The sequence below is a fragment of the Crassostrea angulata genome, chromosome 5 (genome assembly GCF_025612915.1).
Source record: "Crassostrea angulata isolate pt1a10 chromosome 5, ASM2561291v2, whole genome shotgun sequence".
Taxonomy (NCBI): Eukaryota; Metazoa; Mollusca; class Bivalvia; order Ostreida; family Ostreidae; genus Magallana; species Magallana angulata.
In genome coordinates this window covers 6878985-7000880 of record NC_069115.1, presented here as the reverse complement: position 1 = coordinate 7000880, position 121896 = coordinate 6878985, and the positions used below count along the sequence as shown (strand labels likewise).

Here is a 121896-nt window from a genome sequence, read left to right as displayed (position 1 = left end):
GTTTCATCAAGCAAGAATACTCTAAACATTTGATGTATTGATGTATCTGCTGATCATGAATGGAACTATAATTTTCAGCGCAATTGTGTAAAGAGTATATGACTGTTGTAATATATCTTGAATAGTTAGTTAGCACTGATCAAATACTAGTATATTGAAAAGGTCGTGCATGCGAATTGTGATACGATGCATTTATTTGCTTCGATAGAAGGAAATCACCCAAAAATGTTATAGAATTAATGTATATAACCCTTATTTTCAAGTGAGAGCATGTGAATAAAGTACCCTTAATGTGGGTCCAATATCTGATAAAAGCTTTTTTCATGTTGATAAATAAATAAGATAGTCAGAACGCACACGTTCTGAAGAAAAATTAAAGCTAGGTTCTTATGTCATAAGCTATATTATTAAGCTGCGTGCTTGACTTTTTGTAGAGCAATCAATAATAATTGATCGCACATTAATTAATCCACATTACTACTAAACTCCATCTATCACAAAGAGAGTATAATTACTTACTGAATAGTTCATAATGGCCAATCTTTTATAAAGGACTAAATCATGAAGTTCGGGCACGTAGCATCGTTTTTGAAAGGGGGCGGCAGACTCATCCAAACAAAAAATCTTGACCAGCAAGCCTGAAATTTTACTGGCGCGCCGCGGGTCCAGAAATGACGCCGCTAACGTGCGGCGACTATCCTTACCTAACGCTCTATGAAATATATGATCTTTAAAAGTAATTGTCATCATGGTTTAAATTTACCAGATCTGAATTGATATAGGTGAAATTGTGTCACTTTACGCCGATTTTTTACGATTTTATCGCATCTGTGACATTACTTTTGAGTCAACCCTTGTATTTATATCCGGCACGAGTTTAAAGTCCAATTACCTTGTTGACCTCTTTCTACTAGTATACGCATCTGTAGAATCATTTATCCTTCTTGCGTTCCACACGATAGTTGAAAGCTGTGGATATGATTCACATAATAACAATTCTAGGAAAATACAATTTTTCCTTGAAATAAACAACAAGGCGTAATATTTTCTGTGAATCTAGGGCAACGTCTTCAAACATTATATTTTCAATGGTTTAAATTAATAAGTTTTATCTGTACGTTGTTTGGCTCCATTAAGTAAAAGACCCATAGATACAGGAGAAACAAAATTAACACGTTGAAATGTAGTTTATGCGGGCATTAAAGTACACTTAACCAAAAATGTGTTAAAACTTCAAAATGGGGTTCCAAGTCCGGGCCAAAAAATTAATTCAGAGTATCTAAGTTTTGATGTAAACTATAAATGATATTTTCATAATAAAAGTGATGAAAGCTCTTCTGTTGTTCAATTTTACATATTCCGTTTAAAAAAATGTTGCATGTCAAACAAAATACTTTTAACCATCACAATAATTAAAGTCTTTGGATTGGGTTTTTTTTAACTACTGTGTCTTTGTGTAAGAGTGGTGATACTTTTTGAAAAAGCAAAAATTAAAAATCCACGGAAATTGATCTTGTTAGTATATATATATATATATATATATATATATATATATATATATATATATATATATATATATATATATATATATACCACTGGAATCTACACGATTCTACACGATCCTTTTCTAACCACTTTATCGATCGGTCAGCACTGGTATCTACACGATCCTTTTCTAACCACTTTATCGATCGATCAGCACTGCAATTTATACGATCGTTTTCTAACTACTTTATTGATCGGTCGAAACCCAGTAACCTAAAGAAGTTAATGAATCTTTGATATAAAATTTCATTTTACATATCAGCATAATACGAAATCAAAATACACTTTAATGAAAAACTTTTGTGTTGATGTACCTGTCATGTTGTAAATTTTGAAGTTATTGGGTGGGTGTAAATACTAAATTTACGATATGTTGTCATATTGTAACTGTTGTATTTGCACTTACCCAATAAATTCAAAATTTACAACATACATATCCAATCATTAGTTGCATTAACAGATATATGATACAAATATCATTTGTGTTGATACCCTGGTGATAAAAGTGTTAGCCGTGTCTCTATTATCGGCGTGTGTGTGTTTATATGTATCATCTGTGTTGATATTTAATGATGTACTAGTATCAGCTGTGTTTATATGTATTATCTGTAATGATATTTAATGATGTACTAGTATGATCTGTGTTTATAAGTACCATCTGTGTTGATATTTAATGATGTACTAGTATGAGCTGTGTTTATATGTAGCATCTGTGTTGATATTTAATGATGTACTAGTATGAGCTGTGTTTATATGTATCATATGTGTGGATATTTAATGATGTACTAGTATCAGCTGTGTTTATACGTATCATCTGTGTTGATATTTTAATGATGTACTAGTATCAGCTGTGTTTTTAAGTATCATTTGTGATGATATTTAAATGATGAACTAGTATCAGCTGTGTTTATATGTATCATCTGTGATGATATCTTAATGATGTACTAGTATCAGCTGTGTTTATATGTATCATCTGTGATGATATCTTAATGATGTACTAGTATGATCTGTGTTTATATCTATCATCTGTAATGATATTTAATGATGTACTAGTATGAGCTGTGTTTATATGTATCATCTGTGTTGATATTTTAATGATGTACTAGTATCAGCTGTGTTTATACGTATCATCTGTGTTGATATTTGATGATGTACTAGTATGAGCTGTGTTTATATGTATCATCTGTGTTGATTTTTTATGATGTTCTAGTATGAGCTGTGTCTATATGTATCATCTGAGTTGATATTTTAATGATGTACTAGTACAAGGTGTGTTTATATGTATCATCTGTGATGATATTTTAATGATGTACTAGTATCAGCTGTGTTTATATGTATCATCTGTGTTGATATTTTAATGATGTACTAGTATCAGCTGTGTTTATATGTATCATCTGTGTCGATATTTTAATGATGAACTAGTATCAGCTGTGTTTATATGTATCATCTGTGTTGATATCTTAATGATGTACTAGTATCAGCTGTGTTTATATGTATCATCTGTGTTGATATTTTAATGATGTACTAGTACAAGGTGTGTTTATATGTATCATCTGTGTTGATATTTTAATTATTTACCAGTACAAGGTGTGTTTATATCATCTGTAATGATATTTTAATGATGTACTAGTACAAGGTGTGTTTATATCATCTGTGATGATATTTTAATGATGTACTAGTATGAGCTGTGTTTATATGTATCATCTGTGATGATATTTTAATGATGTACTAGTATGAGCTGTGGTTATATGTATCATCTGTGATGATATTTTAATGATGTACTAGTATGAGCTGTGGTTATATGTATCATCTGTGTTGATATTTTAATGATGTACCAGTACAAGGTGTGTTTATATCATCTGTGATGATATTTTAATGATGTACTAGTATGAGCTGTGGTTATATGTATCATCTGTGATGATATTTTAATGATGTACTAGTATGAGCTGTGGTTATATGTATCATATGTAATGATATTTTAATGATGTACTAGTACAAGGTGTGTTTATATCATCTGTGATGATATTTTAATGATGTACCAGTACAAGGTGTGTTTATATCATCTGTGATGATATTTTAATGATGTACTAGTACAAGGTGTGTTTATATCATCTGTGATGATATTTTAATGATGTACTAGTATGAGCTGTGGTTATATGTATCATCTGTGTTGATATCTTAATGATGTACTAGTATCAGCTGTGTTTATATGTATCATCTGTGATGATATTTTAATGATGAACTAGTATCAGCTGTGTTTATATATATATCATCTGTGTTGATATCTTAATGATGTACTAGTATCAGCTGTGTTTATATGTATCATCTGTGTTGATATTTTAATGATGTACTAGTATCAGCTGTGTTTATATGTATCATCTGTGTTGATATTTTAATGATGTACTAGTACAAGGTGTGTTTATATCATCTGTGATGATATCTTACCTATGAAAGTGTCACTTGTATTGATGACTCCGATGTATAAATATCAGCTGTGTTTATTAAACAATAAAATGCATTTTTTGTGATTCATTGGGGATATGAAGGTGGCGTCATTGCAGAAATAATAAATAGCCCGTATGTAGATCAACAGGCTCAGTGATACTTACATTTGAACAAATACTTATAAATAATGTGCATTCGCGGATCCATAATTTTTTTCCGGGAGAGGGATGAGGGGGTCGAGAGGTATTTCAATTTGTCTGGGGAAGTCCAAGGCATATTTTTCAGAATTTTACTACGTAAATTCGAATTTTTTGAATTTTCAAGGGGCGGGGGTCCAAACATTCCCCTTTCCGACCCTCTATAGATCCGCATACATGTATGAATATATATACTTTTGTATACACTTTAAACCTTTAATTAAGCATTGTACCAGTCTTGGTGGCCATATGTTATATAACTTCAGTAGTGGATTTATAGACCTGCTGGTATATTGAGAAAAAATAATGAAGCACTGTTGACATTTTATCCTACACAATGTTATTTTGATATTGTTTTAAAGTACTCCGATTTCGTCATATTACCGTCTGTGATAGACACATTTCTATAGTACATTTCTCCTACCTGCATATAGCCATTACCACAAGTCATTTAATTTTATATCTCGAAATTAAAGTTCAGTGAGGGTGTCGAGAGCTCTTATGAATGTTATGTTATATATCTTTCCATCGTCGGACACCTACGGCCAGTCTAGAGAAACCTCCAGCGGGCGGACTTCTTGTCCTTTTGTGAAATTTTGACCATCGGAACAATGTATTACATGTAGTTACTATAGCTGCATATCTGTATCTCTCGGTCTGTAACCAAAAAAAAAATTCTGATTGACGAACATATTGGGTTTTTTTTCAGACCGGGAGCTACAGACCTGCAGCTATAATTAAATTCTTTTATCAATCAAATAAAATCTTATTTTTATTGATTTCAGTTACATGTACAGATGTACCTTAATAACAAAATTAACTGGATCCTATATTTCCCAAAGGGTCGATTTTTCACAAGGTAAAAATACAGCCATGTATTTAATGAATTAATTAAAATGATAATGATTAAAATGATGGTATATTTAGGACACTTTATTATATTTTTTAAGAAAACAGGGTGAAATAATCTCAAGAAGAAGTTGTCCCGTGATAGCGAGATCTCGTGAAAACGACAATATTTAGATATGTCGTTTGCACGAGATAATTTTTTCCTGACAACTTATAAAACACAATGATTATATGTCCTTAATTTTGTGTAGTTATAATTTATAGATCTATATATAGCATTAGAAAGTTTCATCTTTGTCAAAAAAATCTATATATCCTCTAACAATCGATCATTAGGATGGCTGGATGGTCTTACCCCTGATCTACCCTAAATTTTAAATGTGATTTTGTAAAGAAATAGTCCACATGTACATGTATTTGGTCTTAGATTTTAGCATTTTCTTATCATTATCTTTATAAATATGGGTCAGCGTCTTATTTTAAAGCAGATAAATACTGTACTCATTATTCTTATTAAGATAATAAATGATGTGCAAGCATATCTAAAAAATCAACAAATGTTATTTTTCTTCCTTTGATGTTACTATTCTCATAACATAAAAAGCATATCATACTTCATAAAAGATATAAAAAAAATCTATAGATATTCAGAGTTTAATATCGGAAATATAAGAGGAATTGGGGAGGGGGGGATCAAACCGAATAAAACACGAGCAACTTGACCATTTTTCAAATATGGCTGCGCCCATGGCGCAGACGGGTTCAGTGCATACTAGCAGTAAAAATGCCGACAAGAAGACCAAGACATGTAAAAGCCGACGAGAAACAGCGGTAAGTATTGTGAATTTTATGTTGCCATAATTTTATTTCAAATTTTACCATTTGACCCTCCGAACCCCTCGAACTTTTGTCCGATAAAATGACAGGGTACTTGTACGTTCAAATGTTTAAGGCTTACAGTAACATGATGACTAATCTGAACTAAAAATGAAAAATGATACTTTTTCATTAAGGTTAATGACTGACAAATTTTTGCCAATGTTAAGAATGTTGAGACGAAATAAGATACCATGAAATTATGTTTATCAGTGCAGATACAGATGATTTTAATCAGATTGACTTAATTATTTAGTAATTCAATATACCACAATATGTAAACGGTTAGAAAGAATAATCTTACCGTTTCCAGGCTATGGTTAGGACATCTGTCACTTTAACAATAGAACATTCTATCTAGTAAACGGTGTGACCGTTGGGCTTTATACCGGTGTATATACACTACATATTAGAGAGATTGAGATTTCAAACGTGTACGGGTACGCGTACGTGTATTAAAACTACACGTACACGTACACGTTTTTGTAATTTATCAGTTGAGATTTCTTAACTTGTAGGATACAAATGTGTACGTAAATCGACGAAGTTTTGTGACATGAATTTATTTAGTTAATTCCAAATAAATGGTAAATTTCTTATCAATGTTCATGCAAATGAAGTTTAAAAATCTATATAATGTATCACAAGAATACATTCACTCATCAATAAGATTTTATTTGCTGTAAAAAGCTACACGTTTGTACTTACGTGTAGACGACACTCTACAAGTTTAGAGAACGTGTAGAAACCATGTCGTCACAAAAACTGATGACATAATATGCGAAGAATTAATGATTCCCCTAGTTCACGTACAGGTACCCGTACACGTTTGAAATCTCAAACTCTCTATTATGTATAATGATATTTAAAATTACGGGTAGTATACAATGTATATGTAATACATATATGATATACTACAAGTAATTTTAAATATCAGGAGAGTTTTTATAGAGCAGGAAGACAATATAGTCTGTCCCAAGATATTTTTGCCACACATTTTCTTAAATTATTCGATATTTATAAATACCTCTTGATTCAGACGATGTTCATTCAATAGTATGAAAAATCCCAAGATTTCCCTTTTGAAACGCCCCCTCTAGCTTGTCAGGTTTCAATTCACAGCTAAAAATAGAAAGTCTACGGGGATTTTGTATTGCATCAGCCATTAATAAGCCCGGATGATAATGTTGAAAAATTGCTCGAGATATCCCAAGTACTTCCGAATGGAGAGAAGATGTCGACATTCCCTATTATGAATCTTCGTAGGAAATCTGTTTTCGTTCCTTTGAATTTTTATGAGGGAAAATTGATAATGTGTGAATAAAGTTATCTTGGAAATTTTCCCTTTCATACATTTCAATTGCACTTCTTTCACAGGTATGTGTATAATATTGTTATTATTAAAAATCGTTCAAATGTGCAACATAAATATCTTGGGACAGACTATAAATCAACGTGAACTCTGATGTCACATTCACATTAAATAAGGGGAAATAACTCCAACTGTAATACTGTAAATTGAATAACCCAAAAATGAAATCCTCTCAAAATCTTACAAAAGCTAACAAATGAGAGCATTTATTCAGAGATTATATGTTTATTATTAATGATACATATATACATATTTAACCATAAGCTGCGCTCGTCCCAACAGCTGCACCATAAAACATTATTATTTTTATAGTTCAGAAAAAGCTTACTTTACATCTGTCATAGGCTTTAAAACTAAAAAAAACTTTACAAAATCACTTGACAATTTTAGCATCGATATATTTTGTAATTCTATACATATTTCACCAGATGATAAATGCATGTAGATACATGTATGCAGTGCTATTATTCATAGTTAGGATTTTAGGCAATTTTAATTACTTTTATTTTTAAGTGAATAGCTAAATTGTTTTTTTATAATTCACTTTAGTTATTGTGTGATATTAACATTTGAATGAAGCATAATGACTGGTGTCCCAATTAATAAGAACATGACATCATTTTAGGAACATTTTTAAATATCATGCACTGAAAACAAATTTTTGGAAACATATGATGGCAGAATAATTGAATGAACTCCTAGAAAGCAATACAGAGTTTACATTTTTAGTACTATGCTGTTTCACAATCATGTATTTAGTTGGACTAACAATTTTGTCTCGTCTGCCAGATCATTATAATTAAATTTAACAATCCTACTCTTTAATTCTAATTACCGTACTAAGTGTGAAAATGTAGGGATTATCTGTGGTCCCGTTAACCATTATTCCTCTTTAAAAATGCTTTTTTAAAAATCTGCTTTTTGTAAAACAATACTCCTCAATTATACTTGGCAAATTCGAATAATTTATGATTTAACCTTCTATTAGGGGCAACAAAACTGGACCTCTGCATCAATGTTGAACTTTTCCTAGTTATACAGACTATCAGTGTATTTTTCATAATCAACTTTAATTCTGGCAGAGAAATCATCAAGAAACCTGACATGTCTTATAAACATCTTATTACATTTATCGAACTTCATAACTTGCCATTGTGTGTATTTCAATATGATTCAGGTACAAGGCACCAATGATAGTTCCATCGTCAGCAAGTGCTCTATGGCCGCTGTCGGTTACTTCAGTGACCCGTACCTTCACTGCTTTGTCTCCAAGACGACCAGGAGGTCTCCTCTCATTCACAGGTAACAGTCTTTGTACCTGTATAAATAGACAAACATTTAATCTCTTAGTCATATACTCTGCCTATTGGGCCTAACATGAATTTATTTTTCATTTTACATAATTTCATGTTTACTGCATGAAGTTGTGTGAAAGCCTGTATTTTGTTGACTGTTTAAATTATGAATATGTGATTTATTCAAGAAAATTGTCCATTAGTGGATTTGAGTCGCTACAATGCTTTACTTTCAGGGGTTATTACATTCGAGCAAAGGCTGTCGATTTTTTCCTGAAAAAATTCCTTACATCATACCCTGAGAAAAATCAGGTAAGTAGAACTCTTTCTATTCTGTTTCTACCCCCACATCCCTTCTCTTGGTCACTCAATGCCCATTCCAAGGTCAAAGTTCAGTTAAAGTCATAACTTTTGAACAAGGTCAAGGTTATTTATCAAGGTCAAATTTCAATTTGCTCATCATTCAGTTTTCTAAAGATAAGAAATTTTAACTACAATATTAGATAAGCATATTCTTCCTACAAAGTATGAGTATGTGAGTATTCCAGACTGTGTTTATATGAATATTGTACTATTTTATCTAAATTTTGCTTTTTTGTAATCACTATCACACTGCAAAAAATTCAGTATGCATAAATTATATTCAGTATTTTTGCACTAAGAAATTTTTTAAATCTAATAAATGCCTGACACAAATAATTTTTAAAAAATTTACCCCATTTTTGCATATTTCATGGCACAAAAAAACCCAACAATGGATGTATGCCAAGTAAAATTTAATCAATCTCCCCCCCCCCCCCCCCATTTTCATTATCATCAGAATTATATTTAAAGCTCAATGTACCTTTTAATTCTTGTTCTGATCTAGATTGTCTCCCTTGGCGCTGGGTTCGACTCCACCTACTTCCGCCTCAGATCTGAAGGAGTGTTGTCTAGTACATCGTTTTATGAGGTAGGTACTAGAGATAACGTATTTACTTACGCGCAGTACTACTGTCCTCTTATGAAAACAAATTATAGAAAATTGCAAGAAATATTTTGTCAGTGTTTCAGTTGTTTTTATGATTTGTTTTAAGGATCTCTGTTATGAAAATATAATTAAATTTTAGTTGCTCATCCATCCTTTTTTGAATGAATACTTTTTAATTATCAATTATTATATTAGAAGAAAATGCCGTTTACACAGTATCTTTAATACAGCATCAAGAAATTACAATTTATTTTGAAAGTAAAGCAAAACTTTTAATAATGTTGTTGTTTGCCAAATACATGAAATAATAGTAGATTATTTGATCATAGAAAATGAATGTACTGCAATGTGATGCATTGTACTAAACACTGTAAATTTAACATTGTACAGGTTGATTTTCCTGATGTGGTTCAGCGGAAGAACTCCTTGATACAGAACAACAAGGACTTACAGAAGCTGATTCCTGGGCTACAGTCTCAGGGAGAGAAAGGAAACCCTCTGATTGGTTAGTCAGAGAACCTTAAGTTTTGATTGGTCACTTGTCAATGAAATAAACATTTTGATTGGTCAGCATATTTATAAATGGTTAAAACAGATTACAGGGAGACAATCCTTTTGATTTTTAAGTAAAGTAGATGATATGATTCTTTTGTGTTTTCGTCTTCTTGCTAAGAGCAGGGGATAAAAACACACAACTGTTTGGATGAATAGTCAAATCCCAGCTCAACAAATGAGAGGTATATTTTGTTTATTTTGAAGAAATCAACACGGAGGATTACAAACTTCTTGGGGTGGATCTAACACAGCTTAACACCCTGGAGGCGTGCTTGAATCTGTGTGGGGTGGACTGGGACACTCCCACCCTGCTGCTCTCAGAGTGTGTTATGACCTACATGACCCGCAGATGGTTAGACTTTGGGGGAGGGGAGAGAGAGAGCTTTGGAAGGGCATTTTTTGTCCAGAATATATATAACAACAAAATACTGTTGCCTTTGACATATATTATAGGTGTTAGTCAAAATGGCCTCAGTTGGGAGGAAATGTAACTTTGAAGGTTTTTTTGTATCTTTGAGGATTGAATTGTAGGATGATGGGGGGGGGGTCACTTCTAACCTTCAACATATTAGGATAATAAATTTGTATACTGTAAACCAACTTTTATTCGCAATGGTAAATTGGAATTCAATGATTATTTTTTTGCAATCAAGCCTTATCCTCACGTGTTTTCTTATTGCACCATTACACCAATGACTGGTTTGCGGCAAGAATTATTCACTACGACAAGGCTCTTGCAAACCTCGCGATTATTTCTCAAACGCAAATAAAAGCTGATTTACAGTAATTCATTGTTGTACTAAAGGGGATACCAGATAGATTATAAGTGTTTGTACATGTGGAGTGTAAAGTTTTAGCTGACTACAAATAACTTTGATTGTTTTGGGAATAAAATTTTCATTTTCATGAATGGAATGTCAAAGGAGGAGGAGGGCAATTACTAATTGAACTGTATGTGATCGAAACTTCTTGTAGATTGAAACTGAAAAGGAATAAAATTGAAAAAGTTAACAACAATTTTTCACCATATTTTGCCTAAGATTATCTGAGATGTATGAAAAAAATAAATCCTTAATGCATGTCCTACCCATTGTTCTACTACCTATTACCTACTGTTCAAAGATGATAAACATCTGAGACTTGCTATCTTTCAGTTCCTCGGCAGTGGTGAAGTGGGCTGGAGAGGCGTTCTCTGAGGCTGTGTTCATTCTGTATGAGCAGGTAATAAAATACCCAACTGATTTGTAACAGAAGTTTTGATGTACCGAGTATTAGTACTTAATTTGCAGCATAAAAAGCATCAATTATGCATTACTCATTTATTTTACAGCATATTAAAGTTCATTTACAGCATTACACACTTTGGTTTCAAGAGTGTATTTACAGCATTGTAAACATTGAATTTTATCAGTATAATAAACTAAAGAAACATGTATATATGTATGCCTTTAGCTAAATATAAGATATTAATATTGATTTCCCATAAATCAGAGGCCAAAAAATAAATCATATTTTTACATTATTTTTTCCTTAGATAAATCCAAATGATGCATTTGGAAAGTTCATGTGAGTATAAAAACCATGATTTTCTGAAAAGCCTAATTTTACTCTTTAGATTTATTTTCATTGCATCAGGAAAGGCAAAAATATTCTAATTTGTTTCAAATTTGTACTGTATTCAAGCACAGAATTGCAATCTGAGTGTAAATAATAAGAATGGTATCATTTAGATATACTACATGTTACTTGTTTTGTTTTAAAATTTCTAAATCTTATCAATTTACTTATGATATTTTGTTACTATTAACTGAGATTTTGTAAATGTACATTTGTATAAACCTAACAATATGTGGGGTTTTTGCAGGCAGAAACATTTCCAGTTGATTGGCTCTCCACTGAAGTGTATCAATGCATTTCCCACCCTGTGTGACCAAAGGGACAGGTTCTTAAAACTGGTGAGAGAGAGAGAGAGAGAGAGAGAGAGAGAGAGAGAGGTGTCATTTCTTCTTGTTAATGAACAAAAATAAAATGAAATTTTTATTACAGGTTTTGTGAATGGTTTGAAAGAAATGCAGAATACATGCAAGATATAAAGATAGATTGAAACCAATAGATGATTGATGATAATCATTCTTTATTAAATCCTTTCTGAACAAGGAAATTTCTTATAGATGCATAGAGATAAAAAATATATACTTGTACATATACTGTATACAGGGTTATTTTTGCTCCATGTTATTTTTGCCCTTCTATTTTTGCAAACAGTTTCAAACCATATTTAATTTGCTCAGACTCAGTTGTGTTTTAAGAAAGATAACTTGAGACATTGGAATTCGCCAAGTCTTGAATTTGCCTGCTCACAACGAGGGCAAATATTTTCCTTTATACAGTATTTAGAAAATTATCCCAAAAATTCTATTAAACAGTTTGGTGACATCTTGAGGCTACACATTTATACATGTACTTGTTTTACAGGGCTGGAGCCGCAGTGAAGCCGCGGACATGAATTACTTCTACCGCGAGTTGGTGCCACCTGACGAGCATCACCGCGTTGAATCCCTGGAACCGTTTGATGAGTACGAGGAGTGGCACCTGAAGTGTAGCCACTATATGGTGGTGGTAGCCTCCAATGCCAGTGGTTTCCCCTCAGTGTTGTCTGGTAAGTGATATATTTACTCATGGTAGCCACAAAGTCTAGTGGTTTCACCTCACTGCTGTCAGGTATTCAAAAGATTTTTTTGTTTTAAGTTAAAGTCTGATGAATACTATTGGTTCCATAGAAATCTTACTCTAAGTTATTTTAATAGTCTGCATTTCTTTTTTTACTATCGCTTTCTCTCTCTGAAAATTTTGTATTAATTGATAGGTTAATTGGTCATTTTGTCATTAACAATTTGATTTGTAGACCATATGCACATTGTGGCCTTTTGATCTTTGTTTACCATAGGTAAAAGTTGTTAGGATTTTGTTAAGTTTTTAAATCTCATAAGAACTTTTTGTCACTGTTAATTAGACATTGGGACTCCACCCGAGACAGACAGGCCAGGATGTCTCCCAGTAGAGGGCCGGGTTGGCTGTGACTTAGTTAAAAGGTTTGGACACAGTTCGGTGATGCTGAGGGACGGACACTCGCTGGTCAGCTTCGGGGGATTCGGGGAGGAGGCAGGCAAACACTGCAGGATCCTGGACCTGACCGTAACAGATATCAGGACACTTCAGTCCTACGTGGTTCCTGTGAAGGTCAACCCAAGGGAAGTTCAAGGTCGGAACTTACATATATAAATAAATAGACCTTACTTGATGAAGTTAAATGGGTCAATTTTGCTGTCATAAGTTGTATTGTCATTTTTTTTTGTGGGGGGTGCTTTAATTATCAAGCTAAGTTATCTTTTTCTGTTTCCTGTAAAATCCAGAATTTCTAATCTCATCAATTTTGACTCTACTCTCATTTCTGAAAACTGTTTACTTGACACTAAACATATAAGTGTACTATGGCTTCATTAATACTCATGGTCATCAGTTTTAATGAATTTAATGAAAATCTCAGTTTCAACATCTTCGCTAGCCAAGGGTTTTCGGTCCACTTTGCTCCCCATAAACCCTTGGCGGATTTCATTACGAAAACTTGGTGACAAGCTCCGTTTTATGATTGGCAGCAGCTGCGAGTAGCTGATCCAATCGCAGTGCTTGTAAATATAAACACATGTGTGATCTTTGGTAAAACATTCGGTGCTTTTAACGAGTTGAGACACAAGTTCTCGAGTACAGTGCCTCCCCAACGATGGTCTAACCAGATCGCTTTAAAAACCTATATATTTTACTGGGATTGACCATAGTTCTACAAACTTGTCAAGGCTCGAGTGATAGCATAGGAAGTAAACATGGCGAATGTAGAAGTCGCCTATCCCGTTAGTATATACGTTCCTGCTTATGGTTATTGCTTTTAAAGGTTCAGTGAGCTCTGCTTTATTTAATTTCTTGGGTCCGCAATATTCACGACAACGATAGCTGATTTTATGGCATGAAAGCTTTCGGCGACTTTTTCACTCCCGGGACAAGTCCTTACAAAACACTATGAATAAAACATTCCGTGCTTTCCCTAGGTACTTAATTCGTATTTAATAGCATCGTTAATTATGTTCCGATATTCGGTAGTCAACATGTTTTCAAGTTGTATTAATGCCGTAGTGTGTATATAACCTGTTGTTTAATTCGATTAAAATGTAAATATGCAAGGGGCGTAACTCAAGTTGCTCGCTAGATAGCGCCACCACATCACCGAGTTTTCGTAATGAAATCCACCAAGGGTTTATGGGGAGCAAAGTGGACCGAAAACCCTTGGCTGGCGAAGATGCAGTTTCAAGGATACGTAAATTTTTGGATAATGATGACCTAACAATACAGTTTGTTATTAGAAATTGCCTTGCTATGAACATTTAATTTATTGATGATATCCGCAACGAAATCCATGAAATTAATAATTAACGAATATTGATGAAACCAAAGTATATAAAATTCCATGTACTTAATGAACATGCTCTTATTACAGTGAGCAGAATGCATGACCAGAGCATCCTGTTGAGGGATGGATCCGTGCTTCTGGTGGGTGGAAGGACCTCCCCCATTCATATGTGTACCCAGGTTCTAAAAGTAGAATTCTCCAGCAAAGATCCACCAAGCTCAGCTCTGATCTGCACGAGGTGTGGTCTTATGGCAGAGGATGTGTGTCAGCACAGAGAGAACAGTAGTCCCCAAGAGGATGTGTGTCAGCACAGAGAGAACAGTAGTCCCCAAGAGGATGTGTGTCAGCACAGAGAGAACAGTAGTCCCCAAGAGGATGTGTGTCAGCACAGAGAGAACAGTAATCCCCAAGAGCAAGTTTTTGTGGAGGTATCCAGTGTTAAAAGTGAATCCCATTCATTTACAAATATTTTGTGTCCTTCTAATAGTGAAATCCAGGGAGAACACAATACAGAGGTCAGTGGTGACCAGAGACAAAGCAGAAGACCTCACAGTGTCAATAGTGTCACCCACAGACCTAGTGAAATCAGTGAAAATAGATTGATGAATAGTAATAATAAGTGTGGAGATAATGGTGCTTGTGATAAATGTGCATGTGGTGGGGGGTTGGGGGAGGGTGCTGTGAGGGTTGATGGGGGGCAGGGTGGTCAGTATTCAGGGGTGAGGTTCCAGGAGATGAAGACGTCGGGGGACAGTCCGTCCCCGCGCTGGAGACACGCCGCTGTGCTGATTCATTATGAAGGTCAGTTAGAGGGCAGATATAGATGTTTAGCATGGAATTAGGGTTAAAAAAATATCCTCTGTTTTCTTGGGCAAACATTTCAAATGTTAAGTGGCAGGTAGGTTGATTTGAAAAGGGAAATAAGGGAATAAATTGTAATATTGATTTTTTTTTTCACTCTGATTAAACGTCATCACGCGTTTTGAATAACTTATCTAAATTTGATATGTACTTTTGAAAAATTATCATTTAATCACATCTATCTTATCTCAAAAAAGAGTTTTCCCCACAAATCTTCTGGCACCATATGTTTAACGACAGAAGCGCACAAAATGGCATGTTTTAAGGCTGTTCCATCTATTAACAAACAGCGTATACATTGCCTTTAAACAATGCAAAAATATTTCAAACAGATAATCATCAAAATAAATTTAATATAAGCTGATATTTGGATATTGTTTGTCCTATACACACCAAGCTGTGCAGACAAATTGAATACCAGGCTATAGCATTTCAACAATTTCAACAGATTTTAAAGTTGTCATTGAGATTAATTTGTTTATCATTTTGCAAAAATGACAATTATGTATAGCCATGTAGTTCTTATTTTGGTTTACACAGTTTTAAAAAAGCAAATGATTAATAATTTCCCCAACTATTTGACAATAATTACAATATTATTCCAGCCCTACTACTTGTTTGATTCAAGTACACATCATTCATTAGAAAATCTTTGATTTTGAAATGCATGTTTAAAACAAGTGTCCATCATTAAAAATTTTCCCATCATGCATTTTGCCAGGTCGTGACTTGTTGTATTTACATGGAGGCAGGACAGACAAGGAGCTGGCATTAGACGACAGTTACCTGTTGGACACACAGACTTTTACCTGGACAAAGGTGAGCTAACTCCTGCAACTAACTGCTAATTACACGATTGTATTTTCAATAAATCAGCAACCTTTATTTTCATGTAAAACTGTAAAATGACCGATTCACAAAATCATCTAATTAAAAGAGATGCATGTATTTCTGATAAGTCATGCAGAAATATGTTTACGGTCAAAATTAAGCTTTCAAATTGAAAACTAGTACAAATTTTCAATGTTATTTGCATGTAAAGAGTGATGTTGCAACTATCTGTTATAGATTGAGGACAAAGGTCCTGGAAGACGGCAATCCCATACTGCCTCAGTGTGGGGAGATCATGTGATCATTGCGGGAGGTATGGATCAAGGACTCCGACCTTTAGCGTCTGTGTTCATGTTCAGTGTTCACACAAGACAGCACACACTGCTGCAGGTTCAAGAAAGCCTCCTGCCAAGGTACAAAAAATTATCTTGGACCCCTCCTCCCCCCCCCCCCCTCCAAAAAAAAAGTTCATTGTTAATTCAGCCAATTATTATATTTTTATGAATGTTCTATCCAGTGTTGATGATTGACAGGTACTCCCATACAGCCCACGTGATTGACAATCAGCTGATACTAGTGGGCGGAGTCAATGTCAATCACTCAGTGCCGGGCGTGGCTGTCATTGATATTGACAGCAAGAAAGTGAGGGAGTTCTCTATACCAGTAAGTGAGCTACTTCTGATTATACCATAGTACATTGTAAAAATGTTAGACCTAGTTGTCATGGGCAATTAATAATAAATGTAACAGGTATCATGCTATTTGCACAATGAACTTATTATATCTTTTTAACAATTACATTCACATGTTGCAAAAATTACTATTTGCAGAATTAATGTCCAGTTTAGATGTAAAAACTTTTTAAGGGGCGTGGTCACGATTTTGGTTGAAAATTATTTCTCCAGTTTTTTAGCTCACCTGAGCCAAAGGCTCAAGTGAGCTTTTCTGATCACAATTTGTCCGTTGTCTGTCGTCGTTGTCGTCGTTGGCGTTGTAAACTTTTCACATTTTCATCTTCTTCTCAAGAACCACTGGGCAGATTTCAACCAAATTTGGCACAAAGCACCACTAGGTGAAGGGGATTCAAGTTTGTTCAAATGAAGGGCCACGCCCTCTTTAAAGGGGAGATAATTGAGAATTATTGAAAATTTGTTGGTATTTTTCAAAAATCTTCTTCTCAAAAACTATTCGGCCTGAAAAGCTCAAACTTGTGTGGCGGCATCCTCAGGTAGTGTAGATTCAAGTTTGTTCAAATTATGGTCCCCAGGGGTAGGGAGGGGCCACAATGGGGGGATCAAGTTTTACGTAGAAATATATAGACAAAATCCTTAAAAATCTTCTTCTAAAAAACTATCAGGCCAGAAAAGCTCAAATTAAAATGGGAGCCTCCTCAGGTAGTGTAGATTCAAGTTTGTTCAAATCATGGTCCCCAGGGGTAGGGTGGGGCCACAATGGGGGGATCAAGTTTTACATAGGAATATATAGAGAAAATCTTTAAAAATCTTCTTCTAAAACATTATTAGGCCAGAGAAGCTCAAATAAAAGTGGAAGCATCCTCAGATAGTGTAGATTCAAGTTTGTTCAAATCATGGTCCCCAGGGGTAGGGTGGGGCCACAATGGGGGGATCAAGTTTTACATAGGAATATATAGAGAAAATCTTTAAAAATCTTCTTCTAAAAAATTATTAGGCCAGAAAAGCTCAAATAAAAGTGGAAGCTTCCTCAGGTAGTGTAGATTCAAGTTTGTTCAAATCATGGTCTCCGGGGCTAGGGTGGGGCCACAATTATGGGATCAAGTTTTACATAGAAATATATAGACAAAATCTTTAAAAATCTTCTTCTAAAAAACTATCAGGCCAGAAAAGCTCAAATTAAAATGGAAGCATCCTCAGGTAGTGTAGATTCAAGTTTGTTCAAATTATGGTCCCCGGGGGTAGGATGGGGCCACAAGAGGGGGGTCATGTTTTACATAGGAATATATCGAATTTTTTTTTAAAAATCTTCTTCTCAAAAACTATAAGGCCAGAAAAGCTTAAATTTGAGTGGAAGCATCCTCAGATAGTGTAGATTCAAGTTTGTTCAAATCATGGTCCCCAGGGGTAGGGTGGGGCCACAATTAGGGGATAAATTTTTATATAGGAATATATAGAGAAAATCTTTAAAAAAATTTCTTTTCAAAACTTTTTGGCCAAGAAAGCTCAAATTGTAACCATCCTCAGATAATGTAGATTCAAGTTTGTTCAAATCATGGTCCCTGGGGGTAGGGCGGGGCCACAATGGGGGATAAATTTTTATATATAGAGAAAATCTTTAAAAATCTTCTTCTCAAAACTATAAGGCCAGGAAAGCCCAAATTTAAGTGGAAGCATCCCAAGATCGTAAAGATTCAAGTTTGTTTAAATAATAGTCATGGGGTATGGTGAGGCCACAATGGGGGATGAATTTTTACATAGGAATATATAGAGAAAATCTTTAATATCTTCTTTTTAAAGACTATTTGGCCAGAAAAGCCTAAACTTGTGTAGAGGCATCCTCGGATAGTGTAAATTCAAGTTTGCAAAATCACAGTCCCTAGTGATAGGGCTGGGCCGTGACGGCAGTTTGAATTTTTACATAGGAATATATAGAGAAAAATCTTTAAAAATATTCTGGGAAAGTTTTCGGTCCAAAACTCAGTACTTAGTGTGAAAGCACAGGTTATGCAGATTTAAGTTTGATGAAACCATGATTCCCTAGAGAAAAGGGGGGCCACGAAATGGAGGGGGGGGGGTAAATTGGAATAGAGAAAAATCTTCTTACAGGTACAACAACAAAAGGGGCTTGGTATTTACCCAAAAAAAGAGGTGGATAAAAATTGACAGATTTTCTATTTTTTTTAGCAAGATCTACTGTACTTAGTTGTCAAGATATTTTGATACTGTAATGCTAATTTGATCAGAATTAAGGCAATTGTTGCTCAGGTGAGCGATGTGGCCCCTGGGCCTCTTGTTAAGTTACTATGCTTCAGTAAGGCATTCCTAATAGGCAACCAAAATTCATTGTGCCATTCATGGAGTTATAAGCGAGTTACAGAGCTTGCAATTCTTTGCTATGTAAACAAAATTTTTGAATGTTGAAGTGAAAATTTCAGTTTTAGACCTAAAATGAATGTGTTAAACATAAGGAACTGTTTTTTTATGCTTAAAATGAATAAAAATTTAGACAAATTAGCTTAAAAAAGAATTCTTATTGGTATATTGAACCTATGTAAACAAAAACAGGGCACAAGCCTTGTTTACATGACAAAGAATTGTGACCTCTGTATCTTGCTTATAGCTCTACGACTGACTCTCAAATTTCGTGTGATCATTAAAAATGCATTTCTAAAGCATTTTAAATAACAAAAACAGAAAAATAGAATTTGGCCAAAATCGCAAAATGAAAAAGGTCACATTATTACGCTAACGCATTGTGTTATGTGTAATGGTTTGTGGCAAGTATTTTGTGATTGAGAGATATGCATCTCATACATTCATTACTATACAATACCAAAAGTGATTCAAAGATTGGAGAAAAAATATTGTCTTCTGTCACTGATAAATTCTTTTCCTTGTGTCTGTTGTTTAATTCTTATCAAACAAATACAATTGTTGTATTTTAGGTGGAATATGGAGAACAGCTGTTGATGTTACATAAACACACAAGCTGTTACCTTGGCAACAACAGAATTCTGGTGATTGGGGGCGGGGGCAACTGCTTCTCATTCGGAACTCATCTGAATTGTTCTCCATTTGAAATAGACATCAGCCAATGCTTTGGAGAAAAGTGATATAGAATTAATTTTTAACAGACATAAAATTGCTTGTAGTAAATGAGGGTGCTTTATAAAATGGGAAAGTATTGTAATATATAATCGAAGATGGGTGTAAATTAAATGAAGTATTTATTCATATGATGAGTTATTTTTGCTTTAATTTTGTTGAAGCCCCCAAGTCTTAAAGTATTAATTTCAATACATGTATTTTCAGAACACACTAGGCCAAGAAACATAGTTGTGCAATAAAGATACATGCAGTAGTTTTATGTAGCCCTTGTCCAACATAATTGTCACTATTACTGGTCATTATTTGATGTCTTTCCTTGTGCCTACATAAATAATGATGAAATAATCACTAGCATTTATTATGAGTCTGTTTGAGTTAGAGTCAGTTTGGATACGACTTGACCTGATTCCACATCGACAAGAGCTGTGCCCCTTTTTCTACATACAAAAAAATGTTTAACACTGTGATTTTATCAGTATTCGTTAATTACCAAATTTTGTAGATTTTGTTGCCGAGTTCAATAACGATATGAATTGTTCTTAGCAGTGCAATTTTTAATAACAAATTGTATTAAATATTACTGGATCATTGTCCAAGAATTAATGTGTCCTTGAATCTTAGATTTTCATTGAATTCACAAAAACTGAATATTAATTAATCATTACAACACAAATAGGTTTTTTTCCTTATAATTTCAACAGATAGATTTTGTCGCAGACCCAATTTTTCACAAAATATTTCTGTTGAAATTGATTTTATAAAGTAAAAAAATAATTTGATAATTAGAACCATTTTATCAAGGCCATGGACTTTTGATACGACGTGACTATCTTTTTCTTGCATCAAAACAAGTTTTAAAAGGTGACGCTGAAATATACACCATTGCGTAGTCTCTGCTCAAAAACCAGACAAATCTTTTTGATTTCAAAGAGTCATGGAGAAGGCTTACATATGGACATATGGGTTGCCTGCTGCCTAATCCATTTATATAGATAAATATTTGCATGATAAAATATGTTCAAATTAAATCAAAGAGTCATGGCTGTGGTGCTAGCAATGAAATAGAAAGGCCTACGTCATATTGCTGTTTGACACAACTACCCAAAATGCAAACTCTCGTTTAAATGGTTCTAAATACTCATATTATACATGAATTCGTAATGCATATGTTTCATAAAGTTTCAAATTCATTTTATTGTTCATTTGCATCTTTTACTTCTTCCCTTTATTTTCTTTCAAGTTTTAAAACAATATCATACAGTGTTAATTTGCATTTTAAATTAATTCATAGCACTACAGACATAAATTAAGAACTTAATTTATAATCTCCGGCCTCCACATCCAGTAGGCTGATAATAAGTTCACTGTTGTGATAAAACATAGCATTCATAAATTATTCATTAATTACATATTATTTGAAATGGCAACAAAATTTCAAGTAAAACATTTATATTTATAAAAAAACGATTCACAAAATCGACTTCATCACATTTTATATGATTTATTCAAATCAACACTTAGATTTGGCACTCTGTTCCTTTTTATCCTTGACCAAGTACCTGCATGTATCACAGTCATTTTCACTGATTGTTGGAGATCTAGTAAAAATAAAATAGAAAACACCGAACACAAACGTGGGAATCTAAAAATGGACTCGACACCGTCAATGCGTTACATTCTGAATGGTCATACTGGCATTTGAATATTGGCGGGAATAATGACGTCATCAGTCGTCATTAAGATTGACAGTCATAGTAACTCCCTCACTGTCTGAGTGTTTATCTATAACTGGTTCCCAAAGTACGAGGTATACCAACCAGTAACCGACATTGAACAATATAAACGCTGCGGGGAACAGGAAGCGCGACACTCGGTCTATATTCCGGGCTTTTTCCCGGTTTTTGGATGGCGTGAAAGAGAAGCCTTCCCTCTGACTGGTCGGACTCTCTGTCTTTGGCGAACGCTGAAAGACAAAACCATAGACATGTTTTATAGATTTTACATGTTTGGAATGCTTAAAAGTAATAAAAAAAAATGAAGTTCTTTTTAAACTTAGTATAAATTATACAAAACGACGTTTATCCATCTTTGACCAAAAGATCAAATGTTTTTTAATTTATTTTCAATATGTCTTCAGTTTAATCAACAAAACTGTTTTTAAAAAAATATAAAATCCGGTTTTTCAACAATTTTGCTATTGACTGTTTAAAAAGCTACGATCCCAAATAATTGTGTTATCGGACAAAATTGAGCTTATATAAGCTGCCAACCTCCCGGTCAGTCTCGCAAACGGAGCCAAATTGCTACATTTTTCTTGCTCTAGTCTTGTGAGGAAATTTTAAACTAATTGCGAGAATGAATACGCAACATCATGCTAGTGTTTTTGATTATGTTCCTTCAAAAATTTAGAGTTTCACTTTCTTACTGGTGGAATTATAGTAATGCATATTCATGATAACGAGGTGAAGAGATTCTGTTGGTTTCAAAATTAAAGACGAGTACATAGCACTTAAAATTTTGGTTTAGACAAACTGTATTTACAGTATTACCTTGGCGTTTCCGTTAACAAGGGAAGGTAAATCTAACACCGATTTCCGCCGACTTTCCACTCGGTTGGAAACGTTTACCCAAGCAAACTCCAGGAGTCCGGCGAACACAAAGAACAGACAGGCAAAGATCCAGACATCCATGGCCTTGACATATGATACGACCGTCAGCCCGCGCACCGCGGCCGAGCTCTGTGTCGTCATGGTTAGCACCGTCAGAAGGCCCAAGGAAATTCGGGCGGGAACAGCGTCAATGCTCAGCCAGAAGTTGACCCAGGACAGAATGACGACTAGAACGCACGGGACGTAGGTCTGGGTCAGGTAGTATCCGATGTTCCTCTCCAGGTGTATGTCCAGTCCGATACAGGTGTAATTTACTGAAAATGGTATGTATTGCATGCACTGGCTTTGCAAACAACATTTGAATATAATTTATGACAAGGTTTTCAACCCGTAATTATTCAACCATGAGTTATTCAACCCAAAAAAGAACACTATTTCATTCTTCAAAGTTACATTACTTTGTTGCCAATATGTCCCCGGCTGAACCACAGAATATATCAAGTATTTTAACATACTGCTCATCCAAGCATGTTTACTGGATAATATATCGGGTGTTGCTAAAACGCGGAACGGAAATCGGAACGGAAAGCGGAACGGAACGGAAAACGGAAAACATCATATCACGTTTAAAGCTTTAAAAGGGTATAGACTGACCAGAAACGATTTACTTTGTATCATGTATTCATATCTAATGAATGATTATCAACATGTGGCTGTCTTATTGATATTCTTATAAGTGTCTATCAAATATACATGTAGCATTATATTCAATTGGCGTTAGTTGAGTACGAAATGTTTACGAGTTGAGAAATATTAACATGTTTAAACGAGTAAATTTGCTGTAACTTTTTACTTATTTTTCTTGTATGGTATTGCTGGCATAAGCGTAACGTAGGCACTTAGTAAAAGCGTTTCATGTGTTTTATGAGTATTTTTATATTTCAAATATGATGTATATATATATATATATAATTACATCAACACTGAATTTTTGGGGTTCTATACGATCTTAAATCATACAGGCGATACAGTATCATTAGGATGAAAAAAACCGTACGGCGACGACATTCAAAATAAAAATACATTAAAATACCTGGTACTTAGTGAAACTAGTATTTTTAGCTATGCAATTTTGTTTACGTTTGCATTACTTGGCAGTTGTTCATTCCTGCAGATATATACATATGATCCGAATAGAGAGCTCTATACGTTGCCTGGTTTGATTTTCCGATTATAAGTTGGGACTATAGTCTGTCGATCTCAAAATATTCATGCAGCACATTTGGATGGTTTTAATACACATACCTGTAAAAGATGCAATTGAAATTGATGAAACGAGAAATATCCAAGAAAACTTCATTGACACATTATCATTTTAATCGGAAAAATTCACAGGATCGAAAACAGATTTCTTACGGAGATTTATAATGGGAAATGTTGACACCTTTTCTTCATTTGGAAGTCACTCAGAAGACCTTGCACAACTTTTCAACGTTATCATCCGGGTCTATTGAAATGCAAAACCCTGTAGACTTCTTTATTTATAGCCGTGTTTTGAAACCAGCTGATGAGCTAGAGAGGATCGACGTTTTAAAGAAGGAATGATGAGAATTGTTCATGCTTCTGAAAGGAAACGCTTGAACCCTTAGGTATAAACTTATTCAGCAAAGTGGGAATCGAGGATATTTTGGGACAGAATTCAATATAGTGGTCAATGCATGTACTGTTAATAATATTATTCTTGAATAAATAATTCAGTATTCCTAATTTTAAAAAAAATGTATTAAAAATGACATAAAGCATATGTGTTTAGCATGATTAACAAATCTATCAAGTAAATAACATTAGATAAGTTTTTCCGTTTTCCGTTCCGTTCCGCTTTCCGTTCCGTTTTCCGTTCCGCTTTTAAGCAAAACCCGAAATATATCTTTCCACAATATATGACACGCCTTAAATATCGATTGCTGACGGAATATAATTCCATTTGATGGAAGTCGAAAGATGACTCAGAAAAAAAGTTCTCCGATTAAAACTTGAGAAAAATCCCCTTACTGCCCATGTACTGCTGGTCACAGAAGAAGGACCTCATCAGGGTGATGTCAAACTGCGGCAGCCTGAGGGTGCTGGAGATCTCGGCGGGTGTGTCCCGCCACCGGACCACCAGGGTAGAGGCGCTGTGACTGTCTGTGGACGAAATGTACAATTGTAGCCGGGCATGTTATATAGGAGGTGTGTTATATAGCGGGTATGTTATATAGGAGGTGTGTTATATAGCGGGTATGTTATATAGATGGTGTGTTTTATACCGGATATGGTGTGTGTGATAAAGCAGGTATGCTATATAGGAGGTGTGTTATAAAGCGCGCATGTAATATAGGAGGTGTTTTGTATAGCACACCTGTATGTAATATTGGAGGTGTGTTGTATAGCAGATATGTTATATAGGATGTATGTTATATAGCGGGTTTGTTATATAGGAGGTGTCTTATATAGCGGGTATGTTATATAGAGTGTGTGTTATATGGCGGGTATGTTATATAGAATGTGTGTTATATAGCGGGTATGTTATATAGGAGATGTGTTATATAGCAGGTATGTTATAAAGGAGATGTGTTATATAGCAGGTATGTTATATAGAAGGTGGGTTATATAGCGAGTTTGTTATATAGGAGGTGTTTTATATAGCGGGTATGTTAAATAGTAGGTGTGTTATAAAGCGGGTATGTTATATAAGAGGTGTGTTATATAGCGGGTATGCTATATAGAATATGTGTTAAAGCGGGTATGTTATATAGGTGGTGTTTTGTATAGCGGGTATGTTATATAGGAGGTGCGTTATATATACTGGACATATAATATTGAAGGTGTGTTATATAGCGGGTATGTTATAAAGTAGGTGTTTTATAAAGCGGGTATGTTATGTATGGTGTGTGTTATATACTGGATATGTTACATATGAGGTGTGTTATATGGCCGTTATGTTATATAGGAGGTGTTTTATATAGCGGGTATGTTATATAGGAGGTGTGTTATATAGTGGGTATGTTATATAAGAGGTGTGTTATATAGCGGATATGTTATATAGGAAGTGTGTTATATAGTGGTTATGTTATATAGGAGGTGTGTTATAAAGCAGGTATGTTATATAGAAGGTGTGTTATATAGAGGGTATATTATATAAGAGGTATGTTATATAGCGGGTATGTTATATAGGAGGTGTGTTATATAGCGGGTATGTTATATAGGAGGTGTTTTATATAGCGGGTATGTTATATAGGAGGTGTTTTATATAGCGGGTATGTTATATCTAGGGTGTTTTGAAATGTAACGTATACATTGTATATTGTATAGCTGCTGTGTTGGACAGCGGTTGTGATTGTGGGTATGTTATAAAGCGTTTATGTATGTAATTGCGGGTATGTTGTATTGCAGGTATGTGCATCACACAGCTGGTGTGATTGTGGCATGTTATATTGCCGGTAGGTTATATAGCAGCGAATGTGTTCATACGCAAAAAATATATTTTCTTTTGTGTTTTTTTTTTAATTTCTAAGAAAATGATTTTGAATCTTTAAACTGTTCAAATATGAGTTCGAGATAGCTAACATCAGAAGATACATATATAATTTCTACTGATAAATGGCAAGAATATACAAGTGTTTGATTTATTTCAAATTTATTAGATATGAAGTTTGGAAAATGATAACTCACAGCTTTCCATCCGGATGTCACAGATCTGTTTGTCCAGAGGATATTTATGGAGGTCCATCATACAGGAAAACACCCCGGAAACTCTAATTGAACCAATCAAATAATTCGTTATGTATCTAATTGAACCAATGAAATAATTTGTTATATATTTAACACCCCGGAAACTCTAATTGAATCAAGGAAATAGTTCGTGATATATCTTTTAAAGTTAATTCCCTATGCCGAAACCATGGTTTTAGCGTAACCCATTGTCTAAATTAAATAATGTCAGTTTTAGAAAGAAGCTGACTATACAATGTTGATAATGCTAATGATTTATTTGTTCTTTTCTCTATATATTTTACAATTAATGTAGTAAAATTATTTTAATTAAGATTTAATACATGTATTAAAAAACAAACGATGTAAGATTATAAATTATAAGGACGAAAATTTTTATAAGCTGATTTAAATGGGTAGGGGTGCATTAAATATAAATACTAGTACATTTTGCAAAAAAAAGAATATATAATCAATATTGACTTATAAACTTTTTCATTGTGTTAGATAAGCCCCTCTTTCTTGTGTAAAATAAATAACCCCTCTCTTTGCGTAAGATAAATAACTCCTCTTTCTTTCGTAATATGAATACCTGTATAAATAGCCTCTCCTTCTTGTATAAGATATATACGCCCCTTTTCTTGCGTAAGATAATTAATTCCTCTTTCTTTTGTCGGATAAATAACCCCTGTTTATTGTTTAACATTAACAACACCTGTTTCTTGTGTAACATCAATAACCCCTCTTTCTTGTGTAAGATAAATAACCCCACTTTCTTATGTAAGATAAATAACCTTTTGCAGAATATTTTACTTCTATAGGTGAATCAAAATAATTGTGGCGATTTGCAAAGTAATATTAGAAAACCTTACTAAAGGTCAGAACAAGCGTTTTTTACGGATGCTTGAAGCTCCCACTCGATCACCATTTCTAATTAAAGTCCACAAAAAATAACAAACTATTCAAATATCATAGAGTTAAATGAAATCCAACTGCTTAGAAAGTATAAAATCTGTTTGTTTCTCGCCTAGCACTGTACAGCACCAATCCGTCTGGATATATGTACATCATTTTGTTGGGTACAGTGACAGTATGGAATTTGGCGGTCTTTTCGTTGATTATGTACAGGTCGGGTACCCAAATTTTGTCCATCAGTTTGGGGTCAAGCTCGATGTTTTCTATCCCCAGGGATTCGTTGAAGCGGAGGCGCGGATCATACCACCTTTGTCTCAGGTAAAAAGACATGTCGTAGTCCTAGAATCATACAGGTAAAATACATGTCGTATGCCTAACATTATACAGGTAAATTAAAATGTCGTAGTCCTAGAATATATACAGGTAAAAAGACATTTCGTATACCTAAACTTTACCGGCCAAATAGACATGTTGTCTTATGTCTATACAGGTAAAAAAAATGCAAATTCTTGGAATACTTTATACCAATTCGTGGACAGGGATTTGACATACCATACTGGAATCGCTGATGGAGTCGATGCTCAGAATGTACAGCTGGACGTTCTCTGTAACTGGTAAACCTGTGAACGGTAAGTAGAATATGTCACGTGACGGCCAACACGGCCAACGTTTGAAATTCAATATTCATTACATAATTGACCAATCATTTATCAAGAAAATATGCAAATCAATACATCCATATTTTGAATTTCAAAAATGTGTGTAACAGTGCACATTAGGAAATAAAAGAACATAAGCAAACCATTTAGATGCAAATCTTATTACATAGAACCAGACGTTTTCTAGAATAATTGGTTTAAAATAAAGTATTCTTTCAGATCTTGAAGTTATGAGTAGTTTACTAACATCGGCTTGAAAATTGACACAAAATGATTGCTGCTGTGGCATTCAGGAATGTTCACTCCATCCCGCTTAATTAACTTAATTTCTGTTAACTACACAACTCTTTTAAAACTGATCAAGAAATAACAGGGCAGCTGTTATATTGAATGTTACCATTCCTGTCAGTGCAAGTGATTCATAATTATGGCAAAAGAAATCACTGACATTCAAACACTTCCGGTTCAGACGCTATATTCCACTCGCAACTTCTAGGGGGTTGCAATTGGCTGGATTTTTAAGCTGAGGCGTGTTTAACAGAGCGGGTGCTCGTGAATGCTCGACAAAATTCCATATTCCTAACACACATTTTGGTGAGCCCTCGCAAGCATCCGCTCTGCTGAACACGCCTCTGATTTTTGCGTTGCCTTTTGGACTCAGAAGTCATGTGACAAGCAAGAGCTGCGATAAAACATGTTTGTATATCAAATATATCAATTGTGTTTGGTATTTTAGAATAACAAGCAGCATCAGTCACTTAGAACCATTGTAACAAGAGCTTGGACTTTGGGTAGTTTTATACAGCAATTTGATGTAGGCCTGTCGATTTCATTGTCAGCCACTCAGTAGTAGCTGTCTAAAATCAACAAGATTTGTCTAGCTTTTGAGCTAAGACCACGCAATCGGTGCAAATTTCGCTTGAAACCGCGTAATTTTTAACTTGTTTTGACGCAAGAAATAGATAGCTACTTCCTACTGAAAGTCCAAGGTCTTGTTAAAATGGTTCTATGTATAAAATTTTAAATATATCTATAAAGTGACGTCACAATATAACTGCATAGCTTAACTTGACAACGTTGATGACTTACCGTCCGCCACGGGGGCCTGTGTCGCCTCGTACCCGTCCAGCAATTGGTTAACTAGGCTGTGTCTACAAAATAAGTCCAATCTTTATGTTTTGTCGTTCGACAGACCATGCATATACTATATATAAGTTGCTAGATTTAAAAAAAACATTTTGCTAAAAATCTTAGACAGTAGAGAATACGTGTAGTTAATATTTCGAATCAATTTTCATCGCTAGTTTCATATAGTTCAATTATCAATAAACTGAAATTTACAATTTCCCGCAGCATTAATTGTGCTAACCGAAAATTGTATAATGTAAATAAATCAAAATAGACACATTGAGATGGTGACCATCTCAAAGGGCCCCGCTTAAATAATGGACAAAAGGATGGGAAAAAAATCAGACAATTTTGCTTCTAATTCAATCTCATTGTCCCTTATATACAGGCATTTTTGTTCAATCTGAGCAAGATTAAAGCTCCATGGTTTTGGTTTTTTCACTATTACGGTATCAAATAATTTTCCATACAAGCTAATTATCTTAGAAAGTTTTAGACTTTTGTCTATTTACACCAGCAGAATCGGCCTCCTCTCAAGGTCAGAAATATTCAAAGTAAATAAAATGATTTCTTTATGGGCAAACAAAAATACAAACCAAACTGCATCATGGGAATGTTTAGAAAAGGAAACCGTTTGGTTTCGTCCTCTAAATGATTAGGTTTATTCAACCCACATATTATGCTTCGATTGTAAACAAAGCAAACTTCAGAAATTTTAGTGAACAAAATATTCACAGGTTTATTTTTGATTTGCCCAAAATTTATGACCTTTATTTATAACGACTGATCACTATAGGGCGCCCGCAGAGCGGGACCCTTATAAAACGTGGGTAACATGTCCCCAGTCTGTCACTTTTTTGAGAGACATTCTGCAAATCTCGTATATATTTAGATAAAAAGGACCTCGATTTTGAGGGGGAAAACGGTTACTAACTCGCACTGTAAACGAACCATACGCTTTAGGCACAAAACTGAAGATGTATGAGAAAATTCAAGCTGACAGACCATCATAAGAGCCATAGTTCTCAGGTGTGAATTTATATACACGTACATCATAATGACTAAAATGTGTTTGTTCGCGTTCTTAAGGGTTTTCTTTCACAAAATAACATATTGGACCTGTCAGTTGTAAATTGATTTAGTTGAGCCAATGATTTATGTAGTGGTTATGTAACTTTTCAGGTTTTTTTTAAATTTTGGTAATCGGAATGTGGTTGATTCCAGTCAATTTTTTCCCGTCAAAAACATCTATTTACAGAGGTAACCTAGCAACTCAATCATTAAGCATGCAAATACATCTGAGTAAATTTAAAATTCGATGCAGATTGCAGACCGAGATTTCTGCAAAATCGATGCAAAGTCAATACTATATAAGAATATTTATTAAAAAAACGAACAAATTGTAGCAATTTAATTCAGTACAAAATTCTTTAACACCCAGAGATTTCTTCCAACATCTTATTATCTCTGATTTTAGAGAAATAATAAATAATTCATGTGTATTTACATGTAGAGTCTTATGGAACGCTAATTTATCATGGCACCTAAAGCATTGTGTGTACTCGACATCGATATCCTTTCTACAGAAAATTTGGGATACAGAATGCAATACTTATCAATATTTATCAATTATTTATATCGAAGAACAAATTAAATTGAAGAAAACACCTTACCTGATGTTAATTGGAGAAGTTGTATGGACTGGTTCTAGACATAATAATGATACTGTTGCTAGCAGGTAGAGCATGGCGTTCTGTTCCATTGTCTGAAGAAGAAAAATTAAACATCGAATTTTATTATTCGATTTTTTTCCCTCATAAATATTTCATTATTTGCAGCACTGGAAATGCATCAAAATATATAAAATTCCCTGTGAGTAGAGTTGTATGTGTATATATCATTTCAGACATATCGATGTTTTTTTTCTCTGTTTACTGTTTGACTTTGTACATCATTATTCCATACGACCGCATTGAAATATTACATGTATTATCATATGAATGATTAGAACTAAAACCATTTTTTAAAAAGCTTGGACTTTGGGTAGTTGTGTCAAACAGCAATGTGACGTAGGCCTGTCTGTATCATTGCTGGCCACTCAGCCATTGCTCTTTGAAATCAACAATATTTGTCTGGCTTTTGAGCTAAAACTACGCAATCGGTGTATCACTTGAAACCAGCGTCATTTTCAACTTGTTTTGACGCAAGAAATAGATAGTTGGGTCCTACTGAAAGTCCAAGGCCTTTTTAAAATGGTTCTGTATTTTTTATCAAAGCAAAAACTATGTAATTTTTTACTTGTATTAAGAGGGCTTGATGGTCGCGGCCATTTTTTAGACTGTATTTATCTCCTTTACAAGAAGAACTCTACATGAAAATACAAGAAAATACCCAAGTTTAAAAGTACAAATTTATGGATTTTCTTTAGTTAATAATATTTTAAAGGTAAACAAATCATATCATAAAGTGTTAGGTAGATCTGATGGTTCATTTGATGACCATTGACCCCCCTTAAAAACTCGTGGTTATTTTATAACTATTCAAGGAACTGTGAACCATGTATACGAATACGGGTTTTTTTTGTCGCTAAAAAATTTAACATCTTCATGGATTTGTAAATTTATAGATTTCCAAGTGATTAATTATTCGGATATTGTCAAAACCAAACATCTTCAAATATATATGAAGCTAAGTGATCTAGAAAAATGCATTTGCTCCAAGCAAACATTTGGTTAAGAAAAACGGAATGCCGATACCCATGTTACAACGCACTTTGAAAAAATATTTCAAAGTGTGTTAATTTTGGGACCAAGTCAACGCAATTTGAAATGTTTTTTTCAAATTAAGTGCGTTGATATTGTCGATAATTGATACTTTTATATACAATAAATGATTGTTTTCTCCTTGTTTAGCTTAATGTGATTTATTTAAAAAAGAATCTATTGCATTTTCAACTAATTTGATAAACAGAAAAGCTGTTCTTCTCAATGAGATTAATGAAGTCTAAAATTGCTACAGTCATCCAGCACGCTAGAGGATACTATTTTTTGGTTTGTTCCTGTTAGCATGAGACCAGTATTACATTGTATATGTCAATGATACTATGATACTATTCAAGAGAGAGAGAGAGAGAGAGAGAGAGAGAGACACACACACACACACACACACACACACACACACACACACACACACACAGAGAGAGAGAGAGACGGACGGACGGTGTTTGTATCAGCTTCATGCACAATGTGATTTTTTTTAAATCCAGGATTAAATTTTATAATCATTCCACCAGACTAAAACTCATGTGATCAACTGAGACGCATAATAAATATTTTATCATAAAAAAAATAAAAATACATATAAAGAAGATGGGGGAATAAGATGGCGCAAATGCCCATTCGGTTTAGTCGTAAAATACAATTTTGAATTTATTTTTTTCCAATTAAATCTACTCAAATATATTACAATACAAGTTTGCAAAAGCACAACGTCTAACAATATTCAGTTTTTAATATATTTAACAAAAGATAAGAAAAACAATTATTGCCGGAAAAGTCGGTGGTATCGAACCCATAACATAAAAACCCTAGATATATAAGGTTGGTTGATTCCCACTTTGCCAACATTCTGAATGATTTTTTAAATCAATATCAGATTTATTGATATTTTATTTTTTCAGTATCTTGTCCGACCGTGTATGGGCATTTTACACGCCTTATCCACCCATCTACATAGATTTTTTGTTCAATCAAATACTTAAAGCAAAGATAGATTTATTTGTCCTTCAAAATAAATCATTAAAAGTCCTAAAACTTTTATCCCATTGATGCACGATCGGGAACAAAATATCAAACACTGCAAATGAACATCATACGACTTTGTAATTCTGATTAAATCAGATCACACATACATTTTCTGACGAAATCGATTGAAGTTTTTGTGATCACAGAAATTAATCTTAATACCACAGTCACTGCCTGGTTTTAACAAAGTTAAATAAGATTTTTAAATTGAATCTCACCAGATTTCTTATGATCAGGAGTCCACCATATAAATGTATGCTCGTAGTTTACTTTCAATTATAGTCTATATGTAGGTGTAAACTCTCCGAGGTTTAATTCAACACAATCATTTATTAATAAATAAAGCTGTTTATATATTTACGAGCTTTGCCTGAAAGTTTTAAATCTCTGCGACTGGTTTTATCCAGAACAATGAATTCATGCTTCCAACGTACACTTTGTTACTCTAATTGACTCATTTGACAGTAATCTTCGATTTTGGCTAGATCATTAAAAGGCCCGTTTTGTAACATTGTTTTATGAAATCGTGCACTGTTAACTACAGTGCACCTCAGCTTTTATTTTCATATGCTGACCTTTAATATTCAATATCTAAGTGCTTGTATAAACCCTATTATTATTTTTATACTGTTTCCTACTTTTATTTATCTTGGTTGAAACAAATTTAAGTGCTAATGTATTATCTAAGCTGATAACATAAAAAAAAAAGTTTGAAAAGTTAAATGTTATGATATCTAAAATTGCACTAAAGGAATATATTCAACCATTACCATGATATTCTGGACAGCAAGATACTTTATTTTGATAATAATCCCCCCCCCCCCCCCCGCACCCCCCCCCCCCTTCCCTGCCCGCCCTTCCTCCATTTTTTTTGTTAAAAACGACACAAGGTATAAAATAAAATCTAGTTCCTTTCAAAGAGATGCATGCGTTCAAATGATTAAGGGGGACAACTGGAAATCGACGGATCATTTTTATCTTGCCAAAGTCTTTGAAATTTATGTGAAAAAAAACTTTCTTTATCGATTACCCCAAAAAATCCCATTGATTTCTAAAACTCACTACAAGGTTTCATTTTTTCTTTAAAATCAGCCATGCACGAACTGGCACGTGGGGGGGGGGGGGGGGGTATCGTAGGGGGGGGGGGGGTATCAAAGACGTGGTGCTATCGTTAGTACGTATAAGGTATATGGTCATATATTTTAAGGCATTAAAATTTGAACATATTCCTTTATCGTTATTCAAAGCTCTCCCTCTAAATCCCCTGTCACACCGGAGCTACGTCATCACGGCCTTAAATAATGTAAAACGCCAAGGTAAACGCCGTAGACCTTCTACAGTGCCGTAAAAACGCAACAACATCTACGTTCGTCGCTGTGGGGTCGCCTAGAACATTTTAGAACGCCATGCGACGGCGCGCACTTTGAACATACACAAAGTGCGCGCCGTGGCTCTGCGTTCTGAAAAAAAACGCCGTAGAAGCGTAGTGAAGTCGCAGTGACAATGCCATAAGGTTTCCAACAGCGCCACGATAGCTCCGTTCGGGCGCTCAAGGAATGCAGCTAATCGCAGTGTAGACGCAGTGATAAGTCAATTGCGCTTGCACGGAGACCTTTCGGAGTCCTTTGGGATCTCACTGCATCTCTCTTGCGCTCTCACTGCGCATCCACAGCGTTTAAACGAGTTGTTTTTCATTTGGTTGTGTTCACACAGCGACCCCAAAGAGCTGTTGCTGCGTTCATCGCGCTCTCATCACGTTTCTTCTGCGCTTATTAGCGTTTGTACCGCGCTCCCACGGCGTCTCTAGTGCGTTGTCGTAAAGACCACGAAAACTCGAAAAACGGCTGTTGTACAATAGCAAGTGATGTAGTATTTATCAAACTGGATGTGGATGACTATGTTAAAAGTAGCATTTGATAATATTCCAGGACCTATCAAAGGACATAGATGAAATTTATGTCATTTGGTTCCGATGTTTTCACATTTTTTCTATGTTTCTAACAACTATTAACGGATCTTTTTTGTAGATCTAACTACTAAGAGTTTTGTCCTAGTCCTTCACAAATTATTTAGAAGTAGTTGCCTTTCAATTACAATGTAACTATTCATCAAAACAAAACAATATTTTATCATTTATTTACTAGTTTTAATTTTTGTTTGTTTCCAATACAATTGTGCAAATTAACATTAATCTACCAAGAAGTAAAGAACGTCTTGTGAACGCAGTCAGCGCGCAGAGCACGCCGTGGACGCGCGGTAAAAACTCCTAGCACGCCATGAGCGCTCGGCGGACGCTCAGCGAGAGCGCAGTCAATCGCCAAAATCGTGACCATGCCCCTTTAATGAGATCAATATAGCATAAAAATGGCTGCGACCACCCCGCCCCCTTAATAAGGTGTATGAGCAGATGGAAGTCCTTTGAGAACAACGGCATTTAGAGTTTTACGACAATTTGACAATAAGAAAAGAACCAATGACCTAGTTACGAAACCCCGGAATTGATTTTGTCGGAGCAAAACCCTTAATGATTATGTCCAATCTTGATCATTTTGAGGTTTATTGTCGAATAAATATCTGGCCCAAAGCAACAATTAGAATACAGCAGAGTACTAAATATATTTTATGAGAAACCTTGCGAAGTGAATATATATTTAATATCTAAAGGCATTTCACTATAAATTTTTCACCACATTGTTTATAATCATTAATATTCTATGTTGGCTAAATCAACAAAACCAAAAATCTACTATTTGCAATGCATTGATTCTAGATAATTGAAAGGATATTTTTTATTAATTAGCCAATATCTAGAGTTACTTATCCCGATCCTTGCTTTTTATCTTGGTTTGATGCTAAGTCATTAAAATTTCTCGTTTAGATTAAACAGAACCACTTGAACGTCAGGGAAAATCGTTTTAATAATCTTTTGAAGGTTCTGCCTTAAGCAAAGCCCTTTTTAAAAAATCATGATAACCTTTTAGAAATAAACAAATAGTGCAAAGCTAGAACACACGAAGAAGTTCACTTCAAAAATGTCTTCGTGACATACAATTTGTCCATATTCTATATTTATAGATTAAGACAGTTTGCCAATAAACTGAACAGTGCTGAACCTAAGTAACTGCTTACACATTTGGTATTTCAACACTTATGATGTAATGTCCGTAAACTATATTTGAATTTTACATGGTGAGTAATTTTTGTAATATTAATTAAAAACCTTCTTTTATTTTCCATAAACCAGCCCGAAATAGCAATCAAAGTACTGAAAGTACTGAAAGCCGGACTCTTTTGATGTGTCTTTATGCATATTGTGTAGTAAAGACTGAAAATCTCTCTCTCTATCTCTCTCTCTCTCCGTCTCTCCATTTCTCTCTCTCTCTCTCTCTCTCTCTCTCTCTCTCTCTCTCTCTCTCTCTCTCTCTCATATGCTTTCAATGTCGGCAAAGCGTCAGAGAGCGACCACATTTTGTAAGCGGTTATAAACAAAAATATGTCTGTCTAGCAGAAAAAAATTCAACAGTTGCTGCTTTGAATTTTGCAACAAGCGTTATAAATCCAATACCCATTTCTTCAATGCACAGCAAAGTAGTTCATGGAAATTCATGCGCATTGTATGTGTCCAAAATGCATAGTCTTATTTTTAAAACACGTATTTAATAAGAAAACTAAAAAAGATAGAAAATTCTCTTGATATTAAAAAAAAGAAGACAAAACGTGGCTCTTTGTGTAACTATTTGGTGTAGCGGAAGCTTTTACTTTGACGCTGTTTGGTTTTTTGTTTACTTTTGAAGTTGTGCTATTTATAGTAACATTGGCAATTTGCCTGCCTACAGCCAGGAGAGTCCGGCTAAAAATGAAAATATAGATGGTGGACACGCTTTGGCGGATCCAGATTAGTGGTAGTAAGCATCAAAATATATACTTGCAAAGAAATAATATTGAATATTTAGGTAAAGAGTGAATATATTTAGTAGGATCTTATTTAGGGTTTACATATAAATTAAGATTTGGCAGATGTTGGATAATTAAAATTAGCCAATTCGTTTCTTGAAAGCGCGATTTCAGTTTCATTGGATAGAAAGCAATCGCAACTTCTCGGGTTTTTCCGAGCTTGCCGGAAAGACACGAGAAGTTGCGATTGGATAGAAAGCTTGCGAAGCGCGACCTCTGGTGAGAGAAAAGAATAGAATTTTCCAGAACGGGGTAACCAAGAACGCGGGTTGACTAATAAATGGCTTGGTGAAAAGGGTAGAAGCTACCTTGGATCGTACATCTTTGGTAATATAAACAAGTTGATGAATAAAATGAAACAATTTGATGCAATTTTAGTATTGATGGAAAAACAATTTCCAGAGCGGGGTACCCAGGAATGCGGATGCTTCGGAACGGATTACTTTTAGTTTGAAATACGCAAATATAATTTATATGCATTCACAAGCGTTTATTTTTATTTCAGACATTTTTAAACCACGACAAATTGGCTGTAAACCTTATACATTTTGTAAACAATGAAGAAATTAAGACCCCCTTCCCAAAATTGTTTTATCTCTGAAACTCTCTATGGGGACATTGATTGAGATTTTAGTACTTTTCAGTTTAGAATTTTCATCCCTTGGTGCTCGCTTCTCTAAATATATCAAGCCATCGTTTGTTTTGTTTTTTTTATTTTAAAGAATAGATTAAGAAAGCAAAGCAATTTTAAAAGAAAATTTTCGGACACAGTTTATACAACAATGAACAATAAATATTGTTCAACATATTAGCATTGTATCATATCAATCAATGTGTAAAATGTTAATTCTCTCGCTTATGCGGGATGCCACTCAGTGTATTATATGTATGTAAGATATCCTCGTGTATTGTAACCAGAAGACCACAACCCCCACCCCACCCCCACCCACCCCCTCACACACACACACCGACTAGTTTTGAGAATAACTATTTCGTATATCTAAATTAAACATGTTTGAAGCTAATTGCACCTCTCCCTTCTCCTTTTCCCGGTGAGTAAAAAACTATACAAATGTTATTAAATTTTGAATCAAGAAACCATGTTTTAATGGGGAAAAAATGAAAAAAAGAAAAAAAAAAGAAACTAGATATAGAAAAGAATTCAAATTAACTTAAAAGAAAAGTTATAGGACTGTAAGGGTTCGTTTCGAATACTTGTATTCACGGTGCTAGTCAGGCACGGAGCATCGTTTTTGAAAGGGGGGAGGCAGACTCATCCAAAAAAATCTTGACAAGCAAAAAAAAAAGGGGGGGGGGGGGAGAAAAGGTTACTTTCTAAAAATCCTGAAAATCCTAATCCATGGAGGGAATTTGCAGCAAGTTTACCTTACACTTTAATTTCACTGTTTATTTTTACACGGTTCCATAAAAGTGTGGCGGGACTCCTTGTTTCAATTTTTTGTATGTAAATTTAAGAAAATTCTTTGCTGGGCATAAAAAAGAATAGACTTTAACAAATACACGAAAGTAGATAAACTGAACAAACATTGATCCAAGAGAACAAAGGATGCCATTACGTCATATATGGTTTTTTTTTAAAGATTAAGCTTAGCTATTTATTGAATTTTATTCCCTCGGAACCTATATTCTGCAGTCATTATATTCATATGAAATTGTGACATTTCAATTGAGGCAAGCTGGTGAGATTAAACGTAATTTCTAAGTTAAGAGGAACCCTTACCTTAATGCGGGGGGTTAAGTGTTCCCTGGACCTTCTTAATTAGCTCTGAATTCACTTTTTACATATAGGTACTCCATTTACAATCGCTCTTTAAACACCTTGAGTACACGCACAACAATTGGTCGTTCTGATCCCTAGTGAAAACAGACCGTGTGTACAATGTGTATATATATGTACGCATTGTGGCATTTTAAATCTGGTGAATTATTGTATGCCGGGTAGTGCATTGAGACAGCATCTTTGTTTGGAGTCCCATAAATCAGCTCATTCCAGTAATGGGCATTGATTTTTCCCTCAGTGTTGGGGTGTGAAGTACGACAACGGAATGTTTAAATCTAAACTCACCCCCAGATGAATACGTCAACAAAAATATAATTAATACCCATAACGTCGGTATTAGGGTATGTAAATAGCGGACGACGGATATAATTAAAAGTACACAATATATTGAGTATATGCATAATCCCCGTGTCATTAATTAATATAGAGTCCTATGGGACATGGTTACAAACCAAAATACGGATCTTTGCTTTTATTGTATCCGCATGCACAACTTGTCTGGCAAAAGGAACGTTGCAATCTCGTTTACTTTAAGTAAACGAACCACCATGGACGATGTCTATGCAGGTCTTTACCCCACCAACAAGTCTTCTCCACGTCTGGGGGTCTCTTACAACATGCCCAGCTTGAGCTGGTCCATTGTCAATAGGGCCTCATATCGAAAGTTTGCATTTCTACATATATAACAAAGCTTTTTCGCTATTCAAGAACTACTGTTCAACAAAATAGCAGAATTTGGATTGTATTGCCCTTTGACAAGGCTATAAGATTTTTCCCGGGAAAGATGAAAGTGTTGTGGAAATTTGTCATCCTCGTTTTACAAACAAATGACCAAAAAGACAGACGAACGGACGGACAGCCTAAAAGACAGACGGATGGACAAACAAAGAGAAGGACGGACGGACAGACAACAAGACGGACATGCAATCAAAAAGACGGACAAAGAAACAGAAAAGCAACATACTGCAAAACATAATCCCAATATCCCCAATTAGTGGTTATAGCAGTATAGTATTACTCTCCTGACATATCGACAATTGCGTTATTTTTTTATGTTGGTTTTATAGTTATACATTGTACCGGTATTTATATGTATATCGAAGGCTTTATATCGGGTATCGATTAAATTGAATACACAGTATACAGAGGTTAAGGTTCTCGTACGTTCAAGCAAGGTTCCTTCTTAAACGACGTTTTGTTACAGTACAGGAATTATTCCTCCGGTATACATAGCACTGTAATCTGTCATACATAGCACTATAATCTGTTATACATTACAGGACAGGAATTATTGCTCTGGTATACATATCACTGTAATCTGTTATACATTACAGGCCAGGAACTATTCCCCTGGTATACATAGCACTGTAATCTGTTATACATTACAGGACAGGAATAATTCCTCCGGTATATTTAGCACTGTAATCTGTTATACATTTCAGGACAGGAATTATTGCTCTGGTATACATAGCACTGTAATCTGTTATACATAACAGGACAGGAATTATTGCTCCGGTATACATATCACTGTAATCTGTTATACATAAAAGGACAGGAATAATTCCTCTGGTTTACATAGCACTGTAATCTGTTATACATTACAGTACAGGAATTATTCCTCTGGTATACATATCACTGTAATCTGTTATACATTACAGGACAGGAATTATTCTTCCGGTATACATAGCACTGTAATCTGTTATACATTACAGTACAGGAATTATTCCTCTGGTATACATATCACTGTAATCTGTTATACATTACAGGACAGGAATTATTCCTCTGGTATACATAGCACTGTAATCTGTTATACATTACAGGACAGGAACTATTCCCCTGGTATACATAGCACTGTAATCTGTTATACATTACAGTACAGGAATAATTCCTCTGGTATACATAGCACTGTAATCTGTTATACATTACAGTACAGGAATAATTCCTCTGGTATACATATCACTGTAATCTGTTATACATTACAGTTCAGGAATAATTCCTCTGGTATACATAGCACTGTAATCTGTTATACATTACAGGACAGGAATTATTCCTTCGGTATACATAGCACTGTAATCTGTTAAACAATACAGGACAGGAATTATTCCCCTGGTATACATATCACTGTAATCTGTTATACATTACAGGACAGGAATTATTCCTCTGGTATACATAGCACTGTAATCTGTTATACATTACAGGACAGGAATTATTCCTCTGGTATACATAGCACTGTAATCTGTTAAACAATACAGGACAGGAATTATTCCTCTGGTATACATATCACTGTAATCTGTTATACATTACAGGACAGGAATAATTCCTCTGGTATACATAGCACTGTAATCTGTTATACATTACAGGACAGGAACTATTCCCCTGGTATACATATCACTGTAATCTGTTATACATTACAGTACAGGAATTATTCCTCTGGTATACATATCACTGTAATCTGTTATACATTGCAGGACAGGAACTATTCCTCTGGTATACATATCACTGTAATCTGTTATACATTACAGTACAGGAATTATTCCTCTGGTATACATATCACTGTAATCTGTTATACATTGCAGGACAGGAACTATTCCCCTGGTATACATAGCACTGTAATCTGTTATACATTACATGACAGGAATTATTGCTCTGGTATACATAACACTGTAATCTGTTATACATTGCAGTACAGGAATTATTCCTCTGGTATACATAGCACTGTAATCTGTTATACATTACAGTACAGGTATTATTCCTCTGGTATACATAGCACTGTAATCTGTTATACATAACAGGACAGGAATTATTGCTCTGGTATACATAACACTGTAATCTGTTATACATTACAGTACAGGAATTATTCCTCTGGTATACATAGCACTGTAATCTGTTATACATTACAGGACAGGAATTATTCCTCTGGTATACATAACACTGTAATCTGTTATACATTACAGGACAGGAATAATTCCTCTGGTATACATAGCACTGTAATCTGTTTTACAATACAGGACAGGAATTATTCCTCTGGTATACATGGCACTGTAATCTGTTATACATTACAGTACAGGAATTATTCCTCTGGTATACATAGCACTGTAATCTGTTATACATTACAGGACATGAATTATTCCTCTGGTATACATAGCACTGTAATATGTTATACATTACAGTGCAGGAATTATTCCTCCGGTATACATAGCACTGTAATCTGTTATAAATTACAGGACAGGAATTATTGCTTTGATATACATAACACTGTAATCTGTTATACATTACAGGACATGAGTAATTCCTCTGGTATACATAGCACTGTAATCTGTTATACATTACAGGACAGAAATTTATTCTCCGGTATACATAGCACTGTAATCTGTTATACATTACAGGACAGGAATTATTCCCCTGGTATACATATCACTGTAATCTGTTATACATTACAGGACAGGAATTATTCCTCTGGCATACATATCACTGTAATCTTTAATACATTACAGTACAGGAATTATTCCTCCGGTATACATAGCACTGTAATCTGTTATACATTACAGTACAGGAATTATTCCTCTGGCATACATATCACTGTAATCTTTAATACATTACAGTACAGGAATTATTCCTCCGGTATACATAGCACTGTAATCTGTTATACATTACATGACAGGAATTATTCCTCTGGCATACATATCACTGTAATCTTTAATACATTACAGTACAGGAATTATTCCTCCGGTATACATAGCACTGTAATCTGTTATACATATCACTGTAATCTGTTATACATTGCAGGACAGAAATTATTCCTCTGGTATATATAGCACTGTAATCTGTTATACATTACAGGACAGGAATTATTCCTCTGGTATACATAGCACTGTAATCTGTTATACATTACAGGACAGGAATTATTCCTCTGGTATACATAGCACTGTAATCTGTTATACATTACAGTTCAGGAATAATTCCTCTGGTATACATAGCACTGTAATCTGTTATACATTACAGGACAGGAATAATTCCTCTGGTATACATAGCACTGTAATCTGTCATACATAGCACTGTAATCTGTTATACATAGCACCAGGCTTGGGGTAATGCTAAATGTAATGGTAATGGATTGCAATGCATTACATGTCTTCAAAGTAATGCTTGTAATGTGTAATGCCACAAAATTAGCATTACAAATAATGGTAATGTAATTCATTACTTTTCAAAATTTAGTGTAATGCTGACATTACATGGCATTACTTTGCATTACTATGCTTATTTATGAATGTTCACTTTAAAAAATGTGATGCATAAATGAATAGCTGAAATTGAATTTGAATAATTTTATTATAAAGAATAAAGAAATAATTCTTGAAATAAAAATGTTTTAGATGTATTATTGAAAAAGATTTATAAAAATTCATTTTTAAATTGTTCATATTACTAGATATAACAACACAGTTTCATAACATTTTTATGAGTGTTGTTATTTAGAGTTTTAAATCATTTAAACAATTTACTCCAATTATTAGTTTGCACTTCAGTAAAGATGTGTCAACAACACACTATGCCCCCAGGATAACCTAAGTATCAAAACAATCTATTGTTATCAGAAGTGCTATACACCCCAATCCCCTTCCCTACGCCATGTCCCAATAGAATAGAGGACAGACATGCACCTGGAATAAACTAAACTGTCCATCCATGATGAAAATCAAAATCACTTTCAATATTATAACCCATTTGAAAATAATTTACTCTCTCTCTCTCTCTCTCTCTCTCTCTCTCTCTCTCTCTCTCTCTCTCTCTCTCTGTTGTATATTATGCCCCAGCCACACATTCACGGATTAAATGCCGGATTAGCTACGGAAGCGATCCGGAATCATTCGTGGCGATATGTATTGACCCGTGGCTTTTCCGTCTGTTATCGTATCCAAACGTAGCAATACTTGTATAGCTGCGACAATTTTTGAACATGTTCAAAATTCCACTACGGATGAAACCACCGTAGTACTTCCTTAGAAAATCTTACTAAACCGTTTTAGAACGTAGAAGTCCGTTTAAACTCCATATAAATCCGTAGTAATTCGTATGTATCAGTTTGTATCAATTCCGTAGTGCATCCGTACTAACTCCGTATCATTAGATTTTCCGGTGTCAACCGTGGAAAATATTCCGTAGTAGAACCTAGGAGTTGATCTGTGAATGTGTGACTGGGGCATTAACGATTATTTGATTTTCCGGTGTCAACCGTGGAGTTGATCCGCGAATGTGTGACTGGGGCATTAGTTTGGACTTTAGAAAATATAAGATTAGTGTATTTTTTCTATTTTTACACTTAATATATCCTAAGATAAAGATTATCAAACAATCTTTCAGTCCCAGCTCATGCGCGGATCCAGAAAATTTTTCCAGGGGGGGTCCGAAGGATAATTGTGTTTGCCAGGGGGGGTCCGAGGCATATTTTCGCGATAATTTTACTATGTAAATTTAATAAATTTTCATTTTCCAGGGGGGTCGGGACCCCCCCGACCCCCCCTCTAGATCCGCGCATGCCAGCTTCCACTGCTCCTGTAGACGTTTATTTAGTATAGCTGGGAAGATTTCAAACTAATAGCATGCAGGTTAAAAGATGAAACCTTTGAAACTTTGATCATAAAGTGCAACAGCAATCTTTTGTGTTAAAGTGTCCTCAGCATAAAGAAACCCTCTGTTGATAGATTAATACAATACAATAGAAGTGTCCAAAATTATAAAAATTATAAAAATTTGTGTAATCTGGGAAAATATGTCTATTTAGCTTTTTAACAACGGCAACATAATTCCATAAAGTGTTCTCTATTATGCATGAATTCTGTGTCGACATTGTATCATGCCAAATGTCTATAATATATCTTTTTCCTTAATATGTAATATGTTGTTTATAATGCCACAAGATGATATATATTGAGCAAAAAAAGAATGACTCTTGTATATATAGTCATTGAATTTGAACCTGATACTGAACATATGTTAAAGAGTGTTTTATATTTGAAACATTTGCAAAAACTCTTTATTAGCTTTACTTTTTTAAAACAAAGTAATGGTAATGGTTATGCATTACTTTACTCATGTAATGGTTATGTAATGCATTACTTCAAGAAAACCAAGTAATGGTAATGGTAATTTAATGCCCAAATTCATGAAGTAATGGTAATGTAATGCATTACTTTACAATGTAATTCGCCCCAAACCTGCATATCTGTAATCTGTTATACATTTGTGAATGAATGACACTCAATTTATTCTCACAGCAGTGTCGAGACAAATAAATTATTAGACATAGACATTTGTCTACGCTTATCATAATGAGTCAGCGCTGATCCTACTGCAGATCATTTCATTTCAATACAACACAATGTCAAACATCAAAAATGTTAAAAGTGTACGTCCATGCATATAATATAAAAACATTATCTGATTATTATAATATTTCAAATTCATGACTCGGTAAGAAAATACAGTTTTTCGTTAGGGAAGGTGTGTTTGATGGGGAATAGACCAATGTAAAGATGTTCGTGATTTTTTTATTAATAATAAATAAGTGAAAAAAGATGAGGGGAGGGGTTGTATAATACTAGTGTTAGTATCCCGGTACTAAGATTCGATCGAATAGATCTCAGAACGCAAATAAGAATTCAAAGATTAAAAGATAAGCACGAGGGAGGCTTAATGTCACGTGACACATCGTGATAAACTTTAATCTTCAAATGAAATTTGTTGTGTATTAAATATTTGCCATGGAGGTAAGATCAGCTATTCGCCATATTAAGAATTAATCCGTTAGGATATTTTCATGCCTGATATAATTTTTGGTCGTAATTTAGGTCATAAACTAGGCCAATCTAAGGTCACGGTTTAATTGTGAGAAAATAACCATCTGACGTTCTGGCACCAGTATACATGTTTAACAAAGACAAGTTGTGTGTGCTCTAGAATTAAATAGCATTCAGTTTTACATAAAAATAAATGGTTAATATCTAATTCAGTTTTCAAAGTTGAGTACATGCCATTTTGTTTACAATTTTGTTTTCAAAGACAACAAAGTTAATGAAATGATGGTGGTTGTTCAGAGTCCGAAGAACAAAGTCAGTTTACATGTACTTAGTTCCACAGGTTCTTAATCTCTATTTTACCTTTCATTACATAAAAATGCATGGAAAAACGAGAGCAATCTACACTCCTCGAAAAATGCAGTAAAACATGGATATAATGAATACGGCAAGAATGAATTCGCTGACAGAGGAGTCCGTCTTATAAAATTATTACATGTAACACGCACGAAATACGTCAAATAACGTATCAACATTGTACGTCTATATGGCACTGCGCAATGAGTGTGTGTTTCTGTTTTCAATTATTTGGTCTTGATCCGATTCAAGTTTGTATGTATTAAAGTGGTCACACATTTTGTGATCTTGCATTGTAGATTGATGTTCCTTCTATTTTATATCAAAGGGCGGATCACTCTAATTAAACAAAAGTACCACGGTCCTAATACAGGGCAGTTACATTAAAGCAATCAGTAAAGTGGTCAGCAGGTTTTTTTTTAGTCATGAAGAGTTTGAAAATTTGATGAAAAATGAGTCTAAAATTGCATCAATACATAAATTATATAGCTCTCTCAAAATGCAGTGCCATGCCTGTCTGCCGCTCATAATGAGCAAAATCGTGAAAACAGATAGACGTAGCGCAAAAGGCGCTAAATATTATTCCCACTAATTTTAGTGCGTAAACAGTGTGCGGTTTTCTTATTATATGAACATTATGCGTCTTTGGTCTGAGATAAACTGTGACATCAATGTTGGATTTTCGACATAGTAAATCATTATCTAATAAGTTATTATATGTAACATTCTATACTATCTGAAGGGTTATATTTTAATTCTGAATTAATAATTTGCATCATGTCATAATCTTGCCATAATTATCCCGATTTCTCTCATTGATATTGTTCTTACATAGACCTGTTTATTTTCATTTATTAGTTTCAATGTCTCCTACTTTTCGTTGCGTTGCCTGATTTGGCAAACTCAGCCCACACGGCGACAGACGGCTTATACTTGGGGATAGGCTACAATTTAATCAAGGGGAATCCCGACGGAGGGGAATGGGCGAAGCTTGGGCAGGACCCGGGACTACAGCTGACAAGAAACATTTTGGAGACTGATATTGACGGAAACTCCTACATCAAGAGGACCTCGTACCCTCAGTGTACCCAGATGTCGTCCACCTCAGTCTTCTACGATCCGGAGTCCTACAAAGAATATCTCCTGCACTACATATCGTCCCCCGGTAGAGAACCGTCGTGACTTGCTTAAAAAAAATTAAATTTACTATAAATAGCTGAAATTAAAATCTTTTGACACCCTAATTCAATATTGATTGACTTTCCGCCATTTCTTACGTCATTTTCTTATGTAATCAAGTGTTGTCTTTAGTACATTTGTATTTTTAATTTGTAGATGGGAATGCACCAAAATTTTCATGGTCTGCCTTCTCTGCAAATCCATGTAAGTAAACACGTTAATTTCTTCACGTTTTGTACGAAAAGATGCATTATGAGCGTACACAATTTTTTTCTTGTATTAACACAAGGGAATAAATAATCAAAGGTCAGCTGTGTTATAAAATTTAGCTCCCATGAAAGGAGGCGCATTAAGCATTTTACTTAATACATGTGCCTTTCTTAGATCAGTTGAAATTTTTGGCGGGGTTTTTATTCATCTTTGACTAAAATTAATATTCGACAAAAATTATTATGATTGCAGTGTACCAGGACATCAAACAAAGAACCTTGTCCCAACATGATGTCTTCCGGGACGAAATTACCTCATGTACATCTGAGCATGCGCGATACGTACATCCGATTGTTCCCGTTGAGCGGAACTTGGTTTCCAATGAGTTTTCTCACGATGTTTGTAAACTTCCGCTGACGTATGATCGGGATTCCTACCGAAGCTTCTTGGACAGATGGGGAACGGTTAGATCTTTGATTTCGGAAATTACACCCCCTTTCCCCCGAAAATAATGCTACTTTATCAGTCAATTTTTAATCCTACGAATGCTAGTATATCATATGTATAAAAATGCTCGTTTGCACATTTTGAAAAACTATATACATACATAGGTGTGGAGGACCATCACCACAATCAGATTAAATATATCCCCAAACGTTTTTGTGTCAAAACAATTAATTATTAATTTATATAATACTTTAAGCAATCATTTCGATCTGCTTTCAAAAATAAGCTTTATAGACATATCGACTACTTACTAGTAATCAATATAACGACCATTGTCGTCACACCTTCGTCATTATCATTGCAGCACGTCACTATGGAGGTAGACCTGGGTATACGTAATGTGTCTAGACACCGGCTGTCTATTTCAGACCTAGCTACCTACCTACTAGATTCGGCAAGTTCGTTTTAGTGTCTACATTTCGTCTCTTAAAAGTTTACACATTACAATATAACAAATTAACAATGAGAATCTAATGCCAATTGTGTCTCTCATGAACTCTTAAACGAAATTACATGTACACTGTACGTGATGCTTACTGAAAATTAACGCAAAACTAAGTATCTAGATTTAGTAAATCCCGAGTGAGACACATCGGTCCGCCATCTTACTCCTTCCATTTTGTCTCAGGGCCGTGATGGAGCTGCAGTATTACAAACAGAGGATCTCATGGGGTACGGCTCGGTCATCAAGTTGAACATGTCCAACATTCACCACAGCGACTTCCCTAAACTCCCCCACGGCGCCTCTCTCACCGAGTTCAGCACCGGTGCGCAAGTCCAGGCTCCTATTTCCTGGACTATGATTCCCATTTCTGACGTCATGGCGGAAGAATATTGGCGAGTGCAAGACAGTCTCGTCGACAGCGGGATTTGTCGAGAAATAAACCTGACCGTATGGAAAATGAATTTAGAGAGAGCACTGATTGATTACCCTTCACTCATAGGGGGCGAAGTCCCACCCCCATGTTAGTAGTACTAGATGATTGAATACCGTATTTCCGGGTTTTTTCACGTGTCACAAAATTTGCGAAAAGGGGTAAAATCTGTAACATTTTTAATTTGCGTCAGTCATTTTTTGCGATTTAAATTTTTTTTTGTAGAAAATGATACAAGATATAATTTATGTCTTTTTATTTTTTTTTAATTAGTTCAATCATTTGCGATTTAAAAGAGATCGTGAAAAAGCTAAAATTACCGGATATTTATAGACGAAATCGAATCTGTGTTTTTTTTTTCCTTTTTGTCCTGTATAATGTTTATAATCACTGTGTAATACTTTTTTCAAAGTGGAGATAAAGCTTCCAGTCACTTGGCCTTCTGGAACATACGGGCTGTACATGTCAACTTCCGGTTGTCCGACAGACCCAATAGGATTTGAAACCGGATTCGTGACACAAGATACGGAGGATCGCAGTAATTCAAACCAATGGTCGGGCGGGATACACATGACAGGTGACGCCCGGTATAATCGTGATCTCTCAATCATTGTGGGGAGCGAGGTTCTAATGAACAAACCCCTTTCATGGCTCTCATTTCCTTAAAACATTTATTCATTTTCAAAACCTTTTAAACACTTTAAGATCTTCTTCTTCCTCTTCTTCTTGCGGTAAAAATTAAATTTTGGGGATTTTAATCTTTCCCAGATTCGTGTGGATATAATATCAAGGATTTGCAAGAAAGATCCCATGTAATTAATTAATTGCATGGTTCGTTTCGTACACACATATAATGACATGGTTGTGTTTAAAGTGAGACTTACATGTAAAACATTGGAATTCGCCCATACTAAAACTCGCCCACTGACAAAAAGGGCGAAAAGGCGAAAATAAAATGGGGGGTGAATATTTCCCTGTACACATTTCCTTTTGGTGAGGATTACCTCGAAACCCGCATAATTTTAGTTTCCACGAATTTTAATGGTTATACAGTTTTCTCTGCAATCAATAATGTACGGGCATTGGTCTTGATTAATAAGAGAGAAATACAACTGTCTATAAACTATTTTATCAGGGCCATTAAATAATGACGCCATCACGACACGTTTCTGTGTGAAGCAGACGACAACCACCACGGAGTACAGCAGACCCTGGCCCAAGGGGAACTACTGCATCGCCAAGAAGTTTAACTGTCCCTCTGGTATTGTATTACACGCCCCCCCCCCCCCCCCCCCACACCTCTCAACAAAATAAAAATTTAATTCAATGCATGTTCTTTAATGGAAGCAATAATTTTTAGTAAAGATGATTTTTTTTTACAGTGTATAGTCATGAAAGTTTTATAGACTATTTAAAAGTAAATAACACGCATGTGATGAACCAGATATACTGTAATTTCACTTTCAATGACTGATATTTATTTCATTTCTATGGTACAGCTTTGAATATATTACTAATCACCAGGATGTTGCTTTATATGAATAGTAAAATACATGGATCTAACATTCTTTATCTTATAAATAACAGGATATTTATCTAGATATCTTATAAATTAATACATATGATTAAGAAATAGATATCTTAAATTACCAGGATTCAGCACCGGATATCTACACTGGGATGATGAAGATGGTAACAACGAGAACAGTCATGGCGGAATTCTGCCTGACGGTAGCTACACCACAAACACTGATATCTACTACTGCTGCAGGTACGTCCAATAGCCGATATCTGCCACTGCTGAAGGTAGGTACAAACAACGATATCTGCCACTGCTGAAGGTAGGTATAAACAACGATTTCTGCCACTGCTGAAGGTAGGTACAAACAACGATATCTTCCTCTGCTGAAGGTAGGTACAAACAACGATATCTACTACTGCTGCAGGTACGTACAAAAGCTGATATCTAATAATGCTGCAGGCAGGTATATTAGACGATATCTGCTACTGCTGCATGTACGTACAAAAGCTGATATCTACTACTGCTGCAGGTATGTATATTAGCCGATATCTGCTACTGCTGCAGGTACATGTACGCACAAACACCGATATCTACTGCTGTTGCGGGTAAGTACATTTCCCGATGTTTACTACTGCTATAGGTATCTAAACACTGATATCTACAACTGCTGAAAATAGGTACAAACTCCGATATCTACTACTGTTGCAGGTACTAGTATGTAAAACGCCGATATCTACTATTTCTGCAGGTACGTACAAACGCCGATATCTATTGCAGGTACTTACGAACACTGAAATCTACTACTAATGCAGGTACGTACAAACGCCAATATCTACTACTGTTGCAGGTACTAGTATGTACAAACGCCAATATCTACTACTGTTGCAGGTACTAGTATGTACAAACGCCATTATCTACTACTGTTGCAGGTACTAGTATGTACAAACGCCAATATCTACTACTGTTGCAGGTACTAGTATGTAAAACGCCGATATCTGCTATGTCTGCAGGTACGTACAAACGCCGATATCTATTGCAGGTACTTACGAACACTGAAATCTACTACTAATGCAGGTATTTACAAAAGCCAATATCTGATTTTTACCAAATTTTTCGAACACCGATAATACATGTATATCTTGCTATTAATTTCAAATATCGATTTTCTCTTCTGCTGCAAGTAGGTATTTACCAGTGAAGGGGGATTTTTACGTCCTCTACAGAGTGATCTGCGCATAGAATATCCAAAGTCATTGCTGCCACTTGGATTTTTTAAAAACTGTTCGGCGCCTAAATATATTTATCGTGTAGATTTTAAACAGTTAACCGAAAATCGGAAATCGGTCAGAGTATACTATATTACCGATAAGTATAACACGTTAGCGATTAGGTACAGAAGCGTATGAATCACAGACATTGGACATTAGATAATTGATATGGATATTGCATTGAATGAAATTGATTGTTTTTTTTTCTGTTTAACACAGACAAGATGGCCACACGCACTCCCAAATACTGATGCCGATCGACTCGCCATTTTATCTTCTGCGATTCACCAGTGATTGTCAACAGGTGCTTGGGATGCATGTTGCCGAAGAATTCATCTTCTTTGATGACGAGGATGGGGCGAATTCGGACAAATGCGGCGGTGCTCATCCGTTCGTGGATTCCGGTTGCAGCCATGCCAATATGAGGCTGCATTTCTGCTACTATAGCACAAAACCAAACCAGACCGAAATATCTATTCCCGGAATACTTGGTTGACACTGATGTTTTACTAATGTGTGAATAAATCTGAATCATTTGAGTGATTCTAACTGAATGATTCCATAAATATTGCAGAAACTTAAGATTTTTAAACTTTTTTTAATGTTGAATGTAAGATGCTAGTTGCAGGTCTGTAGCTCCCGGTCTGAAAAAATTCGGATGGACGACCTGGGGGCTACAGTGCCACCCATTGAAAAAATTGTGTATCTATTGCGCAAAAAATGTGCGCTAGTTTTGGACTGATTTACCTGATGATACGCAAATTCTGTGGGAAAAAAATAGTAACATAAAATCCTTCATGCAATTTACTACTGATATCGTCTCTTTTCTCGCCTGTCTTTTTCCGGAACACGCTACTGACCTTGGAAAATCAAGTATTTTGAATTTAAATCGAGATCAAGAGTCGCCATTTTTACATGTAAACAAACTGCACCACTTCAATTTACAGGGGTTGTTATGGTGTTTAAAAGACTATCAGAGGCAAGTGAAAAGACGATATCAGTGGTGAATTGCATAAAGAATGCAACAGAATCAAGATAGTTACAAACTTAAGCTAGATAGAAGTATTTAAAATAATCAATTATAGTTTGTGTTAGCTAGGTAGACAGAATTTGTACATTGAAACTTCTTTCCTATGCATGGATCTAAAGGGGATTGTCATGGTCCTTTCGTAACCTACAATGGCACTTCGGCCAAATTAAACATGAATTTCTCTAAGGGAATTTTGTTTTATAAACATTTAACATCGTTTTATTTAAAACTGATTGGATTATTTTTATACAAAAGTCCATGACTAAAGTACTGTAAACCAACATTATTCGCGTCTAAAAAAAATGTTAGCGAGTTTCGCAAGAACCTTTTCGTCGCGTTTTTGTTGTTGTTTTTGTTTTGTTTTGTTTTTTTTTTTTGGGGGGGGGGGGGTTGCCGCAACGAGTCTTAAGTTTGACCTATATAGTATGAGTTAATGAACAACAGGTGTGAAGATAAGTATTTAACGCGAAAATTAGTCCCTGCATACCAGTTTATCTCGGATAATTCGCGAATAAGAATTGGTCTACAGTAAAATAATTTTTGTCTTAATAAATTATAACATTCATGCACTTTGTCAAAATAGACCACTAAAAGTCCTTATTTATTGCTATTTCACATTTTCTCGCCCCATGATTGAACTTTTTACTTTTTAAGCGGATGCGCTTAAATATTTGATACTCTTTCTATTTGATTTCAAGCGGATGCTCCTAAATATTTGATAGACTTTATTCCTTCATCCCAGTGACTGTGAAACTATTGTATTTAAAATCACTTAACTGAAAAAAAAACTCTGGTCATGATATTAATAATAAATGAAAGATGCTTGAAATATAGATATAGCGCATGACATGCTACGGAGAATAGAGCGGACACATTAGATATTCTTACAGATCCTCACAACAACAAAATATCCTTGAGAATGGAAGGGATACATATTATTATTACAGATCTTGGTCATAGCATTTCACACTTGAACTCAGTTTTTCTTTCTGTTTTCAAAAAAAGCAGTCACTCTGTATATATTCAAATCCAATTTGTGACTGATTAAAAATAATTGTCGAAAAGAAAGTACATGTACTACTTCAATCATTATAGTCTGAGCAAGGGGCGTTTGTGTCACAATAATTATTAATGTATGTTGTCTTTACCTATAAAATAGCTGCACACGTACATGACACCATATTATATCTGATAGATTTAATAAATGCCTTGAAAACTGCCTTTAGCTTTGGTTATCTGTATACATGTAATCGAGTATTTTTCCCAAAGAAGCTCATTAACGTCACCGAACAGCCGGGGCAGATACTCATTTATTTATAAACGTAGAAAAGCTGATTTGAATTCAAAAACAGACTTCAAAGCTGACCATGCAATTCAAACTTTGCGCAGTGCAGATGAAATCGCAACTCGGCCTTTTGAGTGTGTTTTAGAGCTCCTATGGGTAATCTTTTTCAGCAATAAACGCAAGTCTCATCTATTTAGAATGAATTTTGTTGGCTTGTCCATACTATTATGTTTGTACTGCATGCGTGTTTTCTGCGTTTAACGGCATGTTGGCATTCGTCGAGTAGCTAAATGCATGCGTGTTTCAAACATACTGAGCTGGATGGTCAACAAAGGATCTATTACGAAAAACAATTGAATTGACTTATAGGGGAGAAGGATTTCCCGAAAAAAAAATCACTTTTTGAAAAAAAAAATTTCGGTTATTTTCAATCGTACATAGTTCTAGATTTTTCGAATTTGCATTTTAAATCTATCATATTGCTCTTTCAATTTTATAATTAATCTTCAAAGGTTGGCCAAAACAGCATTTTCTCAGTAAAATGGTATATTTCTGCTTGTTGTATTTTTTTTTGCCTAGAGGACCTCCTTCAGAACCGGCCTGCCCCTAACGAATCTTAGATATTTCGATAGATTTTGTTCAAAGGAATAGACCAAGATAGAATATTGTGAGGGACACCCCGGCCCTGGGGTCGAATTTTGCCAAAAAGAACGACAAAAATTTCGGAAACTGATTTCTATCATACTTGTCTTTTTTTTTTTACAAAATCTATATGTAAAAGACTTAGGCCTTGATAGCTTAGGTTAAAGCGCTGACTGTGTCACACATGATGTTTTTGTGCCCTGATTCGATTCCATCTGTGGGCATAGTTTTCTTTTTTAAATTAACGGCATTTATTAACATCGATTTATTTTTTATGCAGAATTGTGCATTTTATATACCAAACTATACTTAACCCTTTTCCTTAAATGCACATTTGCTCTTTGAATTGAAGATATCGATGGAAAAAGTATATATTTTACTACTTCACTACATGTAAAAGCAATCAACCGTCACTATGCCCTAGTGTAAGCACGCTTTGTTTGAGGACAAGAACCATTCACTCTCTGTTACTCAAGACAGGTTCTACGTAAAAAAAAAAATCATGCCGACGATTCAACAATGTCCTGTATGTATGTAATTAAATAGACGAAATGATTTGAGATAAAATTAACGAGGGAATAAGTTAAAATCGAATCCTTTATCTACCTATTGATTTTACTGCAACGATCGAGACAGGGTAGAATGATATTTCCTTCACCACCATAACTTGTCTAGATGTTATACACTGGGCCATAATGGTCGTTTACAGCTGTAACTTACGTAACTTGTCTAGATGTAATACACTGGTCCACATTGGTCGTTTACAGCTGTAACTTACGCATCTTCGCTAGCCAAGGGTTTTCGGTCCACTTTGCTCCCCATAAACCCTTGGCGGATTTCATTGCGAAAACTCGGTGATGTGGTGGCGCTATCTAGCGAGCAACTTGAGTTGCGCCCCTTGCATATTTACATTTTAATCGAATTAAACAACGGGTTATATACACACTACGGCATTAATACAACTTGAAAACATGTTGACTACCGAATATTAGAACATAATTAACGATGCTATTAAATACGAATTAAGTTATAAACTAGGGAAAGCACGGAATGTTTTATTCATAGTGTTTTGTATGGACCTGTACCAGGAGTGAAAAAGTCGCCGATTTATATGAAAGCTTTCATGTCATAAAACCAGGTATCGTTGTCGGAAATATTGTGAACCAAAGAAATTAAATAAAATAAATCTCACTGAACCTTTAAAAGCAATAACCATAAGCAGGAACGTATATACTAACGGGATGGGCAACGTCTACATTCGCCATGTTTACTTCCCATGCTATAACGCGAGCCTTGACAAGTTTGTAGAACTATGTTCAATCCCAGTAAAATATATAGGTTTTCAAAGCGATCTGGTTAGACCATCGTTGGCGAGGCACTAGCTGTTCTCGAGAACTTGTGTCTCAATTTAATATTTACCAAAGATCACACATGTGTTTTCTTTTAAAGTTTATATTTACAAGCACTGCGATTGGATCAGCTACTCGCAGCTGCAGCCAATCATAAAACGGAGCTCGTCACCGAGTTTTCGCAATGAAATCCGCCAAGGGTTTATGGGGAGCAAAGTGGACCGAAAACCCTTGGCTAGCGAAGATGTAACTTACGTAACTTGTCTAGATGTAATACATTGGTCCACATTGGTCGTTTACAGCTGTAACTTACGTAACTTGTCTAGATTTAATACACTGGTCCACAATGGTCGTTTACAGCTGTTACTTAACATAACTAGTATAGATTTTATACACTGGCCTACAATGGTCGATTACAGTTGTCTGTGTAGTATATGATGGTAGAAACACTAGTCCTGTATGCAGGGAGCTTGGTTCGATTCAGCAATGCGACAATTATCTTTATTGATTATATTAACAACTCCAAGATTACAAATAGAAAATGTGTTTGAACGACAAAAGGCATGTCAATAACTTTCAGTCATTATTTGTCATTTTACTTGGCTGTACTTTGTGTACTGAGTCTCCTGGGTATCACATCTTTCTTTAATAAAAGTCAATGTATTTTATAAACACTTTATCATTACCACTTTTTGTTGATCTTTGATTGACCTTTTACAAAACAGTTTCATCATGGATAAAAAAGATTGGTCTCAATTTCATTCCCTCCTGAAAATGGAATGACTCCTTTTTTTTTGAAAGACACAAAGTATTTTATCAAAATTTGTTTATTTAACATAGTATAGTGCAAGTTCTTCAGTTGTTTGATACGCACGAGTAACGTTATGGTAACTTGATGGTGAACAGGGATCACACCTTATGGATGACTCGCTTGTTAAGCTGACCGATTTCCTATTGATTGACCTATTACAAGCGTAACGGGTAATTAATTTGATTAAAACGGATTTTCCTTCGTTGGTTAACAGTATTTTGTGAACAGTGAAGGACCTAAAGGCGTTCCACCAATGTTCACAAAATGTGTGTTACTCTATACTTTTCAAAGGGTTCAAAAGACGAGGGAATCGAGAATACTAAATATATGGACTTACTGTTAAATCGCTGATGATCGGAACTCGTTCGTCTTTGATGCATTATATATATATTATATCTTTTGTAAGTTCAATCAGTTGCTCGGCAAATGGTCTCCATGACGTCACGACACCATGTGATGATCTCTGTTACATTTCGAAGGCGGACAGGGCGTGACGCAATTATTGTTGGGGTTGGGGTTTTTTGCATTATACATTTTAACCTTTCAATTCTACGTCGGACCCAAACTAAGTTAAGCTTTTTTAAAAGTTTAACACTACATATACCAGGCAAGGTTCAAACCCATCATTTAAAAAAAAAAACACCAACAAGCATCTTTGACATAACAATAGTTTTAGCCTCAACCAATGGTCACTGATTTAATATAATTATATATATCGATGTATTACTTTATATCCATGCTTGTACCGGTAAATCAATTTTGATTTATTGATGCTCTGATTTTTCCCTCTTCACTACATTCAAAACAAATTATGAACAATTTTCTGAATCAATATTCGAAACTGTTAAAGGAATCGATCTTTGGGTAATTAAATTCAAATGATGAACAAAGATGTAGATTGTGTAACACATAACTTCAATGATTGAGAAAAAAAAAACATTCTAACTTTGAAACGTTTGTTTTAATATGACATTTAGATAAAAATTCTTTAAAATTGACAACCCATTTTTATTGAGAATATTCAAACAATCAAGCTTTATTTAATGATTTTGTAAACAACATAATCTAATGATTCTGAAGTAAAGTTTACCAAAACGGTCGGCTCCCGTGAAGGCGTGTAATAAAATTTAAGACTTCCGCGCACAGATACACAGATAAGCATACTTAAAACTACTAAATGTGCATATGTACTAAAATTAAAAAGTTTATGCATTGTGTATACGTTTTCAGGTTTATAAAAAATATATTTAGAAAAAACATGTTTTTAATACTTTTATATCTTGGTTTTTACATGTATACATTGTATATTGTATAAAAAAAAATCTCATCTGTGAACGAAAACATGAATGAGAGAAGATGTCCGTGAAGTATACATCACTCATAATCCTTTGAGAAGTTTTTAACAACAATTAAGTAACTTCGTCATGATGGGTAATTGCGTATCACACGGCAAACGATACAGTGACGCGCATGTCATTGTTCTGTGGAAAGGGGGGTAACTGAGTCACCGAGTTTCTCCTGCTACTAGGTGGCGCTATAGGTGCAGTGTCTTTTTCGGCTATTTCCGCCTCCCTTTGAGCTTCCAATTTTTTGGCACTTCTCACTCTGTTCAGAATTTCACTTTCCGGAAAAACGTGTGGCCCGCTTCCATCGGGACCCTTACATATACTGCTCAGATCGTAGACAGTCGTATCACCGCCGCGCGGACTCACGAAATAGTCCCTCTCCCGACTCCGCAGAATCCGCTCCACTCTTTCCGGTGCCACAATAGCTTTAGATTGAATTGAAATGTTCGGAAAATACATCCTCTGATCCTGGGCGCTTTTTACCCTTTTCTTGATGCGAGTGCAGTCTGAGCAAAACTTGGGACCAAAAACATCACACTGGGCCGACTTCATCCTGTTTCTGGCTTCCGCCTGGCGGTGACATGCAGGAGGGACAACTCGAAGGTTGTATCCCTCCATCCGTCTGTCCGCTATATTGAGTACACTCTGAGAGACGGTATTGAAGTAACGAGCATGAAAAGCATTGTTTACATATTTGTACTTTTCAGCGATCGTGACTGAATGCTGTGAAAGGCGACTAGATACGAGTCTCGGCGACAAGTCGTGAAAAGAAACGCCTTGTGTCTTTCTGGCCTGAATAAGATCACTTAACAGCTTGACCTGGTTTCGAAAGAGCGCTTTCTCCATGTGTCGTTCTAACCGACTCTCCCGGGCGACCAAGCCCAGTGGGCGTACTGCCCGTCTGTCTGACCGTCTCTGCATGTCAGGGTCGAACGAAGGTGCCTCGACCGGGTCTACAAAAGAAGTCTAAAATTATTTCTGTGTGAATGATTTATAATTAATTTGAATTTAAAAGTAAACATTATAGATGTTCACACTTGGAAAAAAATCGACTTTGGAGAAAATAAAGTAGCTATAAAATTGTTGATTCGTTGTAGTTTGCTTCAAATTAAGCTTGACGGTACCCGAAAAAATATTAGAAAAAATGACAAGCTAGGTTGGCAGTTTTCAAATTTCAAGCATTTGCATGAAAGGAATTAAAGAATAATTATAACACTGAGAGTTATAACAAAACAAAAAAATCAAAGTACCGAAGAACTGACGGGAGTTGATTTTATCGATGTTTATAACAAAAAAATCAAAGTACCGAAGAACTGACGGGAGTTGATTTTATCGATGTTTATATATTTTAAAATCAATGATATGTTATTTTGCAAGACAAGTACAGGTAGTTTCTAATCTGTATTTGAATTACGCACATTTTTATAATATGAATTTTTGGGACTTTTTCGACACAAGAATGTTGATAAAACCCCTATGAATCATGTTTCATGTAAGTAATATTTAAAGATAGAATAAATTCAATCAAACTATGTATCAGTGATAGAAATATTTCTGCAGAATTTATGGATCCAAGCAATATTGAACTCTCGTCTCGTTCAACCAAACGCTCGGCTGTCGCCGTTAATCTCCGACAAGCAAGAGAGACTCTCTGCTTGTCGGAGATTTACGGAGACAGCCGAGCGTCGAGTTGAACGAGACTATATTGAACTCTGGAGTAAGAATACATACAACCACAAAAATATTTAAATTGTTCGTACCATTTTAAATCTGACTATTTTCAAAGTATTTATAAATATGTTTCCTTGAAAAACAATGCTTTAACATACATTATTTCTAACTTATTAATTATTCTCAAGAACTAATTTTTGTCAGCGGCGATGATTTGTGCTTTGGTCCAAACACTGTTTCATTTTCGGTTTGTCAGAGTAACTGCATAGGAGAGTTGATTAAAATCAACTCCCAATAATCAATGTTTAAGAATGGAACTATGTAATCAGAGTATAGAGAGTCTTTTAATCTTGTAGCCCCGGAACTTGTAATTTGACAGATTTACATATATTTATCGAGGAGAAGGTACAGAAAAAATATAAGAGATATGTTTGTGAATCGTACAAATTTGGATCAATATTTCAGTTCTTACAAGTCTAAATTGATTTTACTGTATTTTAAAGTATTTTGTTGTTAATTTTACCATACCATTCTTCGAGAAGAATGATAAAAGTTGGCCTTGTACAATCCCAGTGTGGAGGTATATGAAAACATGACCATAACAAATGGGAATTTCTAATAAATTTTCAATCCATTGTTATTTTTTGGATGGCACCTGTCGATTTTCCTTGTTAAAAGAGATCAATTGATTTTGTCTACCTTATGACAAGGGGACCATGTTTCTCTATAAAGGAACTTTTTTCTTTATTAAATGAAGAAATATTAATGTTTGATTATAAAATATTGTACTTACCACAAAAGTCACGTGAGTATCCTTTTTCTACGATAAACGAATTTACTTTTTAAATCAGGCATGTTAATTTATGAATATACTGCTACAGCGTTTACTGGTACATTCAACTGTCGAATATTTATAAACTCTGAAAAATTTTCTGAAAGCAGACCAGAAAGGTTTTTAATTTATAAAGTATCTGTCAAAGATATTTTCTATGGTTTCTATCAGGAAACAGTATCGGATGTCAAATCATATCGCCGGCTTGTTTAACATGAACTGTTTGCAGTAGATTAGATATGAATTCAGACTGGTTAATGTAAACGTGGGGCATTGAGGGAGACTTCGCGTGGTACTGTGTGCATACCGTGTCAGTCTACAGACTAAATACACAGTCAAAGAACAGGGATCACGGCACTGAAACAACAGGAAGTGACGTCATACACAGTCAAAAAAACAGGCACCACGGCTATGAAACAACAGGAAGTGACGTTATACACAGTCAAAAAACAGGCACCACGGCTATGAAACAACAGGAAGTGACGTTATACACAGTCACAGAACAGGGACCACGGCACTGAAACAACAGTTTGTGACGTCATACACAGTCAAAGAACAGGCACCGCGGCTCTGAAACAACAGGAAGTGACGTCATACACAGTCAAAGAGGCTGGTTCAGCAGAGCAGTCACTTGCAAGCGCTTGCCAAAAATTGTGTTACAAAGGCGTGATCAACATAACAGTTGCTCACAAGCGCTCGCCCAAATTCCCTATATACGCAACATTTTTGCGAACGCTCAAGAGCACTTGCTCTGCTGAACACGCCTCCGGTAAAGGGATTTCTGGCGAGATATCACGGCACTGTTACAACAGGAAGTGACGTCATTTTTTAGTCATAGTAATCTGGGATTTTTAGGCGTCAATAACACAAATATAGTACTTGACGGTATTAAGGTTTCCATAATATAATACACCCGAAGGTAATGAGGCGTCCATAATATAAGTATAATATACTTAATAACGGTATTCAGGCGTCCATAACACAATTATTACACACTTGAAGGAATTACTGCTTTCATAGTTTAAGTATGACAGATTTGAAGGTATTGAGGTGTCAATGACACAGATCGTGTTCATAGTATCTTACACTGTCGGTACAGTAATACGCTGTCACGGCTTCAGTGTATCCCCCTTCCATATTCTTTCACAATCGCATGGGGTTTTTAAACTATATTTTCATGAATCAATGAAAATTTTAAAGACGATTTTTGCATTTCGTTAGATGTGTTTAAATCGCGAAAGTCAATTTGAAAATTCTACGTTGAAATTTAGAATTTAAGAGAAAATCAAAATATTATTTTTAAATATTCTAATTTTTTTTGGAAAACGTTATATATATATAGATTCTTTCAATGTTAAAACGTTTAGTGTAATAAAGATTCTGAAAGTAGCTTTTTTTGTAAAATTATGTTGAACGTAAAATGTAAAATGGTATGATGGGCGCATTGTTCGAACGCACTTTGAAACAGTTTGGACTTTGAAAAACATTTCAAAGTGCATTAGTTGGACGAAATACTTGGTACTTTTATAAGCAACAAATGATTGTGTTAACATTATTTAGCTCAATGAGATATATTTAGAAAAGAACCCAATACATTCTTAGCTAACTTAATAAACAGTTTCTCGATTGTCTTTTTCTTTACTCATTAGCTTACGTAGTTTGACAATTTACTCAAAAAGAACAACTCGGGAGATTTGAAATATCCAAATATGAAATAAACTGCATCGCTTAGCAACTGCCTTTTCTTTTTGTGTGTGTGGGTGTGTGTACGCCGCAAATTTTCTTTTTGTCTGGTACATTGGGCTATGCAAGAAACACAACCGATTGATATATATTGATTTCTGATATCAATGCATAACATAATAAACAACTGGCTTTAATAGCATGTGCTTATAAACAAACATTTCTTTGGTGTGCAAAAAAAGATACGTTAGTTTTGTTTATCAAAAAATAATATGATCTTATAGAACATCACTGCGAGAAAAAAAACCAACACACTCCATTTCTTAAATTTATAATTACCTTAACGTTTTTCAGTGTAAAATTTTTAAATATTGTTGTGATTTATTTGATCAGAAATTTGAAAATAGGGTTTATGTTGAAACACTTACAGATTATTTAACATACCATTTGAAAAATTATTGTTTGGCCTGCTCGTTTTATATACTACAATATCACTGTACTTAATCTACAACAAAGCGTATTTCGTTTTCCTTTCTTATACATTTACCCCAAGTTGCTAAATACCATGTTTTGGATGGAAAGATGAGGCGAAGGAGACCTTCTTCCTGTAATCAATTAAGTGGGGCACTGGTAATTGGCATGTATCATTGGTTACCCCCCCCCCCCCCCCCCCGTTCTGAAAGACGGTAAATAAGATTCACTATTGTCAACAAATCACCATACTATCATCAAATTAGAAATTCAAATCAAGAATTTGTGATTTATACATATTTTTGCGAAGTGCGTTAAGTGTCTTGATGTACGTTCTTAACGCAGTTTGATTTTTTTTTTGCATGGTACGCTGATTTGGTCTCAGATTTAACGCATTTTGAAAATATTTCAATGTGCGTAATTTTTTCAAAGTGCGTTGCCACAGCGCATTAAAAGCCATGCAAACTGCATCTGTTTAAAACTCCTATATGTTATCTAACTTTCAGTGTTTGCTGTATATATATACTCGCGGACGATGTTTGAAGTTCATTTACTGGTTCAGTGTTTGGTTTTAACAAATATATAGAAGTCCCCTGAACTCTTGGTCAACACTGTAACACTACTATTGCTACTTACCAGCATTCTGTGCATTGTATATGTCTGGGTCCATTGTAGTGTTATATCTCGTTCCTTGGGAGCACACGGGGCACGAGGCTCTTCTTCAACATACTGCACAAAATAAATATTTCTTTTCACTTTACCTTATGTAGTGAAGGGAAAAATTCTTTCTCAATGAAAGAAATGCCATTATGAAATTCAATGCAAGTGTCTGTATATTCACTAGGGTGCATTTGTTATCAAGAAGGGACAATACGGATTTTTAAGTGTCTATTCATTTCGATCGAACTGAATCTTGGCTGGGAGATTACAAAACCAACAAAATCACGCCGAATAAACTCATCAAAAGATAAACCTTCGCGCCTTCTATAGTTCCGTTGAAGGCGAAATCGATTCAAGGGCTTTAAAAAACTAAATTGGGCGATATTGCTTTTAATATTTTGTTCAAACACGTAAATTGAGATAAAATGACTTTTGTTGACACAAAGATTGAATTTAAATATAATCGTCTGCTTGTGGAGTGCCTCTCGATATTCGGGCTTTCTTTTACTACTGTAATTTTGTGTTGATTCATGTCGTGGCAATTCTTGTATCCGGAGTAGTTACACAGAACTCAAAATACGATGACTTTAGTGTTCATTTGTTTAGAGCAAACTGAGCTGCAATTTCCATGTCCGTTACATTATGAAATTGTAATTTACTACTAAATTGACAAAACCATCATAATTAATAAACTTTTTATAGTCTTAACTTCGTGGAAAATTAAGAGATATTTAATTAGAGGCCGTAATTGAATCCAAATTTATATTATTGTAGTCCTAAAGATCATTCTTTGGATAAAATTCAATTATTGAAATAAACTTTAAAAATTATCATAAGCAATTTAAATTCAGAATAATCATAAGAGCAAATTTTCCCAGCAAACTGAAGTTATTAATATAAGCACATTTAGCAACAAGTGAAATGCTTAAAGGACAAGAGCTTACAAGGCCTGACAAATCCCCCGTACCCAGGATTTTTGGGTAGTTGTGTCAATCGGCGATGTGACGTAGACCTATCTATTTCATTGCTGGCAACTCAGTCATGGCTCTTTGAAATCAACAAGATTTCGCTGGCGTTTGAGCGAGGACTACGCAATCGGTGTATATTTCGCATGCAACCAGCGTCATTTTTACTTGTTTTGACGCAAAATTGATAGTTACATGCTTCTGATAGTCCAAGTCCTTGTTAAAATGGTTCTAATTTCAATTCCACATTCTGAAATCATATATTTTTATCATATTTCAAAGTTAAAAATTGTTGTGCTTTTTTTTTTTTTTTTTACAAATTGCAATCTTATTTATTTTTTCATCTGAAGAGCTCGTAAATGGTTTTCATGCAAGCATCTTCTGGTAACAAAATGAGGCATATGACATGTTTTGTCATCTTTTCGCGTCAAATACCAGGAAAAAATGTGCATTTTTACCTGTCCATTTAAAATACATGGTCGAGTTGGAAGATTTAAGTCTCGTTTGTTGAGTTATAAGCGAGTTACAGAGCTTGAATTTTTTCGCTACATGTATGTAAACAAAGCGTTTGTTTACATTTTGAACGTTGAAGTAAAAATTTCAGTTTTAAACCTAAAACGAATGTGTAAAACGTTAGGAACTGTATATCTATGCTTAAAATAAATAAAAAGATAGACAAGTACGCTGGAAAAATATTTTTTACTGGTATATGAAACCTATGTACACAAAAACAGGGCACGAGCATTGTTTACATGACAAAGAATTGTGAGCCCTGTATCTTGCTTATAACTCTACTAATGACTCTCAAATTTAATTTCATCATTAGAAATGCATTTCTAAAGCACTGTAAATAATAAAAACATAAAAATAAAATTTGACCAAAATCGTGACCATGCCCCTTTATAGTCCGAAATATCTGACGTTTTTCTGGCTTTTTTAACGATTTTGATATTTACTTGCCAGTATCCACAAGTCAAATTTTATATCAGATATTTTCCACAAGTGTGATATATCATTTTAAAGCTTGGAGAAAGTATTAAAAGAAAATGACATTTTGGAATTCTTTGGTCATATATTGTTACTAAAAATAGACCGCAAAAAGTAGTGCTTATGTTATTCTTTGTGACCATTTCTTGGGAATACTATCAATTTTAACAATCGGCATATATACAAGATAAATTATTATCACAAATAAAAACAAGAAATCATATTGACGCAAGCGTCAAATGGGCCGCAAAATATATAATTGTTGTATGAATCATTGGTTGTTTACAGAAAAACACACCACATAGAGGAAAATAAGAATTGGTTGTACTAATTTTTATGGTAAATTTTAATATACTTTCAGCAACTTGTTTTGAAGTTTAACATTTTACTATTATCACAAAGAATCGATTTCGTTACTGTAAGCATTTCTAACGGAAATTGTAGGATCATTGCCATAGTATGAAGTAGTGGAGAACACAATGATTTGTACATTACTCTAATACAAAACTCAACTCATCATTTAAAATTTCTCTGGGAGATTATGTATTTCAAACCATTTTGGGTTTTTTGTTGTTGCATTGTATCGAATGAAAACTTAATGCATTAGCTTAATATATGATTTCAGGGGACCTCATAATAAAATAAAAATGGATTAGTTCAAATTTTCCAGTGAATTCAAATTTTCATTTCTGTCTTATTCTTGCGTAAATAATTAATATGATGTCATTTCATGATATTTTCTACCACATTTTACATGGAAATATAATAAATACAAAAGTCATTTTATTTGACACGACACATAGAAATTAAAATATATCATTTATATAAAATTTAATGACATTCAGGTCTTTAGTATTTCAGGTCTTTAGTATGCCCCGCATACCGTTTTGAAAAGAATGAAGAACTCCGAAATTTTCCGAATAGATTATAGTCTCGATAAAAACCCGCCAAATACGACATTCTACTAAACTTTGTATGACCTACTTTTCATTTACGGGTAAGACAAAAAATATGTGATATTTTCTAAAAGGCATAAAACATATTTCTACATACAAATTTACTTTTAATTCATTAAAAAAAGCATAGTATTAATTCTACTAAAAATGAACTATCCCGCAGAAACGCAGTAACAATATTTAAATGTGTATCAAATAACGGACCGCCTTCCGGCGGCCCGTAATAAGTTCAATAGGATTGTAATGTACACTTTCTTTAATCATACTATTCTGATTTTAATTGGATATTCAAATGCCTTTATTATTCCGCACCTCGGATTTAAACGTATTTCTACGCCAACGTCCCGTTTACAAAAACGACGTCAAAACGTCAACAAATAAACATTTGTAATTCCGATATATTATAAACAGTTCAAATTATTGCAATAACTTTGCTTGTGATTAAATTGGACAAATTAAAATACATTTACTGTTAATGTACATAAATATGTTAGCTGAAAGAAAGAGCCAAATCGTCTCCTGTGTGACTTTGAGTCTGACATCATGATGATTATTTTGTGCAGTCCGTGATTTTTCTTAGGTCGCTGTAGGTTACGACCAATCAATAAACAGGGCGTGTCAATTTCAGTCCTGGCAGTTTTCTGTCAGTTTCCGTCGCTGTAGATTTCGACCAATCGATAAACGGGGCGTGCAGATTTCTGTCTGGCTGTTTCTATAGAGCTATATTTGCATCTGCCGAGTATGACTCCCTCTATTTCTTACGGAAACTTATAGTTAATTCATCTCACAGGAGACGATTTGACTGTTTCTTTAAGCTAACGTACTTATATATATTAACAGTAATTTAGTGAATTTTACTTACTTTTTATGATCAATTTATTAATTAGTTAGAAAAAGATGTTAATATAAACAATAAAATGCTTTCTTCGATGATTCATGCGGATTTTGAAGGTAGCGATCATTGCAGAAATAAATTACATAACCCGACATAAGGCGTGGACATTGCAATTTTGGCCAATATCTAGTCCAGATCATGTCTACAGTGTTCCCGTAGATAGATAGCAAGAACTTCATGGTAACCCATGTCGAACACTCTCATAATATAAAATTAATTCCTTGATATTGTAAAGGAAAACTTGGTCTTGTAAAGCCAATAATACGAGAGCGAGATTAACATAAGCCTTTTGGCTTGTTTCTCAATCTTCTATGTACTGTCATTATAATATTATTTGTATGCTGAAATTTACTAAATAAATATTGTTTAAACCAATAATACTGGTATGTTTATTGCATACCGTGTAGCACAGCGCAATTGTAAATTTTATGGTTTAAATTGGTTTGATAAAAACGACAACCTAATGGACTTAGCCACTATCTTCTTTCGTTTAGCCCCCCCCCCCCCCCCCCCCCCCCCCCGGGCAAATGGAAAAAAAATTCTGTATCCGCGTGTTTAATGGCAGGATTTGTGCTAGTATTCAATATCAAATAACCATGGAGCATAAGTACTAAACTAATACGTTTTTTGGGTGTATATATGAGTTAAATTCAGACAATTGTTATAATTTGGCAAAGTTCTGAACATTGTGGTTATGTACCGAATTCTCTAGAAACCGCCATAATAACATCGGGCTCGAGCTCCTATGGGCAAAAATGAAAGTAATGCAGCTGTCAAGGTGCTGCTTATTCAACAAAAATTGCCTGCTAAGATCTGCATCATCTAATTTTTGCAGAGGCAAAAGTGAAAATCTGACAAAAGCGTCAACGAAAATCATCCCTAGCAGATGGATAACCTCGGGCCCATCAAAAGTTAGAACTTTAACATGCCCTCAAAACATTGATGGGGGATTCAGCCGAGCCCCAATTATTGGTCGTTTTAAAGCATTTCTTTTCCGTTTGAAATATCCAAAATTTAAGTTTTGGGACGCTGTAGATGGATGCAAAGAGGTAGGCCATTGTGATCTTTTACATGTATAAGAGTTTTGAATCCTTTATTAATTTAAATTTGCTAACACCACACAGACACACATTGCATAATAACCATGTTCAGTAAACATGATATCGCATTTTATATGTGAGTTATCAAATTGACAATACTATATGTAGTCAAGCAGCAATGGGTAGGGAGAGCTATGCCAAATTATGCCTCGGGACAACTTTAATGTATTATGCGCCCCACTTTCAGACTGTACGTCAATCTCAGTAAAGATTCAGCTTAGCTTAAAATTTAGACTGGCACCTTTACTGAATCTTAGAACAGTCCTTCATAATTCATGTTAGAAAATTTGACTCCTGTAACTTTGGTAGCTTGTCGTATTTATGATTGCAATATTCAAGCGACTCATCAGCTTCAATTTTGCTGCTTGAATATAGAAGCAGTCACTAGACACAAATATCTGATTTTAACAGCGGCAAGTTGTCAAGGTTGAGGCAGAATTTCCATCTCTGTGCCAAGATTCAGCTGAAGATGTCAGTCCAGATATCAATAATATATATAATCCAAGCCAAATTTCTCATAAAATAAACCTTCCATATGCTTTCTGATCTACAGAAGTAGAGGTATTGATTCCCTCTAGTACAGCTATATAGTGACAAACCATTTGATTACCAAAGACTGATTGCGTTGGTCAATTTGATTTCAAAATTTCAGAATCTAAATCCCGAAAATAGAGGATCAAATTGCTTCAAATTTTAATTACCCTAATAAATTTATTGTTTTATGATTCTTATAGTAATCAAGCCTCTTACATTTCATTGTTGTGTGATTCATATAAAAATGTAATGTTAAAGCCTGCATGTCTTCTTCCAGACGGTTATTATATATTGTGTGTTAATTTAAGTAATCTTGCTTCTCTCTGTCTTTCAGCGATGGCTTGCGCCAGTTTTAATGGAAAATGAACTTGTATTGTAGGTAACTCCACTCGTTGGTGATTTGATCGGGAGTGGCAATTTTAATAAACTTGAAGTTATGGTGGATAGTGAGGTACTTCAGTGTATTGAAAAATAAAATTCATCTTTGGTTTCTTAAAATTATTTGTATTGCAAGAGTTATCTCTCTTTTCATTGTCAACAAATTAATCCAATTTCTTCTTAAAATTTTGAATTTTAAGTAACAAAATTGATCAATGGGAGGACTTATAGCTGAGAATCTAAGCATCAGTTTTAAGGGGCTTATAATCTTTACTTTGGTATTTGACAAATTTTCTACTGATCGTTAATAAGAATAGTATGTATACATATGCATGCAAGTACCATGCAGTGTATAGAAATTAATCCATCAAATCAAACACATTTTCAAATCATGATAGACAAATGATATAATTTTGAAATGGCCAAATTTTCTTAGAGAAGGAATTTAGATTTAATTCCCAAGTTGTGAACAAATCTTGATTTATTTATGATACCACATTTCAGCTTCTGAAGTGCCTAATGGTGAACATAGAACAGCAACCTTGGATTAAGACTTTAGACTTGGGAGAACCCAACACCAAATTCTGTTTTTGGCATTCATTTTGGGAAACAAAGAATGAAGGTAATTAAGCAAGGGCTCAAGTGATCTCTCTTAATCAGAATTTGCCGATTTGTTGTTGTCACCATAAACTGTTCACAATTTCATCTCTATTTCAAAATCATAAATATATAAAGGCAAATTTTGACCAAACTTGATACCAAGTCCATGTCCCCTTAAAGGGGAAATAGTTAAAAAAAAAAAGAATGAAAAATGAAAGTTGCATTAAAAGTCTTCTCCTCAAAAACAGATATCCTGCAAACCAAACCAGGCTTCCTAATATATATACACTAGATTTTCGTTTGTTGTAAAAAAAAAAAATAAATAAATAAAACATTACCAGCATCATCTACAATAGGGCCGTGCGGAGCATCAAGATTCATTCCCGTTGATTCCGCATTTGGGATTGATTTGGTTCAAAATTTACTCAAGATGTATGTAAAAGTGGCCACCAGCAGATGCTCAGTAGTGTGGGAATATTTGAATTCCTATCATTTGATTGGAAAGAAGACAAATCAAGAACTGTCTGTACCTTGTGTACCGGGGGGGGGGGGGGGGGGTACATTACACTTTAAATATATTTTATGAATTTTTGTTTTTTATCCTCAAGTAAAGGAATCTACAAGGTTAAAGATCATTATTTTTATTTAAAATGAGAAATATTAAGTCTGATCTTTATTTACCGGGGTAATTGAATTGAATCATGAAAAAAAAAGGAACCATGCATAGCATTTTGAATAAAAATTTAAATCCAAATCAAATGATCCCTGAATATATAGTCTCGGCACTAGGAAAGTTGGTGCAAAGCTGGCATTTTTTAGTGGAGATCTTTTTTCTATTTGTTCAAATAAAAAGTTAGACTTACTACAAAGGTGGGGGGGGGGGGGTAAGAATGATGTAAATAGGGTTGTTTGTCTTCAAAATATTCCACTCAAAAACTTAACAGCCTCTAGTATTTCAAACTTGCTAATATATGGTATATTATTGTTCAATCTTCTGTACATGTACTTGGGCCAGTTGGCCTTTTTTCTGAAGTGAGTGGTATGGCCCTTGGGCCTCTTGTAATTTCAATGAAATTTTTGTCATTTGAAAACTAAACTTGTACTATTTTAATTAACTTGTTTATAACATTGTTGTTCAGTGTCACAATGTAAGGTATGCTTCATACCTGAGTCTCAACATCCTGTTTCAGAAACTGGGGCATTGAGGATAGCTATAGAAACGGCACTTTATATGAACTGGGCGGAACCCAATGTCGTTGCTGTAGCTCAACATTTTGTGTAAGTTTTTGTACCTACTGATACTGTACAATATTTAGTTTAAAAACAAATATACCATTCTTTAATCAATATAAGTAACTAATCTAAATATGGTAGGACTTAGACTGGCCTTTATAAACTATTGTGGAATCATTAGAAATGGTGGTGGCTCAATTTTCATTGTTTTCTCTGCATCGATCTCTCTCTACAAATTAACATGCTAAACATTATTTAAAAATACAGTGACTGTTTCCCTTCTGTGTAAATTGAAGAATTTAATTACCATTAATGTTATTTTTTTAAATCTGTCAATGAATACAGTCAACCATGCACCAATGAGAATGATTCTACAGTATATGAGATAATTTTATGGGAGTGTTTTTTTTTTTGTTATTTCAAGATTTCAACGATATATCACTGAAGATAACGACCAGGACTGGATTGTAACTAATTACAACCTCATGAGAATGGACAAGTGACACCTCGGCCTTGCTGATTGATATTGAATTTTTTTTTACTGGGAGGCAGAAATGAAAAAGAAATCTGCCTTTATACAATATTAAAGTATATATCTGTCTGAAAAAAGTCTGCCTTGTTATTTCTTTGCTCGTGAAGATATTGTGTATTAAATCAAGTGTAACATTATTAAGGTAGAGGCACCTATAATAATTCTTTGTGGCTGTGTACCAATTATTCATTGGATATAAAAACAATTAATGGTCTCTTTTAGACCCAATAACGTACGTTTTATTTATGAAACAAAATACTCATTTGTCCTATACTTCCTGTGCAGAATGTTTTAACTGCAGATTAAATTCCGTCTTTGACTTGGTTGAACATAATTGGTTTCCTTACTAGTATCGCCCTATGTCCCGCCATGTGCAAATCGCAAATTAACAAAAATGGCGGATTCCATACAGTCGTTCGTCAAATTTGTTTCAAGAAAAATCAGCAAAATCAAATGGCAGCCAAGCCAGAAACAGACACTGGAATGTTCAGACACGTTTGTGACTGGAAGCTGGGATGATGAGGTACAAATTAAAAACCGATTAAAGGGAAATTGTGTAAATTATCGAAACTGAAACTAGGTCAGAAAACCGGCGAGAGTTGTGACATATAAACCGTGAAAAGCTATTGAATGATTGCTTATATACCGTAAAAACTTAAAGAAAGAAGTTATTGTCTGTGATAAGCTGTTCTTAAGGAAATAGAGAATAGGCGTTATTATAGATTGATGAATCTAATTTGACCAATTTATATGTAAATTTTCACGTGTTAACATGACTCGTAGTAACAAATTATAAATTTTCTTAGGGAAATAATAAACGATGTTTATTTCGTATCCGGAGAAAACGTAACCAAGTAAAAACATCCCCAATTCCTAGGGTACTTTTTCTGCAAGAGATCGTACTGAAGGAAAATCATAAACATAATGATGAATAGTTTTAAATACTATTTACATTATGACATTTTAAATAGTTTTGAATACAACTTTAATGCACACTACTCTACCTCTTGAGAAACTCATCATTAAATTTTCTGAATTATAATTGTAACGGGATGGGAGAAATAATGACGGACCAGACCGAGATTCGAACCTGGGCCCCCTGAATCTCTAGTCAGTTGCTCTACCAACTGAGCTATCTGGCGCCGGTATTCGAACCGGTCTGACCGTCACAAAATGATAAACATATATGAATTATTATGTAATTATTACATAAATTATTCTATATTGCGATAAAATTTTATTAAAAACTATTTTTTACGATTTCATTTATGATGGATTAATTGCAGACAACTTGAACTGTGTTTATAACACAATTACTGTCTAATTAATTAATGTACATGATCATGGTTTTTTTTTTTAAATAATGAAGGAATGAATTAAATATTTATTAGTTTTATACGATATAAAATGGTTTGAGGCAGTTTACGCTTTATAAACCGCGAAGCGGTTTATAAAAAAGCGTAAACTGTTTCAAACCATTTTATATCGTATAAAACTAATAAATATTTAATTCATTGCTTATAATTTAATTTTTTTTTCTCTTCATTGTAGATAAAAACGGTCATTTAACCTTTAAAATGACGTAAAATTATACAAAATTCAAACGTAACATCAGGCGTATTGATACGTTTTTGACGTAAGTCTTACTATGACGTAGGCAACATTCTTTATACGATATAAAATAATTTTTTAGCCAATCAGAAAGCGCGTTACAACCAGAATTAAATTATCAACAAATAAAACAAATGTTTATTGTATAATTTATTTTGTTTCATCCAAAATATTTATTAAAACTATTAATTTTAATAATCCTAGGGTACTTTTTCTCCAAGAGAAAGCATACCTTAGGAATAGGGTACGTGTTCTCCTTGGTACGTTTTCTCCAGCATTCATTTATTTGAACTAAGTTTGAAGTTCGAATGTTGTTGGAAAAAATTAGCAAACGACTAAAATTATCATCGAATTCCACTATTATGACCCAGGTTCTTTTGTTTGTTTTTCTGAGGACGTATTGATAAAGCAGTCTTGGACTTTTTTTCCTTATTGTTATATTGATTTCACTGGCTATTGTTACCGGTATTTACTGTTAAATGTAGGGATGTGTATTTATGAAAATCATGGTCTAAAAGTCACAGAAACAAGAAATGTGGACTTGGACAAATACTGCATAATAACAAAATGTTGAGGGTTTTTTTTTTGGGGGGGGGTATATAACAAATTCTTATTATAGATATAAATGCCAGTAGTTTAAATCATGATTTTTATTATCTTTGGATATTACTTCTGCTTGTGAAAGAATATGTCACAGTGAGAGTTTAGTAAGTAATTTAATATTGAGACTACTCATTAAGTCTTGCTTTATGAATGTTCCAGCAATGTTTGGTTGGGATATTTGGTTTTGCACCTTCACCACATCTTGCAAACTTGTACTTGACAGTACATGGCAATATTGAATAAGATATGCATGTATCATGACATAAAGTTTATCATTTCTGTCTTTAACAAAATATTGCTCTTTTCATTTTTTCCCCCACTTCTTCATGTTCTGAGACATTTTTCTGTTTTCTTGACTTAACAGAAAAACAAGATCTGTCTTTGGCATCTGGGTATGCAGGAATCTATGGAGAGGGATGAAATGGACGACGCACTGGAACCTGCTCTGAAGTGTGAGGCCGACCATAACGGTGATGTCACAGGGCTGGAGGTCAGTTGGGGGTCAGAGGTCACTGAGAAGTTCATGCAAAGTTCACTATAAAAAAAGCTTTTTAGCTCACCTGAGCTGAAAGCTCAAGTGAGCTATTCTGATCACATTTTGTCTGTCGTCCGTCTGTCCGTCTGTCCGTCCGTCTGTCCGTCCGTCCGTCTGTCCGTAAACTTTTCACATTTTCAACATCTTCTCAACAACTACTAGGCCAATTTCAACCAAACTTGGCACAAATCATCCTTAGGCAAAGGGGATTCAAAGTTGTGAACATTAAGGGTCACACCCGTTTTCAAGGGGAGATAATTAGAAATTAATGAAAAATTTCGAGAAATTTTCAAAAATCTTCTTCTCAAGAACCAGAAAGCCAGGAAAGCTGAAACTTGTGTGGAAGCATCCTCAGGTAGTGTAGATTCAAAGTTGTGAAATTCATGACCCCCGGGGGTAGGGTGGGGCCACAATGGGGGGTCGAAGTTTTACATAGGAATATATAGAGTAAATCTTTAAAAATCTTCATCTCAGAAACTAAACAGCCAGGAAAGCTGAAACTTGTGTGGAAGCATCCTCAGGTAGTGTAGATTCAAAGTTGTGAAAATCATGACCCCCGGGGGTAGGGTGGGGCCACAATGGGGGGTCGAAGTTTTACATAGGAATATATAGAGTAAATCTTTAAAAATCTTCTTCTCAGAAACTAATCAGCCAGGAAAGCTGAAACTTGTGTGGAAGCATCCTCAGGTAGTGTAGATTCAAAGTTGTGAAAATCATGACCCCTGGGGTTAGGTTGGGGCCACAATGGGGGGTCAAAGTTTTACATAGGAATATATAGAGTAAATCTTTAAAAATCTTCTTCTCAGAAACTAAATAGCCAGGAAAGCTGAAACTTTTGTGGAAGCATCCTCAGGTAGTGTAGATTCAAAGTTGTGAAAATCATGACCCCCAGGGGTAGGGTGGGGCCACAATGGGGGGTCAAAGTTTTACATAGGAATATATAGAGTAAATCTTTAAAAATCTTCTTCTCAGAAACTAAATAGCCAGGAAAGCTGAAACTTTTGTGGAAGCATCCTCAGGTAGTGTAGATTCAAAGTTGTGAAAATCATGACCCCCAGGGGTAGGGTGGGGCCACAGTGGGGGGTCGAAGTTTTACATAGGAATATATAGAGTAAATCTTTAAAAATCTTCTTCTCAGAAACTAATCAGCCAGGAAAGCTGAAACTTGTGTGGAAGCATCCTCAGGTAGTGTAGATTCAAAGTTGTGAAAATCATGACCCCTGGGGTTAGGTTTGGGCCACAATGGAGTGTCGAAGTTTTACATAGGAATATATAGGGTAAATCTTTAAAAATCTTCTTCTCAGAAACTAATCAGCCAGGAAAGCTGAAACTTGTGTGGAAGCATCCTCAGGTAGTGTAGATTCAAAGTTGTGAAAATCATGATCCCTAGGGGTAGGGTGAGGCCACATTGGGGGGGGGGGGTGTTAAAATTTTACATAGGAATATATAGAGTAAATCTTTAAAAATCTTCTTCTCAGAAACTAATCAGCCAGGAAAGCTGAAACTTGTGGGAAGTATCTTCAGGTAGTGTAGATTCAAAGTTGTGAAAATCATGACCCCTGGGGGTAGGGTGAGGCCACATAGGGGGGGGGGGGTGTTAAAGTTTTACATAGGAATAAAGAGTAAATCTTTAAAAATCTTCTTCTCAGAAACTAATCAGCAAGATGATTCTTTATAATTGTTAAGACTTTGGCTCCAGGAGAATTCTTCGGCCTCACAAGAAGGTTCAGAGTTTGATGTAGCAAAATATCCCATATATAAACAATTGTAAAGGATCTTTTTGAGAACTGCAATACTCAACATGTGATATGACTATAAAATTGAAGCAGGCAGCTATTTTTTCATTAGAATCTTTTTGTATTACTGTTTTGGGTTATTGCCCTTGATTTATTGATTCTTGATAATTTTAATTAATGCATCCACTGTTAACCAATTATTGTGATGATTATTTTTATACAATAATAAATATTCAATGTATATAAGTTGTTTTGCATAAGTAGTTTTGGGTTAGGCTGGATTAGTTTGTTTATTTTTGATTTCCAATTTTTAGATACTATGAATTATTTTAGGCCGGCACATAAATAGGGACAGTGTCTATTGCTTTGTACCGAGCGACTGTTTGGGGTTAAATTTGAACAGGTACGGAGATATTGAGGGTGTTAACATCCCTGGTCTATCTAATCTTCGTGTTTTTCTAACCAACGATACAGAATGTGTGGTCATTTCTGCCCTGTTTCGCATTAATACAAGTGTGCGGTCATACCTGCTTGTATTGGTGGTGATTGCGGCGCCTGCGTTAGGTTGAGCTGTTGGCGCAAGTGTGCGGTCATCCCTGCTTGCGTTATCTCTGCTTGCGTTAACGTTGGTACCTGTTGAGTTGCGTAGGTGTGCGGTCATCCCTGCCTGCGTAACGTTGAGTCCCTATATATGTGCAGGAGCGGTGATTAAAGTCTGCTCTTGTAAATATTGGCAGCAATCAGGGCTATCCGAGTTCCAAGGGGGGAAAATGGATTTTATTTATACAGGATCTACATGTATTAATGTATGTTGTCCAGATTGTATTATGACTCCATTAAGCTGACTTTATCATACCTGTTGTTCCTCAGGTGAGCGATGTGGCCCATGGGCCTCTTGTTTGAAAAGTAATATAAATCATGTTACACTATGTAGATATATTACATGTATACTGAGATTTATCTTTGTTTTTCAGTACGTTGGAAGTGATGTGATTGTAGCATCCTCGTCCACCGGATCAGTCGCTCTGTACAAACACCACACCTCATCACAGGTCAGTCTGTAGGTGCCGTGCCATGCTTAAGTTAAATTGGGTCTCTAGATTGTATTGCTATTACTTTCTTGCATTTAGATGGAGCTTAGTCAGGGCCCCATCCCTGGAAGCTGCCATCAAGATTAGAGTTGGAGAGAAAATATGTTAGCTATAGATCTGGAACAATAAAATGTGGGGGGGGGGTGGGGGTAAATAAATTCTATTACATAGCAGGAGGGGGTCTTCTTTTCTAAGGACATCTTGTCTGACATTGAAATCATTAAATGCTTGGTACCCATGTTATGAGTTATCTCCCTTTGTACATGTGCCTGGGACATTGATGCTGTTTACTGGTGAGAACTCTTGTGTTGTTAGCCAGAAACATTGGCCAAACTACATTTTGTTCAGGATGATAGAAAGATGTCATAATTTAAAAGTTGGTTTTAATTTCATTATGCTGAATGCTAAGAATCAAATACCCAGTACAATGGAATGAAATTACAGAATCTGTGCAATACTCAGAGGATTGATGGTAGTGGGAAAGATTGAAGTATCTGTGCTTTATTTCAGACTATGGGCATACAGTACAAGTGGCAGTGTCTCCATTCCCATGGCAACCATCTATGTCCCTGCACGTGTTTAGCAGTGAGGGACAAAACCATCGTCACAGCGGGGGAAGACGGAAAGATGGTCGTACTTAGTGCCGAGCAGAAGTCACCGCAACGAATCATAGGTACATGTATGAGCCATACAAATATAACACCTGATACTGGTGCACAAATGTTGGATGTTATTGGTTATTTGGACTATTGGTAACACCTGATACTGGTGCACGAATCATAAGTACATGTATGAGCCATATAGTTATAACGACTGATACTGGTGCACAATGTTGGATGTTATTTGGACTATTGGTAACAGCTGTTACTGTTTGTGGCAGTAGTTATACCCCCGCAAACGAAGTTTAGGGGGGTATATTGGTTTCACCCTGTCCGTCTGTCTGTAGACGCAACTTTGTCCCCCCTATAGAATTTTTTATTACTGCATGGAACAGTTTGAAAATTTGTACATATGTTGAACACCATCTGAAGATGTGCACCTGGAATTTTTTTTAAGATCAGACAAGATTTAATGATTTTATGACAGTTTTCATTTTCCTTATTCTATATATTGTACACTAATGTTGAAAAGTAAGGGAGGTAATCCTTACAGATTTTATTAATTAATTAATAGAAAACACTCTAAAATATATTTATATAAATACATCCAGATGGAGTTTTTTGTCTTTATGTCTTAATTAATAAAAAAGAAATTATTTTTTATAAGTGTTCTATCAACTGACAATGCAAAGTTTTTGTTTGTCAATGAGAAATTCTTAGGAGCTAATAAGAACATCAAAGACAAGTGTGGCTGAATTCATTTGTCCCAAGGGAGCCATTATCTGAGCCATGGTTCAGATGGAGCATGTGTTTAGGGGAAATTGATAATCTGTAAAGTGGGTGATGGTTTTGGGGCTATTTTAAACTGTTTCATGTAAACCAAAAGGTCTATCATTATAAGGAAATAAATAATATAATTATTAATAAAGAAGTTAAACTATTTTTAGAGGTTGTTTAAATTTATTTGTCAAGTAAATTGATGAAGTGACCCTATTGGGCATTAATTTTAATGAAATTCAAAATTACTGATATGATTGTAGTGTTTTGGCAATTTTAAAATTGTTTGTAATATTAAATTTTCTTTTTTTACATATTTTTACATAGTATGGTAATTATGGTAATGTTTTGGGAGTTTATTAAATTTAACAAGTTCATCAAAGAAAATCATAGTCCTATGGGATCAATTTTCTGATATGGAGTTCCATTGTGCCATAGGAGAAAGTGAGGAAAATTTGAAACAACTAATTGCATCTGTCAAGACTCTTATTAGAAAGATATTGAAAGTTTTATCAACAGAAGAGCATTGCTTGGCTACTGGTATTTCTATTCACTGCAAAGGGAGGGGTTATTGTCATTTTGTTGGTTTTTCTTTAAATCAATTAAATTAAAAAAATATATCAACAAATACATACATTTGTAAAAGTATTACTGTTATAGATATGTATTTACAGTGAAATTCTGACAATTTTGATTTTAATTTTTCTTTGTTAACTATTTTTTTTTTTTTTTACAATTCTAGAAATTTTTTTTTGTATGTGTTCCAAACCTTTATTATTCAATTCAATTATTTGTCCCATTTGAAATTAGCCTAGCGGGGGTATTAGTCCCATTAGGACAGTTCTAGTTTACTTTTGTAATATTGGTTGTTTGTGTGTTTACTTGTCAGATCCAGAATTTTTGCCATCCAGAATTTTTGCCATACCATTGCACACAAAAGTACCCTTAACATATTTTTTATTTGGACTCAAAACATTTTTCACATAGAAAAATAATCAATCTTTCCAAAGGAGATAATCCAAATCTGTTAATCTGTTGGGGGGGGGGGGGGGTTGTGAGATTTCATTAAAAAAAGATTATTTTATGAGCAGCAGACATACATGTATATGATACACATACACAAAAGCATGACAACAGAAGAACTAAATGAAACAAGGTAGTCATTTGTTAATTGTGATTTTGAATGTTTGGTCATTTCAGAGAATGCAGACAGCTCCACCATCAATGGCCTGGTTTTTCTGCGACACACAGAGGTTATCTCTGTCAACTCCTCTGGCCAACTCAAGACCTATGACCTCCGGTCCAGCTCAGACGCCCCCGCCCAGACCCTCTCTGTGTAAGTAAACAAGTTATTGAATAAGAAGGTTAATAAGGAGACAGGCATGATGAGACTAACAACCCCAGCCACTAACCTACTTCTTTGTGAGTGGAAAAGTTACTAAGTAGACAAATATCTACATATGTAAACAAATATAACTGTTCACTTGTAAACCAGTCCCAACCCAACCCCAACAACAGAGAGAAAACAAGTTACAAGAGATGGGGAAACACCCCTACCTACCCCCTCCACACACACACCCACACCCACCCACACTCACCCCCCACAAACACACACACATACAAATATACCCTCTCTGTGTACATGTTAACATTTATAGTCTCACCATCAGGTTTTTCATTCTATCCTTCAAACTAGAAATAAATAAACATTGTCATTACAAGCATAGTCATGTAACAGGTAGTAAAATCTTACTGGTTAAGGGAGACCAATATCAAGGAATGCTAAGTACAACAGGGACATATTGCTCCTCAACTTCTATACTGAAAAGGTATTTTTCAATTCAACTGGATTGATATGTCTGTATTTTAGATGTTGATCTATCATACCACTATAACTATCTGTTGAACAGGAGCGGTGAGTTGACCTCTCTGCACTCGGTAGACAGACACCCGGGGCAGCCCCACATTGTGGCAACAGGAAGTGGAGACGGTGTGTTGGGGATCTGGGATTTACGGCAGGAGAAATCTCCTGTATCTCTCTTAGAGGCCCACAATGGACCAGGTGAGAGGTCAAGTCCGATCCCTGTCATCTCTAATACACAAATGTCACATATATAATTAAGTCAGTCACAAGAACGATGATAGGATCAGTTATAAGAAGGGCTGTATTCAGGATCGTACCACCTACAAAGCTATTGAAAGCCTTCATCTTGAGCAATATGCTGGCTTAGGCCAAAAAAAAAATATTCCTGTTTCCTGTCACTTGACCAAAAAAATTAGGGTAGGTAGGTAGGAAAAAAAATTTATTTTTAAAAAACATTTTATTTTTAAAAACTTGGAGCATGTGTGTAATAATGAGAGAGATGTATATTCCCAGTGTTCAGTATGTAAATAGATGATTTAAAATTTCCAAAGGTCTTTTAATGTTGATGCATGTAATGTATTGAAAACGACAGGCAAAGAAAAAAAATAGATTAATTTTTTAATTAAGAATAAAAACTAATATTATTTGCAAAATTTAATCTACATGTATGAATGTATTTATCCTTTTCTGGATAAATATTTTTGTATTGTATTAGCTTAATGTCAATATCAACATGATTAATTAAATCACTCTCTGTACTTCCGTGTATTTGGGGTATTAGTCTAACCCTTTGACCCACTTACTACCGTATGCTATGTAGAGGATCTGTTTAATTCTCAAGATAATATAGAAAGCAGTTTTATGATAATTTTAACATTTATTGCAGTTATTAACTAATAACAGGTTATTGACTAACTGTACTATCAGGATTTAAAGTAATAAACATTGTTTTTTGTAATTTCCAATATACAGTATGTTGTTGCATCACCCGTATTTATAACCCCTGAAGGTAAGATAGTCGCAAGTTATTCACCACAAGGTATATTTATGCAGTAAAAATGTCTGTAGATTAATTTTCTATCATTCTTTCGCCAGTGAGGTTGATTTACACGATTATGAACTCAGAAGACTTGGTCATCTTCGCTTCTCTTTCTGAGGAAATTCTGGCGAAGTTACCGATCACCACCATGATCACAAAAAAACTTTTAGGGTCGGAGGGTAAAAGATAGGGTCGGTCGGGCGACAGGAAACAGGAATAATTTTTTTTTGGCCTTAGCTATAACAATAATTATTTTGTACAATGTGTTCAATAGACCTAGATATACCTCAGCGGAGGTAGCTCCTGCGATCTTGAATGCAGCCTTAATCATAAGCAGCAGAGAAGACAACTTTATCAGTTTACTTGCCAGTAGTGTATTTTTTTTTTTTTGATGCCACTTTTAATGTCCTTTTTGAAACTTACATGACATATTTGTGCATGTAGATAACTTGGGTTTTTTTTAGATGAATTATAGTTTTTAATTTTAACAAATCCTTTGATACATGGCTGACATGTTTGATCCTTGCAGTTTGGGAGGTGAAGTTTCACAAGACAAACTCAGATCATTTGTTCACTTGCTCAGAAGATGGCGCTGTTTGGCACTGGGACTCCTCATTGGTCGGTGCCAGTCACATGGTACAGACACAGATCACAGGTACAGGTATGTATTGGTTGCTGGGGTAACAGTGTAACAGGAGCTTGAATTACCAGAGGTTTAAACTAGAATGTGGTAAACATAGGGTTGAATCAACTTGATGTGTAAAGATACTCTGTTGTTTTACATGTATGTAAAGACTCTGTGAATACAATTTTATATTATTAAAGTGGGGTTTATTTTAATATGCCCCCCTTGGAAGAAGGGAGGTCATATTGCTTTGCTGTTGTTGTCTGTCTGTCAGTCGGTCGGTCCACAAATTGTTTCCGTCCATTTTCTTCGCAGAGGTTGCACTCATTAAAATAAGATTTGGTATACTGATTAATCATAATAATATCTAGAACAAGTTCGATTTTGAGTACAATTGATCAATTTTTGACAGAGATATGCCCCACTTATTTTCAGTTTCTGTTCATTTTCTTCGTGGATGTTTCCAAGGGAAGGGGGCATAAGTGTTTCACAAACATCTCTTGTTTCCCTTTTAATTTCTGGTGAAGGTGTAAGATACAAATCTTGGTGGTCTCTGCTAATAACATTTCAGATTGTAATACAAGTTTTGCTCTGCAAATATGTTCTGCTGAACGCTCTGTTCTATTCAACCATGAACAATGTTGCTTGCTCTCTTGCTTTAATAGATTAACATGGACTCCTTAGAGATTAACATGCACTCCTTAGAGATTAACATGCACTCCTTAGAGATTAACATGGACTCCTTAGAGATTAACATGCACTCCTTAGAGATTAACATGAACTCCTTAGAGATTAACATGCACTCCTGAGGCCCTTTTAACCATAATCTGCTTTAGAACAAATTGTGTTTCCTTGTCACTTGTAACATACAGTTGAGTGACCATGACCTCAAAAGAAATAAAAGTATGTAGTGGAAAGTATAAAATTACATTTGATTGAAACAGAGTAGTAGATGTTTAAGACAGCTTCATGCACCACTTCATACATGGAGTTTATAGAACTGTTTTCTTTTAATTCCCTCCTTCAAAGAAGGGAGAGCATATTGCTTTGCTGCTGTCCATCTGTCTCTCTGTTTATCGATTGCTCCATCATGTTACCGTTCATTTTCTTCTTGCACTTGCTTTAATGAAATTTAGGATACATATTTATCATTATAATATCTAGGTCAAGTTCGACTTTGGGTACATTGGAGAGATTTTTGACAGAGTTATGCCCCTTTGACTTTGAAAAATTCCAATTATTTGCAGTTCCATTCATTTTCCTTGCAGAGGTCTCCAAGGGAGGGGGACATAAGTGTTTCACAAACAGTGAAACATCTCATATTTCTGAGGATTTGGACAAGTGTATCAAATGCACTTGCATGTATTTGGCTGCTTTTTCAGTATCTATCTGCTTTTTCAGTATCTATCTGCTTTTTCAGTATCTATCTGCTTTTCTATAATCTGTCTCTGGACTTTAATACTGACCATAATATTTATCATATGTTTGTTTCTGTATGAATTAAACATGTTGTTTAGTTTTTTGGGCATTTGTTTTTACATGAATACTAGTATATTTTCACCTGTAATTTATTCACCAAGAAGAGTTACGACTTTTAAATTTAAAGACCATAACCATCAGAGGAGATAAAAAGTTTGAATATTTTAACATGTTTAATGAAAATGTTTCAGTTGTATACAGCAACCTTTTAAGGTCTTGCAAATATTAATGTGCTAAGAAAGGATCACGTTATTATTTACTTTACATGTTCAATTTTATTTTTACAGCAATTGCATGTAGCAAGAAGATTACAGTAGCAGCTCCACACTAACCGCAATGTTAACAATTCTACTTTTTTACCACAGGTGCTGGTTCAGGTGGTGCCAATTTCTCGGTCAACCCGTCGTTTCAGTTCGGTGGTAGCGAGACTCTAAACAAGTGGTTGTCCCCAGACAATAGTAAGATGGAGATTAACTCTCTGATCGATGACAACATTCTCCCTGTGAATTCTGTAGACATTGAGTCTCAGACCCTTCTGTGTGGGACGGACTCCGAGTCCATTATCACCATCAGGCTTCCCTCTATGAGGTAATGTAGTGATGTGCACACAGGAGGTGTGGATTTAAATGTGTCATATGTGTGGTGGATACTGAGAGATACCAAGGAATGGAGTGGATCCAAGTTTTGGCTGTTCAAGAGTGGTGACAATTTGGAGGTGGATCCAGTAAATGGCTCTGTGTTTTAGGTATTCCAGGATGAAGATTCATTTGTAATGGATTAACTTCATGTTCATACCTGTATTAGGTTACAAGAATTCTTGAGAAAAAAACCTGTAGATCCGACATACTTTCCATGATGTACGATGACCTCTATATTGTTTCTTTACATTTTTAAAGCTGATAGATAAGTGCTTCGTTATTATTAAAAAGAAACCACCAATTTTTCAAACTTCTGAATTGGAAAATAAGTGCTTTAAGATTGGCAGCCAGTGTTTCTTTATTGGGGAGGGAGTAGGGGGATTAGAATACCGTAAGTTATTTATCATGACAAGATGAAAATGAGAGATAAGATGGATGAACAAGATGAAGGGCAGACATGTTGTACAGTATACTAATCTGTCCCTGCTATGTCTTCAACAGTCTGGGCAGTGTAATGAGAGGGAGACCTATGATTGTAAGAAAATGGTGTGCATACATGTATTATGAAACTTGAAATGTGCATACTACATCACCAACCACCTGACACTCCAGGGGAACCAGCTAAAGGCTGGTACACTTAGCATTCGGTGGTAAGGACAGATAACACTGCCTTCACTAGAAAGGGAGCATAATTTTTACTTCAGTCTGTATAAAAATCCAAGTGAACTATGTTCAGAAAAGTTGATCATCAAATTAATTTTTATATGTATCTTATGTTAGAGAATATGAAAAATTGTCACATCGACAAATTTTTAACTATTTCAAACTTGCATGGTTGATTTAACTATAATATAATACCGAATGTCCTGTGTGGTCAAAGAAACTTTTGCATAGACTGAAAAATACAAGTTTTGTGTGTTATCAAATGCAAGGTTATGAACCAATATTATTTTATGCAAATAAAGAAGAATTCATCATTGATATTGTGTCATTTCCCACTGAACAAAAACTTTTTTTTTATAATACATGTACATGTATACCCAATTGGGTCTTGTATAATTGTAATTCATGCAGTCAGGTAAAGTCATTTTCTTACCCAGGTCAAACCATTCATGTCTGATGAGTTGAGGGTAATTAATCATATGTTGGTTGTTGGAAACAGAACTTGTGTGCTGTAGTGTTAAGTGCTAGAATGGGTCGTTTAAATATGTTGATGCATACCCAAAGACACCACAAACCAGGTTCTTTTGACAATGTTTTGTTATATAACATGTTGTTTGTATTGTAAAATAGATTGTTTTATGTAAAACTTGTTTTACTTCTTTATTTATAAACAAAAGCTGCTTGCTTTTTTTATGGTTGTTGGATAGTTTAAACTACCGGTACTGAGTAATTTAAAAAATTAAGATGTGAACAGATTTGAAATTTTGGAAGTAAAAATTTTAGCAAGGAAAAGGAGCATTACATTGAACAGATTGAAGAAGAAGGTTTTCTACAATGCTATAGGAACAAACGGTGATCGTGCTTGCCTTTATTGTTGGACACCCTGGCGAATTGATATTGACTGTGAACTAAATTCTTGGAAATTTTGTGTGTTTCATAAATTAATCATTGTATTCTCATTTGTTTTAAAGCTGTGAACCCCTCGTAAATAGGCATTGTCCGCCATATGGTGTTCCGATGGGGCCACTTCAACTTTCGCCTTTAGGTCGAAGGTGCAAGAGTGCAACGGCGAAGTAGCGATACTACTATCGCTCCTTCACCTTCGCAACTTCGCACTCTCGCCTTCGCACTTTCGCCTTCGCCTTTTTTGATAGCATTCAAAAAGTCTCGGTCGATTACATAGAATTTAATGCAGGCACCGTACTCGCTAAGGTTTTCCGATTAATCCATGATATTTTTGGTACGCATGCGCTAGGCCATTGTGCTTACTATGAATGTTTATATTTAATATATTATTATAAATATTTTAATGTGTTTGTCTTATCATTTTATACTCCATATAAAATGTTATGTCCACCATAATGAATACATATGCACTTCCAGACTCCTGTCACTTACCAGTGGATCAAACACAGTAACATTCTAATTTCATTATGCGACATTCCTTGCTCATGTATGGATCAAGAGGGGGTCCGCCCCCCAGAAAATTCAAAATTAACAACTTCACACATGCAGGATAGGGGGAGAGAGGGTCCGGATCCCATCCCCTGGAAAATTTAATTTTATTAATTGTATATAATAAAATCTCCAAAATATGTCTCGGATCCCCCCCCCCAACAAATATAATTATCCATCGACACCCCCCCCCCCCCCCCCCCCCACCCCCCGAAGAAGTTATGGATCTGCACAGGCTGTTGAAAATAAATTCTAAAAAGTTCATCGTCTGCCTCAGATGTCCTTATATACAGCTAAAATTGTCGTTAAACGATAGCGAGCTCCACAATTATAAAAAGGCGAAGGCGAGAGTGCGAAGTTGCGATGGCGAAGGAGCGATAGTAGTATCGTTTCTTCGACTTCGCACTTTCATCTTCACACTTTCGCTCCTTCGCCATCGCACTCTCGCACCTCGACCTAAAGGCGAAGGTCAAAGTGGCCCCATTGGAACACCATACTTTTAACAGGTCGGGTACATTACCCTATATGGATACCATTATTTAACATGTGACAATATTTATGTCAAACAGATTCTCCAATCCAGTGATTCAGAATGAGTTGCAAAGCATGATGGTCTACAACGTGTTTACGATTCAATAATGATATTGGTCCGTTTTATACACAATATTTATTTCCTTGCTGGAATATTTGTACATCTTGATTTTTACTTTAGAAGGTAAAAGTGGAAAGATAACGTACCATTCACTTTGTTCCATGCTCACATTGAAAAATACTGTTGTTTTAGTTGATCAATTGTTGCTTCAAAAAATGATAAGTATCAAAGGACTGGCAAACACATGCATACAAGTACAAATAGATTTTGATAAAAAAAGAAAACTGCATAATTGTTTATTGGTGACTTTATCATTGTGCACTAGAAATAAATACAGGTAACTGTACATTTTTAACTTGTGTAAATAGCCACGGTAGTAGAAATGTACAAATATACAAATGTAGAAGCGCAAGCTATGCATTATAAAGTATTTTGTGCGTCAGGCACGTAGCATCAGGGGGGGGGGGCCAGGGGAGGCCTGGCCCCCCCACTTTTTCTCGCAGGAACTAATTTTTTAAAATTTACATAGAAAAAATTGAATTATTATGGAGTTGGCCCCCCCCACTTTTTTTGGAGGATGTAAAAAAATTGGTATGAAAATAAGGTTTGAAATTGAAGTTATATACTACGCCAACTCCCCCCCCCACGGATTAGGATTTTGAAGATTTTGGGAAAGTCTTATTTTCCTTTTTTTTTTTCTTTTTTTTTTGCTTGTCAAGATTTTTTGGATGAGTCTGGCCCCCCCACTTTCAAAAACGATGCTACGTGCCTGCGTTAAGCATTCTGATGAATGTCCCTGAAGAAAATATCAATGCCATTCTACTAAAGTTGTCCCAAATCTGGGGTATCACATGAAAAAACAGTACTCACTGCTTCTAATTTAATAGGACATGCCTCTCTTTTGAACATTGACAATGGGGTATTTGAATAGGTTGATATAAGTCCTCGTATGCAATATTTTTCAAATGCGATCATAGAAATTGAAGTTCATACATGATTGTCAATATTAAGTTCATAAATTCTTAAAAATCATTTTAAAATAAGTTCCCAAAGGAGATTTAAAAATTGTATATATTTTCAATACCCTTTGAATACACTGAAACTTGTAGTAGCCCACAATGCCTTGCAACTCATTCAACTGATTGGTTTGTCGTTAAAAGTAAACAGATGGCTAATTTAGTATGCAAATTTATTCGAACGTCACAAAATCTAGTGGTCTCGACCTGATTAACAGGCGGTGCCTATTTACGGCAGTGTTCAGCTTTAATAAGTAAGATGTATGTTTCTAATGGAAAGGTAATTTGATAAATGCTTTCAACCTTTAATAAATATACATGTATTACAGTGCTCACATTTATCAGTGAGATTTTCATCATAAAACTGCACAGTAGTCAATCAGAATAGGGCATGAATCCAAGGAGAGTTCCAGCAAGTTGGCTTAGAGTCAGAATGATATGAATTCTCTCGCACTTCAAATTTCGGTTTTTTTATTTGTTGTAAAACAAAAAATACAGTCTTAATTTTTAATTTGAAGAGTTTTATTCAGCACACAAAATCATTTTTAAAAATGTTGGCAAAAACTTGATTATGATATGTATAAATATGAAGAAGAGGCCTGTGGGTCACTTCACTCACATGTGCTACAATGTAAACTGTGACCCAAGCAACTTATTACAATTGCATGTAGAAAGAAGATGTGAAATATTTATGTGAGACAATTGTTTTGATCAAAAAAGCGTATTTGAGCCTCACAATATACGAAACAATTACCAAAATAAAAACCACATGCTTTCACATAATTTTCTTGGTTATCAATGTTTCATAAAAATAACAATAATTTTACAGTTCATGGCAGTAAATCATAAATTGATCAGTAAATAAACAAAAATTGTTCAAGACACGAAATATAAGTAGACTTTCTTGAATAAAGGCTAACATCAGTCTGAATATATAATTATGGTAAAAAGTCTAAACATTGTTATGTAATGTGTATAATTTTATAAACGCATGCACAAGTGATGGCTGTAAAAGGTGTCCTCCAATTCAGAAATAAAAATTCAACGGGTAATTAAAACATGGAATATTCTAAATATAGCATGGAATGAATTAAAAGGTAAAACAAAATGTGTATGAATAATATGTTAATTAAAACACTTATAACAAACAAATTAAATGTAAATCAGTTCTAAAGGATTAATGGGTAAATCGAGCACATTGATGAAGCAGTTTCACATTCAAATTAATTTCTATTAAAGCTTAATTAATTAACTCATGGAACAGATTATGTGCACAAATTCAAATAAGATAAAATATCATTCAGTCTAATTATAAAAACACATTGCACAACCTAAAATTGCCTAATATATGAGCAAGACGTTAATAGGTTTACTGAAAATGTGTCAAGAATCATCTCAAACAATTCAGATTTGTTTTACTTCCGAGTATATGTAGAACTTGGAATGAAGAATGAAGGCAGGCTATATATATAATACTTGTAACAAAGAGCAAAAATACACCGACAGTGTATGTAACGTATATATAAGTACATGTTATAAGAACACTTTGATGTCAAAAACATACAGTAAATGTATTAATTTTAGCGTGTACGATATTTGGCAGAAAATGATGTTTCAACAATTTAGCATGGGTTTGAATTAGTGCATCCTATATGAGCCTATACTTGAACATACATGTATATAAATTTTCACATATATAAATGACGTTTAGCAATGCACTTAATTTTGTGGAAGTGGTACGTTTTTCAGCCAAAAAATTTAAAAAGAATACACAGCCAAATTTAACACATTTACAGAATACGTATACAAAGTAAAAAAATAAAGTTAGTCGCAAAATTCTCACAATAATAAGAACATTTTGATAAAACTTCATAATTGTACATAATTTTGGATGTACATGCACTAAATGCATGCATCAATAAGAATCGAACTACTATTATAAATAACATAAAAATAAAACAACCTTATCAAATAATTTAATGTGACACACTGCATAGTCTTTAAATTGTCACGCACCGATCATCATTTGGTTAACAGTTCTTTTTTTTTCATGAACACTGGTTTCATTTCATTCAATATCTTTTTTTTTTTTGGGGGGGGGGGGGGGGAGGGGGGGTCTTAACTTTGTTGGCACAAAAAATAAGCTCAGTGAATGAAAATCTTCCAACAGAATATTTTCAACAAGTGTTCAAATTGAATTCAAGCACTTTTCAATATCAATCTATTTTTCTAGCACTTTTTAATATTCCTAAAATAATACATTTTTAATATATTTAATGTTTCCGGTATTTTAAAAGCCGAATGTATAAAAAAAAATTTCCAACACTTCATTAAATATACACGTTAAGTGGCAATTAAACATGCTTGCATAATTGATCCCAAAATTCAAAGTCACAGAAATGCTCTTCAAAAGCACACATAAAATTAAAACATTTGATAGACAAAAACATTTTAACTCTACAAAGAATAACAATAATGCATTTAATTTAAAAAGTTTGCATTTTATTCTTTTTTAATTTAATTATCAGAATTGTATTCTAAGCACCAAGGTGCATAGAGCAGTTAACACAAATTTCAGCATTATATGCTACATCGGCACTTTTTATGGTCTCTCCAATCTTGTCTAACCCTGTCTACCAAATAAAGATCGCTGGACAGTCCCTATGGCTCACAGTAACTAGTGTTAATTCTGCAGTACACACAGTGTATTGCGTACTTTGTTGCTATTCTACATTAGTTTGGCTCATGTAAAAAAAGATAGCACTTGACAAGCAGTGTTTGGAATATGAGCAATTTTAGCTTAATTACTGAAGAGCATGCAGATCTTCATACACAGGTAAAAAAAACACTCTTAGTTACATCATTTCATATCTTTAATCCATATTTATTAAGTAGATAATGAATTAATACCTGTTACTTATTTAAGAGTTGTTTACTTTTATTATGTAGTTGAGACAGTCAACTTTAAATTACTGTAAAGATATGATGAGGTCATGCAGTTGCCTTTTTTGCTCAAAAAAGAATTGTGAAGATCATAGATTAAAATTTCAGTTTCTGATTGACCAGATTAAATATACTTGAGATGTAATACTGTATGTGTATTATATTTACACGTACCTGAGCAACAATTGAGACCTAACTAGTAGATGGGACTGGATTTGTCAAGCTTATTTAAACCAAGTAAAGGCAAGAATTACCTGGATGTGGTAAATACTTCAAATGGAATGTTAAAAGTCATCATTATTTAATACAAAGTGTTCTCTAAAAAATGATACACTAGTTCAAATGAACTCAAAACAGTTTAAACTGTTCATTATATTGATTTCTGAATTACAAGTACTTGGGACATCTCAGTTGCTCAAAACATGATGACCTCTATGTTACCTGTACTCAAGACGTCTCAAGACTCAACTTATTCAGATGTCATGATGACAGGTTACTACTGCCCGAGACATCTACCAGTAAATCATACGAGACACGATGTCACCTGTATCCCTAAAACGAGACACATCTCAATTGCTTGAGACATGATGATTCCCAAATAACCAGTAATCAACACATCTCAGTTGAGATGTGATGTCATCTAGGTCACCAGTACTCGAGATCAGAGTCGCCTTCATCCTGACTTGTAGACAAATCACTATCCTCCGTCACTGAGCTTTCTCCACTCTCCCCGCTGTACAGATTTTCAGGTGGAAGAATCTTAAATCCAGAAAACCTGCTTGCCATCTGATGCAGCAAAAGCTCCACCTCAAAGTTAACCATTGAATCACTGGGGAGACCCAGTCGTACAACCAGAGCTTGGAGCACCGTCCGGTTCAAAACCAGGTTTATGTATTCGTCATAAACGTCCATTTGGCGGAGGTCTGCATTCTTGAGACAGAATTTTAGGGAGGTTGACGGCAGGAGCTTACCCAGAGAGTTTGTGCTCTGAAGGAAGACTTGTTTGAAGATAGTGCGTGTGGCGAGCTGCCGCAATCCCGCGGTGGAGCGACCACCCATCATTCTGACCAGTTTGTGCGACACCACCTTCAAGTGGTGAAACTCCGGAAATTCGTTGTCTAAAAGTTCCCTCACTTCTTCTGTTATTTCTTTCGTGTTGAAGTAACCTAGAGATCAAAGAGAAAATTCACATACAATACACTGTTTATGTACAATCATGCACAATACACCGTAAATGTACAATCATGTGCATCTATGTAAACATGTGTGCAGCAATCAGTAAGGATAAAAAGTTCAAATATTTTAACAAAAATATGCATTGTCCCTCATTGAGACATACATCTGTGTTTCGTAGTGCAGTTTAATCAGATAAACACCCATAACATACCAAATAACTTCCACCCTGCTATGCTGGAGAGTCAGCTTTTAATGCCAAAATCACATAAAAATCTCTCAGTGAATGTTGACATACTAGTAAGCATGCATAGAGACAAACAGTTAAGTTGCAGGTGGGGGAAACACATAATTATTTGTAGTCTCTGGTGCAGTAGTTTGGTTAGATATGGCAGATTTTGGATGGATGTGGTAGATTCTGGATTTTCTAGCCATTTAGGGGAGTCGCCAGATACAGGGGGGGGGGGGTTTAACAGGTAAAATGTAACACCTGCTCCTATCTTGATTAATTCACCTTGATATACAGGGCCATAAAACAAAGATCAGCTCACTTTCATCTCAATCTCACTCTTTTAATTGGAATATACATGAACATATACTACGCCTAGCATATATACATGTCATGTGAAATCATTTAAATTTGCTAGGGCTACTTTTCATGGATTGAGAGATTTTTGCTTATTTGTACAGATGTATCCTAAAATGAGATGAGTCCATTTTCAGTTTCTCTCAAAAGTGGGATTGCCTTAGTTTTATGGCCTTGGTACAGTTTCCCTTTACAATTTACATAGACACCAGGTTTTTACCTGGCACAGTTTGCCTACATAGACACCTGGTTTTTACCTGACACATAGACACCTGGTTTTTACCTGGCACAGTTTGCCTATATAGACACCTGGTTTTTACCTGGCACAGTTTACCTAAATAGACACCTGGTTTTTACCTGGCACAGTTTACCTATATAGACACCTGGTTTTTACCTGGCACAGTTTACCTATATAGACACCTGGTTTTTACCTGGCACAGTTTACCTAAATAGACACCTGGTTTATACCTGGTACAGTTTACCTAAATAGACACCTGGTTTTTACCTGGCACAGTTTGCCTATATAGACACCTGGTTTTTACCTGGCACAGTTTACCTATATAGACACCTGGTTTTACCTGGCACAGTTTGCCTACATAGACACCTGGCTTTTACCTGGCACAGTTTTTCCTACAGACACCTGGTTTTTACCTGGCACAGTTTACCTACATAGACACCTGGTTTTTACCTGCGTCCACAAGGTGAGCATACTGCTGTGGTGCGTGAGCGAGGAGGTGGTAGGAATTTTGAAATCCCAGCATCCTCTGCAGTGGAATGGACAGGAAGGACACAAATATAGGAGACAGTTTTCTGAAACAGATATATTGTAAGTTGTAACAATCCTCCACTGTGCACCCTGACTGTAAGCAAGCTTTGTAGCAATCACATAACTACATGTACATGTATTGTTTTTATCCTATATACAATGCCTCACCTTGAGTTATAATTCTAAATTTGTCTTCAGTACTATCTGAAAATCTTTCAAGGCAATTTACTGTCACGTGTTATCTTAAGTGAATATTACAATTATTTAGATATCTTTTATGCTCTTTTTAAGACAGTATTTAACTTAATACTGTCTCAAAAAGAGCATAAAAGATATCAAAGGACAATAGGCCCAACCTCTTGATATCAAAAGATAATAGGCCCAACCTCTTGATATCAAAGGACAATAGGCCCAACCTCTTGATATCAAAAGACAATAGGCCCAACCTCTTGATATCAAAAGACAATAGGCCCAACCTCTTGATATCAAAAGACAATAGGCCCAACCTCTTGATATCAAAAGACAATAGGCCCAACCTCTTGATATCAAAAGACAATAGGCCCAACCTCTTGATATCAAAGGACAATAGGCCCAACCTCTTGCGTTTCCTTGTCTCCCACACAGTCCCTCATATAGACGGGTCGGCCCCGGTCTTCAGTAATTTCTGACACGCCTTGACGTCTCCCCGTAGAACACAATGGAACAGGGCTGTCTGCCCGCGATTGTTACTGATGTTAACCTACAATATAAATAAATTGTCATACAAATACATGTAAATAGATCATAAGATCCTCAATATACTGTTCAACACATGTAAAATAAAAAACACTACGACATGTACTAAATTTATGTATATGATATCAATATATCATTAACTTCTCAAGAAATAACATATTTACACAGGCAACTTGTGTTGTAATTCAATAATTTTACACTAGCAACCTGTATCAAGATACTGTAAAAGCACATATTTCGTTGGGTTAAAATTTCGTTGTTTTTAAACCAAATACAATTCTGTTGGCATTTATTTTCGTCATATCATGATCCTAAGAATATATTTTAATTAAACTCTGTATTTATTAATAATTGGGTTTAAAATTCGTAATAGATTTAATTTTGTTGATTATACAAAACTGCAAACGAAAATAGTGAAATTAAATCCTCAATGAATATTTCTGCTTCTACAGTAAATTGATTTTACACTAGTATTCATGCTATGATACAATAATCTTAATATCTAGAGCTCTTACTACAATATCTATTTATCTATTCTACAGTACCTGTATATTTTTTTGTGACAGCATGTAGTCCATGAACGGATGTTGTACACACAAGGTGGCGCTGGTGTCCTCGTAAGTATCGTCACTGGTTGTGGACCAGTCCTCAAAGAAATCATAATCATCAGTTACCGCCACATCACACATCGCCAGTAGAGGGGAATTCCCGCGACAGTCCTGGGCGTTTATATTGGCCCCATTATCACAGAGTAGCTGGAACAAATGAGTATCGACAGATGTGGTAGCAGTTCGATGGAGCGGCGTCATTTTCATTTCATCACAGATGTTAATGTCCCCACCGTGACCTACATAAAAGTTCATATTATTTACTGAGTAAGTTGTATTGTACCTAACTAAATGTAGCTGTACCCCCCGGTCTAAAACATTTTGAATGGATGACCTGGGAGCTACAGTTTTGTAGGTGTTAAAAAGTTGCAATTTAATGCACACAAAAACTTGAATTAATTTTTGACTAATGAATCATATTTTCAAAGACATTATGTACAAATATTTCCTTCCAAAAAATCGTGGGGTATTTACTACCGATATTGTTACTTTACTTTACTACATATATTGTTACTTTACTTTACTACAGATATTGTTACTTTACTTTACTACCGATATTGTTACTTTACTTTACTACATATATTGTTACTTTACTTTACTACAGATATTGTTACTTTACTTTACTACAGATATTGTTACTTTACTTTACTACAGATATTGTTACTTTACTTGCCTCTTATATTTTTTTTAACAGCCCTACAAAGTGAAGTGGTGTTGTTTGCTTACATATAAAAATTGGTGACTCTCGATCCTTACAGAATTTTACACATCTCATTTTTTGTGGACAGTTTGTGTTTATAAGAGAGAGTCTGGGACAAGTAATGTTACGACATATTTAGTACATATTTAGTACATATTTAGTACATATATTGTCTGAAGAATTAAATGGGGCTTAATATTTCCACAGAATTTGTGTGGGAAGAAGTCAAAAACTAACAGTTTTTGACTGTCAAGTCATCCATTTTTCAGACCAGAAGCTACATGTACCTACAGCTATGTATCTACATGAATATCAATGGTGCTAAATCAGTCCACTGTTGTATTTATTTATTCATATTACTGTGCAGTACAATTCATATATTTTAGTAACCTATAATAATTTAGTATAACCAGAATTCAGATTTTGAGGATGATGATGATGATTACATAGTGCATACTTCATTAACAAAGATGAAGATGATAAATGATTATTAGAAAGTAGTAGAAAACATCAAATTGATGATGATGATGGTGACGATGATGATGATGATGATGATGGTGATGATGATGATGATGATGATGATGTTTAGATTACTCACCTATGATGATGAAAATGAGGTCCTCCACATGTTCTGTAACCTCTTCAGGCGTTGTGAGGTATTGCTTGTTTAGGCCAATGACAACATCATTCTGAAGATCCCATTGGCTGTGGTGTGCACTCCTACAAATGGTGTCAATCATAATTATGTCAAGTTTCTGAATGAACATGTAGTGAAAGTTCAAGTATCAAAGTTTAACCTTCCTTGCTTATTTCAAGAAATTTAAGACAGATTTATTAGCATCTCAAAGAAATTAGTACTGGAGTTTTACCTTCCTTTTGAAGTCAGAATTAGCATCTCAAAGAAATTATTATGTATCAATGCATCAACATAAACTATAAACATGTATGTGTTAATATCAAATAAATTTTGAATGGTGTTTATTTCCATGCAGGAAAAGCCTCTACTTATTCAAACAAGGATTTTTAAGAAACTTGGTGAAGCTTACAAGGGCTTTAATTGTCATAATTTGAGCTAAATTATCTTAAGATTTCCAAAAATTTTAATTTTCTTTTTAAATGTCAATAAAATTAACTTTCAATTGGTAGTTGTAATGCTTGCCAAAAATTTGAATGTCAGTGGTTAAGATATAATCGAGATACAGAGCTCTTTTTAAACAATAAAATGGATCTAAAAGTTATTTTTCAGCTCAATGTATCCATGAGGCATATGTTATATGTATAGAAGATGAAGTTAACCTCCGCCATACTGACCAGACCTCCTTGCTGTGAGGGTGGACAAGTTTTGTCAGGTCGTTGTAGAAATCGGTCAGCAGTTCTAGGGGGCTCTTCCCGGGGCCCTCGTACTCTGACCCAAATGTCTGCAAACCAAAGTCAGTGGTCTTATATACAGTATAACACGATTATAGCGAACACGCTTATAATGAATTGACGCTTATAGCGAAGTAAATTTCATTCCCCAAGACTCAATTTCATGTTGTAAACTTGACGGATATAACGAATTACGCTTATAACGAAGTAAAATTGCTCGTCCCTGGGACTTCGTTATAAGCGTGTTTTACTGTAACATGTATTAAGCTTATTCACAAAGAAATCATGAAAATTCATTGTACCACTTTCTTTCCATTGGGAAAATCAACGCAACAGAAAAAAGGCAGTGTGTACAGCACAATTGTGGAACGGAACAAAACATTGTACAAGTGTACCAATTACCATGGGTACTCTGTAGTTGACGTTTGCTCCATTCTCCACGAGCAGCCTGGCTAAAAATAGGTTTCTAGGCCTCACAGTTTGCTGTTCCTCGTCTACACCACAGAGACATATAAACAGAGGGGTTCTCTGGTAACAGCCTGAAAAATACAGATTCATTTAGAGGGAACCTCTTGTAAACAGTCTGTAACATAAAGATAACAACCTGTAAAATCCAGGTTTATAAAGAGGAAAGCATCAAAAACAGCTTGTAATTGCATGTATTAATGTATATCATTACTCCTTTTAATTTGTAAGAAAATGTTTTGTCAACCACATGAGTCACATTAGGACCATGTAAATTTCAATTAATTTACAGCAGGTAAAAGATACAATTCATATAATTATCTCCCTTGAGTAAATCTTTACGTGTATATATATAACTAATTATGACATTTCTTGTACCCCTTTTATTGAATGTTAAAATTTATATTAATAGGTTATTTATTCTATATGCCATGTAAACCATTAGAGGCATCTGGTAAGATATATAAGGTTTCCTTAGTACATTGTTTGTACTTGACCTTATCTAATTCTATGCATGGTTTATAGAACACAACAAAATTCCATTTACGCCTAATTTATTGATCAATATAAACTGAGGAGTAGATCCCCTACAAACCGTGCATTACAAACTACGGTAATAAAGAACTAGAAGAACCGTTTAATGGTTACAGCCCGATGAATTTAATTATATTGGCAGTTTAATCACACTTAAATACATTGTACCCGGTAGTTATATACTGTACAAGTCATATAATATTCATTTCATAATTTTAACCAAATACTTCTAGCTGATCCACAAACAATGACGTCTGGGAATGGACCAATTAATATACATGTACTGAAAACCAACTTTTATTTGCGACGACATTATTTTGTGATTTACTGGACACAAACTGGTTCGCAATGTTTAATTTTCGCAAGTAAGCCTTATAAAGACCTGTGTTAATTTGTTAAAACAAACATATGACTGGTACTGGTTTGTGGCTAGAAATATTCACGACAACTATACTATCACGAACCTCGCGAAAATTTCTCGCTCGCGAATAAAAGTTGGTTTACTGTACATGTGCATGTTTATCAACTTGACAGATGGCCAAAGGAGTCTAGGGAAGAAGTAAAGATATTGTCCATTTAATTTTAAATATGAAACAAGATTTATGTGTATTCATTCACAATACACACCTTCGTCCAGGTAAGATGGGTTTGTGTTTTCTCTGATGATGGTCTCAGCCACTGAGTACTGCTTGTTTTCAAGAGCTCGAGTGAGCACAGTGTCATTTATTCCGAACTCGACGTGAAACACGCCACCTGCCATTTTTGTCGCGGAACTAGCTCTAAAAAATGTAATAATTGAAACAAAAACAAGTACAAAGTAAACTGATGTATAATTGTTGACTTAAAAAAGGGTTAAATTACTTGCTAAATGAAGTATTTTGCGATAAACAAAATGAACTATTTAACTATGGCAAAAATAAAAACTTTCATAATTCCACAACACGTGAGAGACGAGTGTAATTACAAAACAGCTGATTGACAGATATGTTCCTTTGCTGTGAAGTGAAATGTACCTAGGCCGATAACTAACTATACCCACGGTTAATCTGATAACCGTAGTTTACCTTTTCATGACTATATACCTACATGTGTATGATAAAAGATGGAACAATCTGGTATAAAGGAAATCATCATGTGTCAACTCATTCTGTGTTTTGGTCTTCTAGCACCTGTCATTTTCAGTCCTTTGTTTGAAGTGTGCTCGATTCGGATATCGGAACACTCTTAGTCCAGCGTTGCAAATAAATATTCGTTCGAAATCCCTTAAATTATTGATAAAGCAGACAATTTAAAACATTTCAAACGTCAGAATGAGTCCATGTCACCATATTTTGATTAATCTGCTGCCAATCTGAAATCTGTACTTAATAAAAATGGCAGTTATGGTAAGTTACCTATCAAACGCACCTTCGATGTTGGTAAGGCTAATGTCAGCAAAAGGAGAAACTGATGGTGTTGGTGAATTGGTCAAAAATTGCCGCTAACATTATCAAACATGCATAAAAACTTAGATAAATGCAATCTACTTTTTTCATGTGTCTTATTTTTATTCTTAAAATATTCAAATTACATATGCAATAATTTTTATTTAGTTAAGTTTAGGGCGTGCAGTTTACGTTGCTAAGAAAAAGATTTGCGTCAATATCCGGTCCGCGATGTGGAGAGAGAACCAGTCAATGTAAACATAAACTTATATCCGTTGTGAACCGTTGTGATTATCATTTGTTCTTAATTTATCGATGATACGTGCGTTTTATTCATGTGAACTGTTAAAAGGCCGATGAGATGCAGAACATACTGTTGAACCTCCAGAAGAATAAAAATAATGTAAGTATGGAGGATATAGATGTATCAATTGACAACCTCTCTCTCTCTCTCTCTTTCTCTCTCTCTCTCTCTCTCTCCTGGGGCTCCCGGTAGTCAGGATAGTTTGAATACATGTAAATGTGTCAATGCTTAATATCATAGTACGTGCGGTCAAATTCAAATATATTATTCATAAATAGTTATTTAAAAGCATGGGAGTTAAAATGGTAAATATTCTTAACACACCTTTTCTTCCCAAATTCTAGTGCTCATGGGTATTAAATGTAAAGAGTATTGTGTAAATGCACACGTAATGATTAATGGGGGGGGGGGGGAATAGTTACATGTATATAAACTAAATAAACTCTTATCATCTTGTCGATATGTTGTAATTGTGTATCTTGTATATTTACATTTCGTTGCCCATTGATGACCCTTAATTAATCAAACTGATTTTAATACATGTACATGTGTTTTATTTATTTCTCTCTTTTTTTAATTTGTTTTTTTTTGGGGGGGGGGGGGTATGAATATGCTGTCAACGAACATTTTCTTATCTCTCATAATTTCCGCCAGTAAGTGTTGGGGGTTTAAAAAGGAGGACCGTTGATGTGTTTTGTAGATTGTATTGATTTTGAATTTTATACCTTTAACATTCTGAATACGGGATCAAACATTCAAGTCTTTTGATATCGACACGAGAATAAAAGATCAATTTAAGCATGCAGATATAGACTTTGCTTCTTTAATGCAAGAATACGATCTATGCTTAATTGAGTGAAAACCTGATCTTTCAAATATCAAAGCAGGATCATATATGGTTTTGAGAACATAAAATGTCAAAGTGTACAGATTACTTCCCAATCATCTTGAGAGAAAAAAAAATAGCAATCAAATTAAACAGTTGGCACGGCGCACGCCCTATATCTACACCTACACTATAGTATTATATAATCGAAACTCGTGATTATAAAGATTGCATGTACTGTATGACATGTATAAGACAAACTTCTCAATTTGTAATGCTTTCTAATTCGATCTATGTACAGTACAAAATTGCTTCAGATTAATTTAGAAATATCTATTCCGATATCATGGATATCATGTTTCAAAGTCCGGCTCTTTTATTAGATTCTTTTATTTCCACGCCGAAATACAACAGTTCTTTAAATGCACATTCATCAACAAATGTTTGAAACAGTTGAAGGAAAGATAAATTTTGACTATCATGAAAAATCGATGTAGAAAATTGTTATCCATTCTGCCATGCACAGTTTCACCCCCTGATTTTATCAGACAACCCAAAACATAATACATTCTCATTGCAAGACTCGAGCTCCTCTGACACAAACATCATTTTTGTGTTACACTGTGTCGGGTGTAATAGTCAAATGAAAGCAGCAACGGGCATTTGCGTCAGGTGAAACTTGATTTTACGGTCGTTATATAGCCCATCCCCACCCACTACCGGCATTGCCTCGTTTAACACCCCCTTTTTCCCTCCATGCTGCCCACGCTGTCTCGATCATTGAATGAATATTTTGTTGTCTCTGCAACGCGTATGAAAATCATACAGTTGCATCAATTCGGGTTTCGTTGCAAAAAACAGTACAGGTCGGGTTTTTTTTATAGCGCCGTCGAATATGTAAGCCTAAACCATCTTTGTAATGTATGTTTCCTGAGACAGATACTTAGCATCGTTTTGACAGTTTGGGGGAGGGGAAGGGGGGGATCAAACATCCGAAATCTTGACAAGCCAAAACACAAACAAAAACCCAACTGGCCACCAATTCCTGTGTGTGTGTGTGTGGGGGGGGGGGGGGTAACCCGACATGCCTGGGAGAGGAGCATGTATGAGAAACTATACATCTAAAAAGCCATGATGTTATTCATGGTTTTATTTAACAACAAAAAAGGTATACATAAATCATATCTCCTTAGTACGTAAGATATGTTGTGAATAACATATAATCATATAATTATATGTAGACGCATTATCGGTAGACTAGAGGTGAGAGTATTTAATAAAGTTGAATTTCAGAGCAGGCACGTAGCATCTGGAGGGGGGGGGGCGAGGGGCCCCCTTTTTTGCAGCAAAGATTTTTCTTAAATTTACATACCAAAAATTGAATTGAAAATAAGGAAATAAACAGTGAAATTGAAGTTAAAGGTATACTCTCCCCCCCCCCCTTTTCAGGATCTTGAAAAGTAAACTCTTTCCTTTTTTTTTTTAGCTTGTCAAGATTTTTCGTTAAAAGTAAACTCTTTCCTTTTTTTTTTTTAGCTTGTCAAGATTTTTCGGATGAGTCTGCCCCCCCCCCCCCCCACACACACACACACTTTCAAAAACGATGCTAAGTGCGTGTCAAAGAAGAGGCACGTAGCATCGAATTGAAAAGGGGAGGACTACTCAGAAATCTTGACAAGCAGAAAAAAACAAGCTATTTGCCAATCTTCATAATCGTAATCCATGGTGGTGGTGGTGATTTGGGGGGAGGGGGGATCTAAAACTTTAATTTTAACGTTAATTTAGGTAATATCCCTATACTTTTTCCACATTTTTACATTACATTTTTACATGCTCCCAAAAAAATGGAGGGGGCACCTCCTTCAAAATTAAATGTTTCTTTCAAGAAAAAGGGATGTAATTGAGGTGGTCAGCCCGGCCCTGGCCTTCCCCCCTTTCCTCGATGCTACGTGCCTGGAGGATAAGCTGCTTTTAAAACTCTACTTTGTATCAATATGGTAATCCACATTTTGATTGTATTGACTGTTCCTCTGTGCTGGTTCCCTCAGTCTCTACAATTTCCGGTCCAAACAATGTACCGCATGTTCTTCAACTACTCTAATCTTTAAAACTGGCTGCATGATTGCGATCTCGACCTTTAACCCCCAATGTGGTCTACACTTGACCTTTAACCCCCAATGTGGTCTACACTTTTCGTGTTTTCCAGAGACACAGTGCTTTATCTGAAATCACGGAAAATCTCTATCTGTCCGGAATTGGTGGAATCAATGCTGAAAACCTCCAAGCCGCGAAAATAACACACGTCATCAATATGGCGGTGGAACTAAACGAATATAGCTACCCAGACCCAGGTCTACAGATCCATAAGTTCAGCCTCAGAGACAGTGTAGACGAGGATATTTATATAAGGCTGGAGGAATGTGTTCAGTTAATTGACGATATACAAAAGGATGGCGGGCGGATCTTGGTGCACTGTGTTGCAGGGGTTAGTAGATCCGCCACCGTGTGTATTGCCTATCTCGTCAAGATTCACCAAATATCGCTAAGGGATGCTTACCAACATGTACTGGAATGTCGCAATGTTGTTTTTCCAAACAATGGATTTTGGCGGGCTCTGATACAATACGAGGAGTGCGTTCGAGGCGTTAACTCGGTGGAAATGAGACCTTACATTTCGGGAATGGAACCTGACGTGTATTTTCAGACTTGGACAAAACCCAGAATTCTAAATGGCTGGCGTGATGAATTATACGCGTTTTGGACTTTCAGTACTGCTCTTCTCATTTTCCAGCTTTTAGGACTGATTTTGTTCGATAACACACCGATTTGACGTGTCACACAACAATACCTTCGATCTTGCCTTGATTAATACGACGCTGGCTTAGTTTAATTTTCCTGTATATTTGTGAGATCATTCATATCTTACGAAATTTATGTTTAACATTATTCTGATCTATATGATTTTTTAACTACACGTTTCAGTTATTTAAATTAAAATCTTATATTGAAATCGGCTTATGCTTTTAAAAGTGATTGTATACATTGTTTCATTTTCATATTTGAAAAAGCACTAGAGTAATGACCGGGCTGTTTCGATTGTCATTTGTAAACACTTAGTAGCAGATTTCACTTCAAATGTCATAATAACTTCTAACCCCCTTACGTTAAAAAGTTTGACTGCGTTAAAACATGTATGAACAAAATGAATGACCTTTCATGCAGAAATGACAGTCCATTCATGTACATTTATATATTCACAAAAAATCTGTTTAATGTGCAATGAATGTATTGAAGTAGTCTTAAAATTAATGATACATAATTCGACTGGTGTTTTTATCGAATCAAGCGGTTCTGTGTTAAATAAATTGCATATTAAAATTCCGGAAGCTTTTCAGTCCTTTTTTATGGTGGATATAGATAAGAATTCGCGAGATACATATATACAGAACATTTCACTGGATGGTTAAACAATTTTAATGTTGAATGGAGTAGCTGTAATGAGCTTTTGCTTTTGACCGAGATTTTGATAAACCGACGATCTTCTCCCTGAATTTTTCCAGTCGTTACAATCCACCTGTCGTTAGGTATATTCCACACACTGATTAAGCGTCCCTTCTTCCAATTGAACACCTGTCCATGGCTTCTTATCCCATCTAATACCTGAAGCAAAATCAGTATATAGCATCTTAAAAAGATAAAATTGCTACTGAAAGGAATACTTTTACACGCCCATGTTAAAGAGAGAGAGTCTTTTCTCCTAAACTGCCGCAAAATGACCTCTGAAGAGTTAAAGTTTTACTTATATACATGTATGTGCGTCAAACTGACCCGTATCATTTTATGTTGACACAGCAAACATAACGGGTAATGGAGCATTTCATTTCATAAAATGAAATCCGATTTTAATTTGATCCTTCTTCGGAGAGAGGTGCTCGCTCCTTGGTGAAACTTGAACAAGTAAAAAAGTGTGTTTCGCGGGGGATTATTTTGGGAGACTCAGAGTTTATTCATTCCGACAAGTTCACTTGTAGCTACAGAGGGAAGCGGTAGGAACTGGATTCTGACACGGTGGTTGTGTAGATTGAGAATTTCTATCGCGGTTAGTCATACTTGGGTGAGCTGGAAAATGAACGTCTAACGAAGGAGTTGGTTGTCGTTTCTTTCATTAGTGAGGCCCGGGTGAGTTTTAGGCTGCCGATTTAATTAAGCTTTATTCATTTCAATCACTGGTCTTTATCGATGAATATAAATTAAACATTTGCAAAGACATTCTCATTGTATTCTCTTAATTATAGATAAAACAATTAGTACAAAAATATAATATAAGTTCGTCTCTATGAATTTTTAATGTTTACCCATATACGTCACTTGTAGAAATTCACAGTTTCGAAAAAAATATTCTATGCATGGTACAAATAAAAATGTATTGAAGAATTGCGAAAACTGTTAACAATTTTTTTTTCAATTTGAGAAAATGTAAATAATTATTTGTGGATTTTTTTATCTTTTACTGAAAAAAATACTATTATTTTTTATCTACATCACACATCCGTTCGTTTTGTTTTGGTGTTGTGACTTTGCTTGGAGTGCTGACTGATCGAGCAACAAACTTGTGTGAGGGAGGGTTTGTTTTTATCCCGTGCTGCTGTCTTATCTTACGTGTAATGTCGAATTGGCTCACCTCATCAGAGGCATGCCAAATATTTGTTTGTGCAAATCAAAATACATCAGGGCTCGCCGGAAGATATTTTTTTTAAAAACTTGAATCTCTCTCTCTCTCTCTCTCTCTCTCTCTCTGGCCAAGGCACGATGACGTCACTGACGTAGCTAACCCCCTTCAGTCATACTATGCTCCACTCTTTCATACCGTGCCCTGTCATTTATTATATCACATCTCTAGGGCGGCTTGCTTTCATTAAGCAGGCCAGTTTGTCTACGTGTATATACATCTATGTACATAGTGTGCTGTACCAGAAAGAATTAAGCTCTTACACTTCAATCGTTAGAAAACATTACCCGCCCTCACTCGGAATGTGCCAGATCTTTTCAAAACACATGAAACAATTAATAATGTAAGCTTATTAAAATTCTCTCTTTGAAACAAAAATAAATAAATAGATACTATGGTAAGTTTTAGTACATTTTAATGCTAAAAAGATGAAACATAAAGTGCAGATTTAAGTCCACAGAGATTAACATTAGTACATATCACAACCTCAGAATACCTTATGTTTTTATAATACGTGTTGTAAAGTTTCTTGAAAATCTAACCATAAACAAAAGTTTTTTCAGTCAATTTGAATTTTTCGCCTACCGCCACGTATGGACATTATTTAATAACTTAGGCCACCACTTACAACTGAGTGGGCTCTTGTTTTAGGTCAAATTTTTTCATTCCAAATTTTTTTTAGAACTCCAATATTGCACAGATCAATAAAAAGGTGAACAAGGATGACGTTCACCTTGACGAGAAATACAAAATGTGTAGATGATACATGTACATGTAAAGAACTACCTGTATATTTTCGAGATACATGTACCCAAAAGTATATTTAATAATTTTTCAGATCTTGGGTATAGTTAACTTTGTACCTGATATGGTACTGTACGAATCCTATTAATGACCTTTTACGATCTTGTATCTTAAGTACCTATTGTTTGTTTTCATTTCAGATTCCGGGCGTGGCTGTGTGGATATAATGGACTTTGCCATGTTTTCTCAAATCGCTCAGATAACTGACCACCTGTTCCTGAGCAGCGCGGCTGCTGTCAAGACAGACAGAATCCGAAACTACGGCATTACCCACGTGATCAACCTAACCCTGGAAATCCCAAACCTAAATCTCCCCAATCTAGAATGTATCCAGATTCATATAGAAGATGCACCCCATGCAAGACTGAGTGTGTACTTTGACAGATGCGCAGACAAGATTAACGATGTGCACATGCGCGGCGGACGCACTCTAGTCCACTGTGTGGCAGGAGTAAGTCGGTCAGCCACCATTTGTATTGCGTACCTGATGAAGTACCATAGAATGTCCCTCGAACAAGCGTACTATCATTGCAAGAAGAGGAGGCCAGTGGTGCACCCCAATTGTGGATTTTGGCGCCAACTGATCGATTATGAGCGGAGGATTCTGGGAAGGAATTCGGTAAAGATGGTGTCGTCGTCTTTTGGTCCAATTCCGGAAGTTTATCAAGAAGAGGTCCGGAACATGGTATATTTCCAGACATCCCGTCGCAATCACTATCGTCCGGCCCTGCCGCCATGGAGATAATTATATAGCTTCTCAAATGCATGTTTATACGTAAATGCACGAGGTGCAGCTGATGTACACGCATTAACAAATAATTTAATATTAAAAAAGGGACTTGCCACAATGGATTTTGTTGACCATGGCCAGCTTGACACTTGCTTGAGCAGTATGCGCTGATTTTGACCTGTGCTTAAGCGGTTTATGCTGTTAATTACCGATTTTGTGCAGTTTGTGCTATTATTAACCATTGCTTGAGCAGGATGTGCTGAAATGGCTGCCATCGTTTCCGCTGTTTACATATACATGTATATATCGAAGCCTTATTGTAAATATTGTTTATGAAAAATATTTAGTACAACACATATTTATTCCATTGGTTCCATGACATGGGCATCTGGATAAAACGTTGTCAATGAGGAGTTTTACACATTTTCTTGCTGTTGTAAATGCAGCTTTATATGCTTCTGTTATTTTACCTCAAGCAAAAATTCAAATATTTCGTGTGTCCATTGAGTATAATGTTGCCGGCTCTTCAGTAGCAATAACCTCGTTTTCGATGCAGTGCAGTTTTCCCTCTTGTATTTGTTTAATACGTCACTAGCTTTTCTAAAGTTGTATTGAATGGTTAGATTTTGAAATATTAAGTTCAATTGTTATACAAACATGTATATCAGTATTATATTTATCATAGTGGGTTTTTTTTTAAAGTTCAAGATTTATAAATGCTTTAATTTATTTACTAATTTATTTATAAATTGAATTAAACATTATTTTTCTACAGGCCTTCTTGTTAAACCATCAGTCGGTTCACCACAATCAGATAATGTGGAATCATTAAAATTCGTGGGGGCCAAATTTCGTAGATTATAATTTATAGCTTCGTGGGGACGTAATTTCTTTTACCTACAAAAGAAACCCTAATTTAATAATTCGTTGAGGATGTTTATTCGTGGTTGAAAAATACCCATGAACTCCACGAAAATTGAACCACCAGGAAATCTAATGATTTCAATGATTGCACATTCCGCTTCATGAAAGGCAGGCTGCATTCCATCGTCGGATACCCACGGGTGATCGCGTCTTTTACTTATCACGATAAGTAAAAGACGCGATCACCCGTGGGTATCCGACGATGGCTGCATTCTAATGTAATTAATTGTTGATCAGATCCTTGACTGATTGATTTTTTATTGTTTTGCGTCACTGAGAGACTATTTTGCTCTAAAATTGTAACGTCACGTTGCCGTTGAAGCGTATCTTTCGCTGCATGAGTGTTTGACGAGGTCAATAAACACCGAGAGATATTTATCATGTCATCACCCAGAGTTTACGACCCTTGTCTGAATAACAGGAACTTATTTTCCATTCCAATCCCATGCGAGGCATTCATTGTCTCTTTAAAGGGCAATCACACTTAAGCGAAAGTTATATTTACTGGCGTAAAGTTTGTTTTTCTTTTATACTTAAAAAATGGGTTTTTTTGCAAAATCAAAGTACTGAAAGTATTCTTATGCATGCTTTATTTAGTTGGCAGCAAAAGCACGCACTTCTATATAAAATTTTAATTTGAACCTTCCCTTACGATTTTTTGTATTCCTGAGATTGAATTATGACACAACCCCACCGCCTGATTTTAAATTCTGACGGTGTTGCGCTGATAGATTGTCATAAACACCATGATATTGTAAACAGGGAAATATTTCGCATTTATATATTAATACATGTGTATGAGGTCATGTTCGTCATTTTAATTTTATAGGAATTATTTTGAAGAGGAAATATATATAATGAATGCTATTTAAGATGCACACAATTCCAGCACAATGCGGGTAATATTTCAGAGACAACACTATCTATTAACCAGAGACTGTCGTCATACCATAGAAACGTTTTATCCAAACTTTGTTTGGGTCGTTATCCGCTTTTTTATTCTTTTAATGTAGCAAACAGGAAGCGTTAACTATTATATCTATAACAATTGTTCATTTAATGTTGTAAACAGCTAGGAAGCGTTAACTATTACTAGACTTTGACCCATGCGTGCATGGGTTGGCATATAACATATGATATCGGACATTTACGAAATAGATACATCGACACGCCGTATATTGTTGACATTTACATAACCAAGCTTTAAGCCTACAATAATGCTATTAATTTCACTACACCCTGCTTAGTTAGAAAAATCTAACTGAAAAATCTCGGGACGGGCGTTCACCACAGTTAAAACGCCTCCGATATGTACACCTGTATTTATGTAGCAAAAAATTGAAGAATCGCTCTGGAACGATTTTGGAGAAAATTAATGAAGCTGCATTGTAAATAACAGTCAAATTATTCACAAAAAACTATTTTGAGGCCGTAAATATCTTTCATCTAAAAATTTAATTCGTACTTAGAAAGAATTGAACACTTCACTAACTTTTTTTGCACACCAAGTTCACATTCGGAACTCTCGGGGTTTTTCATATTAAATGCACTGAGTTAGAGTTATCTCCCGTATTTCCTTTGATAAATATATGACAAATTTTTAATGAAAATTTACACGTTTTTGTAATATCGTTTTTGAGTTTATCCATACAAATGTCATATTTTGGAAACATAAACTAAAGAACCTCCCGTGATTTAGCGTGAATGTAATGCGCATGCGCAAGATTGTAAAATCCAAAAAATTCGGATGTTTTCCCGATTTTTTAAAGGAATTTTCTTTGATTATTAATTAGCGAAACTTAATTGAGAAAAAATAAAAACAAATTGGTAATCTTCAAGTACCAATGATATTTAAAATATATTTAACAAAAGACAGTACTCATCCGATTTCTGGGTATTAAAGCTAAAAAAATCGAGTCTATTATTTTAATATAGTAGTATAGATATCTGTTCATTTTTAATCTCGAATTTTGGAAAATTGATTGATTATTAATGGATAAATTGGTTAACAAAGGAATTTTTGCTTTGATGAATGGATGGATGGATGGATGGATGGAAGGAAGGATGGATGGATGGATGGATGGACAGCTGGATTGACAGTTGAAAGGATTTGATGGATTATTTGCTTGCTGCTAAAACACATATCAATCACAATGAGTTTTCACCCTTTTTGGTTTTTTGGGTTTTTAAAAAAAAATTGTTAGTTTGTTTGTTTGTTTTTGTTTCGATTTTACCTAAATTGTATCATTTTAAACATTTAACTACTTATAAAATTATAGATTTATAACATTGTAAAAACATGATGCTTTTGTAAACTGTATAATTATGATTCTTGGAGACAAATTATCCCAGCTTGCAGTTCATTTTCTTAGTACACTGATACGCATGAGTTTGAGCATGATATGTAAGGTAAGAAAGATAAAATGCGCGCTTATTGTGCAATTTTGTGAAAGTAATTGCGTGGACCCTGAGGTCCACGCAGAAAATATATAAGCGAGGTTAAACCGGATGCTATGGGTAAAATTCATTCTGCGCATGAGCTAGCCTGGTTCATGTGCGTAATGGTTAGCTCAGGGAACCAGGCTAGCACACGTTTATCTGAATCGGGATCGGGATTCCGTGCCATGTGTTCATAAGTTCAAAGCGCAAACTTCCGCCAGAGTTCGTTTGTACCAAACCTCTGTGTGCGGAGACGCAGAGGACTATGGGTAGTATGGTTCAAAGCGCTGTAATTGTAATGTTGTCCGTAAACAGTACAGAAACAAAGTATTCCTTTTAAAGAAATGATTGGCATGTGATATGAACTATCAGTATTATGAAATAAGTTTATGTTATGCCGAAACTACAACATGCATCAAATAGCATAATTTGCAATGTTTTGTTGTTTTCCGAAAACACAATCATGTAACTTAACTTTACTTTTATTGTAGGCGAGGCTAGAGTACTTCTCGATTAAATTTTTTAAAGCATTTAAGTATGATTGAATAATTATGTCCCTGCATAAAAGTTTAAATCTCAAGAAAAATACATCAAAATATGAAATTTTTAATTTACACAAAGCTATCACTGCATAGTTAACAAAGTAGTGCGAATCGTAATTTGTGCGCAAATAGTAGAATTCACCGAATGCATGATACTATACATGCAAACTTCATTCATAGATAGATCATAATTATTTTAGAAGTATGAACCCTTTAAATTCTGAGATAAAATGTCAGGGCTATACATAAATGTATACGTAGTACAACGTACAAATATAGTGGTTAAAAGCAGAGGGCTAGAGTCGGTGGAATCTCTGATAATCTTAAGGCTTTCACGTTTTCGTTGGAAACACCTGCAAATGGTCCACGTATTGCAGTCCTTTTTTAAAGGACAGCAACTTGTTTGAATATTAATATGTTTTACATGTTTGTTCACGGATAATAAATTTATAACAATAATTTTGCATTCCAGATTTAGGTGTGAGCTGGTTTCACAAGGCAAGATAAAAGAGGACTGAGATTCTGATTGGAGAAGGGAAATGATGACGTCATAATACCTGTTTCCGCCATCAAGAGAAGACTTTTAGTGATTGATGTTCGTCCCTCAACAACGACCGATAACTCTTTGTTTTTGTTTGTTGACAGTCTATATTATATATACTGTGGATTCCTAATTAAAGGCGGGGAATTAATATCCGCGGAAAATTACGAGAAACACCCTTCGCGGATTATAAAATCTCGCCATTATTTTTGGAGAGTTGAGAACAATAAGAGATATATAAGGAAAAAAGTTTCGCGTTCGCGATTTTATATTCTCACGATTTGATACTAAACAGCAGGATTGCGGAATTAAGTACTCGCGTAATAAAAGGAATTTACAGTATTTATAACTGAAAATAAGGATTGCGTGTTTCTTGTAAAAGAAGATGGGTGTATAAGGCGTGTAAAATGCCTACATTAGGATAAAAAAAAAAGATAATGTAATCAAAATATAAAAAATCTGTTATTTCTTTTAAATATCATTCAGAAAAATGTTTAGAAAACATCGATTTGAAACAAATATATTCAATACTTGGAATACGTTTTAAACTGAAATGACTCAATGGTTAAAGCACCAGACTTTAGGAATCCTTATGTAACTCGGCTTTTTAGGTTGTCGGTTCAATACCACCAAAACGTTAAGCAAGTATGTTTATCTTATTGTTTATTAAGATATTCAAAACTGAATATAGTTAGAAATCGTGCGTTCACAAACTTGTATTATAATATTATTGATTAGATTCAATTGCATGACTGACAAAAAATATTATAAATTTGAAATTGACTAAAACGACTAAACCACATGGGCATTAGCGTTATCTTATCCACCCATCTTCTTTTTAAACACCGGGTACCATGATCACACCAAGAGAAAGGACGGTATATAGTAGTACAAATGATAAATAATCAACATACAATTTTTTTAAAACATGTCCTTTTTGTTCCTTAAATTTTGGCATTATAAACGTTTATATACACATACAGAGTTTTTCATTTAATGAAATGTATAATGGTTTATATGCAGATTAATTCAAAACTTGAAAATAATTGAAGACCATCTTCTAAATAGAAATTACATGTATAGCAAATTTGTTATGTTATTTGATTTATGTTATTTTTTTAATTGTTTTATATGTTTTTGTTTCTGACCTACTTCTTAGTTTTATGTATGAATTATGTTTCTTCATACGGGTCTTTTTTAATGATTATACTGCGTACAGAGTTATTTTCGACCTGCTTTATTTTCCCGGCTGTAAAAGATTCATTCACCTTAACACATTTTCATATAGAATCGGGTAACTTTTCGGGCATTTAATTCTAGAGCACTGCCGGAAAGGCCCGAGAAGTTGCGATTGGGGAGTGTAGTTTTCAGCTCTATTTTAAATTCGGCCACCACCAAAAAGCACTTCTCGGGCAAAAATTTCCCTGTATAAAGTATCATGTATCTATGTAAATGAATGGTTAAATAAAACTCAGTTGTTGCTTGAAACTATATAGTTTTATTCATTATAACTTGAGACTGCATTCAAAAAGTCTGTTACGTGATAAAAGCTGTCAGGAATACTTTTTCAAGCGGAAGTTTGTCGTGACGTCATCCAAAGCGCCAATCCCAGAATTCCAAGTATATGTTTGTTGCTTTTGGCAAACAATTCACTTCTGAAAAACAAAGAGCAGTTTTAATAATATTTTTAAACCAAAATTATCTTACTGATATTTTCCTTACGGCAGTATTTACAGAGTCCTAGTACGTGGAGCGTATACGAATGATCTAGAATTGTGTTTAATAAACCTACCTGTCTGGTGTCCTTCCTTTAATTCTAGTCCCGAAACGTTTTATCTACGAGTAAAATATATTTTGTTTAGATGGTTTGAAGAATATATTTTCTATCATATTTAATTTTATTTAAATATGATCTAATATATTTGGATCGCTTCACATTAATTTGTTGGATCGAATCATTGAGGTATAGTACGTACTTTTAAATCAATTAAATCATGTAATGACCAGAGAAAACTATTTCACCTTGTTGGCTAATTTATAAAATGCATCCAATGGTCCAAACATGCAGCTCTCATTATCTTCTTCAAATAGCTCGGTGCTTTTTACTGCAATTCCTGGTGAAAATGACTCAAAGGTGTTGAAACTATTCGACCCTTTTTGTACTCTATATGATGGAGTCCCACGCCGTGTCTTCGCTATTTGTTTTATTCGCGGATGACATTTCTCGCCGTTTTGCGTCGAATTAAGCGGGTGGTTGCGGAAAGCTTTAACTTTTCTGACTGAACATGCTGAACTTGAATGCAGACCAAGGCAATACCTCTGCACTCTGGAGAAGCGACGTCTTGGCAGTGTTCTTCCTCTATTTAGTGGAAAATTCTTCAGACTATCTTTGCAGTCTAGTTGTGTATTTCTGCGATCATTCATACTCTTCTCTAACATGCTCTTTTGAGCTTTCGATTTACTGGACAAATTTTTTCTCCTTCTTCTAACGACAAATAATATTTCGTTCTCAATATCCCTTCTGTAAATTACTCTTGTATGACGCACAACACGCCTCATGCTATTTTTGATATGACGCACGACGCGTCCAATTCTGTTTCTTGTACGTTGCGTATTGCGATTTATATTACTTCTTGAACGATGCCCAGTGCGTCTCATTGTGTTTCTTGAGTTAGTTACACTTCGATTTATTCCGTTTCCTGAACGACGCATTTGACGCCCCTTGATGCTTCTCAAATGACGCAAATTTAGACTAAAGCTGTTTTTGATATGTTGAACAAAGCGTCCAGTGATGTTTCTTGAATGACGCTTATTTCGATTTATGTTGTTATTTGCACGATGCACAATACGTTCCACGTTGCTTTTTGAACGTCGCGTTTTGCCGATTCTTGAGCGATATATATATCGTCCCACGCTTTTTCGTGAGCGACGCTCATTGCGTTCCACGCTCTTTCGTGAGCGACGCTCATTTCGTCCCACGCTTTTTCGTGAGCGACGCTCACTTTGTCTTACGCTCTTTCGTGAGTGACGCTCATTTTGTCCCACGCTATATCTAAAACGACGCACAATTTGTCCCAAGTATTCTGTAATAGACTTTTTTCTGTCGAGCCGAATAGTCTGTTTCTTTATTTTTGTTGGAACCCTCCCAGTATTGGTAAGAGCAGATTTAATCTTTCTTTCTCTCCTCTGATATCTTCTTGATCGACGATTTATTCCTCCTCGTCGATTTTCAAAGAATTTTGAAAACTTCCGAATAGACGATTCCTTGCGCTGTCTGTGTGTTTTAAATTTTCTTCTTATATTCGGTGCGGATTCCGTTTCTAACATTTGACGCTTTCTTCTTCTGGTTATTTCAACTTCCAGTGTCCCAGATGACATAGCAATGCGTACAAATCTTTTCTTTCTGTTGCCTGTCCTATTTGATCGCCTCATGTGTCGGCGCGATTCTCTGACAATACCATGTGATGGAAAGGTATTTGGTTTAGTTGGAGTGGAAGTAATTCCCTCTTGAACATCTTCTTCAGAAATTTTCGAACTAAATGCGGACTTGGTTAAATTCATTTTACAAGTTGGATTCAAATGTCCTTCATACCCAACTTCTAGATCTACTTCCAAGCGCATGATTTCGGGACTTTCGGATTCCTTCGGAAGCCATGCTCTATTTGATACGTCGATGTTCGTTGAAGTCTGTGTCCAGTTAATTCCTGGCTGAAATGTTTTTCTAGATTTTTCGATTAAAGAATCTTGAAAACAAATGCCGTCCTTTTGAAGGCAGGTTACAACAATGGCTATGTAGAGTAAGACACACTGTACAGGAGTCGGGGAGGGCATAATGGAAGAACTGCAAAAATGATGTTTTAATTAAGTTTCCAATAATTTACTGTTATGATATGAGAGATCGGCTAGGAATGAAAAAATTAATACTCAATACAAGCGTGTAACATGAAGAAATTCATCAGTTTAATTGTTATTAAAAACAAACAAAAAACAAAACAAATGCTTGTGATCATACAAATACAGTGATATATTGCGTAGACTGTGTGGTTATTGGTGATATAACGCCACTGGAAATACATTTTTAAAATTGAGGGTGCATTTCAACTCTTTATAAAAACAAACGACATTTACATAGCGGCGTTTACTTGGAAGATACTAGTATAATTTATTTGTAAATACTGTTCACATGAAATGGGGGGGGGGTAAACAATGATTGATACGGCTTTTTCAAAACTAACAGAAAAATAGATAAAGAAAAAAATCCTTGTTTTCTCCGCAAAACAATGTCTGAGATTTTATGTATACAAAATAAAAAGTACAGGAAATATACAGACTGGCTATAGACATGAATAAAACAGAAGATTCAGAATACTAACTACTACACTGTAAGATAGATTTCAACCACAACCCGGTGACCCCCCCCCCCCCCAAAAAAAAACAAAAAAAAACAAACCCCCCCCCCCCCCCTAAAACCTACCTATAGCTCATGAAGTCCTCCCTAGAGTTACGAACGATCTTATATTTATACCCCTCTCAAAAATAATTTGCCATCTTGGCCCCAAGAAACGTTTTCTGAGATCTCTTGCAGAAAATTACAAACATGGATCTTTGCATTTCTCATTTTTCTGCAAATAGAATTATTTTCACGACTGGACGACTCTTCTAAATTGCTAATTACATTTTTGTCCCAAAAAAGGATTATTGTTAATTAGTATTGATTTGCTCAAGGAGTTGGGTTGTCTTTCTACAAGAAGGTAAATTGAGATTATGTTGCTTTACAAAGATAAAATGCCGTTTTAGCTCACCTGAGCTTTTCTGATCAAGATTTGTTCATTGTCAGTCGTCGTGGGGGTCGTCATAAACTTTTCACATTTTTATCTTCTTCTCCAGACCCACTGGGCTGATTTCAACCAAACCTGACACAAAGCATCACTGTATGAAGGGGATTAAAGTTTGTTCAAAGGATGGGTAACACCTCTTCAAAGGGGAGATAATTCAGATTTATTATGAATTGGTATTTTTTAAAAAAATCTTCTAAAATATATTAGCCAAGAAAAGCTCAAATTTGTATGGAAGCATCCCAGGTGGTGTTGGTTCAATTTCCTTCAAATCATGGTCCTCGCGGTGGTAAGGTGGGACCACAATTGGGGGGGGGGGGTGTTCAAGTTTTACATTAGAATATATTGAGAAAATCTTTAAAAATCTTTTTCTCATAAACTGTTATGGCCAAGATAGCTTGAACTTCTGTGGAAGCATCATCATGTAGTATAGATTTACGTTTGTTCAAATCATGGTCACTCTGGGTAGGGTTTGGCCACAATTTGGGTATGAATTTTCACATAAAAATTTATAGAGAACATTTTTAAAAATCTTCTCAAAAACCAGGAAAACTTAAACTTAGGTGGAGGCATCCTTAGATAGTGTAGATTTAATTTTGGTCAAATCATCATCCCTGGGGTATGATGGGGGTCACAATGGGGTAGGGGGGTCAAATTTTTACAAAGGAAGATATACAGAAGTCTTTAAAATCTTCTGGAAAAGCATTCAGTCAAAAAACAGAATTCCCTCCCCCCCCCAAAAAAGTGAGCCACAAATTGGTGGGGGGGGGGGGGGGGGGGGGTATAAAGGAATAGAGAAAAATAGTCTTACAAATATACTAAAACACAAATGGGGCTTGATATTTATCATTAAATATGGGAATAAAAATCGACTGACTCTTTTTAACTTTTTAAGCAAAATCGACTGTACTTATTAGTCAGGATATTTTGATTTTGATTCTGTAGTGCTGATTTGATCAGAGTTAAGGCTTTTGTTGGTCAGGTGAGCGATGTGGCCCCTGGCCCCTGTAGAGGAGCGGATCGTAATCCACTGGCTAGCAAAGATGACTTACATATGTAAAAACTTAAACTTTTTACAATACAAGCTATTTTCAAAATGTCTGCGAGTCAATGATACTTCCTTGATTTTTTTAAATATATGGAAAAATACTTGATGCAAATATATTGGAACAAACAAACATTATTAGCTCACCTGAGCTGAAAGCTCAAGTGAGCTATTCTGATCACTTTTTGTCCGTCGTCCGTCCGTCCGTCCGTCCGTCCGTCTGTCCGTCCGTCTGTCTGTCCGTCTGTAAACTTTTTACATTTTGAACTTCTTCTCTAAAACCGCTTATCCAATTTCAACCAAATTTGGCACAAAGCATCCTTATGGGAGGGCGAATATAAATTGCAGAAATAAAAGTCCGATCTGTATTCAAAGCTGAGAAAACCTTGAAACTGTAGAAAAAGGGGGGTGCATTTTAAAAAATCTTCTTCTCAAGAACTACTGATTCCAATTCAACGTAGTTTAGCATAAATTATCCTTATGGGAAGGAAAATATAAATTGCAAAAATTAAGGTCTAATTCTGTTTCAAATCTGAGTTATTACGAAAATAATAATAAAGGAAAGGCGTGTTTCAATCAGTTTAATAGCTTCGGATTCGGCATCCGGTAAAATGGGTAGACAAGACTTGGCCTGGGCAAAACAAAAGATTGGCAGTTATTAATCTGCCAATCTCATTAAACTTTCAGGATATATGATGGACCAGTATATTTGTATTTGCTGTAAATATTGCTGCAAAATAATGCGTATTTGGAATTGACGATTGCCGATCTGCCCCGGCTTTTATTTTGCCACGGCCCGGGTTTGCGTACCCATTTTACCAAGTCTCGTATTCCATACATCTAAAACGAGGTTCTTTGTTTAAAGCAGCCATGACATTATACGAAAAAGGGTCGATCTGACTATGATGAATTTGCTTGTTGTGCAACAGTTCGCGAATGATGGGAAATTTTTGAAACATGCAAAATATATTGGTGCCGATTTTGTGTAGTAAATTGAGGCTAAATATTTCAACGCGTTGAAAGTTTTCACACATGACGTTGGTGTTAGCTTGTTCTGATTTTCGTTTCGTTTTCATTATCTATGCTTTGTAACCTGGGAACTATCGTCTGTATTTCGTGATTTTTACGTATCAAATCAAACAGACTTCGGTAAATCAAACAGTTAACTGTTTACCTGCGCAAATTAAGCAAAATCTGATGTATCAAAAAAGTACTGAAATACAATTCATTCTATCGGTAATTCGGCATTATATTTTGCGTAATGGTAGATTAATGCAATAGGTTTTGTTGAGATGCTCGGCATTTTCTCGAGTTTATTCAGTTTGAATAGAGTTTGATATCGCTGTCGGAAATATGTAGGTATATACATGTACATGTATATATATGATTCATTTCGAAAAAATAAATTGTGTTCTTTATTTGTTATAGTGCATGTTTCTTGTGTTTTAATTGTGTACAATTTCTATTTACTAACCATATTTGAGTGTTAAGCTTCGAATTATAAGCAAGATACAGAGATTTGCTCACAATTCTATGTTTGTACACAGATCTTAAAAACTAAAGATTAAAAAAGTAAAAAAATTGTCAATATTTATTAAGACATTTTTCAGAAACTTATTGTATTGTAAACTTAACCTTTTTTAGCTCACCTGAGCCAGTCTTCTTCTCAAAAACTATTAGGCCAGGAAAGCTCAAATTTGAGTGGAAGCATCCTCAGAAAGTGTAGATTCAAGTTTGTTCAAATCATGGTCACCGGGGGTAGGGTGGGGCCACAAAAGGGGGATCATGTTTTACATAAGAATATATATAGAGAAAATCTTTAAAAATCTTCTCAAAAACTATTAGGCCAGAAAAGCTCAAATTGAAATGGAAGCATCCTCAGGGAGTGTAGATTCAAGTTTGTTCAAATCATGATCCCCGGGGGTAGGGTGGGGCCACAATTGGGAGATCAAGTGCTACATCGGAATATATAGAGAAAATCTTTAAAAATCTTCTTCTCAAAAACTATTAGGCCAGGAAAGCTCAAATTAAAATGGGAGCATCCTCAGGTAGTGTAAATTCAAGTTTGTCAAATCATAGTTCCCATGGGTAGGGTGGGGCCACAATTGGGGGATCAAGTTTTACATAGGAATATATTGAGAAAATCTTTAAAAATCTTCTTCTCAAAAACTATTAGGCCAGAAAAGCTTAAATTTGAGTGGAAGCATCCTCAGATAGTATAGATTCAAGGTTGTTCAAATCATGGTCCCCGGGGGTAGGGTGGGGCCACAATTGGGGGATCAAATTTTATATAGGAATATTTAGAGGAAATCTTTTAAAAATCTTCTTCTCAAAAATATTTGGCCAAGAAATCTCAAATTGGCATGTAACCATCCTTAGGAAGTGTAGATTCAAGTTTGTTCAAATCATGGTCCCTGGGGGTAGGGCGGGTCACAATGGGGGATGAATTTTTATAGATAGAGAAAATCTTTAAAAGTCTTCTCCTCAAAACTATTAGGCCTGGAAAGGCCATATTTGAGTGGAAGCATCCCCAGATCATATAGATTCAAGTTTGTTTAAATAATAGTCCAGGGGTAGGGTGAGGCCACAATGGGGGATTAATTTTTACTTAGGAATATATAGAGAAAATCTTTAAAAATCTTCTTTTTAAAGAATTTTTGGCCAGAAAGGGTTTAAACATGTGTAGAGGCATCCTTGGGTAGTGTAAATTCAAGTTTGCAAAATCACAGTCATTAGTGGTAGGGCGGGACCGTGATGGCGGTTTGAATTTTTACATAGGAATATAAAGAAAAAATCTTTAAAACTATTCTGGGAAAGTGTTCAGTTCAAAACTCAGTACTTAGTGTGAAAGCAACGGTTATGCAGATTTAAGTCTGATGAAACCATGATTCCCTAGAGAAAAATGGGGCCATGAAATGGGGGGGGGGGGGTATATAGGAATAGAGAAAAATCTTCTTACAGGTACAACAACAAAAGGGGCTTGGTATTTACCAAAAAATAAGAGGTTGATAAAAATTGGCAGATTTTCAATTTTTTTTAGCAAGATCTACTGTACTCAGTTGTCAATATATTTTGATACTGTAATGCTAATTTGATCAGAATTAAGGCAATTGTTGCTCAGGTGAGCGATGTGGCCCCTGGGCCTCTTGTTAGGAATTAGTCTAGAAATTATTTGAACAATATATTCTTAATGGGTAGCACTGAAGTAAAGCATCATAGACTTTTGTATCCTTGCTTAAGGAACCTGGGGGTCAATAAGTGCACCATCAGATCTTCCTTAAACTTTGACATATAATATTTTAGGCCATAAACTCTAATTCAGTAAAGGGAAATTCCCAATATCTAAACTTTCCTATATCTTATACAGAGCTCTTAAATTGTCTTAAGGAGATTAAAATAGTATAAAAATGGCCACGGACCATTGAGCCCTCCGTCACACGCATGGACCATTTACAGGTAATCCCCATAACCACAGATGTCCTAAATGTAGGTCAATGCTGAAACATGGCCTCATGCAATCACTCCAGTGCTCTGAAGAATAATGACTTTGTCTGGATATTCATTGCATAAATAGCTTTGTAAAAGTATCAACTGCTAAAGATTTTTGATAAAATAAAAAATAATTTCTCTCTCAGATACTATGTACAACAATGCTGTAGGATTAACAAAATGCATGGTTATTGCCTTATAACATTTTTTTTCAACCCATGCCCAACGTTTGCTCACTTTTTAAGACAGTAAACATGTTTTTTACAGTGTGTTTACTGTATATATTTTTTCCGTAGATGCATAAGACATTATATCATTGAAGCAAATATGAGAAAGTAAAATGAAGATCACGCTAAGTGTTAGCCTAAAAATTGTTTATTAACAGAGATTATTTTTCATAAAAAATTATAAACATTATATATGTTACCTATTTACAATGTACTGGTCAATGGACAATAATCAGATAGCATTCAAATATTAAAATCTAGCATTGTGTATATAAATACATGATACGATGTATATCACAAAATGTATAAATTTGATAACCAACTAGTACCTGTAATCTGTTTATATCATCCACAACATAATTTAAACTGCACAGATAAAAATATTCTACAGTTTATCAATATCACTGGCAGAAGATTCAAACAAGGTCTATGCGTATCACAACCACAGAAAATAAACTCTTTTGGGTATCTAGCGTTATCTCCTTCTTTCGAATTCTTTTCTGATCCATTCAGAGTCTTGGTAAAACCTGGGGTCTCCTAGCTGTAGGGCCGTTCTCTTATAGAAGTAGTAGTACAGTACAGCACCTAGGTAAAACAAACAGTAATCGGAGTCAAATAAAACTATTGCAAACAGTAATCGGAGTCAAATAAAACTATTGTATTCTTTGTTCAGTCAGTGTGTGATGAGGTACAATCAGGGATGGGGTAATGGTAATTTGTAATGGTAATTGAGTGTAATTAATTACAAATTTTGATGTAATTGGAAGTAATGTGTAATTGGCCACATTTTCAATTACATGTAATGGTAATTTAATTAATTACTTTCAAAAAAGGCATGTAATTCCAATTACTTTTCAATTACTTTCAATTACACACTGATGGACATATAAATATTAAGCTGTCCACTACCCATTTTTCCCCCACTATGGTACATTAGGTCAAGTTCGAAGAGTAGTTAAAAAGCATTAAACTATTATTATATATATCATTATAATACTAAATATTTTTCAAAATGGATTTTTTCATTGATTCAATATTTAATGATAAGTTTCCCAAATTTAATTAAGTACATGTATTTGATGATTTGTTTGATCTATTTTTTCTTAAAAAATACTTATTTCCCTTCTTATTAGAATAAATAGTGTGTCAATTATCATTTAATTAGTTTAAAACATCATTGTTTAATTTACAAACAAAATCAGTGTTATCGAAATTATATAAACTATCAAGTCATGCTTTGTAATTGATAGCCTAAAATACACAGAGCTAAAATGCATGGCTTCAAATGGGTTTAAGTTTTCAAATGGGTTTAAGTTTTTGATGCCTAACATGTCTACAGGGTGTGTTCCCTTATTGCTAACATTTTGATAATTAGGTAGAGAACAACAGGTGTGAATTGTGTTTTGATAACAATTAAAGTCTGCCCTCTACCCGAGATTAACCTGTATATTGGCATTGTGTTTACAAAGAAAAAAAATAGT

At 34.9% G+C, this 121896-nt stretch overlaps 10 protein-coding genes and 1 pseudogene across 15 annotated transcripts in view; 6 read left to right on the top strand and 5 right to left on the bottom strand.

Annotated features, from left to right (window-relative positions):
• Positions 1 to 5745: 5745 nt before the first annotated feature.
• On the top strand, positions 5746 to 21041 carry LOC128184833 (tRNA wybutosine-synthesizing protein 4-like). The gene is made up of 16 exons (XM_052854448.1): positions 5746 to 5867; positions 8462 to 8586; positions 8816 to 8891; positions 9448 to 9531; positions 9940 to 10054; positions 10309 to 10456; positions 11259 to 11325; positions 11639 to 11670; positions 11969 to 12059; positions 12580 to 12763; positions 13118 to 13366; positions 14654 to 15367; positions 16149 to 16246; positions 16496 to 16671; positions 16792 to 16921; positions 19899 to 21041. Exons 1-16 carry the CDS (start codon positions 5772 to 5774, stop codon positions 20064 to 20066), a joined length of 2553 nt encoding a protein of 850 aa, XP_052710408.1. The 5' UTR covers positions 5746 to 5771; the 3' UTR covers positions 20067 to 21041.
• Positions 21042 to 21551: 510 nt separating this feature from the next.
• LOC128184841 (glycine receptor subunit alpha-2-like) lies at positions 21552 to 56933 on the bottom strand. 3 transcript variants are annotated; one of them, XM_052854461.1, is made up of 9 exons: positions 56850 to 56933; positions 30796 to 30887; positions 29084 to 29145; positions 27888 to 27955; positions 27448 to 27674; positions 26382 to 26464; positions 24723 to 24854; positions 22611 to 22984; positions 21552 to 22024 (listed from the first exon to the last, which is right to left on the bottom strand). In XM_052854461.1, the coding sequence occupies exons 2-9, from the start codon at positions 30882 to 30884 to the stop codon at positions 21788 to 21790; spliced, it is 1272 nt and encodes a 423-aa protein (XP_052710421.1). In that variant the 5' UTR covers positions 30885 to 30887; positions 56850 to 56933; the 3' UTR covers positions 21552 to 21787. The 3 variants fall into 3 exon arrangements, with proteins under 3 accessions (XP_052710421.1, XP_052710419.1, XP_052710420.1); XM_052854459.1 differs by lacking the exon at positions 56850 to 56933 and adding an exon at positions 38621 to 38774; XM_052854460.1 differs by lacking the exon at positions 56850 to 56933 and adding an exon at positions 33144 to 33240.
• On the top strand, positions 45359 to 51977 carry LOC128184837 (uncharacterized). The gene is made up of 10 exons (XM_052854452.1): positions 45359 to 45450; positions 46693 to 46999; positions 47170 to 47217; positions 47476 to 47687; positions 48035 to 48124; positions 48359 to 48695; positions 49018 to 49182; positions 49741 to 49866; positions 50259 to 50376; positions 51615 to 51977. The coding sequence occupies exons 1-10, from the start codon at positions 45445 to 45447 to the stop codon at positions 51889 to 51891; spliced, it is 1686 nt and encodes a 561-aa protein (XP_052710412.1). The 5' UTR covers positions 45359 to 45444; the 3' UTR covers positions 51892 to 51977.
• A 528-nt stretch (positions 56934 to 57461) lies between the features above and the next one.
• On the bottom strand, positions 57462 to 63371 carry LOC128184844 (uncharacterized). 2 transcript variants are annotated; one of them, XM_052854466.1, is made up of 2 exons: positions 63152 to 63371; positions 57462 to 58811 (listed from the first exon to the last, which is right to left on the bottom strand). In XM_052854466.1, exons 1-2 carry the CDS (start codon positions 63183 to 63185, stop codon positions 57955 to 57957), a joined length of 891 nt encoding a protein of 296 aa, XP_052710426.1. In that variant the 5' UTR covers positions 63186 to 63371; the 3' UTR covers positions 57462 to 57954. The 2 variants fall into 2 exon arrangements, with proteins under 2 accessions (XP_052710426.1, XP_052710427.1); XM_052854467.1 differs by lacking the exon at positions 63152 to 63371 and adding an exon at positions 60323 to 60504.
• A 4325-nt stretch (positions 63372 to 67696) lies between these two features.
• On the top strand, positions 67697 to 71432 carry LOC128184846 (uncharacterized). Its single transcript, XM_052854469.1, has 5 exons — positions 67697 to 68027; positions 68992 to 69063; positions 69495 to 69612; positions 70781 to 70868; positions 71248 to 71432. The coding sequence occupies exons 1-5, from the start codon at positions 67734 to 67736 to the stop codon at positions 71324 to 71326; spliced, it is 651 nt and encodes a 216-aa protein (XP_052710429.1). The 5' UTR covers positions 67697 to 67733; the 3' UTR covers positions 71327 to 71432.
• A 243-nt stretch (positions 71433 to 71675) lies between these two features.
• Positions 71676 to 85261, top strand: LOC128184842 (nucleoporin Nup43-like). The gene is made up of 8 exons (XM_052854462.1): positions 71676 to 71878; positions 73934 to 74059; positions 76815 to 76892; positions 77442 to 77604; positions 79508 to 79643; positions 80218 to 80369; positions 81740 to 81871; positions 83680 to 85261. Exons 1-8 carry the CDS (start codon positions 71750 to 71752, stop codon positions 83904 to 83906), a joined length of 1143 nt encoding a protein of 380 aa, XP_052710422.1. The 5' UTR covers positions 71676 to 71749; the 3' UTR covers positions 83907 to 85261.
• Positions 85262 to 90640: 5379 nt separating this feature from the next.
• On the bottom strand, positions 90641 to 98957 carry LOC128184838 (uncharacterized; annotated as a pseudogene).
• Positions 98958 to 99213: 256 nt separating this feature from the next.
• Positions 99214 to 103491, top strand: LOC128184845 (dual specificity protein phosphatase 18-like). Its single transcript, XM_052854468.1, has 2 exons — positions 99214 to 99383; positions 102317 to 103491. The coding sequence occupies exons 1-2, from the start codon at positions 99342 to 99344 to the stop codon at positions 102938 to 102940; spliced, it is 666 nt and encodes a 221-aa protein (XP_052710428.1). The 5' UTR covers positions 99214 to 99341; the 3' UTR covers positions 102941 to 103491.
• A 500-nt stretch (positions 103492 to 103991) lies between these two features.
• On the top strand, positions 103992 to 112307 carry LOC128184847 (dual specificity protein phosphatase 14-like). 2 transcript variants are annotated; one of them, XM_052854471.1, is made up of 3 exons: positions 103992 to 104289; positions 105784 to 106328; positions 110751 to 112307. In XM_052854471.1, the coding sequence occupies exons 2-3, from the start codon at positions 105810 to 105812 to the stop codon at positions 110754 to 110756; spliced, it is 525 nt and encodes a 174-aa protein (XP_052710431.1). In that variant the 5' UTR covers positions 103992 to 104289; positions 105784 to 105809; the 3' UTR covers positions 110757 to 112307. The 2 variants fall into 2 exon arrangements, with proteins under 2 accessions (XP_052710431.1, XP_052710430.1); XM_052854470.1 differs by lacking the exon at positions 110751 to 112307 and having other exon boundaries at positions 104003 to 104289; positions 105784 to 107147.
• Positions 112304 to 115319, bottom strand: LOC128184836 (uncharacterized). Its single transcript, XM_052854451.1, has 4 exons — positions 115294 to 115319; positions 112842 to 114660; positions 112612 to 112655; positions 112304 to 112474 (listed from the first exon to the last, which is right to left on the bottom strand). The coding sequence occupies exons 1-4, from the start codon at positions 115302 to 115304 to the stop codon at positions 112387 to 112389; spliced, it is 1962 nt and encodes a 653-aa protein (XP_052710411.1). The 5' UTR covers positions 115305 to 115319; the 3' UTR covers positions 112304 to 112386.
• Positions 115320 to 120541: 5222 nt separating this feature from the next.
• Positions 120542 to 121896, bottom strand: part of LOC128184851 (transmembrane protein 138-like) — a 7408-nt gene continuing 6053 nt past the window's right edge. For both annotated transcript variants that reach the window (XM_052854474.1, XM_052854475.1), the window contains exon 5: positions 120542 to 121000. In XM_052854474.1, the coding sequence (XP_052710434.1) occupies positions 120891 to 121000 (110 nt within the window). In that variant the 3' untranslated portion in view covers positions 120542 to 120890. The remainder of the gene's footprint in view (positions 121001 to 121896) is intronic.

What these genes read in the sequence shown, in the direction of transcription:
- LOC128184833 (XM_052854448.1), top strand. Translation starts at nt 5,772, where the DNA reads ATGGCTGCGCCCATGGCGCAGACGGGTTCAGTGCATACTAGCAGTAAA. An exon ending in CATACCCTGAGAAAAATCAG is followed by an intron (nt 8,892 to 9,447) that starts GTAAGTAGAACT and finishes GTTCTGATCTAG; the next exon opens with ATTGTCTCCCTTGGCGCTGG. An exon ending in TGTTCATTCTGTATGAGCAG is followed by an intron (nt 11,326 to 11,638) that starts GTAATAAAATAC and finishes TTTTTTCCTTAG; the next exon opens with ATAAATCCAAATGATGCATT.
- LOC128184841 (XM_052854461.1), bottom strand. Translation starts at nt 30,884, where the DNA reads ATGGAACAGAACGCCATGCTCTACCTGCTAGCAACAGTATCATTATTA. An exon ending in ACTTCTCCAATTAACATCAG is followed by an intron (nt 29,146 to 30,795) that starts GTAAGGTGTTTT and finishes CTTATTTTGTAG; the next exon opens with ACACAGCCTAGTTAACCAAT. An exon ending in CCATCAGCGATTCCAGTATG is followed by an intron (nt 27,675 to 27,887) that starts GTATGTCAAATC and finishes GTATGATTCTAG; the next exon opens with GACTACGACATGTCTTTTTA.
- LOC128184837 (XM_052854452.1), top strand. An exon ending in GGGCGGGATACACATGACAG is followed by an intron (nt 49,183 to 49,740) that starts GTGACGCCCGGT and finishes CTATTTTATCAG; the next exon opens with GGCCATTAAATAATGACGCC. An exon ending in GATATCTACTACTGCTGCAG is followed by an intron (nt 50,377 to 51,614) that starts GTACGTCCAATA and finishes TGTTTAACACAG; the next exon opens with ACAAGATGGCCACACGCACT.
- LOC128184844 (XM_052854466.1), bottom strand. Translation starts at nt 63,185, where the DNA reads ATGGACCCAGACATATACAATGCACAGAATGCTG. An exon ending in ATACAATGCACAGAATGCTG is followed by an intron (nt 58,812 to 63,151) that starts GTAAGTAGCAAT and finishes CTTCTTTTGTAG; the next exon opens with ACCCGGTCGAGGCACCTTCG.
- LOC128184846 (XM_052854469.1), top strand. Translation starts at nt 67,734, where the DNA reads ATGAAAGTAATGCAGCTGTCAAGGTGCTGCTTATTCAACAAAAATTGC. An exon ending in AAGTTATGGTGGATAGTGAG is followed by an intron (nt 69,064 to 69,494) that starts GTACTTCAGTGT and finishes ACCACATTTCAG; the next exon opens with CTTCTGAAGTGCCTAATGGT. An exon ending in GCTGTAGCTCAACATTTTGT is followed by an intron (nt 70,869 to 71,247) that starts GTAAGTTTTTGT and finishes TGTTATTTCAAG; the next exon opens with ATTTCAACGATATATCACTG.
- LOC128184842 (XM_052854462.1), top strand. Translation starts at nt 71,750, where the DNA reads ATGGCGGATTCCATACAGTCGTTCGTCAAATTTGTTTCAAGAAAAATC. An exon ending in GTGATGTCACAGGGCTGGAG is followed by an intron (nt 74,060 to 76,814) that starts GTCAGTTGGGGG and finishes TTTGTTTTTCAG; the next exon opens with TACGTTGGAAGTGATGTGAT. An exon ending in GACACAGATCACAGGTACAG is followed by an intron (nt 81,872 to 83,679) that starts GTATGTATTGGT and finishes TTTTTACCACAG; the next exon opens with GTGCTGGTTCAGGTGGTGCC.
- LOC128184845 (XM_052854468.1), top strand. Translation starts at nt 99,342, where the DNA reads ATGCAGAACATACTGTTGAACCTCCAGAAGAATAAAAATAAT. An exon ending in TCCAGAAGAATAAAAATAAT is followed by an intron (nt 99,384 to 102,316) that starts GTAAGTATGGAG and finishes CGTGTTTTCCAG; the next exon opens with AGACACAGTGCTTTATCTGA.
- LOC128184847 (XM_052854470.1), top strand. Translation starts at nt 105,810, where the DNA reads ATGGACTTTGCCATGTTTTCTCAAATCGCTCAGATAACTGACCACCTG.
- LOC128184836 (XM_052854451.1), bottom strand. An exon ending in TTTATAAATTAGCCAACAAG is followed by an intron (nt 112,656 to 112,841) that starts GTGAAATAGTTT and finishes TTTTACTCGTAG; the next exon opens with ATAAAACGTTTCGGGACTAG. An exon ending in AAAGGAAGGACACCAGACAG is followed by an intron (nt 112,475 to 112,611) that starts GTAGGTTTATTA and finishes TTTGTTTTTCAG; the next exon opens with AAGTGAATTGTTTGCCAAAA.